The following is a 118,434-nucleotide window of genomic DNA, read 5'->3' on the forward strand; positions in this document are numbered from 1 at the left end:
ATGGAGTAGTCAGTGGTGCAAACCGGGAGGTGAGTGCGCGGGTGGCTGTGGGGGCAGCGCAAGGCTTGCCCTGGCTCTCGTGCCCTGAAGCTCTGGCTGGGCGCAGCGGCATTTCAGGAGCAGGCTGGCTCGCGAAAGCGTGCGGCCGCCTGGTTTTGTGATCTGCCTCTGTACTCTCTGCTAAAACATTCAGGGCCCCGTCAGCTCTGGCGCTGGCCTCCTGCGCGGGACCGCGGCTGTCTCGGTGGCTCTGGGGGTGCTCTCTGCTGAAGGACACCCCTCCCCTCCGGCTGGGCCGCGGCGTGGGGGCTGTGCCCGAGCAGCAGCACGCCGGCGTTGGGCTGTGACAAGGCGCCGGAGAGGGGAGCAGCGTGAGCTTCTGCTCCCTTCTTCTGCAGCTGCTTCTCTCGCCCATCCTGCTTCCAACAGCCTTTTTCCTTCTGACCGCGTCGTGCCCCGGAGCTTTGCCCTGCTCCTCCTCTGGCCGTGCCCGCCGGCACCTTCTGTTCCTCCCTGCACCCACCGCGGTGTCGGTGACGCCGGACACCTGTCTGGGGGGGGAGCGGGGCGCAGACCACCCACTCCTTCCGCAGAGGTCACCCGGCAGATGGTAACTGCTGGTCACTGGAGAGGAGCCAACGAGTCGGAGATGAAAGGCTCCCTGGCCTCTTAATGAACCACTCCCCGCTCAGGCACCTCGGCCCCCTGCAACACAAGCTTTATTTACATCTATTAAAAGCACTGGGCCGGTTTATTGAAGCAGCAGTGCTCTCGCTCCCCGCGCCTCGGGGCAGTGTCACTGTCAATATTTGCCTTGGAGGAACGCGTCCAGCAGATGAAGGCTTGCTTGGCGGCCAGAGGGACTCCTCCTCCCTCGTGACTTGCAGCCCGTGCTGCTGGCCGATGGCGCAGGCGCCGTCCCCTCCCGCAGCACAAGCACGGCCCCGGCTTTCCCAGCAGTGCCCCGAAGCCGCCCTTGTTTCCCCGCTGTCCCTTGGCTGGGGGTTGGCCAGGCTGACCCCCCCCCACCCACCCGGGGCCATGCCGAGCAGGACTTCCCCTGCGCTCTGGAGAAAAACTCTTCCCGCGGGCTTGGGGAGCATCTGTGGGCAGCCTTGGCTGCCTCTGAAAGGAATGAAGCTGTTGATTACGCTGGACGGGGTGATGTGCTGCTGCTTCTCCTTTCCTGGCTGCTGGGGAGATGGGCTGGCCGCCCAACGCCATCCTCCTCCTCGGGGAAGCGCCGGTGCCGAAGCAGCAGCCGCTCCTGTTAGTCCCTCTCTGAAGTTGCCGAGCTCCGCAGGCTCCGGTTACTGTTAGGTGAGAGCCCAGGCATCGTTCACTCGCCTTCCCGTACCGAGCCAGGCTTCATTTATTTTTTACCAGATAATACCCTTTGTGTTGCAAAGCGTCTGCAGCCCAGCTTGGCCTCTGCCTGCTCGCCGCGCTCCCCGGCGTGTGGCACCAGGTGCCGTGGCCAGGCCCAGTGCCCAGCACCGTGCCGTCTGCGGGCAGGCGCGGGGCGCTCGCCTTGCAGGAGAAAACCGAGAGATTTGGGTCAGCTCCCCGCTCTGCCTCAGGCTCCTGCTGCGGCCGGGGATGCTGCGGGCAGGTGAGAGCCCCGGGACAGCCGGGAGGAGCTCGGCCCCGAGGCAGAGCCGCTGCAGCCCTTCAAAGTGGAAAACGTGTTTATTTCTGGGATATCGGGTTTCCGGCAGGAAGGCCGGCAACTGCCAAGGTTTTTATTGGATCCCAGTGAAAGGAATTTTTAGAGTCCTGTGCTTGTTGTCTTTCCCTGTGCCTGCAGTGGTTAAGGAGCATTTTTACCTTTGAGTGGGAGCGAGGGGCACGGGGATTTGGCATCCGGCACCGGCACGTCGGTGGTGATGGAGTTTCAAACAGGTTGCCTTGTTGTCTCTGGGGCAGGAGGCATCAGGAGGGGTCGGGGCTGGGAAAGCGCAGAGAGGGACTTGGAAGTAGTTGAAAGAACCTGATCTCCGTTGGGCTCGAAGCATGTGGGAAGTGTTGCTTGAGCTCGTCCCTCGTAGCGGGGCTGGGGCCGGGTATTTCACATTTGTTACTACTTTGGACAAGGTTTTGACTGTTCTTGGAGGTAATTTTATAGGAGATTGAAATTCTGAAGACTACGTACAGTGGCTTGGTTGCTTCAATGTGTCGTGGAGACAGCTCCAGAGCTCTGATTGCCCTTGGGTGCTGCCAGCACTGACCAACATCCTCCAGAGCCTGAGCCCCGTGCTCAGCCCCGTTCCTGTCCAGGCACGGGGAGCTCTCGGCTCAATGCTGGCGCTTCCCAGGGCCCCCGTGAGCTGCTGCCCTGCGCGGGGGGGAGAGAGGGGCAGCGGCCGTGGTTTGGATCAGGGTCAGAGCTGCCCTCAGTAGGAACAGGGGTGCGAGCAGCTCCCTGGCTCTCCCTGCGGAGGAGAAACGGAACGGGCCGTTAAGGCAACGCAGAGCGACCGGGGGTGAGAGCAGCAGGGCCACCCCCCCCCCGAGCTGCGACCCCCGGGCTCTGCTCGAGGCCCCTCGGCCGCTCAGCACCGCAGCGTTGGGCCGTTCCCTCGGGGCCCAGGCGCTGAAATCTTCTGTCTTGCTTGTCCCTGCTCTCGTGTCTCGCTCCCCGCTCTTGCGCTGGGGGCACAGAGGCGAGCGGGGCTGCACGGTGGCTCCTGGGGCCCTCGCAAGCGCTGGAGTTCTTGGAGATGAGGGTTTCTTAATTTAGGGCTCGATCCAGCGGAAGAAGGGGGCTGAGCCCTGTGCCCTGCGGCGTTTCGGGATCGTGTCCCTGTTTGGCGCTGGGCTTGGTGCGCTGTGAGCGCCTGCGCTCTCCGTCAGCTGTCTCTTCTCCCTGTTGGTGGGGACACCTGGGGAGAGCAGCGGGCTCCAGCCTGCAGGCTCGTCCTCTCCAGAAGAAGGAGGGAAAAAGCGCTCTAGCTTTCTGCAGCGTTTAAAGTGGGAGGCACAGCTCGCTATGTCGGGTCTGGGGAGGGGTTTCATACCGTGCAGATGCTCGCAGGATCTCTGAGCGGATACTGGACACAAGCGGTTTCCTGTTGCTCTTCCAGCTTCAGCTGCAGAATCTGGGACCAGCATCCTGCACCGCTGAGCACTGGAGAGTAATTTCTGCAGTGGAAATTTTGCTCAGTGGAAAAAAAAAAAAAAAAAAAAAAAAATATATATATATATATGAAAAAGGGGGGGAGGTGTGGATACACTGTTGTGTGTTGGGTTTTTACTCACAAGATGATGCTGGTCTCCAGGATCTGGGGTCCTACGGCTGACCCCCCCGGGGCCAGGGGGTGGACGGTCTGTCGGGGGTGCAACTGGCCACGGAAGAGCCCTTGGGGCCACGGTCCTTGTCCCTGCCTGGCTGGAGGCAGCGAGCGCCGGGGCAGGGAAGAGCTGGAGAAATGAGGCAACCGCTGGTTAAGTGGCTAACGAGCTGTGCGGGAACTGGGCTGCTTACACTCCCAAACAAAAGTGCATCGTGTGGGAGCAGCTTGGGAGTGTGTGCTGATGAGTATCTCCTCTTTCCGACGCCCACTGCCACAGCAAGTCGTATTTATTTGGAGAAAGGAGTAAATTTCTTTTCCCCTCCAGGAACTATTGGTCCTGGAGAGAAACCACATTCCCAGAGTCGTCTCTTGTCGTCCTTCCATGACCCTCTTCCTCCATTCCCTGGCACCGGGTCCTGGAGACTTCATTGCTGCTTTTGATCCCTTTTGATTTGAAGCTGCAGTGAGCCGTGGCCTTAGAGGAGCCGAGCCCCGGGGGGGGGGGAGAGGGCTGGGGGCAATGCAGGAGGCAGAGGGGATGTGGGAGGGGGAAGCGGGAAGAAAAATATTGAACTTAGTGTGAAAACCAGTGAAGCAAACAGGGAAGGCAAGAAGGGAAGAGTGTTAATGGTGGAGCAGAGACCAGGAGGGGATGGAGCAGTGTGCCCATGATGTGAACTGCGTGTTTGGGGAGGGGGTTCCTCCACGGCGCGGGGTCCCAGCAGAGCCCCCCGCCTTTAGGAGGGCTGGGGGGGGGGGGGGGTTGGCCCACGCGTGTGCCACCACCCTGGGCAGAGAGCCTGGCGCTGGTCCCAGCCGGGATGCCACAGCGAAGCATCGCAGCGTGGCCTGCAGGGACCACGCAGAGCCCGGGCGGGGCTGCAGCAGCTCGCCCTCGGGGAGGATGCTCCGGTTCCACGGGGGCGGGAGCTCCGTGGGGTCCCGCGGGACCAAGAGCTCCAGCCCCTGCCCGCGGGGGCTCCGGGACCACTCCGAGCTCCAACCCACGGGGGATTCCAGCTCTCTCCCGCCCGGGGGTTGGGGGGGGGGAAGGCGAACCGATGCCCTCGGCGGGGCCGGGGCGGGCCGGGGCGGGGCGGGGGAGGCGCCAGGGCCGGCGGCGGAGCGGGGGAGGCGGCGCCGCCGGAGCCGCCCCGGGGAGCGGGGCGGCGGCGGGCGCGGAGCCGGAGCCCGGAGCCCGGGGCCGGGGCCATGCGGCGGGCGCTGCTGCTGCTGCTGCTGCTGCTGCTGCCGGTGGTGCTGCCGGTGGTGGGGGCGCGGAGCTGCCCCGCACACAGCCTGGGCTGCAAGTGCTCGGCCGAGCGGCCCAAGGCGCCCGGCGGCCCCGCCGCGCCCCGCCGGAGGGTGGTCTGCAGCGGCGGGGGGCTCCCGGTGCCGCCCGAGCCGCGCCTGCTGCCCGACGGCACCGCCACGCTGTGAGTACCGCGCCCCGGGCATCCCCCCTGCTCCTGGGCAGCACGGCCCTGGGCATCGCCCCCGCCTGGCATCGCCCCCCCCCCGCCCCCGGCATTGCCCTCCCGGCCCCGCGCACCACAGCTCCGGGCATCTGCTGTGCCTTGAGAGGGCTGGGAGCCCACTCGCGGGTGGCAGCCCTGGGGAGAGGGAGACTGGAGCAGCGCACGCTGGGGAGAGACCCCCCCACATCACCCCACGCCACCCGGGGCTGCGCTCCCACGGGTGGTCAGGTGCTGGTGGGGATGGGGGACAAAGTCCCAGGGTGTCGGGGAGCAGAGGGCAGCGCAAGCAGTTACTGTTCTCCCGTCTTTTCTCCACTTAATAAGCGAATCTGCACCAGCAAAAGCGCTGCTGGGTTCTGCGTAACTTTGTTTAAATCACATGAAAGCGGGGTGCTGCGCCTGTGGAGTACCGGGAAGGGCCCCGCTCTCTCCACGGCGCGGGGGCAACACGGGTTTTAAAATGTGGACGTGAGCTGGAAATCCAGGAAACGGGCTCCTTCTCCATGCTTCCCTCCGCACATTTGCTGTCTGAGCGCTGGGGGAGGATGTTTTTGTTTGAAAGTGACTGTTCTCACTGGAAATATTGGCTGGAAAGCGATCAGGAGCAGTAAGTGGGGTTCGGGTTTGTACAAAGGGTCTAAAGCTGCCTCTTGCTTCCCAAAAGTTTCCTCACGCCCTCGGTGCCGGGGAGGGCCGGGGTTTCAGCCGGCGCTGGCAGCTGGCGCGCCTGCTCGCTGCAGCAGCGGATTGCAGGGTTTATTTATAACTCCAGAGGAGACGTTTGAATTAAAATCTGGTTTGGAGGGCAGGGCCGGCAGCGCCGTTGCTGGGGGGAATGTCTCCCGGAGTGTCGTCCCACGAGGGTGGCCGTGCCCGCCTGCCCACGCGAGCGTGCCCACGGCCACGGCTCTCCACCTCCTGCTCCTCGGCGGGTTCTGGGGGGTCGGGGCTGCGCGGGGCCGGGGGCTGCGGCACTCCTGGACCCGTCGGCTCTCACGTGCTTGAACGCTCTCGGTCGTGTTGCCGCTCACACGCCGGAGTTGCTGCTTTTTCTCAGCAGCTCTCGGCTCCCTGTGTGCCGCGCCGCTCGCTGCGAAGGGGCTTCGTTTTGGGGTGGTGGTGGCTGCTTTCTGAAAATGGGGTGGCTGTGAAGGAGACCCAGCCGACGCCACCGTCCCGCACGTGGAGTGCGGCCGTGAAACATGCTTGTGCCGCAAGCAGGGTCTGAAGGGTGACAGTCGTAATAAAGGCAGAAATCGTCCTGGAGCCACAGCACCGATGGGTGTCCGGGGGCTTCCCTGGGTGGGAGGATGCTGGGAGGCTGCAGGGCAGGTGAGGCTGGGCTCTCTGGTCGTGCTCTCCCTCAGACGGGCTTTGCTCTTCATTTCTTTCCTCCTACGGCCCTTTCTCATACGTCAGCCCCTTGCAAATACCCGTGGGGACATTTGAGTCCTTTGTCAGTTTGTATTTGGGAAAAGGATCTGATTAGTTGCCTGCTCTGGTGCTTTCTCCAGCGTGAGCGAGTGTAACTGCAGTGTTGAGCCCCAGTGCAGCCCCGTGCGGGCAGAGCGGCCGAGGTGGGCTGGGACGGGGGGGACAGGGGGGTTTGGAGCCCTCCGTGCCGGGGCCGGCTCCCTCGGAGGGGCCAGGATGACCGTGCAGAAGCATTAGGGCATTACACGATCCCACTAAAACGTGACATGAAACCTATAGGCGTAGGCAGAAGCCTACAAATATGCGGTGACCCTGGGCTCTGCTCTCGCGCAGTAAACATGATTTATTCTAAACCCTTTCCAGATGGAACAATCAAAACCAGAGGCTCTGGCTTCGGGAGCATCTCCTGGAGCTGCTGGGGTGCGGGCAGGGAGCGGAGGCGGCAGCGGGGCCTGGGCACGTGGCGAGGGCTGCACGTGCCTTGGGGGACACCCCGCTGGGGACAGCTGAATTTTGAGCTCTGTGGGTGAGCTGGATTTGAGCCGGGCTCCTACGTGTGCCCTGGGGGGGTGCTCAGGTCCTGTGGGTGTCCCCAGGGGTGCTCAGCTCCCGCCCGTGTCCCGGGGATGCTCAGCACCGGCGCTGCCCCCGTCGCAGGAAACGCGTGGTGTGTTTTGTGCAGAGTAACGTTTAAAAGCAGGGCCCTGTTCCGCTCTTCATCCGGCCTGGCCTGGAAGCAGCCCTTCGTTAGTGCTAACGAGCTACGCGCAGGGGGAGGCTGCCGGTGCGGGATTGCTGCTGTCCTGCCCACCCGGGTGACGGCTGGGGGTGCGCGGGCACCCGGCGGGTCCCTCACCCTGGTTCTCATTTGACTTTTTCCCACACTCTTGGTTTACTTCTTTATTTATCTTTAATTATTAGGCCTCTGCTGAGGAATCCAAGGCTGCCTCCACGGCAGCTGCTGCTTATTTACCCCCCCCGCCCCCCGTGCCTGAGAAACGCTGGCTGGCATCGCAGCCTGCGGATGGGCAGAGCGGGGGCCGAGGGATGGGGGGTCCCCACGGCCCCAGGGACCTGCCCTGCAGCCAGCGCCGGGCTCGGCCGTGGTGTCCCTGGGGACGTGGCGGTTTCTCACAGGGAACTGTCTGTGAGTGGGGCCGTGGCTCCTTTTCTCTCCCCTCGGCCCCTCGCAGGGGTGGCTGCTCCGGAGCCGAGGCAGTGCCCGCAGATGTGGAGCTGCAGAAATTAACTCCATGTGGGGCAGCCGCGGTGGCGGGGAACAGACCCAGGGGTGCTGGAGCCCCTCGAGCTGCGGGATGGCGGCAGGACTTAGATGGGGCACTTTGGTTCTTGCCTGAATATCTCCCCAGTCGTCCCGGCCGTGTTCCACCTGAGAAACTGGTGCTGCCCTCCCCACGGAGCTGGCATGGGGACACGTGTGGGGTCCGGCGAGCGGGACGATGCTCACAGGGGTGCGGTATCCCCGCGCGACCCCAGCAGGCATTACAAGGTGTGTGCTCTCCAGCACCCACCCGGGTTTATACCTAGAGGTTAGTTCTTGCCCCCAGCTCATCGCAGGGAGGAAGGAGGGGTGCCAGCACTAGGCGATTGGCTTGCCACCCCTTCCTGACTCGCAGCCCCCAGAGCTTGCCCGGCTGCGGCCGTTTCAGCAGAGCTTGCACCGATGCAGCCTGGGGCACAGCGCTTCCCCCATCGTGGTCCAGCCCCCCGGGACTGGCCTTCCCACGGTTCGGGGCCGGGGGATTTGGCACCTCTCGGGGACGTCCCTCCGGTACGGCTGCAAGGTGCCAGGGCTCTGCAGACGTGTATTAACAAGGCTTTAATTCCCTCCCCCTCCAGCTGACCCCCGTGCTAATCGCCTAATGGAAAAAGCACTGTATCCCTAACGAGACCCAGATAGCCGCGCCGGCCGTGGCCAGCCCCGCTGTCACACAGGCGGGAGCCCAAACCTCTTCCAGATGTGGAATCCCAGCACAGGCCTCATTTATGTGCACAGCTTGATTGCACTGAAATTACAGATTGTCTGCAGGGAATAGAGGGCTTTGACTTATGACCAATTTCCAGTTCTACTTGAACTCCCCTCTCCAAGGCCAGTTTATACTGGGCCCTGCAGATGGGTTCTTTCTCAAACCGTTTTCAGCTTTTTATTTGTTATTTACTGGGGTGCAGGTCCGGTAGGTTTGGTTTTTCTGGGGGCTGTGGGTCGCAGTGCTGCCCGGTGCACCGGCACATCCCGGCCCCGCCGCCCTGTGCTGGCTCTGGAGGTTTCACCCTCTTGCCGGGGCTTATTTTTCCTGTGCTAACAAAAGCTGAGGGTTGGAACAATAATTTTCACCATCCGAAATAGCCCGGCATGACGCGAGACTGGAGGCAACGCCCCGGGCACGTTGCGGGGAGGGGAAGAGCCCCCAAGAGCCCAAAAAAAAGCGGGGAGGGGGCGGCCCCCGCCGGGCCCGGGGGTCTCCATCCAGCCCCATTGGGCTGGGGGCCGTGGGGTCCCCCCCGGGCTGCTGCCGCCTCCAGAGCCCTTCCCAGTGCCGGAGCCCTCGGCATCTCTCGGCAGCCCTGGGGCCCCTCTTTGCTCTTCCTAAAATCCCGCTGCAAAGCAGTGAGCTCTGCTCGGGGCGCAGCCTGCGCCGTATCTGCTGCGAGCATATGCTTTGAATTAATGCACTTGGAGAGCAAAGCGTAGCCGGCCTCCCCGCCCCCACCGCAGCCCCCCCTTATTAACCTCCGTGCCGCTGCCTGGGCCTTTCCCCTGCCTGCCCGGGCTGGGGAGCCACCGTCTCCCCGCGTCCTTTTTTGGTTGGGTCCAGAGGAAGTTTATTGTTTCAGCAGCCCAGTTTCTGGAGCCGTTATTTATCCAAGTGGATTCCAGCACGCTTGAAAAAACAATCTTGTTTTTTTCACTTTTGGCTCCTCTTTTTGAGATGAAAAAAAAAAAAAAAGAAGAAAAAAAAAAGAAAAAAAAGGAAAAGAAGAAGGGATCTCTCTATCTCTTTGCCTGCAGCCCCAAGGGGTCCAAGCCGAGAGCCACGGGTGCGGGTGGGTTGGAGTGAGGATGCTGAACCCCTCCCAGGGCTGAATCCCCGCAGGATGGGAGGATGCTCCTTGGGGGGGGGGGGTTGTCCCTCCAGCCGGCCCCCCCGCCACGCATCCCCCTCATCGCTTCCGTTTGACTCGACGCTCGGTCCTTAATCCCCGCATTGTCCGGAGAGACTTTTCCAGCCGTCGCTCAATTAGCCGATTATTGTCCCGGTGGCGGGGCTGTCCCCGGCGGGTGACGGGCGCCGCCCGCCCGCCCACGCACCGCGCTGCCGGAGGGTCTCGGGGCGGCTGGGTGGGCTGAAGGCGCCTTTTTGGAGGGGAGGGTGCTGGGGGTGGCACCAGGGCCGGTTGGGTGTTGAGGGCTGGGGGGGTGTGCGCGGGGTCCCCAGCTCGGTTTGGGGGAGGGTCCCTCTTGCCGGGGCGTTTGCCGGCGCTGCCGAGGTGAGGAGAGCCGGGCTGGGTGGGGGCCAAGGCGCGGCCGAGCAGCGGCTCTGGAGGAGCACAGCTCTGCTTTCCTGGCGGGCCAAACCCTGCCGACGCCCCCACCACGTCCCCTCTGCACCCCCAGCCCCACACGGACCTCGGGGAGCTGCCGCAACCCCGGCCCTGCGAGCCAGGGCGGTTGGGGGGCAGCGGGGTTTGCTTCCAGCCCCATCTCCCCTTTCCCCCCCTGCTCCCGGCCGGGCGCGAGGGCGGGGGCAGCTCTTGGGGTTCAAAACCCAGGAGAGGGGTTCGGGTCCGGCGCTGGTGCTGCGTGTCGAGGGTGGGGTCCCAGTGCGGGGTCCCGCTGCACCGGTGCGGCTCGGGGGCTGCTCACCCGTGACCCTGCGGGCTGGGTTGGGGTGGCCTCGCGGCCACACTTATTCCATCATATTTTGGGGTTTCTCAGTTAATCCTCTGTAAGGGGAGAGCACCAGGGACCCGCACATGGCTCTGCTGCCTGTGGACATGCAGTAACGGAAAGTCCCGTGGAGCCTGATGAGAACTTCCTGGAAAAAAAAAACCCAGAAAACATTTTGGAACATAATATCCATAAAACTAAAGAAAACAAAATAAAACTGTGTTTAAGGATGTGAGTTGTAACGGGGGAGTGCAAACCGGCTGGCTTCTACAGGATGGGGAAAAGAAGAGCCAGAGTCACTACCCAGGAAAGGTTTTATTGGGAAGAAAACTTTAAGTCAAATTATTGCAGTTTTTTGTGTGCCAAATGCTCGTTTTGGCCAGAGACCTCTTTTCCTTAAGGAAGGGCAGACCAGGCGTTGAGCATCGGGGCACTGCAGGGGTGGGCAATGCCCGCGGCTCGGGGTGCCCCTGGGCTGTGTCAGGGTCCTGGCCGTTCCCGTGCTCCCCGACAGCCGGTCTCGGGGGGCTGGTGGCTCCGGGGGTGGCTTCGCCCTTGGCCAAAGTGCCCCCCCGGGGAGGACGTCCCACGGCTGCTTTCCCGGCCGCCTGGCTGCGGATCACAGCGGGGGCCGGTCCCGCCGGAGCGCTGCCTTTTAAGGCGGGGAGATCTGGTTTAATGGTGGAGGCGCGGATGGTCCCAGGGGTCCGCGAACAAAGCGAGCGTCTTCGGCGCCGGGGCTCAGCCCTGGGGGCTGCCTTCCCGCTTGGGCGCAGCACTGGGAGGCTCCGGCACGGCCCAGGGTGCCCAGTTCCCTCCTGACCAACAGCTCCGCGTCTCCTCGGCCGTGCTGGGGACCCCCCTGCCACTCCAGGCCAGGGCACGGGAGCAAACCCAGGTCTGAGACCGGAGTCTCGTGCACTCGTCTGGTTTCTGCATTTGCAGCCGCAAGGGCTTGTTTTGTCAGGGTCTGTTATGCATCCCAGCTCGAGCCCCGAGCCGGGGGTTTCTGCTTGCCCTAGCTTTAGCGGGGAGCCCCTGAGGTCCCCCCCGTGCGCGCGCAGCCTGCAGAGGCTTTGCTGGGTTGTGAAATCCGCTGCCGATGGAATTAAAACCTTCTGGAGCTGTTGGGGCCGGCGCGGCCTTGAGCAACATCCCCCACCGTCGGCGTGACGGGGAAATCGAGGCGCACGGTGGGGCTGCCGTGCTCTGGGAGCATCCCTGCTGCCCTGGGAACTGGGGCTGTCCTGGGAGCATCCTGGCTGTCCCGGGAACTGGGGCTGCTCTGGGAGCATCCCTGCTGTCCCGGGAGCATCCCTGCTGTCCCGGGAGCTGGGGCTGTCCCGGGAGCATCCCGGCTGTCCCGGGAGCATCCCTGCTGCCCCGGGAACTGGGGCTGCTCAGGGAGCAGCCCTGCTGCCCCAGGAGCATCCCTGCTGCCCCCCACTCCGTGCAGGCTCCCAGGGTTACGCATGCTGCCGGCCGGCACTGGTGCTCGCTGCCATGGTGCTGGGGTGAGCCAAACCCCGCAAAAGCAGGGTCCCTGCAGCGAGGAAAGGGCGAGACACGGCCCCGGCCGCGTTAGCTCCAGCCGCCGGCGTGTGGAAGCAATTTGCAGGCTGGCGGGGCTGCCGGCCGCTTCCGCTCCCCGCCGCCGCGGCCGTGCCCGGTGGCAGCTCCTCATTAGCGCAGGATGCAGCACGGAGTGGGGGGATGCCCCCCCCCCCAAACCCTTCCCTCCCCACCACCCTTTGGGGGGGTCAGCAGCCACCCCCCGAACCGGGTCCAGGGAGAGCCAAGCGCGGCTGGTGACGGCTGCCGCAGGCTGGGTGTTCGGAGGAGCCGGAGCTCAGCACACAGCCGCCATTCAGCCCGGCTGCGGAGCCCCCCCCGTGTGTAAACAGCCCCAGCTCCAGCCCTCAATGAGCCCTTTTTTCCCCCAGCCAGGGCTCCAGGGTGCCCCGGCCGGCGGCTGCCCCCGCTTCTGCTTTTGGGTCACGTTTGCTGGCGGGAGCGTCGCCGGTGCCCACGCAGCTCCTCCAGGGAAGCCCCTCTGGTCCCCGAGAGCCGGCTCCCGCCCCCAGGCCGGGGTCTGGCTCTGCTAATTGCCACTGATGCGCTTTAATGAGCTCTTGGCTGAATTGTCGGGTGCTTGCGCGCTCCCTCCCTCCCCTGTCACCCCGCAAGGGCCTCTCTGGCCGGCAGAGCTGTTTATTTTGGGATAAAATCTCAGTGCTGCGAGGCTCCTGGGATGGCCGTAATGCTGTGATCAGAGGGGATCAGGCTGGTGGGGGGCAAGAGCTGGGGGTGCTGTGGGGTCCCCCCCTGGCTGCAGGTCCTTGGGGTGCCCTCTTGGTGCTGGGGTGGGGGATCTCATCGCCCGCACGTGCAGCTCCTCGCACCCAGGCCCAGGTACAGGAGCGATGCCCCAAGAGCTGGCACGGCCCCGGGCGCCTCCAGCCCGGTGCTGCCAGGCATGTGGACCGCGGCACGGCATCCCGGCACGGCCGTTGCATCCCACGTCACCACCCGGCCGTGCAAACCTGTCCCAGAGCCTTCACCACCGCCGCCGCCATCCCGGCGGCACAGCTGGGGTCCCTGTGGAGGGTCTGGGTGCCCCCGCTCCCCTCTCCAGCCCCACGGGTCACCGGGGCACGGTGGGGGCTGCCCGGCAGGACGAGTAACGGGGCTGCCCCTCTCCCTCTGCTCTTCCCACAGGCTGCTGAGTAACAACAAGATCACGGTGCTGGAGAACGGCTCCTTCTTCGGGCTGCAGACTCTGGAGAAGCTGTGAGTGCCCGGCGGGCGGCTGGGGGGGTCGGGGCAGGGGGGGCGGGCAGCAGCGGGGTGCAGGCAGGGCTTCCATGGGGTGCGAGCGCGGCGGGTGCCGGCAGCACCGTGCGGGTCCTGCTCCTGGGGCCGGCACCGGTGTGCAGGGTTTGCCACTGGCACCCACGGGCGTCCCAGGGACCCCGGGAGCTGCGCCGGGGCGGGAGGCACTGGGGGGGGAACTGCGCTCCGTGGGGGCCGGTATGAAAAGCGACATTGTCCCCCCGAACAAAGTCAACTTTCTTATCTCTCCATGAAAGGCATCTCTATGGAGGGAGCCGTAATAAGGGGAGATTTATGGCCCCCATATGGGTTTGATCTGTAGGTATGCAGGAGCGGGGACCAGTGCACTGAGGGTGTTTTGTTCCCCGCCGTGGCCCCGCGAGGGTCTCGCACATTCCTGCGCCGAGTGGGGCCGGGTGGGCTCTCACCACAGGACGCTCCCCCGGTGTGACAGTGGCCCGGCAGCCCGGCTCTGCCCTGGGCATCCTCTGTGCCATGCGGTGCCGGGGGCCAGGGCTGTGGTTGTGGGGTCCCCTTCCCTGCCCCGTGGTTGTGGGGTCCCCTTCCCGGCCCCGTGGTTGTGGGGTCCCCTTCCCCACCCTGCAGCGCCTGGCCCAGCATTTTCCCGCAGGGCATTGCTCCGGGGGCAGCGGGGAGGTGAAGGCAGTCCACCCGGGGTTTGGGGACCCACCAGGGCCAGCACTGCGGGTCTGGGGTCTGGGGAGGGTTACGAGGGGCTCGCAGGGGCTCCCCAGGGGCAGCGGGACCCACACTGCCTGCATTTCATTAGCCTGGAAAAAGAAGCGTTTATTAACATGGGTCTTGTTGGAATTACAGGTCATACACCTGCACCACGGGGCCCGGGGCGCACGGTGCCCACTCGTGGCATTGCTGTGGGGCGCACAGCCCCCGGTGGGTGCCAGCCCCAGGGGCGCACGGTGCCGGGTGGGGTGTGGGCACCCCGGGGTGCACAGCGCCGGGGGGCATGGTGCTGCGGTTGGGGTGCCCGGCGCTGGGGTGGGGAGCAGACGTGGCAGGGCGTGCAGTGCCCGGTGCACGGCGTTGGGGCTGGTTTGGGGTGGGAAAGCCGTGGAAATCTGCCCCCCCAACCCCGGGACTGTTTTCAGGGTGAGCAGGAAGCTGTCACCTCGGGGACCCCGCGTCCCTGCGGTCCCATGTGGCCGAGTCCCCCCCTCAGCGCAGCTCCAGGTGTGGGGTCACCTCCTCCTGCTCCTGGCACCGAGCGCTCATTAACGGGAGGGATTAATGGGCGTGCGGGCGCTGCACTCGCCGGGAAGGGCTGTGGTGGAGCTGGGGGGGGCAGCACCCCGAGGGGACCATGGTTCTGCAGCCCCCCAGGGTGACCGGACACCCCCTAAAAGTCTCTGTGCTCTGGGAGAGCGGCCACCCCACGTCACCTCCTGCTCAACTCTGCTGTGCCAAAACCTTGTGTGGGTCAGGGGGGGAGCACCAGCATGTTTTGGGGGAGGGGGGTGGGCCGTGGGCAGCGCTCCCCCATCCCGGGCCGGCCAGCATCGCGCCGCGCCGCGCCTGATTGCTCTCGACAGGAGCCGTAATTGTTTTCATCGGGTCGGTTTGGGGCCGTGGCGCAGACGTGCCCCGTGGAGGGACCGTGCTGGCGCGGCGGGGACGCGGCGGGGGCTCCAGGACCCCTCGCTTCTCACCCCGGGGCTCACGAGACCCCTGCCCACCCTGGCTGCCCACCATGGGTGCTCCGCTGTGCCACCGTGATGGGGGGGAACCCCCCTTCCCAGGGTCTCAGCGATGTGCGGGGTGCCCCAAGGCCCCTCCAGCCTTGCAGCTTGGCATCGCTGGTGATTTGGAGCGGCGTAATGAGATTAATGAGTCTGAGCGGGGCCGGTATGCGGCTGGGGCGGCCGCGCTCATTAGCGCAGACCCGCTTGGGAACGTCCTGCCCTGCGCCGGGGCCAGCGCTTCCCCCGGCCCGGGGGGGCTCGGGGCTGCGAGGGGGCTCAGCCAGGTGACGGCAGTGACAGGGTCTGGCCGCCTGTCTGTCCGCGCCACGCTGCTGTGCGCAGGGAGATGCGTGTGCGGCGGCGGGCTCAGCGCCAGGGTGCTGGGCTGCTCGCGGCCGCTCCGGGCTGGATCAGGCCCATCGTGCCCGGGTTTGCTGCGTGCACGGGGGGCTCGCTGCCCCGGGGGCGGGAGGCGGCTGCTTGGCAGGGTCCCCACCTGCGTGTGGTGACGGGGGGGGGGGGGGGTCCCCCGTGCACATGTGGCCCCACAGGCCTGCAGCATGTCACCCCGCCGGGGCAGGGGGAGGAGGGGGATCGGCACCGGCGGAAACGTGAAGGCAAACAACCGCGGAGAGGGGAGAGGGAGAGGGAGGGGAGAGGAGAGGGGAGAGGGAGAGGGAGGGGAGAGGAGAGGGGAGAGGGAGAGGGAGAGGGAGGGGAGAGCCTTCTCGTAAATCAGCAGCAGCAGCCGCGGGCCCCCGGCCAGTGGGGAGGAAGTGGCGGAGCGAGGAAGGCTCCTGCTGAGCTGGCCGCAAGCCCCCGGGGGCCCAGCATGGTCCCCAGGGGGTCCCACCCCCAGCCGGTGGTCCCCTGCAGCCCCCAGCCCCTCTGCAGCATGCTGGCTGGAGTCAGGGGTGCTGAGTTTTGGTAGCGGGTGCGTTTTGGATGCCGTGGCCCCCACCGCAGTGGGCTGTGCTGGTGTGGGGTGCTGGGTGGGCGTCCGGGGGTCCCTGGGGAGCTCTGGCGGGGAGCGGGGCTGGCGTGGGTGGCCTCTCCCTCGGTGTGTATGGGCGGGTGTACGCAGGAAGGGTGTTGGTGCAGCGGGTGTTGGTGGCGGTGGTGGCGGAGCAGGTGAGCGGAGCTGTTCCTTCAGCACCGGTATCACCTGTCTGCACACCCGCCTGCACACCCTCCTGCACACCCACACCTCTCCTGCACACCCACCTTCACACCCGCCTGCACACCCTCCTGCACACCCACACCCCGCCTGCACACCCCGCCTGCACACCCGCCTGCACACCCGCCTGCACACCCACACCTCTCCTGCACACCCACCTTCACACCCGCCTGCACACCCTCCTGCACACCCACACCCCGCCTGCACACCCCGCCTGCACACCCCGCCTGCACACCCGCCTGCACACCCACACCTCTCCTGCACACCCACCTTCACACCTGCCTGAACACCCACCTTCACACCCTCCTGCACACCCACCCCCCTCCTGCTCACCCACCTGCACACCTGCCTGCACACCCACACCCACCTGCACACCCACACCCCTCCTGCACACCCGCCTGCACACCCACACCCACACCCCTCCGCACACCCCGTCAGTGTGCTCACGGGGTGCGGGCACCATTGCCGGGGTTTCCTCTCCCCACACGGCCCCCCCATGTCTCGCACCCCAGCTCTGCCGGGGGGGGTTTGCACGGCTGCCCCCGCCCCGGGTGCCGGCTCACGGCCTTGGACGGGGGGGGGGCTGCGGCTCACGGCGTGTCCCCGGGGCTGCGCACGGAGCAGCGGGGTGACCCGGCGCTGGGCACCGCGCAGACTGCTAGAAATAAACGCGGCACGGCCACACGGATCCCATCTCCTCCCCTGGCCAGCGCCGATCCCCGGTGAGCCCCCCCCCCCGATTCGATACGTGCCCCCAGTCAGGCCAATAACCCAGATGAGCTTCCTGAGGGCCGCGAAGCACTTTAGGGGCCGGGCTGGCAATTCCATCGTGCTCCCATCCCGCGTGCAGGAGGTAACCCGCTGCGATACAGCTGCTCCAGAAACAGTGTGCAGGAGGGGAGGGCGGGCACCGCCGGCGGGCGAGGCTCCGCGGTGCGCACCCGGGGTGTGCAGAGGGGCTGGGAGCCCCCCCTCCAAACCCCCCTCCGTGAGCGGCGAGGAGCCTCGCGCCTTCCCTGAGCCCTTTGGAGAGCTAACCAGAGGGAAATGGGACGGAAAGCTGCTAATGAGGCTCTCGCAGGGGGGTTTGCAGCACCCGGAGCTGCCGGGGAACCCGCGTGAGGGAGATGGGGGCTGGGGGGGGGGGGGGGGGGGGATTTGGGGCACGCTCGTGCCCTCGGCCCCCCCGCACCGTGTCTCCCGTGGACGGGGCTCTGCGCTGCACACCCTGAAGTCTGCGCCTGTCTCCCCACAGGGACCTGAAGAACAACCTGATCAGCACAGTCCAGCCGGGCGCCTTCCTCGGCCTACCCGAGCTGAAGCGTCTGTAAGTGCCCGTGCAGCCCCCCCCGCCCCGGGAGACCCCCGGGGTCGGCTCCGGTGGGGACAGGGACAGCGGGGTGTCCCCAGCCCTGACGGCCCCTCCGCTTCCCTCGCAGGGACCTCTCCAACAACCGCATCGGCTGCCTGAGCGCCAGCGTCTTCCAGGGGCTCCCCAACCTCCTCAGGCTGTAAGTAGCTCCCTGGGGACCCCCTGGCCGGCCAGGAGCCCCCCGGGGTTGTCCCGTGCCCCCCGGGATGTCACCGGCAGTTCTGCGCCCTGGGGCTGTCCCCGTGCTGCAGCCCGAGGCCGGATCCCTCCAGCCGGCGCGGGGGCTCGTGGGGCTGCAGCTGCCCCGTGCCCACCCCTGTCAGTGCCATGGTGGGGTGCGCGGGCACAGCGAGGGGCCCGGGGGGTGTTCCCTCCCCCGGCACGTCTCCGGCCCCCTCCACGCTGCCTTTCTCTCCTGTCCCGCAGGAACATGTCCGGGAACATTTTCTCCAGCCTCCCGCCCGGCGTCTTTGATGAACTCCCTTCCCTGAAAGTCGTGTGAGTTCGTGCCCCGGGATTTCGGCACCCCGGGGGGGTCCCTGCCAGAGGGTCTCAGGGCTGGTGGCGTGCCCCGGGTGCCCCGTGACACCGTCCCCTTGCAGGGACTTTGCTACCGAGTACCTGACGTGCGACTGCAACCTGCGCTGGGTGCTGCCCTGGGCTCGCAACCGCTCGGCGCAGATTTCGGAGCGGACGGCGTGCGTCTACCCCCGGCACCTCCACGGCCTCCCCCTGCGCAGCGCGCGGGACGGCCAGCTCCGCTGCGGTGAGCCGGGGCCGGGGCGGGGGCGGCGGCGGCGGGCGGGGGCGCGGGCTCACCCGGCCGGCTGTGTCCCCCCGCAGCGGGCGCCCCGGAGCTGCACACCCACCACCTCATCCCGTCGCTGCGCCAGGTGGTTTTCCAGGGCGACCGGCTGCCCTTCCAGTGCACCGCCACCTACTTGGACAACAGCACCCAGATCCGATGGTACCACAACCACGAGCCGGTGGAGGAGGACGAGCGGACGGGCGTCATCGTGGAGGAGAGCCTCATCCATGACTGCACCTTCATCACCAGGTCGGGGATGGGCACAGGGGTGGGGATGCAGGTGGAGATGGGGACAGCGATGGGGATGAGGATGGGGATGGAGATGGAGACAATGATGGGGATGGGATGGGGACAGTGATGGAGATGGAAATAGAGATGTGATGGGGACAGGGGTGGAGATGGGGCGGGGACAGGGATGGGATGGGGATGAAAATGAAATGCAGATGGGTACAGTGATGGAGATGAGGATGGGGATGAAGATGAGACGGGGATGGATGGAGATAAGATGGGGACAATGGTGGATATGGGATGAGGACAGAGATGAGATGGGGATGAAGATGAGATAGAAATGGGACAGCAGTGGAGATGTGATGGGGACGGTGATGAAGATGAGATGGGGACGGTGATAATGATGGAGATGACCTGGGGATGGCGATGAAGATGAGATGGAGATGGGGACAGTGATGGAGATGCGATGGGGATGGAGATGACCTGGGGATGGGGATGGAGATGACCTGGGGATGGGGATGGAGATGGAGATGACCTGGGGATGGGGACAGGGATGAAGATGGGATGGGGATGGTGATGGAGACAAGATGGGGATGGACACTCATGGCCGCAGGGCTTGTGGGTACCGAGTGCCATGGGTGGGATGCCAAGCGTGGGCACCTCCTGTGGGTGTCCCCAAGCGTGGGGCGCCGCTGCTGTGGGTTCTCTGTGGGGCCCACCCGCCGTGCCAGCCCGTCCCCACTGCCCGCAGCGAGCTCATCCTCTCCAACATCCACGTCTCCGCCAACGGCGAGTGGGAGTGCGCCGTCTCCACCTCCCAGGGCAACGTCAGCAAGAAGGTGGAGATCGTGGTGCTGGAGACCTCCGCGTCCTACTGCCCTGCCGAGCGGGTCACCAACAACCGCGGGGACTTCAGGTGGGCACTGGCTGGGGGGGGGGGGGGGGCTGCACGCGTTGCACGCCGGGGCTGGGGGGGGGCTCGCCGCAGGTGACCGGGTGTCTGGTAGCGATTAGCGGCTGCGGGGAGCGCAAACGCCTTTGAAGGGCTTCCCGTGCCGGCGGCGCAGCCCGGCTCCAGCAGCAGAGGTGTTGGAATTTCTCTGGCACGAGACGAAAGGCTCCGGGCGCCCGCCGTAACCCCGGCGGGGCTGTTACGGAATATAAATTACCGGTGCGGAGTCAATGTGGCTTAAATTAGCAGTGCCCCCCCCCCCCCCCCCCCCCATTCCCCGCCACCCACCGCTTCTTTCCCTTGCGCTGTGCTGAGCGGGATGCAGGACTGGGAGCAGCTTTTTGGGGAGCATCACCCTCAGCCCCCCACCCCGGAGCCCAGGGGTGGTAGGGGCTTGCTGGGGGGTTTGGGGGGGGGGGGGGGGGCCGCGGCGTGGTGACGGTGTGTCTGTGCCCGCAGGTGGCCCCGCACCCTGGCAGGCATCACCGCCTTCCAGCCCTGCCTGCAGCACCCCTTCGCCGCGGGGCCGGCGGGCAGCGGCGCGGCGGCCGAGAAGCAGGCGTGGCGACGCTGCGACCGCACCGGGCGCTGGGAGGAGGGCGACTACTCCCACTGCCTCTACACCAACGACATCACCCGCGTCCTCTACACCTTCGTGCTGGTGAGCCGGGGAGCCGGGGGGGGGGGGGGGCTCGGTGGTGCCGGGGGGCTGGCGCAGCCGGTGACCGTCACCCCACCGTGGCCGTGCCGCTCTGCAGATGCCCATCAACGCCTCCAACGCCCTGACCCTGGCTCACCAGCTCCGCGTCTACACGGCCGAGGCAGCCAACTTCTCGGACATGGTCGATGTCCTCTACGTGGCGCAGATGATAGAGAAGTTTATCGGCTACGTGGACCAGATCAAGCAGGTAACGAGCGCTGCTCCCTGTCCCCTGCTTGCCCCAGCCCTACCGGGTGGTTTTGGGGTGGAAAAGCACGAGTTGGGGTGTTTGCCGCTGGGGACGGCGGTAGCTCTTTGCGGAGCCGCTTGCTGTCCTCGCAGCTGACGGACGTGATCGTGGAGATGGCCAGCAACATCATGCTGGTGGACGACCACATCCTGTGGATGTCGCAGAAGGAGGAGAAGGCTTGCACCAGCATCGTCCGCTCCCTGGAGAAGATCGCCGCCCACACGCTCAGCAGCAACTCCCAGCACATGGCGGTGGTGAGTGGGGGGCCGGGGGGGGCTGCGTGGAGATGGGGGGGCTTCAGGAGGAGGTGGTTGGGCTGCTGGTGTGAGGTCTCTGCCTGTGCTGGGGGTCTATGCCCACGCTGGGGGTCTCTGCCCATGCTAGGGGGGCTCTCTGCCCATGCTGGGGGTCTCTGCCCACGCTGGGGGTCTCTGCCCATGCTAGGGGGGCTCTCTGCCCATGCTGGGGGTCTCTGCCCCTTCTGGGGGGGTCTCTGCCCGTGCTGGGGGGGTCTCTGTTTGAGATAGGGGCTCTTTGCCCATGCTGGGGTGTCTCCACCTGTGCTGGGAGCTCTCTGCCCATGCTGGGGGGGCTCTCTGCTCATGCTGGGGTGTCTCTACCTGTGCTGGGGCCCTCTGGTCATGCTGGGGGGGATCTCTTCCCATGCCGGGGGGGTCTTTGTCCCTGCCAGTGGAGTCTCTGCCTGTGCTGGGGGCTCTCTGGCCATGCCAGGAGGTCTCTGCCTATGCTGGGGGGTCTTTGTTTGAGACAGGGGCTTTTTGCCCATGCTGAGGAGTCTCTGCCTGTGCTCTGGGGCCCTCTGGTCATGCCAGGGGGGGTCTCTGCCTGTGCTGGGGGTCTCTGCCCATGCTGGGGGGGGGTGTCTTTGTCCATGCCAGTGGGGTCTCTGCCTGTGCTAGGAGTCTCTGCGTCTCTGCTTGAGATAGGGGCTCTCTGCCCATGCTGGGGGGCTCTCTGCCCCTGCTGGGGGGGTCTCTGTCTGTGCTAGGGGGGTCTCTGCCTGTGCTGGGGGGGTCTCTGCCTGTGCTGGAGGGCTCTCTTCCCATGCTGGGGGGCTCTCTGCCCGTACTGGGGGGCTCTCTGCCCGTGCTGGGGGGCTCTCTGCCCATGGTGGGGGGGCTCTCTGCCCCTGCTGGGGGGGTCTCTGCCCATGCCAGGGCTGACGGCCACCCCGCGGCGCTGTGCCTGGCAGAACTCACGCAACATCGCCTTCGAGGCGTACGTGGTGAAGCCTGAGAGCTACGTGGGGCTGAGCTGCGTGGCTTTCCAGCGGCGGGACGGGGGGCCGGCCGGGCGTGCCCCCCCAGCTGAGCGGGGGGCCGAGCCCGTGCCCGACCAGCAGCTGAGGCTGCGCTGCACCACGGGACGCCCCAACGTCTCCCTGACCAGCTTCCACATCAAGGTACGGGTAAGCCGGGGGGTGGGGGGTGCCAGGGGGGCGGCTCGGGCCCCGCTCACCGGTGACCGTGCTCCCGCAGAACAGCATCGCCCTGGCCTCCATCCAGCTGCCGCCCAGCCTCTTCGCCAGCCCCGTCCCGGCCGCGCCGCTGGCCGACTGCAAGCTCCAGCTGCTGGTCTTCCGCAACGGCAAGCTCTTCTGCAGCACGGGCAACTCCTCGCGCCTGGCCGACGACGGCAAACGCCGCAGCGTGGCCACGCCGGTCATCTACGCCGGGACCTGTAAGGGCTGCCTGCTGGCGGGGGCTTGGGGGGCCCTACGGGAGGCTTTTCGTGGGGGATGGAGCTCCATGGGGCACCCTGGGGTGTGGACTGGGAGCCCAGGGAGTCATAAAGGTTCCGTGATCCCCTCGGGTTAAATTAAGGTGAAATGACACCAACCGACCAGTTAAAATGTTTTACATGTGGTAGAAAGGACCTAAACTTGGAAAAGGAGAGTAAGCAATGTGGTCTCTTATTGATAAAGCTATAAGAAATAACAGAAAGGAAAGAAAAGTAGAAGAAAGGAGAGGAAGAGAGTTCGGATCACCACCCCAGGTTCCAGTGTTGCCTCAGGTCCAGGAATCTTGGGCGGTGGGTGCACGCCCAGCAAAGTTTTTTGTCGCCTTTTAAGTTCACCTTATCAGCCCGAGAGAGGCAGGTATTCCACAAACACATTTCCATGTGAGGCGAGGAAAAGCTAGAGCATGGATTCTGCACGTGCACCGTGGGGGAGTGGGGTGCACCAACCCCCTTGTCAATTGAGTCGTGCTCGCCCCCCTCACCTTTATTTTTTCTTCAGTTTTTGCTTAGGTCCATCTGGTGCTGGTTATTTATCTCTTATCCGTCTTTTAACCCAAACTTATGGTTTCACTCAGTCCATGTTTCCCCTCCTTGGGGCTTATCTAAGGAATCTGGCAATATAACCGGGAGGGAGTGGGGATGTGCACCCCCCAGTCCCCCCCCGCCCCCCGGGGCTGCCCTGGGCAGCTTCCTTAGCCGGATCGCAAAGGCCCCAGCTCTGCCCTGAGCCTTTCTGTGTTGGAGGATGCTGGAGGCATCAATTCCTTCCATTCCTTACAGCTGGTGCTCCTGCAGCTCCCTGGGGGTCTCCATGGGGGGGTTTCAGCATGCCTATGGGACGTGGGGCAGGGGGGGGGGGGGTCGCCCATGGCCAGCCCCCTTTGGGGGGTGTCTCCTGTTGTGCTGACCAGGTTTCTCTGTTGCCGCAGACGGCTGCGGGGTGGGGAACTTGTCGGAGCCGGTGACCGTGTCACTGCGGCACCCCGGGGAGGGGGCAGACCCGGTGGCTGCGTACTGGAACTTCGAGGTGCTGGGGGGCATGGGGGGCTGGAGCGCCGAGGGCTGCCAGCTCGCCGCCCGGGAGCCCAACGTCACCTCCCTGCACTGCCGGCACCTCAGCAACGTGGCAGTGCTCATGGTAGGTGGGGTTGGGCAAGGGGGTTGGGAGCCTTGCCGGGGAGGGGGGGGGGAGTTGCGGAGCCTGGGGGTGGTGGGGATGGGGATGGGTGGCACGGGGTCTGACGGGCTGTGCTGTGCTGGGCAGGAGCTGAGCGGTTTCCCCAGCGAGGCGCGAGGCGCTGTGGAGGTGCTGCACCCGGCCATGTACACCTGCACGGCCGTGCTGCTGCTCTGCCTCTTCACCACCATCATCACCTACATCGTCAACCACGGGTGAGTGGGCGCCTCGGCGATGGTCGGAGGGGCTGTGCTTGGGTGGATGTCTCTGTGGGCAGCTGGAGGAGCTCCCCGGGTGCCAACAGCCGGGAGGAGGTGTGCAAGGACAGCCAGCCAGGAGATGATGGCCATCGAGGAGGTGGCCCTTCAAGATTTGGCCATCTAGGACACGGCCCTTCAGGAGGTGTCCCTCTAGGACACGGCCCTTCAGGAGGTGTCCCTCTAGGACACGGCCCTTCAGGAGGTGTCCCTTTAGGACACGGCCCTTCAGGAGGTGTCCCTCTAGGACACGGCCCTTCAGGAGGTGTCCCTTTAGGACACGGCCCTTCAGGAGGTGTCCCTTTAGGACACGGCCCTTTAGGACATGGGCTTCAGCAGGTGGCCCTCCAGGACTGTGTTGCCTGGCAAGTGGCACTGCCACAGGAGCCCGTCTCGGGGCGATGGCTGGGTCTGTCCTGCCTTTTTGGCAATGGGGACCTCGGGCTGGTTGGCTGAGTCTTGTGCTGCAGCGTGAGGCATGGAGGTGGTGAGTTGGGGCTTGGAGGTTGGGTGTGAAGACCCCCCTGGGACCTCGTTGGGTCAGAAATGGTGAGCAGCTGGGGCTCAGGGTGCGGGGCCCTTCACTGCCCCACTGTGAACACCAAGCCCACCCTCCACCCCCTGCCAGGATGCAGAGGGGCTCAGGGCAACAGTCGCTGCATGAGCCAGTGCGAGACCACCTCAGCAGGCCACTTACCTGCCAACAAGCTGCCTTCTTTATAGCAGAAAGAACAGAAATAGTTTTATCTAACACTTAACAAGTACTTAATGAGATGCACATAAGGCCAAACCATTCCTCTTACTATGAGTGAAACAAAGACTAACAAAGTCGAGCAACATTATTAGCCCACATCTATTATCTATTTCTCAGAAATAACCCAATAATAAGTATTATATTTAACACTTAACAAGCACTTAATGAGATGCACATAAGGCCAGACCATTCCCCTTACTGTCAGTGAGTGAAACAAACACTAACAAGAAGTCAAGCAACACCATCAGTCCACATCCAACTCTCACCTATTTGGAAGAACCCAGCAATAATTATGACATCACATGCTTACCAGTACTTAATGAGATACGTATAAGGCCAAGCCGTTCATTTTGTGATAAATGAAACCAGTTAAAGCCAAGCAACACTGTCAGCCCACATCTAACTACCACCCTCTTGGAAGAACCCGGTACTAATTATTTTATCTAACACTGAACGAGTCATTATTTAGATAAATGGGAGGCCAGGCCTGTTGCTCTAAGGGACCCAAACAGCAACGCCGGGCAGCGCCACCAGCCCACCTCGGGCGATGAAACGGGGCGCTGCCCAGCCAAAGCCAGAACAGCCCAGTGCTGGGGGCACGGGGAGGGCACCCCCCACCTCCAGCCCAGCTCCTGCTCCGCCTCGCAGGGTTTGTGCCGGGCAGGGGCTGACGGGCGCCCGTTGTGCCTCTTCCAGCACCATCCTCATCCCGCGGAAGGGCTGGCACATGCTGCTTAACCTCTGCTTCCACATCGCCATGACGGCCGCCGTCTTCGCGGGAGGCATCACCCTCACCGGCTACCTGATCGTCTGCCAAGCGGTGGGTATGGGGGGGCGAGGGGCTGCCTGTGATTTTCAGGGCCCGGCACGGCGAGGGTTCCCCCGGCGGGACGGCAACCGGCGGGGATGGAGCCGTGTCTGCAGCACCCCCCCCCCTTCCCAACCATCGCCTCGCTCCCGCAGGTCGGCATCATCTTGCACTACTCCTCCCTCTCCACCCTGCTGTGGATGGCGGTGAAAGCCAGAGTGCTCTACAAGGAGGTGACCTGGAAAGCGCCGCGGCAGCCGGAGGGGGACGCGTCCCAGCCGGCCCCCAGCCCCATGCTCCGGTAGGAACAGCCCTTCCCCTCGCCCCGGCCCCGCGGGAGCTCCCCCCACCCCACGTGGAGGCCGGGGCAGGGCTCGCTCTGCCCTACAAGCCGCGCCGAGCTCTCCCCAGGGCTCGCTCCAGGCGTGCGGTGACACCGTCCCCAACCCCGTGCAGGTTCTACCTGATCGCCGGCGGGATCCCCCTCATCATCTGCGGGATCACGGCAGCCGTCAACATCCACAACTACCACGACAACAACCCCTAGTAAGTGTCCATCCGTGATTTCCTCCCCAAACAAGCGGCATCTCACCGCTGGGGCAGGGGAACTGGCAGCACTGGGAATCCAGGCAAGCTTGGGAAAGGCCGGCGAGGTTTTGTTTTTTTTTTTTTTCCCCCAAGAACTACCCATCTATTGGGAAAACAGCAGCTGGGCAGCCAGCACGCCTCCGCAGAGCCCGTGCCACGGGGACAGGGGGGCTGAGCAGCACAGCACACGTGGCTCCGGCTGTGCTGGCACCCGGGTTGCTCATGGAAGCCCCTTTCCTCCCGTACAGCTGCTGGCTGGTGTGGCGGCCCAGCCTGGGGGCTTTTTACGTCCCCGTGGCTTTCATCTTGCTCGTCACCTGGATTTACTTCCTCTGCGCCGGGCTCAGCCTCCAGTGCCGGCCGTCGCACCAGAAAGATGTCCCCGAGCCTCTGGAGCCGCCGCCGCGGCTGGGGGGTGCCGGGGACCTGCTGACGGACTCGGGGTCCATCTCGGTGACGCTGAACTCGGGGCCCCCCTGCCCCGAGGCGGACGGTGTCCACTCCCTGCAGGCGCAGTTCTGGGCGCTGGTGACCACCCACGCCTTGTACGTTGCCCTGTGGACCTTCGGCGCCATGGCCGTGTCCCAGCGCTGGTACCTGAACGTCGTCTTCAGCTGCCTCTACGGCGTCACCGCCGTGGTGCTGGGCCTCTTCATCTTCATCCACCACTGCGTCCGGCGCCGGGATGTCCTCAACTCCTGGTTCTCCTGCTGCCCTTCCTACAGGAACGCGCTGCCCATGCAGGCGTACGTCCACCCCGGGCTGGTGCCGGAGGACGGCTCGCAGGTCTTCATCGGCTGCGACCCGGAGGCGGCTCACTCCGCCGCCTCCTCCTCCTCCTCGCCCAGCAGCGCCGGCTCGGCCGGGGGCCGCTGCAAGCTCACCAACCTGCAGGTAGCCCAGAGCCAGGCGGACGCTCGCCCGGAGCCGGAGCCCACCGACGGCAAGACCGGCAGTGCCAGCAGACACACCAGCAACCTCCACGGCCGCAGGAACCACCGCGGCAGAACTAAGCAGTGCCGGGACGGGAAGCACCACCGCTTGAAAATGCTGCGGGGCCCCTCCTCGGAGCACCCCTCCAGCGAGAGCGGGAGCCTCCACAACAGCCATTCCGAGAGCTACCACAGCGGCAGGAACAGCCCCGGCAGCGGCGGCCGCGCGGGGCCGCGGGCCCCCCAGGACGGGGAGACGGCCCCCAGCCACTCGGAAGGCAGCGACGGCGGCCGGCGGGTGCCCGATTTTGGGGAGGCTCGCCGGAGGAGCGCCAGCAGGGACAACCTGCGGCAAGCCGGCGCCGCCGAGAAGGAGGCGAAGCGCCGGTCCTACCCGCTCAACGTGGCCAGCCACAACGGCGGCCTCAAGGGCAGCAAGTACGACATCAACCTGGCCAGCGCCGACAGCGTGGCCGGGATGAAGACCGGCCTCTGGAAGAGCGAAACCACCGTCTAAAAGGTGGGGAAGGACCGGACGGCCGCAGCGTTTTCCCTCCGGGAGCCGCTCGGGGAGGCGACGCTGCGGGAACGGCCACGTGCACTAGTGGGGATGGGCGGCACGGCCGGGGGGGGGATCCGGCTCACCCTGGGCGGGGGGCGATGCCGGACCCACCCGTCCCCCCGAGGAGGCTGAACGCTTCCCGCGGCGGCGCCGGGGTCGCGAGGTGAAAGGCAATCCTTGCTATTCAGCAGCCTGAATTGCAACCATACTTTAATCACTCCTGCATGTCACTTCAGACTGATCCTAAATGCTATTTTATAATTTACAGAGGAAACAAATGTCTATTTTTCAAAGCTATATTATTGAATGTAAATATGTATAGACAGATCAGTAAGTGATGCGAGTGCCTCGTTACCGACCAGTGTTCTCCCCCCGGGCGCTGGGGCAATAGCCCGCTCGTGCCGCGACTGCAATAGTCCCGCTGTGGGGACCACACCAAGTGCCCTTTACGTACAGGCACCGTCACGCCAGCGCCTGTGCGATCCCCAGCCTGAGCAAGCTGCTGCCGAGCGAGCCAGGGAACAGCTTCTCCGTCTGAAATGTTCTTACATGCAAAAGTTTTTATCCGCGTGTGTTAGACGCCAGTGGTTAGCCCTGTGGGTTACACGGCTGCCAACGTAAAAGCCATATTGCAAAGCAAGCACAAGGTAAGAGGAGCCTCAGCTCGAAGGCGAGGCGATTGTCTGCACTATCTTAATGCCAGACACTAAAATCACACCCAGAAAAGGCTCCCGAGCCCTCGGAGGTATAAGCTATGCAATGGGGTGGGCTGGCAGAGCCGTGCCGCTGCCGGAGCTGAGACTGACCCTCTCCACCAAAGCACCAAAGAGCCAAGCTGTGGGCAGAGCCCCAGAGCAGGTCCTTGTCTCCAGCCCAGGGCTCCAAGCTCCAAAAATACTTGGGTTTGCTCTTAGGAAGGCAGAGAACCGCCCCCCCCCCCCGCCCCGGCCCCGGCTACTGGCCTCACCCTCGGGTAAGACGAGAGGGAAGTGCCGGGGCGCAGGGGCAGAATGATGCCAAACAATTAGGGCCCTTCCTTGGACAGCTCATGTCATGCATTCAAAGGGCTGGACCTTGGATAAGCACTTATTTTTCCCCCATGTAAAAAACAAGTGTGTGTGTGTGTCCCCTTTTTTTTCTAGCATGAACAGAGCCACGCTGCAGGCGGCAGCAGCAGGCTCCAGGGGCCGGCCGCTGCCAGGCCTGGAAGGTTTCCGAGCCCAAGAGGCGGTTGGTGACCCCGCAGCTGGGCGAGGAGCACCCCAGCCCTACGCTGGGACAGTTCAGCTCTCCCCACGCTGGCCCGCGGCTGCATTTCACCCCCCGTCCAGCCGTGAGCCCGGCCCCAGCCGCGAGAGTGATGCAGAGGAGGCGGGATGGGAGCCTGGAGCCTTTCCAGCCTCCCCCCACCTGCCTTTCCTCCCGCGTGCAAATGAGTTTCATTAATCAGCTACCTCCCGAGGGGTTGCGAGGACCAGGCAGGGGCTGGCGGGGACGGGGAGCCACCAGGCAGTGGAGGAAAAAGCACTTCGTGGTGGATCGATCTCACCTTCAGAAAGCCTGGGGGACCCCTCACCCCGCAGGGCTGGGGCACCCCTGGGCGTAGTGAGGCCCCGCGCCTGCTCTGCCCGACCAGCGGCTCAAGCCACGTTTCGCTGTGCCTGGTATTTAATGCAATTTCAATCCTTACTGTCGATGCCGCAGCCTCCACGGTCTTGCTGATGCTGAGTTGTTATATATGCTTGCTGCACTGTGACAGTATTATATCAAAAGCTTTGTATTATTAACTACACTTTTTTTTTTTTTTTGTCTGTTTACATTACAAGCAAATGACATATCAACAGAGAGCTTCTTGCAATATACAAGGGGGAGGGAGGGGAAAGTATGCCAAAGAAATGTCTTTAAAGGGGTCTTTTTGCATTTTTATATAAATAGAATGTTTCTAGCAGATATGTTTCGTTTAATATATTAAAGATTTGCCAACCTGCCAAGATCTACTGTTATTTCTCGCGGACTTTGAATTCCAATACAGCGGGTTACCAGGCACGGAGCGGGCACTGTTTTACCGAGCGAGCAGCACGGCAGCGCCGCACACACGGAGCAAAGCTGCGCCACAGCCGCAGCTTCCCAGCAGCTTCCCATCCCCTATTTAACCAGATATGGGGTAGTTTTGTCTCAGCAACTCAAGGCGTCTCCTCAACCCTCACAGACCCATTTTGCCAAAGGAGGTGAAGCACAAGGTGAGACCTGGAAAAGCCAGAGCAGCGCCACGGAAAACCGGCGCCAGTGAAGGTGCTGGAGACCTTCCCCTGGGCATCACCCCGCCACAGACCCACGAGCCACGCTCGTGACGCCGCCCCGCAGAGCTGGGACACACCAAGACACCTTTTACCAGAGGCTGCAGTGAGGGAGAATCCAGAAACCAGTCCTGGCACCTGCGCTTCTATTTATTTCTAACAGAAACGTGACAGCCCAAAGCAGTCACTCCATAAAAAGCCCCATTGTGGCCCAGAACATGAAAGAAGTCACAGCCCGCCCCCTCCCCACAACCCCCCTCCCTCGGGGGACTGTCCCTGTGGTGCGCGATGGCTCTGTCACCGCCGGGTTTCACGCTTTTGGTCCCACAGTCCCCGCTGCCACGGGACCGCAATGGAAACGACCGTCTTCACAGCCAGGCCTTGGCCTTCCTGAGGGCCCGGATCTCCTCTGGGCCCCGCAGGTACTGCTCGATTTCGCGGTCGGAGATGGGCTCGTTGCCGGTGATGGCAGAGTCGGAAGCGCTGGGGGCTGCCGTCCGCAGCCGCTTCCTTGGATTGATAAGGCAGGGCGGCAGCAAGGGCCTCGGGCTGCCCTCACGCTGGCGTTTCCCTCCCGAGGGACAGCCCTCCTCCCCGGCTGCCCCTCCTGCTGCGGGCAGAGAGCCGGGGGACCCCCCACCCGGGGCTGCGGCACGCTGCTCCTCCTCACCCTCCATGCAGAAGGCGTTTTTCAGCAGGAAAATTCGGTGTTGCAGCAGGTCCCCGACGTGTTTGACCACAGTTTTCTTGTCCACGTTGAACACCCGCAGCCAGGCGAGCTGGGAGGCCATTCTCAGGAGGATCTCGAGAAGCTCCTTCAGCCTCAGGTGCGCCGGCGGCGGCAGGTCGACTCCCGCCAGCGTGCAGAACCGGGCGAACGTGCAGCCGAGGCGGGCGGCGGGCTGCAGCGACTGCCACGACAGGAACGCCGCGGCCGTCACGATGGGAATCGGGTGCCGGCCGGTGACCAGCCACGTCTCGCTGGCCAGCTCCACGAGCTGCATCGTCCGGGCGACCATCTTCTCCTTGTTCTCCACGAACGGAGCTGGGACGTCGGCCCCGTGCTGGAACAGCCGAAAGCTGGAAGAGCAAAGAGCCCGTTGGTAGCACCAGGGCACCGGGAAGCCTCACGGGGCAGCGCCTCAGCAATCCAGCTCGAGCTGGGAGCTGCTGCAGGGTCCTTTGGGACAAACCCACCCCGCTCCTGCCACGGGTTACCTAGCTAAGTGCTGCACCGCCCACTCTCCAACCAGAGGAGAAAGGGGCAGGAAGAGAAGGATCCCGGCCCAAACTGTGATTGAGGGAGGCAAAAAAGCCACCAGAGCCTGTAAAAACCCCAGCACACACGTGGGCCATCCCCCTCAGCCCACCAGCAAGCGCCAGTCCTGCTGGCATCCGCCTCTGGGTGACTGTTGTACCACAGTCGCTGGTTGGAGCAAGAACTCGATGAAGTTTGTCATTCAAGAGACAAGAGAGTGCACTCCCAGATCACAAATTTTAGATGCCGCTGCACCAGCGCTGCCACCCAGCCCAGCAGGCTGCAGGTAGATGTGGCCCCCCCTTAGCACACGGGGCTGCAAACTGTCTGAGGGGATACTTTTCCAGATGATCTGGTTTTGCCTTCGAGCACTCGGCAAGAAAAGGCTCGTGTAGCAGCAGGGGTCACCCTGTCTGTGCGTGTGGATTTCTGCCCTGGCCACAGCCGTGGTTCAGAAGCTTTTCTACCCACTGATGTCAAACACAGAACTCTGAAACGGCTGAAAAGGGCCCCGTTACCTGCTCAGGTGCGTCTTCACCAGATCCACCAGGCTCAGGGCTGGCACAGAGAGCCCGAGCTCCTTCTGAAGGCCCAGGTAGACGCTGGCAAACAGCTCCTGCTTCGCGTAAAGGAGGGAGCAGATCGTCCCCATCGTCAGGGGCCAGTTGTGCTGCCGACACGTCACGAAGACGCAGCAGCCCCCCAGGAGCTCCTTCTTCTCCAGACTGACCAGGTGGAAGGAGGGGTGCCGCAGAGCTCTCTGCATGTACGACACCGCCGTCTCCTCAAACACCGTCGGGAGCTGGAGGACTTTGCAGAGATCCTGGACCCGCCTGATCCCTGCGAGAAGACGCCGGCCTCAGCGAGCAGCTTCTGCCGCACAGCTCTTAGCGCAGCCGGCATTCTCCCAGCCCCAGAGGCACGAGCGCAGCCCAGCTCCTGCGGCCCACGCGAAAGCGCCGCCCAAGCCCCTTTGTGCGGATGAGGCAGCTTGCTGAAGGCAGGACACAGAACCGACTGCCACCATCACCGCAGGCTTTTCCCGTTTTAGAGAGCGTTAGAAACGTGTCCGACAAACCAGAGCAGCAGCAAGAGAGAACCGGTGTGGGGAGGAAAGTGAACGGCTGGCTCTTACCTCGCTGCAGGCAGCGGCTCAGCTGCTCTTTCTGGCCGGTGCTCTGGGAATACGCCACCTCTGAAAAACAGTGAGGGTTAGCCCGGTCTCGCAGTGACTCTGAGGGACAGAGCCAGAGAGATCTGGGGCAGCCAGGTGCCCGTGGAAGTGGGTTCCCATTATCAGAACTGACAGGGCCCACTAAACTAGGGCTGGCAGCACAGGTTAAGTGAACAGCGAGGAGCCGGATCTCTTCAAGCCATCGCCGAGGGGCTCAGGGCTGCTCCAGCACGCTTTAAAGGGATGTAAACGCCAGCGAGCAGCTCAGCAGCGGCTCCCAGCCCAAAGGCTGGCGCAGGAGGGCTGCGGGCCGGCCCCCACAGCGGCCGGTCCCGCCGGGCGGTGCAAAGGGCGGCTGGGAGCGCGCTTCGCCGCTCGGCCCCACTGCCGAGCGCTCAAAACCAGCCTTTTTTTTTGGTTTTTGTTTTTTTTTTTTTGGCAGCAGACCCCACCGCCGGGCCCGGGCGCACCTCGGAGGTGCTCCTCCTCGGCGTAGGTGGTGGTGAGGAGCCCCTCGGCGAGGACGCAGCCGCAGGCGGCGCAGACCAGCTGCTGCTGCGCGTAGTGCGCGTCCTCCACCAGCGCGGCGGAGCCGCACCCGGGGCAGCGGCCGGGCCCCGCCGCCGCCATCGCCGCCGAGCCGCCAGGGGAGCGCTGAGGCGGGCGCACCCGCCGCCCTCCACCAATGGCGGCGCCGCCCCGCGGTCCGCCCCGCCTCCCGCCCGGCCCGCGCGCCGCCCCCCCCGCACGCCGCGTTCCGGCCGCCGACAGTTCCGCCGTCCGCGGGTACCCGCGAAATTAATTATAAAAACCTTCCCCTGGGGAGACTCATCAGACACTACTCATCGTCCCCGTCCTCGTTAAAGAGCTGTCAGGGCCCGAGCCGCGCCCCTGCACGGGGGGGGCTCGGGGTGGCCCCCCCCCCCCCCCCCGCCCTTCATCCCCAGCCGAGGATGAGGATGAGCACTCAGGGCTCCTGCGGCGCAGACAGGTTTCAGGCTAAATGGCCCCAAGACAGCAGGAGGCTGATTTTCTCTCTTTTCACCCGCTGCCCACAATGTGAGGGCCATTACAATTAAGGGCTGGGACCGGTGCTGTGAGGAGGCAATTTAACTGGTTCCTGGGGAAGAACCTTTTACACATCATTTTTTTTTTTTTTTTTTTGCTTCACAGAAACTCTGGATTCTCGTGATCGATTCTCATGATGTGGATGAGCTCGTCCATCAGGTTTCCCCACCCTGGGAGGTGTTTACCATGAACTTCCTGCACCACGAGCTCCCAGGGATGGAACCAGCCCAACAATACCTTGAGGATGAGGAGTTCTGGGCAGCAGACCCGGTCACGAGGAGGGGATGAGGCTCTTTTGAAACTGGTCTTTCAGGAAAAAAGACAAAGTGATCAGAACACTGGATTTAAGGTATTTTTATTTTAGTGTTCCATGAAACCAAAAGGCATTTAAAAACAAATAGGTACCCAAGCTAAAAGCAGACAGGATAAACAGGGAAAAATACATTCAGATCCTTCAATAATAAAACAATACATTTGATTCTTAAGGCCCTTAAAGTCAAGGTGAAGCACGAACACAAAATGCCAGACCCCTTATGCCAAAGAAAGCCTTTAAAACTAATATTGCCAATAAAAGCCTGAGGAACACAGCCTATGCAATGCTTCCACGGCCATGGAAGTCGAAGTGTGGCTGGTGCGGGAGCGTGACCTCGCAGCAGGGAACCGCGACCACCAAAGAACAACCCCGGGGGCCACGGGCAGACACGACCCAGGGTCCACCTCAACCAACACGGCTGCAGCTGGCAAAAACGCTGCCAGGACAGAATATTACGAGTTCTAAGGCTTCATCTCCAAGGAGACCACTAAGAGCACATATCACCCCTTCATCTCTGTGTACGTACCGTTCCAGCCAACAGAAACGCTCATTATCCAAACTTCAGAAAATCCATACTCCGAAAGCATCGCGGTGCCTTCAGCAGCCAACGACCCAGTAGTACCCCTATTGTTTTAAAATGAGCAAAAGCAAGAGTCCAGTCTTGCTTCCCACATATCCAGTAATAACCACCAACACCATCATTTTTTTTTGAACCGTTAAGCCACCATTCAAAGGCACAACTGGTTTTTCTGACTCTCTGAACCAGAACATCAGAAATCTGTGGAATAAAGTCTAGAAAACAAGTTCATTAGTGAGGTATAGGCAAATGTTTTTTTTTCCAGAGATCCACCAAAACACAAGGAGGAAACAAATTAATCCTTCATCTTCCTCACTCTTTCAAGGCACGAGAAGCAGCAGCAGTTTTCAGTAAGGCCAACCAGTACCACTCAAAATTAAAAACACCAGGCAAGAGCTAAAGATGCCACTAAGACCAGCGTTACAGACCCATCATTCACAGAAGAGGGCACAGTAGGAAAGAAATAACCCCTTCACTGAAGACATCTGCTAAAATAGAAAAAAAGTACCTGAAGTCTTCGAAGACTTAATGCTTAAGGCTTCCCATGAAGGACAGTTCTGTCAGGAAAGCTCCAGACTTTGGTAGTTAGTCAGTTTACAGTAATAAAAATGTAATTAACAGCTTTTTTTGTATTTTCTAATAAATGCATACATCTCTAGGAAAATATATTCAACTACTCTTCACTACAAAAATACAGTATTTGAGAAGTCTCCAGTAGTTTTCAGTGTTTTATGAAAATAGTAAGCAGACTACTAACAGGTTGATAGTCGATCCAGCTGGTCTAGTCCCTCAATAAAGTGCTTTGCTGTAGAAAAATTGAGTTAAAAACTCACCCCTTTCGAGCTAAGCCAGGAGTGACTCAAAAGACCCTTTCAACTTCCAAAGGTAGAAGCATTTGCTTTGGTCCTCTGCTACCCACTCTTTTGATATTTCAACTTTCTGCTAAGCCTTTTATGGGCTCTTGCAACCCTGATAAATCCCAGAGACGCAAAGAGGCATCTGATTTTTTTGATCTTTGACAAGAGCTCACCAAAAAAAAGCCACAGCTAGTTTTTCCGTGGAGGAAGCCTGTTGTGGTGGCTGCTCCAGAGCGCTGTGCTGTTGTTTGCTGTCCGATGAGACGGAGGGGAGAACACACCTGTCTCTCTTGAGCTGCAAAGCAGCCGCACATTAAGGAAGCAGACCGAGAGGTACCGATTCTCTAGAAAAAACAGCAGTCTTTCTCAGCTGCATAAAGTTTTCATTCCATTCTGAGCAGCAAGTCACAAAGAAAACCACATCAGATCTGAGCACTAGTGCTGTGACTGCTCCCACTCCCAGGGAGGGCAATTTGGTTCCTCTCCTGGCTCTATAAGGAATGCACAAAAGAAAGCGTAAGACTGTTCACCTTTGAAGGTCATTCCAAGGTAAGCCCCAGCTCCAAAATCCAAGATATTTAAATTTAATAAACTGCAACGGTGTCAAAGAGACAAGGGCCATGCACGTGGACTGTGAAATCCACACCTATTTAAGACTACAGAACGGAAACCAGGCGTACCTTTGCCTCCTTCATTTGAACCACCTTTCAATCAGGAATTTGAAGTCTGTAAGTGAACAGCTTCCAATTTAAAAAATGCACCTTTGCCCCCAGTTCATTGCTACCATTCCTATGGTAAACAAACATACCATGACATCTCAGTGTTTCCTGTACCAAAAAAACCTGTAAACCTTCCCCTTGGAGAGCTGCTTTGAAACAATATGTACTTTATGAGATTAACTAAGCTTTGCTTCTTCCCTTTCCAATCTAAGGTTTAACTTGCAATCAACTTCCAGGGGATTAATTACTTCTAAAACACAACCCACACAGCCCTGGTGTGAAGCACACATCTTTGGACTTCTCCAGTGTAGTTATTAATAATTAAAAAAAAAAAAAAAAAAATCAAATCCTCAAGCACAAGATTTTATATTGCACTACAACTTAAAATATGGGAAGAGCAATTGATCTATCAAAGCTGCTACAACACAAAACCATTAAAAATCTTCATAAAGGATCATCAGTGCCTTGCTGGCAAGCAAACCACATCAAAAACCCTTCATCCTTCCCACCCCAATCAGCCTTTGGATTAGATGCCTGAACAAATCTTCCCAAATAATGGAAAGAAACCAAGAAATAAATATGGTAAATTGACTCCACTTCTGGACTCCATATACAAGATCTAACTACTAATCAAAGCGAGAGTTGCTCAAGACAGAAACAGGAAAGAGGTCATTTTCTGTGGGCAGCCCAACCGGTACCACCTACTTCACATCATCTCCTTATTAATCAAATTCCACTGGCGGGAATTCAATCCTTTGTTCAACCAATGTCTCGAGACCGTTTACATCCTTCCGGCCTTTTTGTTTCCAGACGTCGAAACACGAAGAATGTTTGGGGTTTCTTCCATGACTCTGACAAGCAAGTTATCGATGTAGTCTTCAAGCTCACGCACCTGGACATCTTTCTTGGTAATTGTATCCTTCTGTTTCAAGACCAGCTGGATCAGCTCATCGTGTGTTAGCTGAGCATAAGCATAGGCAGGGTCTGAAGGATCATATTTCTGAGAGAGAGAGGAAGGGCAGGGTCATTACAGACATACGGGCATTTCAAAACAGCAACAGAATGTATCTGGTAGCTGGCTTGAGGCATTTAAAGCATCAATAAACAACTCTGCATACAGCGTCTGCAGAAACACAGCTGCTCTTCAGAGGTATTACCGTGCTTCATATCTTTTAAAAAAGTAAGTTCCATCCAAACAACATTTCAGAACATCAGTCATGAGCACTCTGGGATCAGGAAGAGCAGGCTGCTCAGAGCCAAGCTGCACAACGGCCACGGCACTAACAACGGCAGGGAGAGGCTGGCAGGCCAGGCAAGCCTTCTGCTCCAAAGCACGTCTTGGGCCATTAGCAAACCTAGCCTGGGAAAATTCATACAAAACACTATCTGCTCACGCACTTCCAGCATGTGGAATAGCTATTCGGAAGTATTAGGAGGAAAAAAGAGCAACTGCATCAGAGTAAGTGCGTGCTACTTATGGCACAGAGACACAATTTATAGAGCTTAGGCAGTTCTGTCCAAAACAGAAGGCAGGCTCAGAGCGAGACAGACGTTACGGGCAGTAACTAGGCCATCAGTTTTAGCATAAAATCTTTGCATAGTATCAGTTCTGTAATTCAACTCTTCTCCAATTTACGCTGAAAGAATGTCGTGCTGACTCCAGCCAGCAGCCCATCCAGCTGAGCGAAGACACATGGGAGTTGCAGCCATGCACCATCAACGACCATCATTTATAGACCAGCGCTGGGACAGCTCTTGCTTAAAACATACCAAAGACGCCAAATTCAGGTTAAACAAGAAACACCCACCTAGGCCTTTGCCATTTCCCTCTTACTGCAGGTATCACTGTGAAAACGCAACACAGCTACACTGAAAAGTCTGCTTTTAACCCTAAAGCAAACTTGACAGGTACTTAGCAGCTTCTGCCAACTCCTCCAGCTTCTGGGACACTAAGCCAGACCGCCAGCCCAGGCTTTTCTTCCGCAGAGAGCATGCGTACAGCTGGCTGGCGTGACTGCATCAAGCATGATTTCTTAGGCAGAATCAGAGCACCACGCCAGAATACTAACTACAGGTTTGCAACTCATTCAAAATAGCAGCATGTCAGTTTGAATTACTTAACTCACATTTTCTTCTTTTCCACTTACGCCAGAAGGAGGCACTACAGTTATTTTGGTGCTAGCTTTTCATTTTCCTCAAAACCCCCTTAGAGCCAGTAACAGCTCCCAGGGTTTTTCCCTGCTGACCCAGACACACTTGTAGCCATTCTGATCAACATGTCTTTTAAGCTATGCTTCAAGCCTGGGGGTCTCTTCTGAGGCCAAGATTATGCAAAAATCTCCTTTAAACCTGCCTGATTATGCAAGCTGCACAGCTAGGCTTTTAGGAAGCAGCCGTACTCCAGTGGCAGCTGCCTGGTCTCTCAATCTGCACGGGGTATTAATGCAACACATTACAAGGTAACAGTCACCCTGAGGTTACTTTTTTCACTTTCTTGGCTTTCAAGAGCCACATACTTATTTCAGGGGGAAAATGAGCTTTGGGGACTAATCACATCTGACAATAAACAGTGACCAATTTTCTGTGCAGATCCAAGTTAGGCAGCTCCCTCCGCAAACAAGAGGCACCAATGCTATTATAGATCAGTTTGCAAGAAAAAAAAAAAAAAAACTTATTTAAAGACTGTCCCCACTTTTGAGGACTGACAAAAGGAAAGTTCATGCCCCCCAAAGTCTAATAACCACAGTTCTTTTTCTGCTCAGGATATATGAAATATGAGCCTGGGCAGACTATCTCAAATACATGAACTCTATTCAGTTTACTGCTTAAGTTTTGGTTAAAGCGCCGCCTTCCTCCATACCTTCACGTTCACCTCGAGCAGCTTTTCATTCATAGTGCTGATGACATTCAGGTTTTTACTTTGAGCCTTGTTTGCTGTGGCATTCATTGGCTTCACAGGATGGAGTCTGTAACATGAAAATAGGCTCATGTTATTTAGGCAGTACACACAACACCAGCACGACACAGATCTTCAGACTAAAAGAAAATATAGCAAGAAATTGGGGAAAATTCCTACCCTTCCCTATCTTCAGAGAGATAAAGAGATCCAGCTTCAGGAAGACAAGGCCTTTCAGTCCAAGCTTTAGGCTTTTTAAAAGTATACTCCAGTTCTCTTTTTGCTATCTTTGTTGACTTAAGGCATTGGAGATAAAGAAGCAGTAACAAGGGAACCATTTCATCCTGAAAGGTATGTCACAAAAGAAAAGCCAGGCCAGTCTACACGAGAAGACAGCAGACAGCAGCAGTTACTCTGATCTCTCACACACTAGTATTTGAGCCTGACTTTCCTAATGAGAACACATTTGTGGTTCTTGCAACATATCAAATACTTCCACTATGCTGGGACAAACACGTATTATGCCTTTTCCAATCTGAACTTACGCCATAAGCTGCCAAAAAGTGCTATCTTCATTTGCTCAAGCGGGATTTATATTACCAATATAGGAAGAAAAATTTCTTTCTATCTCAGCAAATGTCGGCCCAGAAGCATCCCAGACCCTCGACAGAGTTCTGCAGATAAAGCACCGAGGGCTGCCAGGTCAGCGGCTCTGATCCCCGGGTAACAGCAGCAGGAGCTGCAGACAGCTCCGGAAAGCAGCCGCGCGTTGGGGGGACAGAGGCTTTGGCTGCACCGCTCGCTGCGGTTCCCTTCGAGGCTCAGGAGCCCAGCTGGCCAGGGAAGGAAGCATCTCAGTTTATCAGGCTTCCCGTGACTGTTCTCCCATTTCTGAAAAATGGATGAATCGCAGTCCATTTCCCCATGCGATGAAATGACCCCATTTCTTAAACTGTGACCAAGTTTCCCTAACATTTTTCCTAAGTGGCGCTGTGATGAATGGCAGGTCCCCTCAAGCTCTCTGGGCACCCTTCATAACTACACAGATTGACCTGGTGCCAGCAATGATCCTACGCTGGCACGACAGGCCCCAGTAAATCCACAGGCCAGAGGAAGTTAAGGCTGCACGATGCCACGTCACTGCAAAGCGCAGTAAATTCCTGCAGCTGGAGAGACAGATCTGCGCTCTCGGGAAGCAAAAGCAAGGCTCACATCAGCACCGAGATACTTTCTCTGTGTTCCCCATGTTGTCTCACCTGTGCTTAGGAGACACGGTTTCACCACTCTGCTGAGTTTGGTTAGGGTATGTTTCAGAGGGTGAAACCCATGCCTGAAGCAGCTTCTTCTTGCCAGAATTTCCTGCTTTATCTGCGAAGCCCTCGGCTGTTGGCTTTTTCGGAGACTCTGCTCTACGACTTGGGGTGTTGGAAAGAAGGGAATGAGAGGAAGAGTAGGGCTGGGAAAGACTTGACAGGGAGGAAGAGGAAACAGAAGGCTCAAAGAAGTCACACTCTGCAACCTCCTCAACACCTGCGCTTACTTTCAGTTCTTGTTTCTCAAAATGACTACTATGCTCCCTGGAATGAGACGTCGTACCTAAGCCTGAGTCAACTACCTGGTTGCTGATACCGTGAACACCTGCCCTGGTGGGCAGCACGGCTGATTTGCTTGGCTCACCAGCACCAGGAGCACCTCCTTCTCCTCCTGGAGTGGCCAGGGTTACCTGGGCTGCAGCAGAGCTATCAGAGTGCTCTTCCAGTTTTTCACGCAAAGGCATTAAATCCAGGGACTGCTTTCCAGTCTCTGAAACGTTTCTATCCCCTGCAGTGACACCGCGGTTCTCCTGACAGTCACCCAGCAGCTCGTCATCGGAGCCTCCCTCCAGAATAACTGGAAGACCGGCCAGTTTTGAACCACGGTCTCCAGTAACAGGAATGGCAGACTTTAGATTTGTAAGGCAGTCAAATAAATCATCATCACCTTCATTTTTTAAATGCCTCTTACTGCCGTCATCTCTGGGCGTCACCGGAGGAGCGACAGACTCTAATGAACCACTTTGGGGGAGGCACCCATGAGCATCTGAGGCTTTTTCATTAGGTAACAGGAGCCCAGGCGCAGATTTTACACCATCACCACTCAACTCATCAGCCTGAGAAACCGAGGGGCACTGCTTCAGCGTTAAAGACAGCCGTGGTGCTGGCTCTGGTGTGACAAGCACCCCGCCGCCAGCCCTCCCTACATCGGCTCCCCGAGGGGACAGCGTGCAAGCTCCCAAGGTTGGTTTGGCAGGTCCTACTTGGGAAAAGGAGTCATTTTTATCAAGTGGAGTTGCTTGGGGCTCCAACATGGGCGCACGCTCTTCCCATCTCCTTTCAAAGATCCCCTGCTTCTCCTTCAGCTCCGTCTCCAGGGAAGCTGGCTGTTCAGCACCGATCTCTGGCAAGAGGCTATTACTACACTTTGAGAGAGGTGCAAAGTCTTTGTCATCCTCCGTGCAGGGTTCAGTACTTACACCACCTACTTCCACACCACCCTGAACAGCAGCCTCGCCGCTTCGGATGGGACCTGTGCTGTCACTAGAGAGTTTTGATGAGGTGGAGCACCCTGCTTCCAGTTCGCGAGCAAAGCCTGCTTCCTCTCCTGTTGCATCTGAACCCTTCAGTAACATTTCACTGAAATCAGAGCACTGCTTCTCAGGTTCCTGCCCATCCAAATCCTCACCACCTGACGTAACACCCTCCGATCCATCACGGAGAGAAGACGCAGACTTCTTGCTGCCTAGCTTACTACTTTTCAAAGAAGTCTCAACCTGAAGCTGGGGAGAATCACACCGCTTCTTTGGAGCCAGACCAGGGTTGCCAGAAAGGGTGCCGAGAGGGTTTGATCCAGCTCTGACATTGCTAGTTAAAGCCCCATCTGAAGAGCTCCCTGAAGCACCACGACCAGAGTGTTTCAGCTCAGCAGCGTGCTCTGCTGAGGAACAGTCTTCATCGCAAGGAAGGCAGAAAGGGGAAGAACTGGCAACAGCTCTGAACCCTGGTGCGCCTGCTTCCCACCCAAGCTTGGAGACAAAGGGGTTATTGTCATTAAAATGACAATCAGAGGGGAGAGAAGGTGCGGGTGGGCAAGAGAGACCCCAGGCAGCCCGCGTATCAGAGCTTTCAGGACCGTGGCCCTGTGAGCTCTGCCCCCACTCAGAAGCAAAAGGATTATTACCACTCCCAGAGACCTGCCCAGGAAGAGGCGCTTTGGGAACGGAGGCTGAAAGGTGGTGGGATGAGGGGAAACGGGCAATGCCTTCCGGATCCAGGGCTGCAGACGCCCTGTCCCGCTCGGGAGTAAAGGGGTTCTTGCCATTCAAAAGCTCTGCAGCAAAAGGAGGAGACGCAAGAGATGCAGGAGAACGAGTAATGCTTTCAGAGTCTGGCACTTGGACTTTTTGTCCCATTTTAGAAATAAAAGGGTTATTGCCACTATGGTGTACAGAAAGAAAAGTAGGAAGGGAATCAGGTGCAAGAGTAGGAAGAGTGGCTTTGGTTTCCTCCTCTGAAGACACGCCCAGTCTGCAAAAAGGGACAAAAAACTCGCATGTCACTTGTGGATGCAACACAAGGCAGGAACAGACAAGCTTTAGCACCAGGCTCCATCAACTCGTAACACTGAAGATGAATTATACTTGCAAGAGAACTCAGAGCCTATCTGATAGACTTTACATACTTAAAGGTGCCTCTACAAAGCACTCGCTTTATGTCAGAACACTTCTGCTGTAGAGTTTGCAGAGGTTACTGCAGTAGCTGCTTTTAAGCACTATCTCATCTTTTGCACCCCAAGCAATTTTATTAGTATGACACTTCATATGCAAGATGTTTAAACATGAGAAGCGCTGAAAATAAGGAGTTAGAAACAGACACAAAGCATGGCCTTATTAGTAGGACACACCCATATATATATAAACACACACACACACATATACACACACATATACGAAGGAGGATAAAGGAGCAGAATTTCCGAAAAAGCCTTGTGTAGAAATTCACACAAATGTCCTTCAAGTTGCTGTGAACAAAGTCAAAAGCAGAGGGCTCCGAGATTAACTCTTTTGAAGACCACAGCGAAATGCAGAAGAGAAAAGTAGAGATGTTAGAACTGGTATTTTAGCCCCTGAGTATGTTCAAGCCACGCAGCTCAGACAAAAGAACGTTAGTTTCTGCAAAAGATCCAGCAAGAAAAATCACCCCTGCAGTACCTGCAAAGATGCCTGCACTCAGAGAGCCACTATTTCAGCACCACGTATAAGGAACACCCCTCTATCAATCTCTTTTTCATACCAAGAAGGGACTCAGAGTTATTATTTGTTAGCAAAGCGCCCAACGGCCAGGTTAAAGCCCCCGGGTACCCTGCAGAGCAACACGCTTCTGCCGCAGGCAGGATGCCAAGGTGAGAAGTGCTGCTCTGTGGCAAGAAGCAGCCCGGTTCAAGCCTCTCGCCACCGCTGCACATCGCTACTTCTGTCACCCTCTGAAGCAAACACGACTGACCTCGGCTTGACAGCTTTGGTCTTCGCTGGCGCAGCAGCTTTTTCAGGTTTCCGTTCTTCCTCGAAAGGGTTGAGTGGTTGCTTGTTTGCAAAGACATCTTCTGCACGGTGACTGTCTCCTGAGGGATTCCCTCTGCTTAAATCCGCAGGAGTTTCAAGAGGTTTGGCCTCTTGTTCACTCCTCTCTTCTGGGACTTTGTTTTCCTCATCCTGCAGGGTCTTGCCAGGAATATTCTCAGCATCACTGGTCTTCACTGCCTCCTTCTTCCCAGTGACCAGAGAGAGCAAGGCAGACTTTTTGTGGTCCATTTTTTTGGTCTCTTTAATAACCTCGAAAGTGGGAGGAACACTGGCTTCCAGGTATTCTTCACTGCTAAGTAATTTGTAAGAAGGCAAAGTCATAGATTTGAAGGTCTCCAAGGATGTAGACCCAGAGAAAGCATGAGTAGGAGATGTTCCTCCCGTCTCTTCAGGTCCTTTAGCAGATCTAGAAGACAGGTTCTCTTCTGAAGCAAAGAGCTGCTTCCTCCTGAAGTTGTGAGGAGAGGGGGAAGAGGCTGGAGTGTTGTCCTTTGTCGCACTCTCTTCCATATAAACGTGACTGCCATTGATACACAGACTAGACTTGGAGACAGGATCGCTTTTGGATTTAAGGCCACTGAATAAAGAGAGCCCTTCTTTCTTGGTGTGGTTAGTAGTTACTTGGTTTAGTTGTCTGCTGTCCAAAGTTGCTGTTTTACGAGATTTAAATACAGGAGAAGGAGAGGACTTCTCTTCCAGGGCATTTCCAAAGGCTTCTGGAAACAACAAACAGGGAGAAATTCAAGATGCAAGAACATCCTTTCCTCTGACACTCGCTACTGGCAACCTCAGCGCTTCAGTCTTTAACAGATTGTAGCAACAGAAACATGCAAGCACGACCATACCAGCCACTCCCAAACCTTCTGGGTCCCCTACCCCTGCCAGCCCTCAGCAGACCGGGTCACAGGCGCCGTTCAATGACCTAAACCCAGCACAGATCACTTACGGTGAAGCTGCACTCCAACACGTGCAGACACTGCTCGCACAGCCCCCCACTTTCTCTGATATCCCACGGTAAGCTTAGCCATGCGCGTCTAACGCCCGACGTGCATACCCACCACTGCGGACAGAAGCGACTTGCTAGGGACCTGCTCCTTAAGAAGAATCGAACTAGTACTCTGAGAAGTGCAAGCAAACCTTTGGAGAAAGGCTTTGTGCTTCATGAGTGCAGTGAGTGCCAATACTCACTTTCAGAGGTCGAAGAGGCCTCAGACTCCTTGTCGTCCCACTGCGACTGGAAGTCACTGGGCCGAAGCCGAATCCTCTTGGTGACGGGCTGCTGCGTCGGTAGGACTGACATGGACTGGGAGAGGGAGGTCTTCTGCAGGCCAGGTTTGGAAAACAGGGTTTTGAACTTCGATTTCTTCTTCTCCTTCTCGACTGACTCATCTTCGCTGTCGGCGGGGGAGTGAGTCGTGCTGGGAATGATCGCTGACGCTGTGTCGGAAAGGCCACTGCTCCTCTTCCCCTTGAGCTTGTCTTTGAGCTTGCCAAAGGGAGAGCGAGACTTGTCCTTCATGGAGAGATCAAACATGCTGGCTGTCATGTTGCTCCTCATAAACTGGATATCCACTTCGATCTCCCCTCTCTCCTTTTCTTTTTTCCCTGGTTTGGAGCGAAGCTTGTACCACCTGCAGAAACAAGGAGATTTCTTTCACAAACCAGTTCTTGAGAGGCAAGGCTAATTTAGAGCAACAGAGGGTCTTTGTTTTTTAAAAACCAAATAAGCCTAGTGTAAAAAAAAAACCAAACCTGAAACAAAACAAAAAAGCCTTTGATCTTACAACTACATCATAATGATATGGCTTTGGGTGACAAGGAAAACGTATCTTATCACAAATAGAAAATTAGTAAAATTTGTTTTAAAACCCAGATCAGGATGGGTTAAAGAAAACAGAAGAAACGAAACACAACATGGAATTCCTGGTTTTCAGCTCAGCCACTCTCTTCTGTGCTTTTATCTGGCTTCCCGAAATTCGCTAGGACTTTGAAGTGGGTTGGACAGAAGCAGCCTCAGAGAGCTGACACTGGTTCCAGAGAGCTTGCACGCAGGTCCCACACCCTCATACCTTTCATTCCAGCTTCTTTTCAGTTGCTATCTTAATGCCTCTTAAGCTAAGGAACCCCTAATCAACACAAGGAGAGCCAAACCAAGCCTTACCGACCGTCTGGGGATTTCCACTCACCTCTACCAGCTCGTGACTGGAGTGCCCCAGGAAGGGCATTCATTACAGACAAAACCTTACCCCTTTTCTGAAATGCAGCTCCAGAATATTAAGCTCTGCATATTAAGTAAGTGCTCGGGGTATCCTAAACTGCAAAACCACCATCTGCACGCCGCTATCACGCGTGCTCAGGTACCACACAATAGCATTCAAACCACATTAGGGCTGGCAAAGAAAATTATCAGCACTGTGCACCAATACTTTTTGTCTGTTGCTGGAGCCACAGACTTCCCAACTCCACAGAACCGGTAGGAAAGGCCGCCTGGAAACCGCCGGCTTCTTCCTCCTCACGGGCTGGTGCATGGAAAATAAAGGAAGCAAACAGAGCATGCAAATCTGCCTCTCCAACAAATTTGCACTTCAGTCCTCTGAAGGTGCATGGGAAGCAGTGAAAGAGAACGGGAAAAGGCAATTTGCTTCAGAGAAAATTCAAAACTAATCAGCGTTAACTGAAGGAGATGAATTCTGAAATCTGCTCTAGAGAAACACATTAGAGGGACATGAATGCTCAAGCATTGCGCTAGGGTTAGCTCTTCAGACCTGAAGTTACAAGACACCAGCACCAGGGAAGGGATTTTATAAGGAGACGTTCGGCTTTATCAGGTCCCTAAAGCCACAGTCCCACAGTGGCAAGCGAAGCACAGATCCTTTGCCTTTAATGCAAGCCAGCACGGGGCACTTTTGTTCTAAACCGCGTGATTTCTAGGAGCATCCTGCATTCACCCAGTGCCACGACAGTTCATTCTGCGCGCTCTCTGCCCCGGGGGAAGAGCAGGCCCTGGTCGAACAGCACCCAAAATGCAAACTACGTGTTCAGCGAAAGGCAGCTTAGCCCCGACACACGGCCATCGCGTCGAGAAGCACGCCGGCACGTCTGCCTCAGCGCAGCTGGAAGCAAATAACACACTGACAACCTCCCTCCCTAGAATGACAAAATATAAAATCTTAATTTCGTTTATTATGTTAGTGTGCACCTGTCAACCAACACGCATTTCTTTTCCAAGTAAAACCAGCCCTTTATGGTGATACATCACCACGGCAGCTAAGCGATGACAAAAGAAACGGGCTTCAAACAGGAAATCAAGGGCTGGGGGGATGACACCAGCAACTGGAAATATCCAAAGTTTTCCCGCGAGTATCAAAGTTGTATTTTCTTTTTTCCCCCTCACAATTTTCCTTTGGCCCAGACACAAAGACACCAGCCCAGAGGACTGGCAGCGCTCGCCTCGCAGGGCTGACTCCCTGAACTCTGCTGACTGAAGGCACGTCAGCCTCCGCAGCGTAAACACATTAGTGCTTGACACAACCTTAATGACGGCCACGATGTAATTAAGGCTCCATAAGCCCCGACGGCTTTGTCGGCCGTCAAGAAACACAACACAGATCTCAGCTTTGGCCCAGCCGGCGTTCATACCCGAATCTGCTCAGGTGAGCAAGAGGAAGGTGACTCACCGGCCACCACAAACCACATTACAAGGCTGCTGACTCCCAGTAAAACCCTCCCAGTAACCACCCCTGGGATTTCAGCGCACCGTCCCCGTGTTTATGTTCAAAGGAGCAAGGATGACACAGAGCTGGCACTCGGTATTAAAGGAAAAGTCTCCCGGCCCGATGTTGTGCTGACAACAGTGAAGCCAGCCCATATAACACCAGATTATCAACTCTTACACGCGCTTAGGCTCTGCTAAGTATTCATTAAGAAAAATGTATAAACAGCTGGCAGCAGCCTGTGCTCGCTCTCTGTTGGAAGGCGAAGGCATTTTAAATGCATTAAGTTTCTTGGGTCAATCTGGCTGTTCCCAGCGTACACTGTTAGCACTCGCGTGTAAATATTTAAAAATCAAAGCCAAGCGCGAGGCAGGACTGCCTGGAAAAGCACCGGCCACATTTCCCCAGGCCAGCCCGGCAGCCGCAGGGACCCCTGGCCTCTTCCAGCGGGGAGGCAACTCAGAGCTCTGGGGGGGCTGACCCACACCCTGCCCCAAGGGGTCACCACCCATGGGCCCTCACAGAGGCACAGGGTCCCCCACAGATCCCCAACCCTATGGGGCACAGCAGTTTCCATGGGGAACAAGGACATGCCACGGGGAACTGGGACCCCCCCCACCCCTCTCCCCGAGCCCTGTGGGGCCCAGAGAGCTCCCCCATCCTGCTGCTCAGTCCCCATGGGGCACACAGGGCACCCCCCATGTGGCACTGAGGGCCCCCCCATCCCTTTGCCCATCCCCCATGGGGCAAACAGGGCCCCCCCATCCTTCTCCCTGACCCCTGGGGGGCACACAGGATCCCCCCCACACCCCTGTGGGGCACACAGGCCCACCCCCCATCCCTCAATCCCCTATGGGGCACACAGGATCCCCCCCCCCCAACCCCTATGGGGCACACAGCCCCCCCCCCCATCCCTCCCCCCGTGGGGCACACAGGACCCCACCCCCCCCATCCCTCCCCCATTCCCCTATGGGGCACACAGCCCCCCCCCCAACCCCTATGTGGCACACAGCCCCCCCCCCCCATCCCTCCCCCCGTGGGGCACACAGGACACCACCCCCCCCATCCCTCCCCCAATCCCCTATGGGGCACACAGCCCCCCCCCCCCCCCATCCCCCCCCAATCCCCTATGGGGCACACAGGCCCCCCCCCCCCCATCCCCTATGGGGCACACAGCCCCCCCCATCCCTCCCCCCGTGGGGCACACAGGACCCCACCCCCGTCCGCCCCCCGGGGGGCACGGAGCCCCCCCCGCCCCGGGTCCCCGGTTCCACCTGGAGTGCCGCCGGCCGCCGTCGTCCCTCAGCGCCGCCAGGTCGACCTCGGCGCGTCCCAGGAACTTGTCGAGGCCGACGAGGGCGCGGTGCAGCACGGTGAGGCGGAGGGCGGCGGGCCGCGCCGGCGGCGGCAGCTCGAAGGTGGCCTCCTCCCGCCACACCGGCTGCCCCTGGCACCGCTCGGCCACCGAGGTGGAGAACTTGTCGCGGCCCAGCGCCATCACGGTGTAGGCGTCGCTGCCGCCGCCGCCCGCCGCCGCCTTGGCCCGCAGCCCCCGCGCCCGCAGCACCGTCACCTGTACGTGGGTGGGCGCCCAGGCCGGGGCCGCGGCCGGGCCCGACATGGCGGCGGGAGCGGGGGGGGGAGCGGCGGGAGGGGAGCGGGGGGGAGCGGGGGGGAGCGGGGGGGAGCGGCGGGAGGGGAGCGGGAGCGGCGGCGGCGCGTCCCGGTGCCCGTCCCGGTGCGCTCCCGCCCCGCCCGGTCGCCCCGCCCCTCTCGCGAGAGCATGGGGCGGGGCCCGAGGGAGGGGCGGGGCCCGAGGGAGGGGCGGGGCCTGAGGGAGGGGCGGGGCCTGAGGGAGGGAGGGGCGGGGCCCGGGTCACACGTACAGGTGTGTGTACAGGTACGTGCAGGGATATACACGGGTGTGTGGCATGTACAGGTGTATACAGGTGTGTGCAGGTGTGTACACGTGTGTGCAGGCATGTGCAGGGGTGTACAGGTGTGTGCAGTGGTGTGTGGCATGTACAGGTGTGTACAGGTGTGTGCAGGTGTGTACACGTGTGTGCAGTGGTGTGGCATGTACAGGTGTGTACAGGTGTGTACACGTGTGTGCAGGTGTGTGTAGGTGTGTACACGTGTGTGCAGGCGTGTGCAGGTGTGTGCAGGGGTGTGGCATGTACAGGTGTGTACAGGTGTGTGCAGTGGTGTGGCATGTACAGGTGTGTACAGGTGTGTACATGTGCGTGCAGGCATGTGCAGGGGTGTGTGACATGTACAGGTGTGTACACGTGTGTGCAGGGGTGTGGCATGTACAGGTGTGTGCAGGTGTGTGCAGTGGTGTGGCATGTACAGGGGTGTGCAGCGTGTACAGCTGTATGGACAAGTGGGTGCAGGGGTGTGTAGGGGTGTGCAGGTGTATGTGGCATGTGCAGGTGTGTGCAGGGGTGTACACGGGTATGTGGCATGTACAGCTGTATGGAGAAGTCTGTACAGATGTGTGTGGCATGCACAGGTGTGTGGAGGGGTGTGCAGGGGTGTTCAGGTGTCTGTGGCATGTGCAGGTGTGTACAGGTGCTCATACAGGTGTGTGCATGTACAGGTGTGTGCATGTACAGGTGTGTGCATGTACAGGTGTGTGCATACAGCCCTGTGCGTGTACAGGGGCGTGTGTATGTGTACACGGGGGGGTGTTTGTGCGCGTGTGGGGCTGTGTCCCAGGGCAGTATGTGGGTGCCTGTGCCTACAGGCGGGTGCGTGGCTAGGGGTGGGGAGATGGGGGTACGTACGCAGGCTGGGGGGCTGTAGGGTGACCCGGGGGTGTGCAGGGCTAGCAGCGTGGCAGGAAAAGCACCGGCGCTTCTCCAAAACAATCTCGCAGGAGAAATGCCATTTCCAAAACCCGAAAATCGATTTAATGAGTGCTGTATGATTCATTTAATGAAACAGGCAGCTACTAACGGCTGTCACTCCAGCAAAATGCTTTTCACACCTCCCTCGCGCTCCCGCAAGCCCATTTCCTCCATTAATTTCAAATAATGACACCACAAGATCCTGAAGCAAACATGCAGCCCTGCCGCCCCGCCGCAGGGCGGGCGTGGGGAAGGATGCTGCAGCCCGTGCTGCAAACCCCGCGGCAGGCAGGAGGACCCCCGCTTTCCTCCGGTCCCACGGGCAGGACGGGCATCCCCGGCCCCTCGGCAGCGAGGAGAGCTCTGCCGTGCACGGGATGAAGCGAAGGGCCGGGGAGGGTGTGGAGAGGGGGGACCCCCCCCTCAGAGCACCCCGCCGGCAGCCCCGCAGCTCTTGGCGGGGATGATCTTCCTCTTGCAGGGGAACAACTTGCGGAGCTCCCCACGGAAGCGGTCGTGCAGCCAGGCGTAGAGGAAGGGGTTGCAGCAGGAGGAGCTCATGGCGAACCAGTGGCAGAGCAGCTGGATGAGGAGGAAATAGTGCTTGTTGATGAGGTTGATGTCGATGTCCCGGATGATGTTGAAGACGTGGATGGGGAGCCAGCAGACCCCAAATGCCGCCACCACCAGCACGATGAGGCGGAAGATCTTCCTCTTCCTCAGGCGGTCGAACTCGGCTTGGCTCTGTGTGGGGTGGCCGGGCACCACGCGGTTCCTCAGCTTCACCGAGATGCAGATGTAGGAGAGGGAGACGGCGGAGAGGGGCAGGATGTAGGTGACGATCAGGGTGCCGTAGGCGTAGGCCAGGCGCTGCGTCTCCTTCTCCATCCAGAACTCCTCGCAGATGGCGAAGCCCTCCTGCCGAAACTCCACGTGGTAGGTGTGGGCGATGGCGGGGGCCACCAGCCCGCAGGAGAGCAGCCAGATGCCCCCCACCACGGAGATGCAGCTGGTGACCGAGATGCGCTTCTTCAGGGGGTGCACGGTGGCGTAGTACCTGCGGGGAGAAAAATGGGGGAGCCCGAGCCCCTGAGCATCCCCCGGGCAGCCCGGGGTAAGGGGGGGCTGGCAGCAGGGCTCCGGGAGGGGGCAGGGGGGCATCATCCCCTTGTTCTGCCATGGGGCCCACGGAAGCACCGGGTCACTTCTGTTTTGGGAAGTGGGGTGCCTGGCGGGGCCGGGCACAGAGCATCCCTCCCGCAGCCAGGCCCTGGCCCTGCCCTGAGCACCGCAGGCAGCACTCGGGGAATGACAATAAAAGCCGGCAATTCCGCTTTGCCTTCCTCCTCCCCTGAGCACCTTCCCCTCCTCTCGGCGCTGCCTCACCTTATGATCAAGGCCTGGCCCTAAATAAACTCCCAGCGAGGTATCTTCGGGGAACGTAATTAGATTTTACGTGGCTCTTCCACTACCGAACGCTCTGCCCGCGCTGCTTGGGACGCGCTGCTGCGACGTGGAATATTGCGATGCTGGGTAGCGCCCGGCGCGGCCCCGCTGCCCGCGCAGAGGAGAGCAGCCACAGCTCCTCCCGGGCTTTGCTCACGGGCTCGTGCTGAAGTCCGAGACCAGCAGAAGCCCGGTGCCGCCACGTGCTCCCCCCCCTCCGTTGGAGCTGGAGGATTTGGGTTAAAATCATCCATTCGCGATAAATCCCAATGACATTTTATAAGCATGCTGAGGTGTCTCAGGTAGCTGTCTCGTTAGCTGGAGAAACAAGCAAATTGTTTTCACCCCCCCCCCAAAATAGAAAGGGTTTTGTTGAACAGCAAAATAACTCCAGCGCTCCTGGTGACATTTCAAGCCCCTGGCGAGGGCAGCATGGCTCCACCAGCAGTTCAGACTTTCTCAGCTATTCTGCTCAAATCTTCATGGGTTTTGTTTGGTTTTGTTTTTTTTTTTTTTCCCTCTTCCCATCATGGTCCAGTCCTGCTCTCCCCCCGGGGCAGAGGCAAACCCGTGCCAGAGGCACAAGAGGCACTCTCAGCGCTGCCGGCATCGCACCCATCCCCACAGGGTTCGGAGCATCTTTTATGAGAGGAGGTCTCTATGAAAACACAGATTTTATAAACCACCCTCTGTCAGACCCTGCCCGGGTGTACTCAGGGAGGCCCAAGGGCTCTCCACCCAGGGGCCAGAACACAGCGTGATTTGGCTGCACATTCACTCAGCAAAGTATGAAGATCTGGGTGCAAACTCCAACGAGCCCTTGGGTGAGAGCCGCGCCTGCCGGGAGCGCAGCCCCGGCCACGCATGGGCCATATTTCAATGAAGATGGCTTCATACTGGCAGGCATGAAACCACACAACATCTCTTTGAAACCGCACAACAGTGTTTCCCCGTGCAGACCAGCAGCCAGCCAAACACCCCACCACGCTTCCTCCACCTGAGCCTGAGTCTTGACACTAAAGAAACAGTTGCAGAGAGCCTGCCAACCCCCCCTGAATTTTTCCTTTTCCAATTTTGAGTGTTTGGCACTTAATGCTCCAAGCTGAGCGAGCAGCAGCCTGAGGGGGTCGGGGGGGACAGACCCAGACCCCCCCAAGCCATCCTCCCCACCGGCACTTACCTGTCGACTGCGATGGCTGTGAGCGTGAAGACGGAGACGTAGACCGTCATGGGCTGCATCAGGAACACGAAGTAGCACAAAAACTTCCCAAAAACCCAGCCCTGGGGGTTGAAGGCGTAGGCCAGGGTGAAGGGCACGCACGTGGCGCACATCAGCATGTCGGAGAAAGCCAGGTTCCCGATGAAGAAGTTGGTGACGTTGTGCATCTTCTTGGTCTTGCAGATGACGTAGAGGAGCAGGTAGTTGCCAGAGATGCCGACGAGGACGACTAGGGCGTAGCAGGGGATGATGAGGGGTTTGAAGGACTGGATGAGCTGCACCCCGGTGAACTGGGCGCTGGCGTTGGGGCGGTTCTGCAGGGCGAGCTTGTAGGCGGTGGCGTTGGCCACATCCCCGTCCCCCTCCATGCCTGCGGCTAGGCCCCCCTGCCCACAGGCAGGTGAGAAAACCCCTGTCTCAACCAGCCTTGGCACTCCAAAATCCAGCAGTCGCGGGTTTCAGGTGCCCACGAGGTGCATCCTGCTCCTCGTCACGGCTCTGCTGTGGCTATTCCCCCCCTGCAGCTGCACAGGACCCTGCCCCACACCGGGGGGGGCTCCTCGGGATGGCGGCTTCGTCCTGGGGAGGGAAATGGAAAATCAGGCTCAGAAAAGGGGCGATGCCGGTGAGCAGCCCTGTATCGGGAGGGAGAGACAGCCCAGAGCTCAGCAGCAGTTGCGGCTCGGGGCAGGGAAGAGAAGGAGAAAAGAGGTGGGACTGACCTCGGGCTCAGGGCAAGCACTTACCAAAAACTGGGCTCATCAACACCCCTTTAAGTGAAGTGTTTGCAGCAATCCTGCCTCTGCCCCAGCCCAGCCGGCGCAGAGGGGCAGCTGCTGGCAGAAGGAAAAGGGAAGCGGCAGCGGAGCCAGAAAATAGCTCCTAATGTTTCTGGAAATAACAAAGGACATAAATGGGTAAATGAATAAAGATGCTCTGCTACTTTTGCACTGCCTCGGAGCCTCGTGCGCCTGCACCCCACTCATCCATCCCTCTAATGAGATTAACCAGGCTCTCCTCAAACGCCAGGGCTGCAGCAGCCAGCCTGGGTTTCCTCGCTGCTGCGGCTCGGGGGGCTCAGCCGAGATGTTCTCACAGACCCCGGCACGGTCCTGCGGAAAGCAACGCCCGGCTTTCACGTAACCGGCTGCGAAGGGAACGGGATGGGGGGCAAGGAGGGAATTCAGGGGCAAAAATTAGATCAGTTGCAGCAGCCGGCCCCAGGGGAGCGCAGGCAGCACCTTTCCCATCCCCGGCACACCGTGCTCGCTGCCGGGCCCCCGGGACCCCCTGGACGGTGCCGGCCCCTCTCCCGGGCTGCTCCCGGGTCCCCTGCCTCCCTCCTGCCACTGAATCATCTCACCACCCACTGCAGCCCAACTTTAATTTCCTGGGCTATTTCCATATATTATCTCTCACTTTTTCCCAGCACAGGATATGCCAACCCTGTTTATTTCTCTCAGTACCAGACATTATTTCACCCTGAAGCCCTCACGTACCTGATCTAGTAGTAAGACCGAAACCCACCAGCAGATTTTGGGAGCCCGCAGGGGATCCCAATGGAGAGCTGCACCCAGCCAGAGAGTTTTGTAACGCGTCTCAGCAGCCCCCCAAAAGCTCCACAGTCCAAATTCACATTAACTGGGTTTTTAGATCAACTTCCATGCACCGTGCCTGCTTCACCCCACGCGTTTGCAAGGCACCCCACCGCAAAGGATGCATGCGGAGACAGAAGAGGCATTTCAGAATAAAGTCCCTCTTATTGAACATTTGCCGCTGAATTCAAAGCCGTGCAACCACCTCCCCCCACAGCCAGCCCCGCGCCGCTCTTTGTTCTGCTCGGGGAGGCATTTTACCAGCTGAGCATCACCAGGTAAAAATCCCCCCCCCCCGTAAATAAATTACCATGTGCAGAAGCCTCCTCCTGAGATACGTCCTCAGCCCCACACGCGTCCCCAGACCCAGCGCCTGCAGCAAAGAATTAAGTCGTGCCGCCCAGCAGCGTTCACAGGCAGCCGCCTCCCCACGGGCTGGGCAGGTCCTGCCCGGGGGGAGCGGACACCCCACTCGCCCCCCGGTGCCCCTCTCAGCAGCTGGCAGGGCACTCTGAGACCCCAGCGGTTTCGGTCCCAGCCGGCTGCCCCTGCTCGGGGAGCGGGGCCAGATCCAGCCCTCCTGGCGAGGAGAGGGACCAGGGCAGAGCAATTTCAGCTGGAGCAAGTTTTACTTCATTTAGTTTATTGCAATTAACGCAAGGGTCTCATCCGTGGCACGGGTATTGAGACAACAGAAAATGTAAATAATTAAGAGGTATTTGGGGAAGCGCCTCCCCCATCCCCAGACTCAGGCCTCCTCCTGCGCTTTCTGCCCTGCACCAGACTCCTGAGATAATGGGGGCTCACACCCAAGCCAGCCGGGCACCCAAGGACATTAATGGGGTGCTCACATGCGCACCCACTGGGTGCTCAGGTCTGCACTATTTAAACCCTCATGCAATTAGTCGGGTGCTCATGGGTGAACGGAGGGGGTACTCATGCATCAAATAATTAGCCACTTATGCAGAAAATAAAAGGGCATTCCTGCATTTATTAATTGGAATTTGCTTGTGCAAAAGGCAGGAGAGGCTGCGACTTGTGCCCGGTGGAGGTGCAGGGACCAGCCCTGAGCAGGGGAAAGCACAAACGTTGCTGCACAGGCAAAGCCTGGGGGGAGCCCTGGCTCTCGGGGGTGTCTCGTACAGCTCCCCCGGGGCTTTGGGGTGTGACCGTGCACACAGCTGGAGCTGTGCAGCACCAGGTACCCAGCAAAGCCACCCCAAAACGGCACCCAGCCCCGCCAGGCTGCGAGGGCTCGGGGCTGAGCCCAGGACTGTCGTGCCGAGCGCCCTGCGCAAAGCCCACAGAGTCCCAGGGCACAAGTCAGCCTGGAAGAGCTAAAGCCTCTGAAGCCGCTTTTAGCCTAGCAGGAGCCTTTTCTGCATTAAAATATCATTCTCGCATCTCCCTTCTCTGTCAAAATTCTTCTCAGTTACCCCCAAAAGTCTTTAAGCCACCAGGCACTCGCCAGCGCTGCTCTTGTCTCAGAGGCTGGCACCCATCCTGCTCGGGGCTGCCTCTACGTGCCCAGTGGGTGCAGAGCCCCGTCCTGCCCAGGGGACACGGGCTGCCACGTGCCACCCTCACAGCGGGGTGACGAGGGGATGTCCCTGCCATGGGGTGACGGTGCTGACCGGGTGGACACAGCACCAGCCACCCGCAGTGTGACTGGGGGCCGCATCCTGCACCGGGGCCCGCCGTGCCCGGCTGGGTGGACGTGCGGCCCCGTGTCCACGTTTGCGCCTGTTTTGTCTCCATGACATTGAGACTCGTCTATTAATTACCTGGCAGTTGCCATGGTTATGCCAAAGCCCTCCAGGAGATGCTGCCGCGCGGGATGCGGGACGGGGCGAGCGTGCTGCTGCCAGGGGCTGCGGGAAGGGGGGACAGAGCATCTCCCCCAAAGTACCCCCCCTCCCCACTGCTGGGGCTGCGGTGGCCCCAGCCACGGGCTGTGGCTCTCGGGGGTCCCACGCTGCATTTGCAGCCGGGGCTGGGCAAGCCATCCCACAGCCCAAGGCTCCAGCAAGGGGCTTGGGGATGGTGGAGGGGGGTGACAGCTCTGTCCCCACGCACCCACGGGGGTGTCATGGGTTTGAGTGACTGGTGAGGTTTTTTGGTATTAGTCCTCACACCCAGGACAGGGGGGGCCCTCGCTGCCAGGCTCCTGCCGCTCTTGGGAAGGCAGCAGCCAGCGCGACGGCCGCTGCTTGGGCGCTTCCCCAACACACGCTGAGAGCAGAAGGGGCTGCCGTGCAAATTCACTGGTGCCGACCTTAACCCGCTTCGCCTTTCTTTTCTTCCTGGGTTTCCTTATATAATCTGCACCCAGCGAAATGGCTTAATGCAGCTGCTGGATCGGGCCGAGGGGCCGGTGCTCCGCGAGCATTCCAGTTCACAGCGTGTTCCCTTCCCTCTGGAGGAATTAGGAGCAATGAATTCATCAGCCTTTATTCCTGCTCCTCCGCACCCAGCACCCCCCAGGTGGGCAGTGGGGGGCTGGAGGATGCTCTGGCCCCCACAAGGCACCTTGAACCCGAGCAGCCCTGGAAAGCCCTCGCCCCTCAGGCACTGCACTGTCACACAGACCGGCTCTGAGCAGTGACAGGTCCCAGAGCTGGTCCTGGTGGGGAAAATAAGCCAGAATCACCTGTTTCAATGAGCAATGCAATGGTTCTGGCTCCCTCTCCAGGAGTAGTGCACACAGTCTTGTGTGCTTGGAGCAGAGCAAGGGCAGGGAAAAGCTGGCTGAGATAATTGCTCCTTATAGTTTTGCTCACCCCCCTCTCTCACCCCCAGGGCTTCGGGCTTTCTGCTCCCCCTCCCCAGGCACATCTCAAACCCACCCGTGGGGAAGGGGAAGGGGCTCGGGGCGCACACTTGCCTTGCAGGAGGGGATGCCTGAGAAACCTCTTCCTGGGGCGAAGGCTGCGTGTGCCCACCCTGCGATCCTGTCCCCTTGTGTGCCCAAGCCCGGGGCCAGGCACAGCCCGCGCCGGCGGCTGACGTGCCGCCAGGCTGCAGCCCAGCAGAGCTGGCAACTGGTTTCACCCAGGCCCATCTCCTGCCTCTCCCCAGCCATTACAGCGCGATGACATCAATCCTCCCTCCGCGCACCAGTCAGCTCAGCTCCGTGGCTTTTTCCATTATAAGTGGGGAACATAAACAAAGACCTGCGTGCTCCCTTCCCAGCCCACCCTGCCCACAGATCCAGGGCTCCCCTTTAAATCAACCTTGCTGCCAGGTAATACCATGCCTATAATGGATTTGGGCAATTTTCTCAATTAGGAGTTTTAATTATATTATTTCAGCAGCTGCTTGTTCTGGGAGGCTTTTGGCTGCATTTCCCTGGGCTGCCGTAAAGAGAGCAACACAACTTTGTGTCCTGGTGATCCAAACAGGCGGTGGTCAGAGCCAGAACAAAAGGACCATTAGAAGGGAGCTCACAGGATAATCGGTGCCAGGGCTGCACGGGGCAGGGGCACAAGCGCCTCGGCCTCAGAACATCGTGTCCTCCCCCTGAAGAGGTGGCTCTTACGTGGACACACAAGCCCCAAACCAGAGCACGGTGCAGCCTTCCTCCCCCAGGCACACTGGGGCTGGGAAAGCCCCCGAGCCTTCCATCCCAGTCACAGGCAGCAGCCTGCAGCTCCCCAAGGGCTGTTGCAGGGACCCCTGGCCCCCCCAGACCCATGGGTTAGCGGCGTGACCTGCAGCATCACAGCGATTGTACGCGTGGAATACGTTTTCCTGAGAGGAGGCAGCGGGCTGGCGCGGGAGTACCAGAGCACAGGGTATTTGCACTTTCCCATTGTTATTGCAATAAAAGGAAAAAAGAGCATTTCTTTGAGCATGGAGGGGGAAAGGAAGAGAGACAAGGGATGATATTCAAAGCCCAGACAGCTTGTGTCCCCCTGCAAGGATCGGTCCCATTTGGCACGAGGCACTTGCAGCTCCTGGCACAGGGTGCTCCCACCATCGCCGTCATGCCAGCTCCCCTCCCAGAGCCACGAAGTCTTCCCCGAGCTGCAGCTATTCTATGACGCTCTACCATTATCCTCATCGCCCGTGTCTTCCTCCGAGAGCTCTTCCTCATGGGCTTCAGACTTGGTATCGTCATCCACTGGGGAGAGGAGATGTGAAACCCCCCAGCTGCAAGCACAGCCAGCGATCCCAGTCCACGCTGGGAGTGGGAGCACGGACACCAGCCCACCCCGCGGCAGCAAAGAGGGGAGAGCTGGTGCAGACCACCGTGCCGAGCCCACGAATGGAGACAAGCACTAACCCCCCACCCCCGGGGCGAAGCAGCCCTGGTGAGGGCACGAGCTGCCACTAAAGCTGCTGTGGGACCCGGGAGCACCCCCAGTGCAGCCCCCAGCCCCAGCCCCGGCCCTGCAGCTCGGTGACACTCACAGGTGACGTGCTGCCAGCTGAGATAAACCGGCCCGGCTCCACACTTGAGCATGAAGGTGACGGGAGGGACCAGCTCCAGACCTTTGAGGCTGATCTGCAAAGAGTCGGAGCTCAGAGACCCCCGGCCCCAGCCCGGGGTGAAATCATCGCCCCACGGGCAGGGGCTGCACGCCGGGCATTTGGCTGCCCTTACCATGGGGAGCACCGAGGCCCGCAGCGCCGCGATGGGCACCGGCCTGGGGACTCCGTAGGTGTTTTTTGAATCAACGGCCACCACGTGCAGCTCGTCCCTGGCGTCAGCCCCCAGGCAGATCTGCGGAGCCAAGCAGAGACCCCCGTGGCAGGGAGCCCGGCCGCCAGCCGCCCCCGCTGCTGGGGCACAGGCTCGCTCCGACGGGCTCTTCGGCAAGCCTCAGATCTCACCGTTCTCAGCAGGACCAGGTGCTCCAAGAAGTCGTCGTCCTCCTCCACCACGCAGCTCCGGGTGCCCGTGCTCAGCTGGCAGCCTGGGGGGACACAGCATTGCCTGTGCACGCGTGAGCTGTCCCCCCTGCCCAGCTCTCAGGTGAGCCAAAAGCAAAGAGGAAGCTTTCCCGGGTGCACACAGCACAGGGAAGTGGGAAACACCCCCCCACGCACACCCACTGTCCCCCCAACCACTCCTGCCTGCAGGTCCCACCAAGGCAGCCCGGGGGGTGCAGGTCCGTACTCGACAGGGCAGCGACGGGCCTCTCCTCCGACAGCAACCTGGAGAAGCGAGAGGAGCTGCTCATCCTCCCCAGTGGGTCCAACACCGGCAGCAGAAACCAGCTCCTGTGGAACAAACACCAGAGGAAACAGCATTTGGCTACTCTGGAGCAGAAACACAAGGAAGAAAAGTGACTTTGGAGCACTCAGAGCAAACTCTCCAGTCCCAAAAGCCCAGAGCCAGGACAGCAGCACGCGGGCAGCTCACACCAGGACCGTTTGCGTTTTGCAAGAGGTGACAGCAGCTGGACAGCCTCCCCTGGGCAGGACAGCATTGCTAAGCAAAGAGTAAAAACACCTAGCTGCTTATGCGTCCCCAAGGGAAAGAAAAAGCCAGTTAAATGCCTTTACAGACAAAACCAGCTCTGAGAGGAGGAGCAGTCTCCCCGCAGCAGGGGAGCACCGTAAGCAGAGGCAGCTCGGGGCAGTCTGAGAACCCGCTCAGTGCGGAGCAGGTTCGGTTAATGCACCCCGCTAGCACCAAGGACTTAGTCAGCATCAGTGCTTAATCCAGCAGCACAAGGGACTGGGGTGTCAGAGGGAGCTGCCCCCCAGCAGATGCATCCCTCCCCATACCCAGCCAGAGAGAGCAGCACCAAGCCCCAGCACCAGCTGCTGATAAAGAAAAGAGGGAGCCTGAGGGAGGTGCAGTTTGAGAATGCAGCGCAGGTGCTTTAGGAGGGCAGGTGGCACCAATCCACCCACCCCCCCTCATCACTGCACCCCGCCAGGAGGACCTGCAGCAAACAATTAAGCCTGAAGGCAGAAGCAGCTCCCCTTGGGCAAACTTTATCAGAGAATCATATAATGCCAGGTCGGAAGGGACCTCAGGGATCATCTGGTCCAACCTTCCTCGGGAAAAGCCCTGTCTAGACAAAATGGCCCAGCACCTTGGCCGGAGATGGGGACACCAGCCCTGTGAGTGGGACATGCAGAGACCCAGGGTCCCCCGTTGCCTGGGACAACCCCCACTTCACCCCCTGCCCAGGGCTTGCCTGTGGTTTGGGAAGTTACTTATTAACACCAGAGAGCTAACGAACAACTCCTGGGCTACGTCCCCTCAGAGGGTCAGGGTACCCTGGGGAGGATGAGGCCATGGGGGGGCTGGGGGACACACGGGACCTGTTTGTGCTCAGGGTCAGCTGCAGGGATCAGACAGCAGCCCCCCAAGAGCCACCAAACCGAGGTCTGCAGCTCTAAAATGGAAACAGGGGGCAAGAGCTTATTTTTTTCTCTTTATTTAGCGATTTCATCCTTGCTGGGTATTAAAAGCAAAATGTGCCAAAGGAGGATCCCAGCAGGGGAGACCCCCAGGACCCCAGTCACTGGGGCTGCAGCCAGACCCCAGTGCACTGGGGGGTGGCACCGGGTGCCTCTGCACAGGCTCCTGGTGAGGGACACGGTAGCCGGGGCAGCTCGGGGGACTGTGGGTGCATGGTGTGCCCCAATTCTCCAGTCATCACCCCAGCACAGGGCTCTCTGCACCCCCAAAACTCGGGCAGCCCCTCAGCAAGGGCACATGGAAGAAGCATCCCTCTGCTCGGCCCAGACTCGGAGGCATCACAGCATTTCAAAGGTTTATTTCACACAGAGGGTGGGGGGGAGACAAAACAGGACGACAACTTTACAGTCACCGTGACATATTTAGAACCAACATTATCCCCCAAAGTTGCTGCTTGGCGTGGGCTCAGCACCCACTGCAGCACCTGGGGGTGGCACTGGCCCTGCCGCCGCCTCCCACCACGCTGGTAGAGGTTTAAACCTCCCTGCCCTCACCCCAGTGCCCCACGTAGCCAGACCAGCATGCAAGGGATGTAAACTGCCCTCCTACAACGCTCTCCCCGCCTGACCCTGCTGCTGCTGCTTCTCCAGCTTCACCCACCGCCCCCCCCCTCCATCCCCAAACGGCACAGAAACATGGACATCTGCCCCGAACGGACAGGGAGAAACAGGAGGAGATTTGGCAAGAGCATAAGTCACTTGTTTTTGCCCAGTCCTGCACGCTCGGAGCTCCCCTTGCTCCCCTGTGCTTCTCCTTTGCTAAAGGCATTGCTGTGGCTCCCGGGGATCGCACCCAGCGCTGGGAGTGCAGCAGCTGGGGCGGGACAGAGCAGAGATCCTGGAAAGGGCTGGTGCCTGCAGGAAGCTCTTCTCCCCTTCCTGACGGGCGTCCTTTGTCCTTCAAGAGAGCAGAGCCACCAGCCATGCCAGAAAACACCCCCGGGTGGGAGCTGGTCCCCCGTCCCCGCAGCGAGCCCATCCCCGGGGCTGCTCTGCCTCTTGGCGAGCGGCTTGGGAGCTTCTTCCCGGCTGGCTCCAGCTCTCCAGCACCAACGGCACAGAGGAGCCGGCTCCCCGAGCCCTGTTGTGACTGCGAGCGCTGCCGCAGGACAGCCCCTCTCCTCCCCGGGGAGGGTCCTTCCAGTGCCGTCACCCCCAGCGCCGCTCCTCTGTCCCCTTCGCAACACCCGACCCTGCAAGAAGAGGGTGGGAGGTGACGCAGCATCACCCACCGGGCTCAACCCTCACAGCTGCACATCCCCGGGGACAGGGACCCAAAGCCACCGCCCCGGGAGAAAGGGGAGCAGCGGGCGCGGAGCGGGAGCCAGGGTGGGACCCGGGACGGGAGGTCCCGAGCTCCAGCAGCCCGTGAGGAGCGGTGGCAGGGGCAGCCGCCCCGAGGGGGGTTAAAGCATCCCGGGGGCAGGCAGGGAGGTGTCAGGACACGGCCCGGGCTGACGCCAGGCTCACGTGCCCGAAAGCAGGCGGCTGCCTGCGGGCTGGCCAAAGGCTGCGCTCCCCTAGGGAAGGCAGCGGCCAAAGTGGGCAGAGGATGACGGCCCCGACCTCGCCGCAGCGCCGGCCGGGGCAAACACACTCACTCTCTTCCCGGCTCTCGGCTGCTCCCGGTCAGATGGAAGGACTTGCTGTCATCTCTCTGCCGGCAAACCTTAAACAGGAGAGCACAGTGCGTGAAGAGCCCAGACCTTCCCCGTGATTTACTGTCCCACGTTCCCAGGGTGGATGAATCCTTCCTCAGAGCACGCAACTGCAGGAAACGCTTTCTGGCACTTCTTTCTGCACATCTCTGCCAACAGCAGCTCTGCCTGTGCATGCTGGCAGGAACCTCTCCTGCCTTCGGGTGTCAGCAGGGGTTTCAGACCAGAGAAAGCCAGTTAAAAACCACAGTGAGCAGAATAATTCAAATTTTGTCATACTAATAAAAAACTCAGGGGGTGGGAAAACCCACCCTGTAATTTGCAGAAGGTGTAAATCCATGTAAGGGTGCAGGCAGCAGGCTGGCAGGGCAGAGCTCCTGTCTGCAGGGCTGATGGCAGCGAGGGACAGAGGGTGACAAAATAAATTCCCTTCCCAGATTTACACTCTGTCAGAGGGCAAAGCAACCCGCAGAGCCCAGGCTGGCAACAGCGGCCCCCGGCTCTCTCACTGCAGAGGGGATCCCCACGTTTTCCTTCTTTAACAACAGAAAGCGGGAGCTGGGGGAGAAGGGGGGGAATCCCAGGATTTGGGACACATTCCTGTTCCGCTGGTTTCCTTCCCTATTCATCAGCAGTGTTTTTCTTACCCAGGACCAGCAGAGCCCATCCTGGCAGGCTGGGGTGCTCCCCAGGAAGGGGCAAGGCAGGGCTGTGCTGGGACCATACTTTTGCAGCTCGATGGAGGGGCTGGGGTTTTAGGGGAACCTAAAGGCAGAGGGCAGTGGTTCCCAGCCCCGCAGCCCAGCACCTCTCCCACGCGCCCCGGGGTCTGCCTGCCCTGCAGCTCCACGCTGCACTGTCAGACCACGGCCCCGCCATCGACAGCCCCCCCACCGGCCGCGCCCCAAAGGGCTGGTCCCCCCAAGCCCCCCGAGCGAGCGCCCGCGGGTACCTACTCATCAAGCTGGGAGCACAGCGAGGGCTGGGTGCCCTGCAGCTGGGACTCGCCCAGGGGCCGCTGCCGGTGGCCGCTGCCCTGGGACAGGCTGGTCTCCTCTGTGCGGCTGCTGCAGCGGCTGCTGCTGCCGCTGCCCCGAGCCTCGCCGTCCTCCCCGGGGTGCCCGGGGGCTGCCGCCTTGCTGTCCTCCGAGGGGCCCCCCCGGGGGCTGAAGGCACAGGGGCAGCGCTGCAGGTCCTGCGAGACGGCGTGGAGCCGGCGGTCGGCGCGGCGTGGGCAGCACAGCAGCTTGCGGAAGGCGCTCCTGAAGTCGGGGCTGCGGCAGTAGATGATGGGGTTGAAGGCTGAGTTGACGTAGCCCAGCCAGTTGAGGAAGAGGAAGAGCTGATCCGGCACCAGCGGCCGGCAGAAGACCTTGATGATGTTGGCCACGAAGAAGGGCAGCCAGCAGAGCGTGAAGGTGCCCATGATGATGCCCAGGGTCTTGAGCGCCTTGTGCTCCTTGATAGCCAGCAGACGGGAGGGCCGCCGCCGCCGGCTGCTCCTGGAGCTGGGGGGCTCCTGCAGGAACCTCACCTTGTCCTTGCCGATGAGCTGGACGTGCCGCGTGGCCACGGCGAAGACGCGGACGTAGACGAAGATCATGACGAGCAGGGGCACGTAGAAGGAGATGGTGGAGGAGATGATGGCGTAGGTCACGTTGGTGACAAAGTCGCAGCAGCGCGGGTCGTCGTAGCAGCGCACCGCCTGCTCGTCCGCCCCGTCCCTCCACCAGTGGTTCATGATGGGCAGGAAGGAGATGAAGGCAGAGATGGCCCACACCAGGCACACCACGGCCCGCGCCCTGCCCTTGGTCACCAGCGCCTCGTACTGCAGCGGCGACGTGATGGCGAGGTAGCGATCCACGGCGATGGCGCACAGCGTCTCGATGCTGGCCGTGACGCACAGCACGTCCAGCGAGGTCCACAGCTCGCACACCACCGTGCCGTAGGGCCAGTGGCCGCTCAGCAGGATGGTGGCCCCCGGCGGCACCACCAGCAAGCCCATGATGAGGTCGGCGCAAGCCAGCGAGGTGATGAACACGTTGGTCATGGTCTGCAGCCGCGGCGTCTTGGCGATGGCCACGATCACCAGCAAGTTGCCGGCCACGATGACCAGCACGGTGAGGCTCAGGGCGGCCCCCACCACCCACTGCCGGCTCAGACTGGCCCCGCTGCAGTTGCCGCCGCCGCCCCAAGCGCTGCCGTTGCCGGCGGGCAGGGCACCCATCTCCGCCGGGCCGGGCCGGGGAGGGGGGCTGGGGTCCCGCAGCCCCGCTCCCTCCCCGAGCGCCCCGCGGCCGCGGAGCCCGGAGCTGCCGTCGGGGCTGCGGTGGGGCCGGGCTGCCCTCCGCGCCGCTCCCCGGGCCGCTGCGGGGAGGAGGAGCCTTTAAAGGCGGGGGGCGGCCCCCGGCTGCCCCGCTCCGGAGATCAATGAAAGAAGAACGGGCTGCGGCACCGCCTCCGCCCCGGCCGGGCACCCCCCCGGCCCGCCCCGCTCCCCCCGGCATCCCCCCCGGTGCACCCCGGCCCCTCGACGTGCGTCCCAGCCCCTCACCGTGCTCTCCAGCCCCTCTCCGTGCCCCCCAGCCCCTCTCCATGTGCCCCAGCCCTTCCCCGTGTCCCTCACCACGAGCCCCAGCCCCTCACCGTGAGCCCCAGCCTCTCCCTGTGTCCCTCACCGTGCGCCCCAGCCCCTCACCCTGCGCTCCAGTCCCTCTCCGTATGCCCCAGCTCCTCTCCGTGCACCCCAGCCCCTCCCCGTGTCCCTCACCGCGCTCTCCAGCCCCTCCCCGTGCATCCCTGCCCTTCACTGTGTGCCCCAGCCCCTCACCATGCCCCCCAGCCCCTCTCCATGCCCCCCAGCCCCTCTCCATGTGCCCCAGCCCCTCACCGTGAGCCCCAGCCTCTCCCTGTGTCCTTCACCATGTGCCCCAGCCCCTCACAATGCTCTCCAGCCCCTCACCATGCTCCCCAGCCCCTCTCCATGAGCCCCAGCCCCTCCTCAAGACCCCCACCGTGCTCTCCAGCCCCTCACCATGTGTCCTGGTCCCACACCATCTGTCCTTGTTGTCCTCGCACCCTGCACTTTGCCATTCACCCACCTGCCCCTCACTGTACACCCTGGTCCTTCTCTGTGCGCCCTTCACCCTGCTCCCCTCATTCCCCCTGTGCACCCTCACCGCATGCTCTGGTCCTTCTCCACGCACCTCAGCATCTCGCCCTGCACCCCTGGCTCTAAACCTCTCACCATGCACCCCAAGACTGTGCTACGTGCCCCTCACCATGTGCCCCTCTCCGTACACCCTTCAGTGGGCTCAGGCTCTCTCTGGGCAGGACAAGCTGTTCCTGATGGGGACAATGGCACAACTGTCCCCTCGACATCAGCAGAGGGATGGCAAGATGACAGCCCCTCTCCAGAAGATGACATCCAGGGCACCTCACTGTCACTATTTCACTTCCACATTTTTTGCCCAAACCTCCTTCCCAGCTGATGGAGGAGAATGGGCAGACCTTTGTTGCTCCCCGTCCTCCATTTGGGTGGGTGCTGGTGTTCTGGACACCCCCACCCACCCTTCCTGCTCCATTCACACGTGGCAGTGGGGAGCCACCTGAGACTGGAAGGCACTGGGCTGCCCCATCGCTGCCCCCAGCTCTGCTCCTCCTGAGGGCCCCTGGGCAGATGCCAGAGTGGGTAATTTTTTCACTATCAGCTATTTATACAAATACTGGAACTTCTAAGACAGGCGCTCTCCAAATATGGCATTTTGAAGTTTCAGCCAAATGGGGGAATGTTGACAAAGAGGAAAAAATTATGTGTAAAAAATTATCCGCTTGGCATTTCTTCCCATTCATGAGCTAGCAAAACAGAGCCCCGTTTTTACAAGCTTGATCTTTACAAGACTGCTTTGGTTTTTCAAAGCAGTCAGACAAGGGCTTGATGCAACCCCTCTTAGCTCCAAGCTCTGGCATTAATTGCTGGACTTGCTATTTACAGAATGGTTTGTCCTTCCACTGGAACGGTGCATGGCACAAAGATGTGTGCAGTCATCTTTTCGATGTGGCTGCACAAGTAACTCCGACGTGCATCGGCAGCCGGAGTGTGTGTCTGAAAAGTAAAGTGAGAGCGTGTGTGGGGGTGTCCGTGGATAACCAGGGCATTGGGCTCGGCCCCCCGGAGCCGGCTGGCCACAGGCTGGGTGACAGGGGCTGGTGGCTTCCCACCCTCGCCTCGGTGTGTGCCCACCTGGCAGAGCTGGGCTGTGCGCTGCCTCCTGGGCACCGAAAGGGCTGCAGGACACGGCCCCGGGGGGGGTTGACAGCGAATTCTCCCGCTGATGGTCCTTCACAGCGCTTTCGGGTATCTCCACACCACTGTGGCCTGGAGGGGATCTCCCGCCACATTCGAAGAGAGTAACAGACAGACACACTGCCCGCAGCAAGACAAACGGCCAGGCTTTCTCGAGGTGCCGAAGCAAGCGTCCAAAACACCATTTCTGATGTCCTCTCTCTGGCACTTAAATGGGACTTTTCTTCCCACTCCCAGGCGGGCGAGCTCGGCGCCCTCCTCCCTTCCCAGGGAGCCAACTCGACTGGGGAGAGGAAGGGAGAGTCCCAGGCATTTCATCAAGTCAGGGGAAGTAACGTGGCTCAGTATCTTTGTCCCAGTTTTACAGCTGGAAAAGCTGAAGCACAGAGATGCTGGGTCTCACACAGCCCTCACCCCCATCCCGACGGCTCCAGAGCCTTGATCTGAGCCTCCGCGGTGCTGGAGACCCCGGCTGCACCCTCCAGCCCAGGGCTGTGACCGGGGGAAGCATCATCTATCTCCCCTTGCCCATCCCGGCCACAGGCCAGAGCCGCTGGCCCAGCTCTCTACCTGCACAGCCGCTGCTGCCAAGGGCAGGGGGAAGCAGAGCCGGCCCCGGAGAGACCCTGCGGGGAAGTGCTGGCCAGCGGGTCAAGTGGCTGTTTAGAAAACTCTGGGAAAATATGTTTATGCCATGGATCAGAGCCGCTCCTTTGGCTGTTGCTACAGAGTAAACAATGGATATTTAAAAATACTTCTTTATACAGAGAGAGAGAGAGTCAGGATGGATTAGGGAAGATCCCTACTTGGGGCGAGATGGGATGCGGGGAACGAGCAGTGCGACGCTCCTTGCCCATGGAGGGCATCCTGCTGCCCACGGATGTGTTTGGGGAGAGGAAACAGATGCCTGAGCTGGTCCCAGACACATCTGAGGGGGCACAGGGTGTGCCTGGCCATGGGGGCAAGGGGGTGGGACAGCCCCGGTAGCAGCCATGGAGCCCTTTGCGGAGGGTGTTGAGCAGCTCCTGGAGGATGCCTCGACGTGGGGCACGTTCCCCTACAAACGGCGCCTAGACCCCTGTGCCTGCAGGGCCCTGGGGTCCTCCCGAGGCGATGCTGAGGGTGAGGGGCTGCAGCCCCGGGCTCCCCCATGCCCGCTGACACCCAGCAGTGCCGCGGCAGCGAGCGGGAGCCATCCCTTAGGCCAGGGGAGGATGGAACCAAGGCTTCCCCCTACAAGGAACTCAAACACCCTTTTGTAGATTCTTCGGGAAATAACTCGGGGTGATTCAGAGAAGCTGGACATAAGCCCGCCTTCTTCCAGCTGGTGCGCCAGCAGAACCCCCGTGCAGGGCCAGGGCAACCTGCTTTGGCTGGTGCTGGCATCCTGAGCCCGAGTAAGGTGTAAACCACTCTCCTTGATCTTAAACAAAGTTTTCACATGCTGGCATTCCTGCCTAAGTGGATGTAAAATCCCTGCACTGTTTAATCCCTCCTCCACAGCCTTATCCACCCCAAACAGGCTGCATGCACACAACAACCCTAATTAAGTGTTTCAGGTTCACACGTGTGGTTCTAGTTGGCATGATCCCAGACATGTAAAGCAGATAAATCAGCTCCTGGCACTTAGCAGATAGGGGGGAGCTTGTGATGGCTGCAGGAGCTTGGCAGATGTGGGGGCTGGCTCCAGCCTGCTTAGGGGAAGGGCAGTGCCCCCCGAGGGGTGATGTGCTGGTCTCGGTCACACTGTTGGGGTGCAACCTGCAAAGCGGGCCAGAGCCACAGCGCTGGCCCTCTCACCTGCAAACTGGAGAGCCAGACCTTGTCCAAACCCGGGTACCCCAGTGTGCCTGAGTGGGGACGCACCGCGACGAGGCTGTTCCAGGGAGGATGGATCGTTTCTGTCTGCCCAAGAGCCAAACCCAGCCTGGGCAAGTGGTGCATGGGCAGCTGGCAGGGAGGAGGGCACCAGCTATCAGATCCCTGCCCAAGCTCCCATGACCTGCCACCTCTGGTATTAAGCACAGTTTTAATCCTCTGTCCCTCATGTTCAATTCATAATTGCATCTGTGAGCTCACCAAAGCTGGCTGGGCCCCAAGAGGGTAGGCAGGCACCGAGGAGGGGCTGAGGATTGACGGGAGGAGAGGAGAGACTGGGCAGCAACGGGCAAGCGCCAGCTTTGCCTCCCAGCATCATTAAACAGAGCACATTCAGACTCTGCCAAGGCTGAGCCGGGCTGATGCCACGCTAGGATAAAACAAAAGCTTTTTATAGCTGGGAACTCTTGCTTTCCCTCCTGGCAGGCTGTTTGCATACTTGCTGTTACAGAATAAGTGATAAAAACCAGCACACAACAAGAGTCACCGTGGTGGGCACACCAACGGCAGGGATATGGGCATCCCCCTCTCCCCGGGGCCTCCCTGCTCTCCCCTTTGGTTCAGCCTTCCTCAGCTCCCCCCTCGCAGCAGAGGGTCAGAAAGCAAACCCAGCGCAGCAAGTGTCTGCACTGAAACTGCCGACAGCCTCTGGGGGGTTCTGCCTGTGCACCCCCAGCCCTTCCCTGGAGCAGGGCGCGGAGCAGGGGAGAGGCACCGCTGCACCCCCAGAGATGCGGTTCAGCTTTGCACCAGTAAGAGACGGTGCCAGAGCCCCTCTTGAGCCAGGCTTGTGTCGCAAAGCATCGCCCGCCCGTGGTACCGGGAGCCAGAGCTGCGCTGGCGCAAGTCCCCAGCCCAGAGCAAAGGGCAAGGGCAGCTGGAGAGGTTCGCCACCGCAGCCCGGGAGAGCCGCGAGCCCCAGCTCCTCCGGGATGGGCACCGCACCCCTACAGCCCCATCGGCACTCCTTCCCCCACAGGTTTCCAAAAAAGGTTTTCCCAAGAAACCACACACACTCTGGGAACGTGGCAGCACCCTTCCTCTTGGCTCACACGCCCCAGCCTAGCCAGAGCAGCCTGAGTGACCACGAAAGCCTTCAAGAACTTTGAGATATAACTTGTGCAAGCCCTCAGGGGAAGCACCCCGGCAGGTTACAGGGCGGCAGGCTCAGGCTCTGCGGGCAGGATTAAACCACCGAGAGCCGTCCCTGCACAGCAGGAAAGTCCCACCAGCTTCCCACATCCCCACCTGCACAAGGGCTCTGAGCAAGCCCTGCCCAGAGACCCCCACGGACCCACATCACCCCACAACGCTACATGGGGCTGATGAGACATCCCCTCTGCAGTAAAACCCCCCGGGCTCAGAGCCGCCCCCCACACAAAGCCCCACACTGTGCCGTTACCTGCACTGGAACAAGCCACCAGCCCCTGCAAGGCCACCTGCCACGGTGCTGCCGGCCACCAAGGTCCCACTGCCTCCCCATCCCCTTTTATTCCTCCCTCCCTAACCCCTAAATGCCTCCCAGGCGGAGAGGGCTGCATCTCAGCTCAGCATTAAGCCCCTCTTGCCAGGAGATGCCCTGGCTGTAGGAAAGACCCTGCCCACCTGCCCAGGGCCACGGGGGACACCCCGGGGACGGCGCAGGAGGTCGGTGAGGACCGTGTGATGCTCCACTCTCTGCCTAAGCAAGAGCTGCTCAAAGAGCATCGGTTTACCCCAAATCTCCTTGGCCGCCTGGTGCGGTGAAGGGAGGGAGCCCGGGGTTCGGCGGGGTGGGCACGGGGCCAGGCCAGGCACTGGGCTTTTGGCAATGGGTCCTGCTCCGCCTTTAATGTCCGCAGCGGTAATTAGTCTGGGGCTCTCTGCACTGAGACTTTAGGAATAGTTTCCATATCAGATTCACAAATCTTGCTTTGAAGTTGTTTGGGATTATCTGTCATCATGTTTCCTTGTCAGCACATAAACACGCTGTGATGGAGCTTTAACCCGCTGGGTACTGCCTGTCCCAGGGAGGCTGGAGGAAGCTGTACATAAACTCCCAGCTCTATATAAACTCTCCTCCCCTGGTAAATGCAAGCGCAGTGCTGGGAGCCACAGCACCGTGTCAGCCGGGGCTCAGGCACAGGCAGGAGGGGAAAAAGTCGCTGTGTCAGAACAATAAAAAAATAATAAAAAAGTCCTTTTTCACTGCCTCTCATGCAGAGTTTGTGTTTGCCAAGACATGCTCAGTACCCCACTGCCTGTCTCCCTTTGCAGGGCAGCATATATATTACCTTTACGGGGGTTTGAGCTGGGTTTGTGCTTTGCATCAGGCATAGCTTACAACCCGTCACACGTCTCGTAGCTCCTTCGCCTCCCCGGCTGCCTGCGGCAGCACAGGGGGGACCATCCCGGCGCTGCCGTCCCGGCTCGGGGCAAGCCCTGCTTCCCGCGGCGGCGGGGCCCAGAGCATCCCGGCAGGCTCCGGGCTCCCACGCCTGAGGGAGGGCGAGCGGCCGTCTCACACGCTCACATCCTGTTTTCCAAGCGAAGCTCCTGGGAGCGAATGCATCGATGGTGATGAAAGAGGCAGAATGTACCCTGGGTACCGAGAAGGTCAAAGCCCGCTGCTGGCTGCCTGCGCAGGCAGGGCTGAGGTCACCCCGTTTGCTGTTTATTAGCCCGTTCCCACAGTGATTTGCCCTACGGACACACGGCTTCGGGGGAGGGAGCCGTGGTGCCCTCCGGGGAGAAGGATGGGGCCGAGCAGGGCTGGTGGGACCCCTTCTCCCCTCCTGGGGCACCCCAGGGTGGATCTGGGGGGACAGACAGGGTGGAGGGGTGGGAAATCTGGCACGGGGAGCGCAGCTTGTTACCCCCCGGGGTGGTGAGCAGCATCGCTCCCCACCGGAGAGGAGGTGGAGGCAGGGCTCTCGGTGCTGGGCCCCATCCTGCCCTGCCCAGAGCCCGCAGCCCCGAGGCCGGGCACGGCCGCTCGCCATCCCGGGGCTGCGGCTCTTCCCGAGGCTACGGCTGCGTTGTGAGAATTGGGGAAAGGGGCATTGAGATCCTGAAACCCAGCCAGTGTCAAAGGCTACACTAAAGCAATCTCAGGTCCTTCTCCTGCCCCCCAAATCCCTGTGCAGTTATGTTTATGATTAAAAAAAAAAAAAAATAATCATCATAAAGCTGTTTTCTTTCCCATGTTGCTGAGGGGAAAGCCTGTGGCAGCAGCAAGAACAAAGCCTGCGGGCAATTTTTCTCAGTTTCTGACATTTTTAACACACCTCACAACAGGGTTTTATTTAGGACATTTCCCATCTCCCTCCAGCCGCAGGTACCCAGAGAAGTGGGAGTCCTTGTGTGGCTGCCGGGATCTGCAAAGGTTTTACAGATATTTTCACAACTCCTTCTCCATTGTTTCTGGTTTTCCTGCAGCTATTGCTAAAGAAAAACAGGGTGGGGGGGGGGGGGGGGGGGGGGAAGGAGGGAGAAGTTTGCAATAACATCAGTACAGATTTCACAAAATGTGTAGAAACTGCTGCGAAAAAACGTCAGCAACAAATATAACGTCTGAGAGTGGCTGTGCTGTCTGGCGGAGGTTTCCGAGGAAGAGGGGAGCATCCCGACGGGGGGGGTTCCCCGGCTCTGCCCCTGGCCGTGGGGCAGGAGGGTGAGGGTCCGGCCCCGATTTGGGGAGAGCAGGCTGTTTTGGGCCACGGGCCGCCTGCCAGCCCGGCCACGGCCAGCGGCCACCAGCCAAACGGCCACGTGCCCCCTCGGCGTCAGACCCCCGGTGCCGCCCGCGGCCACCTCCTGCCCCCTCCCCTGCTCCCAGCTGGACCCCTACTGCCTAACAGCATCCCAGCACCCCGCTCCCCTCCTGGGCCTGATCCTGCACCCATCGAGCCCCCGGGCTGGGTTTGCTACCAGCCCATGATGTTTGCAGAGTGGAAAAACAACAAGGAGGAGGAGAAGGAGGAGGAGGAGGTCAGGCGCTTCCCCTCAAGCCACAGTGGTGGCTCCCATGCCATGGTGGCTATTTTTAACCCGTGCACTCCTCCTGCCTCCCCGATGTTTCTCAGAAACCTCCTTCTTGAGGGAAGCAAATGGGGAAAAGGTTCCTCCCTGCAGACTGCACCCCGGAGCTCATGCCCGGGTGCTGGGAGAAGCGGCTGCCCCGGCACCCTGACCCCTCGCCCAGCCCACCGGGATGGAGACCCCCCGGGGCTGCGAGGGGCTCCGGGTCCCTCTGCGCTGGCAGGTGAACCTCCCTCCCCCTGGGCTGGGAGCTGAGCAGGATTTCACAGCTCCAGGCACCCTCATCGCTGCCCAGAACCATCTTCCACAGCCTGGCTCGCCCCCAGCCCGGCTCCAGCACCCTCAGCACCTTCAGCCCGGCTGTTTCTCTTGGCGTGCCGTTTCCATCGGCACATAGTTCACGTCACACTCGGAGCTCAGCTTCCACACTTGTGCAATCAGCACTGGGAGCAGCTCCCGCATGCCTCGGATGGGGAGACACCAGAATATGAATGAGGAGGTCCTGCAGCTGCAGCGAAAGCACTGGGGGATGTGGTGGGAGCCAGGAGGAGGGGGAGGCAGAAGCTAAGCTAGTTTCCAAACCTCGAAGATAAAATCCGTGCTGGGAGCTCAGCCTCACCTCCTGCCTGAGCATCCACGCGGGGCCCAGCACGGCTGCGGGCAGCCAGGCTGCCGAGGGCAGGGTGCTCTTGGTGTGGGCAGGGAATGCAAACCTTTCCCTCTCCGGGCATTTCGGTGGTTGCGAAGGGCAGGGGTGGCTTGCCCGGGCAGGGCAGGGTGTTGTAAGAGCGGGGAGCCTGCCAGCAAGAGCTGATGGGTTGGCGGAGGGACCAAGCTCCTCCGAGGTCAGGAAAGGTCCAATGATTTTCTTTCTTTTTTTTTTTTTCTATTTGGCTCCCAGGTGCGACTTGAAGCGTGAGCAAGGGCAGCGAGGGGACTCTGGGTGCTGGGACCCCATGGCTGCGCAGGGATCCGCATCCTCTCCGCAGCCCACCCAGCCGTGCTGCCTCTTGACTCCTCCTGCCCCGGGGAAGAGCCTGGGATCCATAGGGAAGGGCAGGCGGATTGCTCCCGAATGCTTTCCATCTCCAAGCCAGCTTCCAGCCCCATCTACGGAGCAGGACGGCGTGTGGCAAGGGGATGCCGGGTGCCACACAAAGGGCACAGATGTGAGCCTGCAGCCGATGGGCAAAGGCTTCCTTCCCGATTCAGAGATGGGGATCCAGCTCCGGAGAGCCCCCGCAGCCCCCCAGTCCAGGGCTGAGCTGTGGCTTGTGCGAGATGCTGGTGGCAGGTGTGTGCCCACACCGTGCTAGCCCCCAGGGACATCCCTGCTTCTGGCAAATTTCCTTTGCAAGGGTGTGAACCAAACAGCACTTCCCAGGGGTGCGTTTTGGGGTGCGGAGCACCCCCAGCAAGTGCCAGCCCAGGGGACAGGGACACGGACTGGGGACCACGGTCCTGCCAAGCACTGGCCTGGCGAGGGTTTTCCTGCCCGAGGGCTGCGGGCAGGGCGGAGGTGCACTTCCCACGGGCAGGATGGGCTTGTTTACGGGGGCAACTTTTATCTGCACAAACAGCCCTTTGGGCGGGCAGAGTGGATATGGGTTTGTCATTATCTCCGCAGGCAATCGGAGGGGAATGTAAACACGGATGGGGTGGAAATGCGGCGGCACGGGGGGCACATCCTCGCCGGGGGGATGCTGCAGTGGGCAGCAGGACTTGGGGACTCAGGGAGCCACCATCACCCCATCCTGCGTGGGGCTGGAGCTGGGTTTCCCAGCCAGGGGAGAGATGGGTTGGAGCATTGGGTTGGAGATGAGCCGTCCCATGCAGGAGCCACGCGGACAGGGAGGGGGTGAGATGAAAGCCGCCCGTCCCCGCTGCCCACCATGCAGAAGTTTATCCCCACTTCAGTTTATTTTCTTCCTGTCTGCAGCAAACCCTCCTGTAAGCAGCAGCAGGGTTAGTATTGGGGGAAGTGCCGCGGCGATAGCCCCGGGGTGGGCAGGAACTGCCCCCCGGGGGCTGCTCTCTCGATGGGGGCTGCAGGGCAGCGGGGGACAGGGCTGCTCCCTGCCGCAGCCCCCCGGCCGTCGCGTGTGCAGTGCAAACTTCAGTATTTCATGACGTATAAAAGAGATTTCCCTCATCGGGAGCCTGCTAGCGGAGCAAGCGTTTTACAAAAAGCCACCCCTGCTCAGCTAAAAGTGATTGAAACCAGGTCAGGAGCAAAGACACCGCAACTGCTGGTGAGCGGGCGAAGGGACGGACACCTAGGAGAAGCACTTCTGCTCCGGATTTTGAGAGCAATGGGGCGATAACCTTGCACCACACAAGGGTGACAGAGGGCTTTAGCTGCCCAGGGAAAGGGCAGACGAAATGCCCAAGAGGTGAACACACTGTAAGCAGCAGGTGCTGGTAGCGGGGGCAGGCGAACACCAGGGCCCGATTCTCTCCCCTGCCTGCTCGCATGGAGCAGGAGCCACTGTCCGGGGGCATCTCACAACCCCCCCGGGCCAGGAGCATCCCTGGTTCCCCGCCTGCCGCCGGGAGCATGGGGCTGGAGTCCCCACGTCCCCCCTTCATCTCTTTTCTTGGTGGCTGTCGCTGCCATCCCCATGCACAGAACCGCAGAGGAATGCCGGCCGTCCCCGTGACAGGCGGCACAGGGGTCCTGCCCCCCCGGAGGCATCACTGATTTATTGCCCAGAGCTGGTTGTTCCTTGGCCCTGGGTCCAGGTGGTTTCCCCTTTCTTTCTTCTTGTATTTTTTTTTTTTTTTTTTTAATCTCCAGCCTGTGTGGGAAATGGGAGACAGAGACAGATGAGGAGGAAAGGCTATTGTTAGGGCTCTGGGGTGTGCATCCCGGCCTGACTCGCCCAGTGCCAGCTGGTTTCTGGGGAGATTGTATCAGCAGAGTGCAGGAAGGACGTTGCTGCCAGCCCGGGAGAGCAGCGCGTTCTCCACCACGGGCTGGAGCTCTGCAGAGCGGGAGCTGAGCACCCACATCCTCGATCCGGGATGGGGACTGGCTGTCCCACACTGCCCGGCTCTGCTGCAGCCTTTCGGGGTCTCCTGGGCACCCCAAATGCTGCGTGGGAGCCCCCCCCCACCCCAATGGGGACGTGTCTGAAGGTCGCACAGCGTGGAGAAGAGTCTCTGCAGGACAGAAAGGGTCCTGTCCCCTGAAGGGGCATGTCTAGAAAGGGCATTTTGTGGGATTTTGAGCAACTTGGAAGGTTTCCCCCCACACTTACTGTTGCAGCCAGTCCCTGCTCACACCCTGACTCCGGGCACAGGGACAGATGCCCCGATGAAGTGGGGGCTCGTGGCCCCCTGCTCTGCCCCAGCCAGGATGTGCCCTTAAACCCTGACCTCCCCCCCCAGCTCCTTGACCCCGTAATGGTCCATTCTCTGGGAGGAGGAGGAGGAAACAGCAATGGACCTTGTTATTTGGTGGCGGGATGCCTTGCTGGGCTGGGGGTCACTGCTGATGTCATTCTGCACGGCCGGATATGTTATTTTCCTGCCCCAGTGCCTGGTAATCGATTCAGCAGCTGAAATGGGGCGAGGGCCACTTGCCTGGCACTGCAGCCTGTCTGGGCTCCTGGGGATTCCTGGGGGGGCACCGCAGCCTGCCCGGGCTCCTGGGGGTTCCGGGGGGGGCACCGCAGCCTGCCCAGGCTCCTGGGGGTTCCAGGGGGGGCACCGCAGCCTGCCTGGGCTCCTGGAGGTTCCTGGGGGAGCACCGCAGCCTGCCCAGGGTCCCGGAGGTTCCTGAGGGGGCAGAGCCCTTGAAGCACCCCTCTCCATACCCCAGCCTGGCAGGAGACCACTGCCCTGGCCACAGAAATGCTGCCTGGAAGAAAGGGCTCAGAGACCCCCGGGGACCCCCAGCACCCCAGGGCTGGACCGTGGCTCCGCAGGGATGAGGTTCCATCCCCCAGGGATGGGGCAGGGGTCGGGGAGCCGCGGGCGCAGCCCAGATCCATCCCTGGGGGTCGGGGTGGTGGCAGGGAGGGGGCTGGCTGCCTCCCACCACAACTGGGCCAGGGGAGCAGCCCCAGGCCCCTTCCCAGGGCCGGCCAACGCTGCCGAAACGCTGCCGGCATCCATCCCGGCTCCCCGCTTCCCCGCCATCAGCAGATGTCACCATCGGACCGGTGTCCCTGCGCGGGTCACTGCTGCAGGAGCAAGGGGGAGCAGAAAGGCTTTTTCCAGCGGGTCCCACCATAGGAGAACAAGAAGCAGAGGCAGGATCAGGCCCTCGGCTTGTAAAGGGTGCTGGGCCGGCGTCGGCTGCCTCGTGTGCAGGGCAGCGGGGGCACTGGTGGGGGTCTGCCCCCTTTTCGGCCATGCCACCCTCCTGACAAGCTCGGGGAGCCCCTCTCCCTCCGCCCGCGGGCAGGGCTGAGCTGCCGGCACTCATCACACTTGTGAGCAGGGCGGTCCTGCTGCGGGGAGCGGGCGCTGCCCTGCCCAGCGATGCTCCGGGGGGTTTTGTGCCGAGGCTTCATCCCTGGGCACGCCGGCTGTGTCCCCCCCCGCAGCCTGGGGCTCCCACACCGTGAGGCCAGCCCCCCCTCCCGTCCTCCCTCTGCGCTCCACCTTCTCTTTCAATGCTTTGTCTAATAAAATTTTAAGAAAAAATTTACATTTTTCCGCTGCCCCGAGACCCCGGGCAGCCCAACCGGAGCGGTCCTGCTCAGAGCGTGTCCCAGCGCCCCGCGGGGACACGGCGTGGGGGGCGCTGGACACGTCTGCAGACGCTGTGTGGCCCCCCCGCCCCCCTCGCGTTTGCTCCTTGCTCCCCCCCACACACACCCGGAGGTGGCAGAGCCATTTGGGACGGGGCTCTGCCCCCCAGGCGGGCAGACATCTGTCCCCGCAGGGTTCACACAGGGACCACCCGGGACCTCCCACAGCGGCCACCCCGGCTGCGCGCCCCGCGTGGGGCAGGGGGGGCGGTTACTAAGCGTTTGAGGGAGGCGGGGGAGACAGGCCGGGCCCCCCGTGGGGAGGAGGCAGGGGGGTAGCGCTGTCAGCATCCCCCCGCGGCCCCGGCGGGGTCACCGCGGGGTGCGGGGCACGGGGGGGGCAGGGGGCTGCACGCCCCCCCAGGAGCGGGGGGGGGGGGAGCGCGGCAGCGACGGACCGGCGGGCACAGGGACCCACCGGGAGCGCCCCGCCCCCTGAACTGACCCCGCCCCTCTCGCGTGAAACCACGCCCCTTGACGTGATCACGCCCCCGTCCTGGCTAAGCCCCGCCCCCATTGGGTTTCCCGTCGCGCCCCGCGGCGGAAGGGGCGTGTCCCCGGGCGGAAGCGGCGGGCAGGGCGGCAGCCGCGGCGCCATGTCGGGCCGCTGTTGCCAGGGCCAGACCCCGAGTCGCGACATCCCGGGTCCCGGCAAGTGCCTCGCCCTGCCCGACGGCGCCCCGCTGCCGCCCGGCGACTACAGCACCACGCCGGGGGGCACCGTCTTCGGGACCACGCCGGGCGGTGAGCGGCGGGCCGGGGCCAGGCCTACTCCCTGCGGCGGCGGGAGGGGGACGGGACGGGACGGGACAGCCCCGTTTTTGCGGGGGGAGCCAGACCGGCCCCCTCCGTTCGTGGGGAGGGGGATCAGCCCGGCGAGGGGCTGCGGGGGGAATCGCTTGTGCTGGCGCGGTGGCGTGTGGGGAGCGGGGGAGGTTCTGGCTTTGACCCAGGGGAAGAGGGGGCTCCCCTTTTGTCCGGGGGTGCGCGGGGAGCCCGTGCGGTGCCCGGCGGCGGGGGATGCAGGAGATGTGGCTGCCGCTCTGGTTAGGGGACGAGGGGGCAGCTTTTGCTTTGAGTGGGGGGGCCCTCGCTCTGCAGAGGGCGGGGGGGGGGGCACCCCGTTTTGGGCAGCAACCCCCTGTGTGGGCACTCGCACCTCGGGGCTGAGCTGGGAGCCCCGTGTGTTGGCTGGGGCTGGCTTAGCAGAGCTGGGCTTTGCACTGGGAGCTTGGCAGCTGCTGTGCTTTGGGGGGCGTGGGGGTGTTCCACCTTCCCCGGAGCCCCTGAACAGTGTCCGTCTGTCTGCGCAGAAACACGGGGCTGTTCTTCGTGCTGCTGGGCAGCCTTGTAGGGAGCAACCCCATCCTCCAATTTGGGTTACTTATTAATTCTAATCTCTAATATTTGCTGTTTTCTCTGGCACTAAGTAAACCCTGGGCCCTTTTTTTTTTTTTTTTTTTTTTTTTGCCCTAAGTTGCTGTAACTTCTGCAAGTGCAGTGCCCCACTGGTGCAAGAAGACAGTGGGCTGGTTCCCTCTTTCTTTGCTTCAAGTCTTGTTGTGCCACCCCGATAGCTGGGCTGTGTGTGACTACCAGCAGTGGTATCTTTCAGGGATTTGGGCTTCAAATTACAAGAATAAACTTGTTGTGGGTGTTAGCAGTGCTCACTCAGAGTGGAGGCAGATAAGAGGGGCTGCGGGTGCATAACCCGTAAGCTGAGCATTTATCTTCTCTCCCCTCATGTGCCTTCTGGCCCTGAGTACTACAGCAGGGACCTAACCTGCAAAGCTCCCTGAGGGGCTCGTCCATCTGAAAGGTTTTGTGTCCACGTTGCTTGCTCATGTTTATTTTGAGTAGTTTGGCTTTCGAGACAAGTGGCTGCTGTTCCAGTTGATGACGCCCAGCTTGCTTGTGTGTATTTCCAGCTGCGGCAGCTGCCTCTGCTTCTGCTGATCACTGGTTCGAGGTTGTTTTTTCCATACCTTTAAGAATTTTTCTCCCATGCTGCTTCATAAAAGATCGATGTGAGCAGCAGGAATGATGAAACTGTACTTGAAGTTGAGCCAAAAGAACAAGCGGAATGGGAGGCAGTGGATGATGTTTTATTTGTTTCTCAGACCTCCTGGTTTCTTTACAACACAGTATTTCAGGGGTTAAAATTGAGAGAGAAGGGGGAAGTCAGCCTTGCTGACTCATTTGTTTTTTTGTGTTTGTGCAGAAAAGCCTAGTTTGGGAACTGAAGTTCTTGTGTTATTTTTGCCATATGTTCTCTCTTCTCTGAAAGCAGCAAATAACTGAAGTACTTAAATGGCACTTGTGGTAATTGTGCCATGGAAGCCAGCAGAATGACTTCCACAGCTGTGTTCATGTGCTCTGATTAACCGAATAGAAATTAACAATTAATTAACAGTGCTGTGCAGCGTAATGAGCTTTCCAGGATTATCATCTCTGTTTCTCTCCGGAGAGTTAATGAATGTCTAGAGTGCAGAGGAGAAACACGAATGGTGTTTATTGTTGGGGTGTGCACACCTGGCCAAACCCCCAGTGCTCTGGTGATGGCATGGTGTTTCAGCCTGTCCCCAGGCTCTTTGGGGACAGCTTGTGCTGCTGAGGTCCAGCTGTGGGTGCTGGCTGTTCGCCTTCAGCTGTGGAGGTTGGGTGCTAACAGGAGGAACGATTAGAAGCTGCTGAAGGACTTGGAGGGGGATGTATGTCAGCCTTGGGTTGTTGGTCTGCCTTCGTGGTCACTGCTGCAAAGAATTCCTTGTCCTGTACAGTCTGGAAGAGCTCTCATGAAAACATTATCAAGACATTTCACACCAAACTCCCCAGATTAATGCACTGAGGTGTCACTGGCAGGAGTGCTGGGGCCAGGCCAGCTTGGACTCGAGGAGCCTCTCTGCTTCCCGGACTGTGCTGTCTTCATCTGTTTTCTGCTAACCCACGTAGCCACTGATTCAGGCAGAATACTTTGCATTACTCCTTTGCATATAAGCCCTGACTGCTGTAAAAATAAATAATCTTGTGTTTCAGAAGCACTTGTTTTGTCAAAAATGTTCAACATATGTAGCCCACCAAAAAAGGTCTGAGATTTCCTGCAATGCAGTAGGTTGTTAAATCTGAAGAATCAGAAGAAAGAAGCAAATCAAGTTTGTTGTGCAAAACCTCAGACTAATTCTGGAGAATAATTGAGGACTGTAATCTCTAAAGTCATCCCTTTGGCTGTGGGCAGCACTGGGGATGTGAGTGATGGAAAAGGGGCTCGGTGGCAGAGCTGGGAACCCACAGCAGCAGTGCTGGGTGGCTGAAGGCTTTTGAGAAGGTGCTGCTCCACAGCTGCGGTATGCTGAGCTACGTGCATCTAACAGCAGAGTTTACAGGCTTGGAAAGAGCTGGGGAACACTTGCTTTTCCGGTGGTCAGGTGCCTGTAGGTCAGGTTTTTTTGTTACCGCCTTTACTCTGGTCTGACTTTGCTGCTTGTGGTCAAACCCACAAGCTTTTCCTCCTCTGCACAACACTGAGGTGAAGTTCCTGGGGGAGATCACTTCTGAGTCTCCAGAAGTGTTGAAGTGACATCCTGAAATGCCATTTGGATCAAAGGGGCCCTTCTGAGGAGGGCAGACAGCCAAGTGTTGTGATGCTCGGAACCGTCCTCCCTCTGATCCTGGTAGCTGGGGAGCAGCACAGCCCACCGTGGGACTGATGTGAGCAAGCAGTTGATGTGGATCCCGGGCCTTGGTTTGGTGCCAGCAATCAGAGGAAAATACTTGATTTTCCTTTTTCAGCTGACTTCACAGATCTCTCTGGGCTCTGTGATCCCCTCTGGAAGGGAAGAAATACCCACTGTCTTCTGCCAACACAGGCAGTAGCTGTTTTTCTTATAGCAGAGGTAAAAAAAAAAACTGTCTGAAGGAACATGGGGGAGCTTGTAAGACATGATGTGTGACCTTTAAGCATATTCTGTTCTCAGTGTATCCTGGCTCCTCGCCTGCTTGCACACGCGCACGTTATATTTAAGGAAAGCCCACGTGCAGTAGTATCTGGGGAGTCCCACCAGCTCGGTCTGTCACGAGCAGAGATGCACGGCGAGCTGGGGAGCAGAGCTGAGGGGGTGGCGATGGTATAACCAGGGCTTTCAGCGAGCAGAGCAGTTCCCCTGGGGTGTAGTTCTTCCTACTAAACACATCCTAACCTCCCTTACAACAGGAGGAGAGCTGCTGTTAACTCAGAATGAGCCCATTTATGGCTTCGGGCCGTGCCTGTTGACAGCCAAGGCTGAGTGTTGTGCTCTGGCTGTCTGCAGGGTGTTTGCTTTTGTAAACTCTGGGCATGTGACTGTCAGAGGAACTTGAGCCAGGCATGGAAGCTCCCGTCAGCCTGAACTGTGCTCCCAGTACTCGGTACGTGAGCTGCACTTCTGGGAAGCCCCGTCCTCGCCTCTTGTCAGCCTCCCAGGAATTTAACATGAACTCGCAGATGAGCCCTCGCAAATCCAGCTTGCTGCTGGAGCACAGTCCTGCGTTGGCTTAGATCTCCCCTTGGAGCCAGCAAAGGAACAAGTTCACAGTATTTTAGTGAAAAGGTTTTCAGCATTTTGGGAACTCGCTAGCAGAACTTTCTTGAAACACGATACCCGGTTATGTTATTTTATAGCCATGCTTCAAAATAAAGCGAGTTAAACGTTCTGGGACAGCTGTTGATGGGAGCACGTTTGCCTGCATGTGTGTACTTTTAGTTAATGCTTTTCAGGGAGTACAAGGGGAGACGTTGCCTTGCCCTCTTGCTGGAACAGGAGCAGAGCAGTCAGGGCCTGACCCAGAGAAGGTGTTTGCAAGCCTCCTCTTGGGGAAAGAAAAAATTGCTTTCCTGTACTTTACGGGTTAAGGCTGCGGTCTGTCTGGAGGGATCCCTTTTCTCTCTGTGGTTTATGAGCTTCTTCCAATGCAATTCCTTTATAAGGAACGGGCTGTTCAGTCCAGCAGTATTCCTAGAAATCCATCCCCGGAGCCGAGCTCTGCTGCTGTGGAGACTCGCTGTAATGTGCTGGAGCTGGCTTGCTCACGTAGGGCAGGGCGAGTAAGCTGCAGCCCAGTTAACCGTTACAACAGACGGGCATTAACACTTGGCTGTGTTCAAGCCTTTTGAGGGTATAGGTAACGTTTCTCTGGAGGTACCTGTAGCTGTGCTGGACAGCCAGCGCCTGGGGTGCAAAAGCAAAGGCGTGTGCAGGGATTTCTGCTGGGCAATGTTAAGAGGGACGCAAGGAGACACTGCCACATCCTGTTACCTGACATGTATGCTTGTGTCTGCCTATGGTTAGCAGGCTCCTCTAAGTTGTCAGGGGCTACGTTTATGAGCAGAAATTAAATTTGATTTACTCTGTTTCCTTTGGGTGGTGGTGTGACCTTGAGCTAGGTAGAATGGGCTGGATCTATTACTTGCAGCATCAGTCTGGGTTTTGGAGTCTTGTGTTCTCTCTGTGCAGCAGACTGGTAGCATGAGCTATTACCTGCATAATTTCATACCTTTTTTGGCAAATATGGAGTTAATGGTAGCTGGCTTGCTTGGAAGGTAGCACAAAATGAACAGAGTAAGTGCTAAATAGTAGGTCTCACTTTAAGTAGGACTCCTGCTGTTGCTTTACACATCTAGCTGTGAAGATGGCCCAGCTGTAATCATGCATCAAAATGTTAAAAACTGACAGTGTTCTTGTCTCCCCCCAGGTACCAGGATTATTTATGATCGTAAGTTTTTGATGGAGTGCCGCAATTCTCCAGTTGCCAAAACACCACCTTCTGACCTTCCGGACATTCCAGGTGTTACCAGCCCAAATGTGGAGGAGTTGAAGATTGAGAACAACCATGTCCAAAACTGTGATGAGAAAGTGAGCGCAGGTGAGCACATGCAAAAAGCTAGTGAAGTGCCCTGCTGGTTCCTAAAAATACCAGCGTTTACATGTGGGATGGAGCCAGGAGAGCCCTATAAATTCTGCTCAGTACCCTGATAACTTGCAAAATCAAAGTGTGCTTAATGCTTCTAGGTGATTAGGTTTTGCTGTGGTCCCCAGTACTGTGACTTTTTTCAGTTAGTTAAGTGTCATTTGGTATAATCCCTTAATTCTCATTAATTTAGCCTCTGGGAAACTGCCACTGGATTACCAGTCCTGTGGTGAGAGAGCGGGTGCAGCTGGTGCTGCCTCTCTCTGTCCTGGACTGTTTTGCAGCTGGTTTGCATTTTCGCAAAAGATCAGATTACAATTCAGAGTAAGATTTGCTTGGGGTTTTTTAATATCAGCCTGAGCTGTAAATTCCTTCTGCCTTTTGACACCAAGGCTTCTGGCATACAAGCGAGCTCAATGTATGTAGCTAGGAGATGACACCTGCCCTGTTTCTATCAATTCTCCATCGCTGTCTTCAGGGGGTGTGTGAGATAACAAGGTAGAGGTTGGCCCATGGGAGAACAGAGGGTGTGCACTTTGTGCACATGAACGCTTAACTAAAGGCACTGTAGTAGCAGCATGAGCAAGTGTTGCTCTTCAACAGTGTTTTTTTAAAGTTATGTGAGGCCACTTCTTAAAGCAACCTGAAACTACCAAGTATGATTATTTATTGTCTCTCTGAAAATAAAGATCTGAATGCCATTAGTTACTGGCTTCCACGCTCACTCTAAGCAAAATCTTTCCAGAGTCAATATTGCTCAATATGTTTTTTACACACTGTCGTGACCTTTAGTGGCTCCCTGGATTCTCTGGCAAAGTGAAGAGCTGGCCGGGTGCTGGATTCCAGCTCGTTGTGACTTCGGGAGCAGCCCTGTGCTCGGGAGGAGAGCGCTGCTCACGCTGGCACCCTGTCAGACTGCGTGAGCTGTGGTGGCAGCTGGACGGACAATAAGTTGTGAAATGTGCTTTTGTGTCTTTGGCAACAGAAGTTTGTACCAGTGATTGTCATCAACAATATTCTTTACATTCCTTTTTGCGAGGAAATCCAGGGATAGAAATAAATTATTTAAAGGGCATCTTCTCTACCTCTGCTCTTGTCTGGCTGTAAGATCTCCTCTGGAGACAGAGCTTACATTTTGCTTGTACAAGGTGGTTTTCATATCAAGCTTGGTGTCTGAATGCAGATTTTAAGGCTGAAGTGCTGCATTTCTGAAGCACGGCTGATGATTGTTTCTTTAGTAAAATATTTGATATTTAATGTGAAACTTTGAGGACTCATTTGTGTTTTTTTTTTTTTATCCCTCGCAACAGGTGAAGAAGAGCAGTTCGACATGGACATCTAAAGCACGTGCCCTGAGAGTGCTTATCCAGTGAAGAACCAGGACCTTGTCTTGAGGATTCCCACCAGCCAGGCTTAAAAGTAGCCCACGCCTTGAGTGCCTTCCTGCTTCCTGGGAAAGGCAGTTTATTCCCTTCCGAGAACAGAGCGTGTCCTGTTACAAGGACCGAGTCTCAGCCTCTCTGGGTGCGAATACACAAGCGCAGCCCCTGCTGCCGATGGGCCTTGGAGTGCCGGAGGAGACACTCTCAATGATTGTTTTTGTTTCCAGTTTTATGCTTTTGTTAATCATTTTAATACTGTAAAAGTTACAGAAATGCAATATAAGGGAGAAATAAAAATCATTTTGAGTCTCCTGGCATGGAGATTAATGCAATAAATACAGCTTCTGTCCTTTATTCATTCCAGCAAGAAACTCCCAACCTGGTGCAGAAAAATTGATCAAATGATCCTGTGTATCGCCTTCAGATAAACACTCTGCTTTTGGGTTTTCCCTGAAGGCTGAGGTGCCTTGAGCCCTCTTGGCAAAACATCTGTGCGTGTCCCACATGCAGCACCTGGTCGCTGCAGGGAGTTTCAGTGTGCTCTGAGCGGTTCCAGAAATAGTTAGCAAAAGCTGTCCCCTGTGTGTTTCCAGATGGTTCGTTTGCAGGGTCATGGCTGCAGGTGTTTGAGCTCCTTTTCTTGCCATCCCTGCTGAGGTGCAGGGCTCAGCTACAGGTGGGAGCACCTGAAATCCATTTAGTAGGAGCCACCTGGAGCTGAGCGCTGGGGAGAGGGTCCCTGGTGCTGGGCTGCCTTCTCCTGCCTTGCCCAGCTGCTGGGCTGCAATTCCCGCTTCCCAGAAGAGCAGATCTCTTCCAGCATGCAGGTGAGTGCTTAACTGTGTTTTCTCCTGGGTTTTTAATCCATGCTGAAACTTTCATGCTGCTTTAAACTTGTTTCTCCTTTTTATAACTTGGTGGGCAGGGATTAAGACCTGTGGAAAAGAGGGGGCTTAACTGGGAGGTTAGAAATAAGTCTGTCTGGTTTTGAGAGGGGAATTTTCATCTGAGAAAGTGATTTTTAGTGTGGGAGTGTTCAACCTGGACCCCCGGAACAAGCATCTACGTTTGTAGTCTCGATGCGGTTTAATAAACATTAGGGAGCAGTGTCTAACATGCTGCCACATCAGGGGTGGTGGTGGTGGTGGTGGCTGAGGCATCTCGAGGAAGGAGAATGCGTATCGGGACATGGCCTGGACCTCAGACTTCCTAAGAAAATGAGTGTCTGTGCAACTGGGTCTTGGTAGATAGCATTTAAGTATCTGCTAATTAAGCTCAATTGTGACATCATGATATGCAAGCCTTTAATAACGAGTAACAGAAGAAACTGAGACAAAGCAATTGCTGCAGATAAATTTGCATTTCTTTAAGATAAGATTAAGTGTTTCTCTGAAACCTTAATGGGAACTGATTCAAATTGATTGCCCTCAGGTGTTACTTTATCAGTCTTGCAACGTCATACCAGTTGCTGTTTTTTCTTATGATGAGTGTTTAGAGAGGAGCTGCTCTGGCTGATGGAATATGCGCTGTGACCTGCGCCTGGCTTGTCTTCCTTCCTAAATTAATATTTTCAGCTAGAAACGGTGCCCCGAGGTGGCTGACAGTGTCGTGCAGGGGTTCAGGTCCACGTGCCCTCAGGGCTGGCCTGCTCTGGTCACCGCGCAGCACCGACCTCCAGCTCCGAGTCCTGGGGGAGGCAGCAGAAGGTTTCATTTTATGCACTTGGCGCTGAGACACGTTTTCCTGCTCTGCCCTAACCAAAGTGTTTGTAATTATTGCTTGTGCGTGGCTTTACAACTGGGGGAGTTGTTCTGGTGTAACCCTTGGCAAATAGGTTCTGCTGGAGAAGGACCTCTAAAGAAGACGGGGTTTTACACCTCTTACTCTCCCAAAATACTCTTCTACAGCTCTACCACCCGCTTTATCCACCTTTAAAGCACTGAGCAGGCCCTGCCCGTCCTGGCAGCGAGCGGCCGTGGGGCTGGCGTGGGCAGGCAGTGGCCAAGGGCTGCTCTTGGCAAAGCAGCCGTGAGACCCGGCACTCGCCCTGCGCCCTCTCCCTGCCCCAGGCAGCTCTCGGGGGAGGAACAAGCCGATTTCAGCGTCGCTGCTGGTTTTTAATGTGGGTTTCTGACCCGCAGTGGAGCGGAGGCTCGTGGTGTCGGTTTTTATGTCGGTACAAAAAGGCCTGCCTGGGTTTTTTTTGCAGTGAGTGTCAGCTATCACAAGTAGTGCTTTTAAAGCCTGCTCCTGGGGGTGTACTAGAGGGTAACAAGTGCTGCAAGTGTTAAGTATTTTGTCCGTGCCCACGACAGCTTTGCATCGGTATCTGCGTGCTTATGTAGATCTGGGGGGAGCATCAAAGTGCCAGGTGCCTCCGACAGCGATTGGTAGCCGATAATTCGGAGAGAGGGAGAGCACCCTGCGAAGCACCGGGCCAGGTGCGAGCAGGGCTCGGGGAGGGTCAGGGCTGCCACTGGCTTCCCGCTGTGGGGCCCCGGGGCCGTGGGCACGTCAGGGCAGTGGCTGCGGGCAGAGCACGTCGCTCCCAAAGCCCTGAACCCGCGATGCGGTGACGTGGCGCTTGTGCGCATCTGCCTTGCTGCAGTTTGTCCCAAAGCCCGTGCCTTGGATTTCTCCTCCACCCGAGGCGTGGGACCACCCGGTCACAGCATCCCCTGCTCTGGTCCGTCGCAGTTCACCTCCTCCCCTTACACCCCGAGCCGGTGCCTCGTTCTTCAGCCGGGCGTTTTTGGATCCGTCCCCTGTGTGCATTCACGTTTCTAGCGCTCCGAGCTTGCCTAAGCCGCTCAAGGAGCAGCTCAGCGTTTCCCAGGCAGATCCCTGCCTGAGCAGAGTTTGTTCCTTGCCCGGCACTTGCACTGGCAGGCCGAGGAGCTGCTTTTGCACGGGCTGAGCCCCAAGGCGAGCGCTGGCTGCTGCGTGGCTGCCCTTGCTGGCACGGCGGGAGGGGAGGCAGCCGTGGGTGGCTGCCTCGCACAGCTGGGATGCTCCGGGGAGGTCCAAGGGACAAGTGTTGGCTTTGTCATTGCATTTTCTGTCCCTGCCCCTTTTTGTCTCGAGCAGGGCAGAGCAGCGCGCCCGGCCTGCCTGCATCCTGCACTGTGTCCTGGTCACGGGACGAACAATACTTGCCTGACCCAGCTAGTGCCTTAACCCACCATTTGTACAAATATTACCCTGGGCTTTTGATAAGCCCTTCGATCTGTTTGTTCTCACTCACTCTTTCCACGTGTGTCCAAAGTAAACCGTGCCTATCTTCCCTCCCTGCCCAGGCGTGGGCACCAGCTCGCTCCCGGGCAGGAGGTGGCTGTGACTCGCTGCCCTCGCCGGCAGCAGACACGGCTCTCGCTCCCGCTCTGGGGGGAACATGCACGGCGAGGGGAGCGGGGAGGCAGGCAGGGTTGCAGCTCCTCATCCTCATCCCACACTCCAGTGCTCCCTGAGCGGTCGCTGCTTGCAGCTCCCGTAAACCCCCCAGGCACTTCCCCTGCTGGAAAACCTTCCCTGCCTCGGGAAGGCTCGGTGCGTCCCATGCCAACGTGTAAGGATGCTCAAGCCAAGCCAGCATTTCCAAAAGCAGAGACCCTGCCAGCTCCCTGACACCTCTGGGAGGGCAACGAGAGGCTCGGGCACTTGCGGCAGGGTTTGTGCTCTGCAGCAAAACTCCCACTGAGAAACCGGTGCGAGAGCTGGTGCCTTCTGCCCCAGCGCAGCTCACAAGAGCATCTCTGAGTGCAAGAGCTGGCTCTGGCTGCGTGTGCCAGCTGGACTGTTCCCTTCCCTGCAGCGGGAGCAGGGTGGGAGCCTCCATGCCCCGTTCCCGCTGTCCCACCACCCGTGCGGGGTCCCTGCCCCGTCAGCCTCTGGCCCCGGGATGCTGAAGGGTCCTGTGGGTCACTGGAAAGGTGCTGAGCGTGGGGCCTGGCGATGCCAGCAGGAGGGCAGCCTGTGCTGGGCAGGACCCCTATGGCAAGGCTGGAGGTGTCCCCTCCAGTTTGTCATCCTGCATGTCTGGGCTCCCTCTGTCATGCAGCCGGTGTGTACTGGGGCAAGAGAAGGGCCAGGCTGCAGACCTGCTCAGAGATTAGGTCTCCGCTCACAGCCCAAGCCTTACAAAGCCGGGCTCGCCAGCAGATTGCTTGCCTTGCCTAAGCACAGCAGTGCAACTTTATTGTCGCTGTCCACACTTTGATGTTTTCCTTACAGCTCTGGAATCCCAGCCTTTATTTTTCCACCCTGGTCTTCTCAGGGAATGGCTGTCTGCCTCCCCCTGCCCCACAACAACTTTTGAACCCGCTGCTCGATTACAAACAGGCTTGATGGAGGGGCAGAGATGGTAAAGATACAGCTTCCAGCAAGGCTGATGGGCACAGGGGGCTGGGGAGGGTGAGGGGGGGCCCTGGCAGGGTGAGGAGCTGGCGAGTGTGGGAGAGTGAAACCTCCTGGCCTCGCTGCTGCTGTGACAACAGTTTTTGAGAGGGAGTAGCAAACCTGCAGAGGGAGAGGCAAAAAAAAAAAAAAAAAAAAAAAGAATTTTATTTCATGCAGAGCCCAAATCTCCAGATCTCTGTGTGCGTCCGCCTCCTGCCAGGGGTTAGCCCCACGCCTCCCTGCTCACCCTTGACAGCTCCTGCAAATGACCCTCTAATGACGGGATGGTCCCAGTGTGAAACGCCGGTGGAATATGTAAGCGGCCCAGGGGAGGGTCTGCGCCGGGGGGAACCAGACACGCTTTGTTTATCAGCCGGCTGGGATGTGGATTGGGGATAATCAGGCTGGGCTGGGGATGTGGAGTGGGAGCTGCTGGTCCCAGGAGGGGAGGGATGGGGATGGCCCCGTCCTGCACAGCTGCCCGGGCCACCCCCTGCCAGCCCCAATGCTTGTGGTCCCCCTCGTCCTGGCTGTCGCGGGGGGCCGGCAGTGGCTCCCCACACATGGGCCGTGTCCCCATCCACGGCCGTGGGAGGGGGCAGCTGAGAGCCTGGGGGAGCCCAGACCCACGGCCAGGGCTGCAACGGGGTCAGCTTAGCCAAACCCCGGGACCTTCACCGTCCCAGGATGAGCGTCCCACCACCCAGGGCTGGCATTTGGGGGGCACAGTCATCCCTGGGGGTACTTGAGACCCCGGGCATCACCTGGGGCTGCAGCTCTCCTGCTACGGCTCCCAACCCCATCACCCCTTTCAGGGGGTGACCTAAAGGGGAGCTGCCCCCACCGGCCACTGCACATGGCTTCAAATTCATTGCTATTAGAGAACACGGTCCTTCCCCTTATCTCTAAGGGGTAAATAAAGGTGGAAAATCCCTTTTTCTCCTCAAAGGCTGCAGGTGCTTCCCTGCTTGCTCTTGAGCAACCCCCCATCAGGGTGGGAACAGCTTCTTTGTTATCCCACACCAACTTTCCTGTTCACTGAGCTGTTGAGCATCTTTCGCACCGCGCGAGGGGACCCCCTTGCTCTAACAAGTGACGGTAGTAGCCCACCCGCTCTGGTAACGGAGTGGGCTGCAGCCAGAGACCATCCTGGAGCAGGGAGAACCTCTGAGTGCAGCAGATGCAGAGAGAAGACGGAGGGAATCGTGCCCTGACAGACCCTTTCAACAGCAAAAATGGGCTGTGGAAATCAGAATCTACCAGGCATTTTTAATAGATATAATTTATTGATGAACTCTACAACCATCACCTTTCCATTACCGCCCCATCCAGTGAGGGGTGGAAAAGGTTTGAGCAAAGCTGTGGTTTTATAGAGGAAAGCACTCTGTGAGCCGAGATGTTCGGGGCAGGTAGGAGGGCTGGGGGGGGCTCAGACCCCCCAAGACTGACCCTGGGGCTGCCCTATTGCCAGGAACACCTTCTTTGCCTGTGCAAACCCCCTCTGGCTCCTGGTGAATGGGTGATGCTCTGGAGTAGGGTGCAGGAGCCCCGGGGTCCATCTGTTGCATCACTCCCTGCGTGGCCCTGGGCGAGGAGCGTAGGTGATGGAGGTCGCTGCCCCCAGTTCCTCCCAGGGCCGTGCTCAGCGCCGTGGCTCAGGGCAGGAGCGGGCTCCAGGCATCGGGCTAACGCATTAACTTGGCTTCATTATAATAGAAATCTGACAGAGTTTTAATAGAAATACAAGTCTTAAGAGAAATGCCTAAGCCCCGGGGGAGATTGAAAATCCTGATGGTGCAGATGCTCGGCGTGGCCGGGCACCGGAGCTGCAGTGTCCTGCTGAGAGCCTGCAGCTACCGGCGGTTCCTATCGCGGGCAAAAGGAGCGTCGCCCTGGGCTGTGTCGTGGCAAGGAGCAACGCTGCGGCTCCAGCCCCGTGCCCCGGCTCCTGCCCCTGCGGAGCAGCACCAGCCCTCGGCCGCCCCGGCACACACCGGCTGCCAGCGCCGGGGGGGTCCGGGGGAACGCAGCCGTCGGGCACCCACCCCCCTGGCAGGGAGGTGTCCGATGGCCTTTCCCGTGCAGAGCCTGGGTCCGTCCACACGCCGTGGCCGTGCCGCGGGACTGCCAGCGCCCGGGCACCCCGCTCCTCTCCTGGCACAGCCAGAGCTTCGCCGACCGCGGGCAGGTGGGCTTCAGTGACGCCTCGGTCTGCGTGCTGGTCGTGGGTTGGGCGGCCGGTCCTCGGGGACACTTTCTGGGCAGAGATGTGCCCCTTCCCGGCAGGGGACGAGGTGGCCTCAGTTGCAGCCGCACTCCTCGATGATCATGTCCTCGTGGTGGCGGACAACGATTTCGCCCTTCTCGTAGTAGAGCATGGAGAGGGGACTCATCCTGACCGGGGAGCAGGCGGGGCAGGGCACCTGGTTGGGCTTGTAGAGCTGCAGCAAACTCTGCGGGGAGGCACGGGAAGGACAAAGCATCACCCCTGCCGCGGGCCGGCAGGGCTGGGGTACGCGGGGGAGCAGGGGGCAGCGAACCCCTCTTACCTGGATGTAAGCGTGGTTGGTGGGCTTGAAGGTCTCGTCCACGGGCGACGGACACAGCCCTTCGCACCGGTAGGCGTTGTACTTTTTGGGGTAGACAATCCAGCTGCCCCAGCCGGTCTGCTCGAAATCCACCATCATGTCCACCCTCCTGCACAAGGACCTGCCCTCCTCCCCCGGGACGGCAGCGGCAGCGTCGCTCACTTTGATCCTTTGCTTCTCCTTCCTGTTCCTGCGGTGCCGGCGGGTCCCCACACCCTGGGAGCCACTCTCACGCATGACGTGCTTGGAGGTCTCCGCTGTCCTGATGAGGCTGTGCTCTCCCGGAGACTTGTCCTTGGAGAAGACGAGCAGCAGGACTCCGTCCGTCACGTCCTGGGGCAGGGCTGGCTCCCCGTGGCGGGCATCACTCGGGGTGGTGGCCGGGACGACCGACCCACTTGTCTCCCACAGCTCCATTCCTGTGGGACCGTGGTGCCCAGGGGCTTGGTGGAGCCAGGACCGGAGCAGGTTGGTGACCTCAAAGACTTTCCAGGAGGCCTGGGTGGAAGTGGGGCTGCCAGCCACGGTGCCCAGGAAGAGCTGGTGGGCGCAGGCCCCGCCGGCCCGGCACCTCCGCCGCCGGCTGTGGTAGATGTCCAGAGAGACGTCGTGGGCTGGGGAGAGGCCGGGCAGGCGGACGCGGAGCTGGGCCAGGCTCACCTCCTGCCTGCCCGAGAGGGAGGACATGTCGAAGGCGAGCGCCCAGCGGGAGCCGTTCTGCAGGGAGCCTGGAACACGAGGGGCACAGTGAGGGCACCGCCGGCTCTGCCAGGGAGTGCCAGCGCCAGAGGGGACGGTGCCCTGGCCTGCTGCAGGGGCACGGTTCCTGCCACAGGAGCATGAGGGTCGGGGGAAAGAACCCCCATCCACCCCGAGTCCCAAAAACCAGTGAGAGCACAGGACAATGCCGGTCCTGGGGAGGGGGATGCTTGGGGACAGTGCCGGTCAGGGGGACAGTGCGGGGAGAGGGATGCTCAGGCATGGTGCAGATCCTGGGGACAGCGCCTGTCCCAGGGACAGGGATGCCCGGGGACAGTGTCAGTCCTGGGGGGAGGGATGTTCGGGGACGGTGCTGGTCCCGGGGACAGGGATGCTCAGGGATGGTGCCGGTCCCAGGACAGCGGTGCTCAGGGATGGGGTGGATCCTGGGGACAGGGGTGCTCGGGGACAGTGCCAGTCCCAGGACAAGGATGCGTGGGCATGGTGCAGATCCTGGGGACAGGGATGTTTAGAGACAGTGCTGTTCCCAGGACAGGGATGCTTGGTGATGGCGCGGATCCCAGGGACAGGGATGCTCGGGGATGGGGTGGATCCCGGGGACAGGGATGCTCGGGGATGGGGTGGATCCCGGGGACAGGGATGCTCGGGGACAGTGCCGGGTCCCAGGACAGGGATGCTCGGGGCCGCGGCCCCACTCACCGTGCGGGGAGAGGCTGAGCGCGGCGGCGGCGGCGGCGCGGAGCGGGGCGGGAGGGGCGCGGAGCAGCTGCAGCATCAGCGCGGGGCAGCGCGGCGGGGCGCGGGGCGCGGCGCGGGTGGGTGCGCAGCCCAGGCGGAGCAGGGCGAGGGCGCAGAGCAGGAGCGCGGGCGCGGAGCGCGGCGGGGCCCGCATGGCTGAAGGGGCCGCCCGCAGCCGCCCTATTTGTACAGCGGCCCCGAGCACCGCCCCGGGCGGCCCTGGCCCCCTCCCCACGGCCCGGCAGCCCCCTCCCGCCCGCCCTCCCCTCTTCTCCCCGTCTCTCTTCCCAATCCTCCGTCCCCGGCTCCATCCCTCCCTCCCTCCGTCCCTATCTCCATCCTTTCCCCCTTCCACCCCCCCGCCATCCCTCCCCATTTCCATCTCCCCCGTCCCTCCCTTCTCCCCATCTCTCCCTCCCTGCCTCCAGCCCTACTCATCCCTGCTCATCCCTCCATCTCCCCATCTCTTCTCCTCCCCATCCATCCATCCATCCATCCATCCATCCATCCATCCATCCATCCATCCATCCATCCTTCCATCCATCCATCCATCCTTCCATCCCTCCTGGGCTCATCCCCACCACCAGCTCTCTCCAGCCTTTCCCTGACGAGGGGGGCGGCCACCCCCTCGCTGCACGGGGACACCGCTGTCCCCAGCACCCTGCACTGCCCGGTACCTGGGATCCTTGGGGACGGGTGGCTCCAGCCCCCTCACCCCCCCGGCAATCCTGTCCTGCTCCTTAGAGAAGGGACCAGGACCCGGGGTACCCGTGGACATTGTCCCCGTCACTCCCCCAGCCCTGTCCGGGCTCTGCCCCCCCCCCCCTCTTGTTTTTTCCCCTTCTCCCACTGCCGTCCGGAGCAGGATCAGGGCAGAGGGTGCTGAGCACCCACCGGCCCTCCCCGCTGAGGGCAGAGGGTGCGGGACAGGACAACGGGGCTCGTACCGCTGGGTGCGGAGCGGGGAGGGGGGGGGGGGGATGCCGGGGCAGGGGTGTCCCAGCCTCGGGGGGACCTGATGCGGCTGGGGCAAGCAGAGGGGTGCGGGGGGGTGAACTCTTCTGTCGCAATGCCTTAGTGCTCCCCGCCTCCGCCGGCCCTGCCAGCGAGAGGGTTTCGCGGGGCGGCGAGGAGCCGCTCCCCCTTCCCGGGGGGGGGCCGGGCTGAATCTTCGCGCGGGAGCCCCCGGCGTGGGCCCGGGGGCGCTGCTGGCGGGGGGGGGGGGGAGACCCGCTCCCGGAGGGGACGTGTGCTGACGTAGATTATAACCCCCCGGGGGGGGTGGGTGGGGGAGTTGCCTGGGTGACATCACGGCCGGGCAGAGTGACGTCACGCCCCGCCCGGCCCGGCGGCCGCCGGCAGGGGGCGCCGCTCCGCCGCCGGCCTCTGGGGCCCACCGGGATCCGTTGCCCTTTGAAGAGGGGAGTCTCGCGAGAGCGGCGTCTTCTCGCGAGAGCGGGGGCTGTGAGGGAGGGGTGAGAAATGGCGGCAGCGCCGGCGGCTGTGGCCGTCGCTCCCGCGTCCGAGGGTGCGGAGCCCGCCCCGGACCCTCCCGCTGCGGAGCCTCCGGCCCCGCCAGAACCGGGCGCTACCGATGCCGAGACCGGGTAGGCCGCTCCTTGCCCTCCCCCCGTACTCCCCAGCCTTGCAAGCTGTGAGGGTTATGGGGCGGGGGGGGGAGCTCTCCCCCTTCCCCTCTTACCCTGGAAACCCTGAGGGTACTGGGGTTCACTGCCTCTTCCCCTGGGCAGCCGTGGGGGTCGGGGTGGTCCTTCTGCCCCAGCGGCACCGGGGGTGCCCCGGGTCCGCGGTTCGTGCTGCCCGGGAGGCCCCAGTGCGGCCCGGTCTGCTCCAGACCCCGGGGCCAGGCCCCATCAGGCCCCGGCTGTGCCCCACCATGGTTACACCAGGGCTGAGCTGGGGGCCCCTCTCTTAACTCACTTCTGCCCTTGCAGGGGAGATGCTGCCCTGGTCGATGTCACCGCAGCCCTGGAGACAGAGTCCGCCAACGGGAAGGACGCCCTGGTAGGTGGCTGCGGGCGGCCGGGGCTCGCAGGGAGAGCCCCAGCTCGCGGGGGTGATTCCTGCGGTGCTGGGACAGGCAGGGGGGGTGAGAGCACCCGAAGCTGAACGTGCAGCCCCGTGGGGATGACGCTGCCTGGGCTCCCTTGCAGCCGGGCACCACGATTTGCCTGTCCCTGCAGGAGAGCTGCCCTCGCGGGCGTCCTGGGCTGGGAAATTGTCCTTTCCTCTTGTGAGGGAAGTCTGAGGCTAACCGTTGGGATAGCTGTTCACCAGGCTGCTAGCCTTCTCCCTTCTCTTTGTTGTTTTTTTCTTTCACCACCAGCACATTTTCCCCAAGGGATTCTTACTTGGTAGCAATCTAGTGGCATTGCATAGATAACAGGGAGATGCAAAGGCACAAGATAGCCATGGGTTGTATGTGGTGTAGAAAAAGGGCAAATAGAGAGTTTTTTTCAGGAGATGAAATGTTTCTATTTAACAAATAGATGTCTGGCAAATGCCTGACGTGTTAGGACTAATAAGCATCCTCAGTTTTCTAATACTAAGTCAGGGATAAGATGAAGATATAGAAGGTAAGAACGTAGTTATTCAAAAACCAGGAACTTGAACACGTTCCTGTGGTTCGGACGAGAAAGACTTTCCATCCTACTAGCTCCAGTTTTAGTTCTTTAAAGAATTAATTTGGAAATTAAATCCTCACTCATCTGACTAGTTCTAACTGAATCTACAAGATAGTTCCAGCTCACTCACAGCATGGCTGTGTATTATGGGGAAAAACCCCCAACCTATTCCCTCTAAATTCTCCTGTCTTGACAGGTTACTGCACAAACCTTCTTTTCTGTCTGATTCAGTCAGTCTTTAAGTCAGTCCAGGTTTGCTGATCTGCTCTGTTTGTAGGAAGCTGCTGGGGACAACTCTGAAGTCTTGGATGCTCAGGCAGGCTCAGTGGATGAAGAGAACGGACGACAGCTCGGAGAGATAGAGCTGCAGTGTGGAATTTGTACAAAGTGGTTCACAGCAGACACGTTTGGCATCGACACCACGTACGTGAGCTCTGCCTAATGCCGGGCGTGAAACTTAATGGAAGTATTTAGAGTGTAAATTCCCAAGGACCCTTGGCCACTGGGGGGCCAGTGTGTTATGTGAATTCACCCAGCTTGGTGGGAAGTGTTTCTGTTCGTATATTTCGGCTCTAAAAAAATCATTGTACAGACTGCAGAACTGTCAGAGCCACTCTTGGACCTGGGGCCTTAGAGGCCTGTAAATGTTATTTGAAAAACAGAGGGGGATTCAACTGACGTTTTCAATTGGTGTGAACAAAAAAATCTTCCTATAATTGAAAAGTAACTTCAGCTTGCTTTTTAGAATCTGTGTGGGATTGACCTTAGGCTTATTAAAAACTCAACTTTTTTGGTTGTATTTTCCCCCTGAAAAGTACTCTAGACTTCCAATAAGTTGGAGCTCCTTGTCCAGATTTTTTGTGTTGTTGTCTCTTATTTTGTTGAATGAATTTCAGAATTTCTCTAAACCAAGATGATGACTCTTAGCTTGCTTACATTTCTCTCAAGAGCTTTGTGGCTTTTCTTGATGCTCATGGTAATTGTAATTTGATGGAGATACTGAATCTGTAAGATATTTCTGGTTCTGGAGAGAGGGAGAATAATTAATTTCTTAACCTGATGTAGTGAGGTGTACACCAGAACTCGCAAATCGGTGTGCTCTTTTCCAGGTCATGTCTGCCTTTCATGACCAACTACAGTTTCCATTGCAATGTTTGCCATCACAGCGGGAACACATATTTCTTAAGAAAACAAGCAAGTAAGTGTGAAAGCACATTCCTTGACATTTTGTGCAAAATAATCCTGAAGGCTTTATTTTATCTGAAGTCAGTGGGAGGGTTCTGCTGAAACTTTTCAAAAATTACTCAAAAGTCCCCCATTAGCAAAAAGCATGCATGGCTTTTTCTGAAAATGTTTGGCGTTTTGTTACTAACTTATTAAGATGGTGAAAATCTCTCTGTTTAGCGAGGGCTGCTGAGTTAGGACAGAACTTGTGAGGGTTGTACTGTTGTTCAAGATAGCCACGGATGCTTTGTGCTTAAGTAATCGCCGTGTACGTGGGTGTATGTTTGATCTTCCCTGTGAGTGTAACTCTAGCTCTGGCATATTTTTGTTTTTAAGATCTCAAGGAAATGTGCCTCAGTGCTCTGGCCAACTTAACGTGGCAGTCAAGGACACAAGATGAGCACCCGAAAACAATGTTCTCAAAAGATAAGGTATGGCTATTATAAAAATCATCATGGATTTACGTAAGCTACGATTTCAGTGAAGGGCAAGTTCAAACAAATATTGGCAGTGAGACTTTCAGACCCACGCTGTTAAGACTCAGTTTTGTTTTATTTTTTTACAGGATATTATCCCATTTATTGATAAATACTGGGAGTGTATGACAACACGACAGAGACCTGGGAAAATGACTTGGCCTAATAATATTGTCAAAACTATGGTAAGTATTCAGAGTTAAGTTTGTGGAGGATTTTCTGTGAATGGTACAATTGTCTGACATTTGTTGAGGTCTGGACTTACAGCTAAATGGTGAGGATTTTAATGCTGTTTGTGTAGTTGATGTACTACATATTAATGGTAAACACTGTGTTTTAAACTCTTGTTAATGAACTTGATATGATCTTACCCTGCGGAACTTAAATTCTTTCTGTCTTTTAGTGTAAAGAAAGAGATGTGTTTTTGGTGAAAGAGCATCCGGACCCAGGGAGTAAAGACCCAGAAGAAGATTACCCCAAGTTTGGACTTCTAGACCAAGTATGTAATTAGAGATGGGAAGGTGGTGTGCTGCAGGGAGCTGGGGGAAGGGGTGGGGGGTCCTTTTTGCTGTGGTTTATGCTCAGGCGAATGAGCCAAATCCTGCTGTGAGCCTGTGCTGCGCCAAGCGATGTGTTGGAGGGCTCCAGCACCGGGAAGTGCCGTGTTCAGGCTTTGAGGGGTAAGTTTGACTGAGTCCGTGCATCAGAGTTTTTAATCTCTTCCAGGATCTTGCCAATATTGGTCCTGCGTATGACAACCAGAAACAGAACAACGCAGTATCCACAAGCGGGAACTTAAATGGCAAGTTCTTTAATCGTGTGTTTTTTTAATACTTGGTGCTAAGCTGTATTTTCCCAGTCCTATCGCTAGGCATCTGTGCAGCTACACTAGTTGAGATGCTGCAGTTAAACGTGTCAGGTGAACTGAGGTTATGCTTATTATGTTCAAAACATGTTCAGCCAGTCTCACCGTGCCTTTCTGTAGAGAGATTAATTTTTACCTTCTTGTGAAGGTTCGATTTTTTTCTTCATGGCAGCCAGCTAAATCAAGATGTTTGCAAGAAAGCCAAGCTTGTTGGCTTTCTTCCATAATGATATTAATTTACATACTACATGAGTTAGACTTCCTGTTTCTCTCACTCTGAGATTTGAAAGAAGTTGGGGAAAGTATATATTATTCCTTACCATCGCTGCTTGCATTTTACTGTTGTTGGTTTTTGCAGAAGGATGGCTGTGCTCACAACTTTGGGTAGCTCGCTGAGGTTACCGATAGTAATCTTACTGTACTAACACTAACTGCCAGCGAGATTTCGTTGTGCGAAGGCTACACCGCTCTGTATTGAGCACATTCAGATGGTACCTAACAGGAGGTGTTTGGGGCTTTTTAAAACAGGGTTATAGATATGTAAGGCTGCGTTGTCTCCATTTCATGCACTGGTTGTTTTTTATTTAATTTCTAGAAGATTGACAAATGTGTGGTGCCACTTCTGTTCTTACAGGTGGAGCCTCTTTGGGAGGTGAATATTTACCTTTCAGCTTCTAAAACTTAAGTATTGTTGTTTGCAAAGCTTTCTTGCTCAAGTATCTTAAAAGCTAAAGTCAGTTAAAAACCAAAAGCGTGTCCTGATATGATTGCAATAATACTTTTAGTGCAAAACAACAATTTCACTTTTTAATCTTTAGCAGTTAGAAGCTTTTAATTACCATATTCTGCCCCACTTGACTGATTCAAAGCCTTATTTTCACCTATGTGTGGTTTTGCTTTGACCTGACGCTGTAGTTTTAATGCCTAAGTAAGTGGTCAGAGCCTGGGAGCTGGTATGATATAGTGATTGTTTAGGCGAATGAGTGATGACAAAGAACCTAAATGTTTATCTGCACTGAAACTAGCCAGTGCAGTTGAGATCATGTCGTGTTTGTGCAGAATATGGTATTCCCTCAGTGGTTTGAATCCCTTACACCGTAAGGGGAATGCTGATAATTTAAAAGCTGACTATACTTTTAGTTATGACACAGTATGCGGTTTGTAAAGGTGTTTATCTACAGTACATAAAAATTCTATAGTTTTCCTTGTAAATCAACAGCGATCTTTTTTGAAATAGTCTAATGATAAAAAGCCTATACAATTTAACGTATTAAAACATGATACTGTTAATAGTTTGATTACATTTGACTTTTTCCTGTACTGTAGTTTTACTTATGAGTGAAAACTGGGTGCTGTAGTATGACATGGTACACTGTTCAATTGTATCACTGATTTTGGTAATACTGAAGAGAAACACCTCTCTTGCTTTTCATTTTTCCTCAACTAAGGTGTATTTTTTATTTTATAGATGGAAACTTAAGTGCTTATTGCTTACTGGTGTCGGAGTGTTTCTCCAGCATAGTGTGTCACTGGGATGATGACTTTGCTTAAAATCAGATAGTGTGTGCTGTAGGTTGGGTTTTCTGCTACTTTTGCAGAAATTAATTTGAACCGTGACTGGAATCTCCACGAAAGCAAATAATAATGCTTTTGAAGTGGATCCCAGTGCTGCTGTTTGTAGATCTTTTGATGACAAAAAAAGATTCTTAATTCTCACCCTAAAAGCCTGAGTTGAGCTCATTTTGTTGATAAATCTCACGTAACTTCCACTCTAAATTTAGACATTTCCAAAGTTGACTAGAAGCTACCGAAGTTCTGGATTTTGCTATGCTCATTTTCAAAAAAAGTCCGTGACTGTGGAAGAAGGTACTTGAGCTCATGAACTGGTTTTAGTTTGGCTGCTGCCGCCCCTTTCCGTTTGTGGAGACTCCATGCTCACGGGCTCTCGCTGATCACCAGCTGCTTAACGCGCCGCGGTTTCTGTGTTCAGGGGGGATCGCTGCCAGCGGCAGTGGGAAGGGACGGGGAGCGAAGCGCAAGCAGCAGGATGGAGGGACCACGGGAACAGCCAAGAAAACCAGAAGGTAAGAGGAGAGATGACACGGTGGCGCAGTGATGAGCATCAGGCCATAACCCTGTGGTGCTAGGCCACGTGCTAGAAATTCTTTGAAACAGATGAGTACACGCTCGTCGTACACAGACTCTCGGAAGCCAAGCGGTGTGCAGGCCGTGAGCGCTGCAGGTGCAGCTCTGTGAGAGGTGGTCCTGGGTCTGGGTTGTCTTGCGACTGAACCGTAGCCACCGTGAGATGCCAACCTCTAGTTTTTGTGTTTCACAGCGACCCGTTGTTTTCCGCTCAGCGCTTACCACCCCACGGTTATCCTTTGGAACACCCCTTTAATAAAGATGGATATCGTTACATCTTGGCTGAGCCTGACCCCCACGCACCTGACCCAGAAAAATTGGAGCTAGACTGTTGGGCAGGAAAGCCTATTCCTGGGGACCTCTACAGAGCCTGCCTGTATGAACGAGTCCTCCTAGCACTGCACGACCGAGGTACAACGCTTGCTAATCGTATGCAAGTTGTATAGCCAGCTCTTCTTACGAGGGGCCATCTTCTGTAGCCTCACGTTACCGGTTGTTGACGTTTCAGACATAATTGCTTTAAGAGGTGCAAATGTTAAATCCACTTCTGTATGTTCACTTGCCTTTTGACATCGCTGCCTGTTAGAAATCACAGGTGAAGCGCTCATACCATCTCCTCTCATCTCCCGCAGCTCCCCAGTTAAAGATTTCTGATGACAGACTGACTGTTATCGGCGAGAAGGGCTATTCCATGGTACGAGCCTCGCATGGAGTGCGGAAAGGAGCGTGGTACTTTGAAATATCCATGGATGAGATGCCTCCAGACACAGCTGCCAGATTAGGCTGGTCACAGCCATTAGGTAAACAACTTTACCAAATATTTCTTAGCAGTGGATTCCGCCTAGTTCCTCTATTTCTTTCCCCCGTACTTTAGACCTAAGGAGGGTGAGTCATGCTCAGCTTGCCAGCTGCTTCACTGCTTTTCTTGAGGAGAAGCTCTTTCTGCAGGTGATCTGAACTGTGCGGAACAGCAGTAGGGGTAGATCCTTCAGGCGTGCTTGGCCTTGCCTAACACTACAGTCAACGCGTTTGTACTAATGGCAGTTGTATTTAACTGTGCCCCTGCTGCGCTGTGCATGCTCATGAAGAAACCTTGGTTTCCGCAGGGAACCTCCAGGCACCTCTGGGATACGACAAGTTCAGTTACTCCTGGCGCAGCAAAAAGGGAACAAAGTTTCACCAGTCGATAGGGAAACACTATTCATCTGGCTACGGACAGGGTGATATCCTGGGATTTTACATCAGTCTTCCAGAAGATACTGAGACTGCCAAATCACTGCCTGACACTTACAAAGATAAGGTGAGGTGTGGCATTCACTTTGGGATTAAGTGTTGGTGAAGTGGGCAAGTGGAAAGCAGGTTGCTCTAGGCTCACCTTCTTCCCCTTTGAGTGCATCCTCCCCGTACCACCTCTGGGTGGTTCACAGCGGAGAGGTCCAAAGCATTGCTCTCAAGCAAACAGAATACTCGGAACCACCCAGAGGTTCTGCAAGGGAAGACTCTGCATGGACTGCTGAATGAGATTGCCCACATCTTTTTTCATCTTCTCTTCCCCTCCTGGTTCTCAAATATTTGAGATGTGTGAATCACTCGTCCTGGGTACTCTGACACAACAGGCACGCCTATCCCAGAGCAGGGCTCCTGTAGGCTATTCCTTTAATATATCACTAAAGGTAACAGTTTTTCTGGCGTACTTCTGAAGTGGTTGTTTTGTAACATTTCAGGCTTTGATCAAATTCAAAAGCTACTTGTACTTTGAAGAGAAGGACTTTGTGGACAAAGCAGAGAAGAGCCTAAAGCAAGCGCCTGGAAGCCAGGTGAGTTAAATGCTGGTAGGTGGAGGATGCAGAGCTTCAGGAAGAGTGGAGAGCCTGCTGAGACTGACTTATTGTATGCATTAATTGCTTGCATTTAATGAGCACAAAGGGAGGCTGCTTATTAGTTCTTCATCAAAAACAAGAATACTTTCATTAAAGCAACAATAAATGTGAATTTAGCAAACCAGCTGTGCCCTTTGCTTGTCACTGAAGTAATTGTCTGGCATCAGGTAAAGGGGAGCGTAGGTTAAGCTGCCTCTCAGGGATTGCTCTGTAGTTCACAAGCAAGGCCATGACAGTTAGCATCAATGGTAGAAAACCTCTTTGTTTTTCTTCTCAGATAATATTCTTCAAGAACGGTGCCAGCCAAGGAATTGCCTTTAAAGACATCTTTGAAGGAGTTTATTTTCCAGCTATTTCTTTGTACAAAGGCTGCACGGTAAGTACCATGTCTTTGAAACATCATTCCTAAGTCCATCATAGTTTTAGTAATGCATGGAGTGCGGCAAGTGAGTGAAGAGGAAAGAAGGGAATTATTTTAGTGAAGCAACTCTGGAACAATGCTGCTGTTCACTTGTCTGATATCAAACCCCTGGACAAACGCTCTCCTTTTGTGCCAAGGATCTTTGTTTATGTGGTCTTGCACGGGGTCCAGGTAGGCTCAGGAGTACAAGAAGCTGAGGACTACAGCAATTTGCCTGGTTTTCCTGGATCTAATGATAAATGTGTTTTCTACAGGTTTCTATAAACTTTGGGCCGTATTTCAAGTATCCACCTAGAGATATCACTTACCGTCCAGTAAGTAACGACTGAAGCTTTTTACCCCCCACTTTGTAATGGCCTCAGCATTTAAACAAAAGCGGGGTTGAGATTTTGTTGCGGTTGGAGTTGATTTATACCAAGCCTGTATCCATCCTCTTCAGTCTTTGCACTTGGATTGTGTAGCCAAAAATGATTGTATTTAAAAATATTTAAGGATAGATAGCCTAACAAATAACTCAAATAGCAGGTGCTGTCATTGTTCCTCTTGGGGGGCTGTAAAGTCCCTGTCTGCCTGTGTTAGCCTCTCTTATCAGTAAGAGGGCTGAATTCTGGCTTAAGGAAACACTTGGGAATTTTTTTCCCCACTAATGTTTTCTGGAGGCGAACAGTCCTGGACTGGTGCTGTAGGCCAGAGCTAGCCCCTCTTTGGCCTGAGCCTGTGCTGTCCCTCGTTCCCTTTGCAGATGAGTGACATGGGCTGGGGTGCTGTTGTGGAGCACACGCTGGCAGATGTGCTCTATCACGTAGAGACAGAGGTCGATGGACGGCGCAGTCCACCCTGGGAGCCGTAAACGAAGCAGGCGGCGCAGCGTTAGCCGAGCGGACACGGGGGGAGCCAGTCAAGTGGTTTTTATTACAGAGGGACGTGCAGCACTCAGAGCAACCAGCCACCGAGCAGACAAGCTGAAGCCAACCCAGCTCTTGCTGGCAGGTGTTCTGTGTATCTGGTACCTGCTGAAGCCACACTCTACCGCTGTGCTGGAGTCTAAGTGACTGCAGTTCTAGTATGTATTGTGCTGCTTGTGGGCATCTCACCGAGTCTTCAGGAACTCTTACAGTGTAGCTAGCTGAAGCAGCAAGTATTGTATTGAGGTCACTTCTCCTGTGCTGTACCTGGGTTGTAACAGTCGTTTGTTCAGTGAGAGCGGGCTGGAGTTGGACCTCCCTGCTGTACACACACACCTGCAGAAGCAGCACTGGCCCTTCTGCTCAGCTCTTTGGGCTGATTGTAAACAACTGCTTCCAGCCAGGAGGAGGGTGTTGTAACAAGACTACTGCATGTAAGACTGAAATTTGGGCTTCTGTCCAAACTATTTTTTTTTTTCCCCACAAACTGGAAACCAGTTTAAAAATAAAGGCTTTAACTCTTTTTTTTTTTCTTGTGACTTGTTATGAATGAGATTTAAACTCAAATTAGCTACACTCGGAGATTTCTCAAGATGAAGCTGTGCAAAGCTTTGAATGAATAAATAATTTGACACTTTGTGTGTGTGTCTATACAGGAGAAATAAATTAGAGCTGCTTCACGGAGGGGAGAAGGGAATAACCCCATGTTTTGGGGGAAGGAGGGGAATAAAATTTGAGGTTCAGGGAGTCCAGGTGCTGGTCCTCCTGCCTTCCCTGTCAGGTGTCTGGGACCTCCCTAATTAGGCAAGGCCTGCAGTAGTAGACACCACTGCTTAAAACTTCATTTATTTAGGGAGGTTGCAGGGGCCTGAGTGAGCCAGCACCTGCTCAGCAGAGCAGAGGCAGGACCAACAGCCCTCAGGCTTGTGGTCCTGTGCACTTGCACACTAAGCAGGTGCTGGCTGACTGGGGGAGGTTGCAGGGGCCTGACACTTAGTTTCAATAAATAAAGCTTTACTTATTTATTGAGACGCTCAATTAGTGGTGTCTACTACTCCAGCCTGCGCTAATTAGCCAAGGCCTTGGATCCACCTGTGTCTGTCTCACACCATTCCAAGGCTCCACTCCTGCTGGCAGCGTCCCCCCCCCCTCCCCAGTCGCTGGGGTCAGCAGCTCCCGGCCGCTGTCCGGGCCAGGCGCTCCCGGAGGTGGTTGGCGAAGTCGACCTGGGTCTGGGACAGGACCTGGTTGATGAGGGTCTTCGGCAGCCAGCCCTGGGGAGGAGCAGACACAGCCCGGGAGCCCAGCGCGCCTCCAAGGCAGCTCCCGCTGCGGCTTGGGCGGGATCGCTGCGAGGCTTACTTACCTTCAGGTCGATGCTGAGCAGCCAGACCAGCTTGGTGTGCGACGGGCTGCCGGGCAGCGGGCGCAGGATCATGCAGGTGGGGCCGTTCTCCGCTCTGCAAGAGGGCAGGGGGGCGCCCGTTAGCAAGCACAGCGGCTCGTAGCCCCCAAAATTACAGCCCCGCTGAAGTGCTCTCTGAATGTGGGTTTCCCTCACAGCTCCGGCTGCCCAGACAAACCGGAGCCCCTCCGAAAAGCTAGCGTGTGTCACTACACACCCCCCGAGCGAGGGAGCGCGAAAGGCGAGTACCTTATAAATCCTTCCTGCTCGGGCATAGCCCCGTGTTTCGTGGACGTGCCGGCCAGGACGCAGGTGGAGCCACGTCTCTTGGAGCACCGGACACTCACAAAGTCCCGTGGTCCAACAATGTTACCGGGGGCGGCGGCCGCCTTCTCGTGGGTGATCACCGTGTCCTTTCCAATCTTCTGGAGAATCTGGACGGTTCAGAATTAAAATGTTATTCTGAAGTATTTACGGCATAGCTAAAAGCTAGCTTTGATTACCCTGTGTTCAAGTACACGCTCTTACAAAAACTGGGTGTTTATAGTGAGAAAAATTGCAAATATCTGCTTCATCGCAGAACGTTCATTTTCAATACCTGAAAAGGGAAGGTGTTTTGCTTAATGCTTCTCTTACTCCAGACAAGCTGTGGAAGAGCAAAATGCTCTTCCTTGCATGTTGGGACACGGTGCTGTTTCTCTTCCAGTAACAGTACAGACGTAACACCAGACCTGGCCTGCTACCCTGCAGTAAAGGGCATTTCCTGCAGAATAAGCCGCTACAGACTCCGTTTGGCTGCAGCAGCAACGCGATTGCTGCGGAACGAGCTCTGGCTTCTGGAAGTCTGGCTTCTCCCCTCCCAAAGCACGGGCGGGGAAATCCCTGTGCTCCTGCCGGGCTGGGCAAAGCGATTCTTTGGCCCTTCCAAGGCCCCTCGGAGCAGCACGTGGGTGTGAATCCCGGCCGAGACAGGTCTGACGGGCACTTCCTACCTTGACTTCTTTGACGTTGGGATTCCAGTCCCCCATCTGCTCCATGTTGTCCACCAGCTCGCTGTACACCGCGTCCAGGGGCTGCTCCACCACCACCTCGAGTCGGAACACCTTGCCCGTGTCGGGGAGCACCTTGCTCAGCACTCTGTCTCCGTTACCCTGGCGGGGGGAAGGCAGAATTAACACCACGAATATTTACAGGAGGACCGCGTCAGTCTGCTGCAAAGCAGAGCACCTACCAGCACCGTCTCTGTCTTCCAGCCGTCCTGGTCCCCGAGGATGCTGAGTGATTTCTGGAGGGCTTCCTCTCCTTGCTTGATGTAAGACATTTCCATCTCGCTAAAGGGCTTCTCCTCCAGCCTCGAGCCTACTCGGGATCAGACAAAAGCAGGCGCCAGCGTAAGAACATTGCACAGTTGACTAACAATTCCTAACACCAGATAAGCTTTATCTACATCAAATACACTTCTCCATGCCCAGGGGCTGGGAAGTAAACTCAATTCCCACTGCTTGCTTGCCTTCGAAGGTTATTTAGGAGAAGCACAGGCTACCCACAAGCAGGTTTTCCTCCACCCCCCTCTCCGGAGCCCGGCGCCGTGAGGGTCACCACCCGGCAGAACGGGGCAGACCCCCGTCTGCTGGTCACTTACTGAGCAAGGAGCTTCTTCTGCGAACCTGGTTAACCCACGTGCCAGGTCCCGTGCTGCGGCAGGCGAGCTTGCTCAGCTCCTGGCTGATGGCAACAGCGGCTTGTCTTCTCAGACCTGAGAGCAGAGAGCGCGTCACTCGCCAGCACCAGGCACTGCGCTGCAGAGCGCTTGCTATTCATTTGGGTTTTTTTTTTCAATTTAAACGTACGACATATTGAAAAAGTCTCTGCTTGCCGCCTTTATTGAAGTCCCTACAGGCACAGAGAGCAGTTGACTGCCATTGCACTGCTCCGGGACAGAAGCTGTCCTAAACAAACCCGGGCTTTGCTCCAGGTCTAAGCCACGCAGCACGCAAGGAGCAGATGTCAGTCACAAAAATACCGAGGAGCAATCACGCAGATGCCCAGAAAAGGCCGTAGGAAATGGAGTACGGGAATACAAACCCCTCACAGCCAGCGGGAGCGTTACCTACAGCCTGTACCCTCCACATTCAGCCGCGGCACGCAGCCGTCCCCCTCCGACCCCAGCAGAAGGTCGGCAGCAAAAAGGGCAGCGAGCACAAAAAAACAAAGCACAGAAAGCAACGCGGCACAGGGTGGGGAGAGCACCCCGGAGCCTCCAGCCCCCTCCCGGCCGTGCAGAGGGGCTCCCCCAGCCCCGGCATGCCAGCCCCTCACCGGTCATGTTGCGCAGGTGCCGGTAGGAAATGGCAGCGCAGAGCTTGGACGTGGCGGGCAGCATCTCCCCGGTCCGGAGCGAGCCGCGGGCTGCGGGCGGGTGTCTGTGGCGAGCGCTCCTCTGCCCCGGCCCCGGGGGGAGCTCGGCCTTAAGTACGCCCGCTGAAGGATGCCGGCTTGTCAGCGGGGAGATAAGAGCCATCACTTACGGCGGGGGGGCCCGGGGGGCCAAGGCCAGACCCGGCTCCTCACGCATCTGCCGGGGGCCGCGGGACGCGTCCGGCGAGCACGTGGGCGGAGGCGTGCTGGTGCACCGCGCTGGAGCCCGGCCAGCCCCCGCCGCGGCCGGGCACGGGCAGCTCCCGCAGCGAGGCGAGGGCAGAGCCGCCCTGCCCGGCTCGGGCTGGTGCTTGGCGGGAGATCCCGGTGCCGGGGACGAACCCGGCTGCACGGGGACCGGGGGTGCCCCGGGCGGCTGCCCCCGCGCAGCTCATCCCCCGCGGATAACAAGGGATAACAATCAATTCTGACAGGTAACAGCGGATAACAACGGATAATAACGGATAACAACAGATAACAACGGATAACGACGGACGACACCATCTCACAGCACAACCATCCCGGAACAACCCGAGCCAACCTCAGCTCACGCTGGACACGGGAACCCCCTCCCCGGGGACCTGAGCCCTCGCTGCGGCAGCACGTTAAACCCCACAGAGCGGGACCTCCCGGCACCCACCAAGGCGTGTGGGATCGGTGGGCACCCGGGGTGGCCGTGCACGGCGGGGGCAGCACCGGGGATGCTTCATGCCCAGAGCGTTTCAGAGGGCGCAGAGCCCCGCGCTAACACAGCCAGTCTTTCAGCCTATCTAAAGCTGAATATTAAGTGTATTAAGCTGCTGAACCTGGGGCTGGGAGCAAGGGGCAGCCCCCTGTACCTCCCCCAGCGGCCGGTTTATCTGCCACGGGGCTGGGAGCAGTGGGCAACGGCAGAGCAGCGATAACACTCAAGGATGAGATGACATTTCTGGGATGAGTTATGGCCCCGGAGAGCAGCGCTCCCAAGAACCCGTGAATCACCAGCTGCTTCCTTTGACGTCAGCCCCTGCACCCTCCTGCGGGGAACCTGACCTTCCCCCCCGCTGTTGCAACAACTTGGCCAAGGGGGAGGTCAGCCGCTCGCTGTGCTGGTGGCCTCCTCCCGGGGAGCCCCTCGCATCCCCCAGCCTGCCCGCCGAGCCCCCCTGAGACCCTTTGGGTCCTACCTGCCATCCAGGAACGGTCCCCGCTGCTCCCCGGGGCGGCTGTTCTCCACCGTGCGCAAGAAAAGGCACCTTGTGTTCATGCTGGTGGGGCCAGAAGCTGCGCCATCCCCTTCCCAAATGTTTACTGGGAAATCCCTGCTGCAGCCGTGCTCCTGCTCACCAGCCGTTGCCGCAGGTGTGATTTCGGGGTCCCTGCCGCAGCTCTCCCCCCTCCTGGGCTCTGTCCACCCAGTCCCCACACGCCTGCACACAGAGGGAGGAAAAATCAGGAGGGTTTGAAATCCCAGAGGTGCTGCCGGGAGCTCCCAACCCTGCAGCCTGGAGCTGGTGCCAAACGGGGTCTGCAGTGTCTGGGATGAGACCCTCCGGCACGGTGCCTCGCCCCTGGCCCCCCCGCAGCCCCTCTGCCTTGCTGGAGCCCCCCAGCCGGGGGACACAGCACCGGGGTTGGCAGGGAGACCCCCCCCAACTGCAAACCAGCTGGGACCGTTGTTATCCCAGATGGAGCAGCCGCTCCCGGGCACAAGGCCTCGGCACAAGGACACGCCGTTGTTTGCGAGAACCAAAACAGCCCGGGCAAAGCCAACCCCCTCCAGCTCCAGGCCCGGGGGGGGCTGGAGGGGCATGAACCCCTCTGTGCCCCTTGGGAGGGGACACAGGGGACAGTCACATTGCACTGTGGCACACACAGACCCACAGCCTGCCGCGAAGCCGTGCCGAAAAGTCACCCAGGCACCTCGGGAGGGTCTGGTGAATTGGGAACACCCCCAGGACCCTCACCGGCTCCCGACGTGACCTCAGCATCTCCTCTGGCCATCGCTGAGGGGTCCCACGCTGACACCGGGCTGCCCGCTGCGAGGGGAAGGGGCGGCAGCCTCCCACGGCACCGGGGATGGGATTTGGGTCCCAGCACCTGCCGCGGGCACCGGGAAGGTGCCTCTCCATCGGGGCAGGAGGAAGCACGGCTGGTCTGGCCAGCTGAGCCCATGTGTGCTCCAGCACCGCTCGCCTGCCCGGCACAGGATGAGGCCCCGGCCACAGCTTGGACCTGCCCGGCAATGCCGAGCTGGGGGTGCTGGGGGAGCACGTGGCCGCATCCTGCACGCCAGCAAGGGGGTGCCCAGGAAGACGGCACAGCCCCGCTCCAGGATGGGCACACAGCACCCTCCCACACGCATCCCGTGGGGGCAGGAGGAGGCAGAAAACGCTGGGGGAGGTAAAACAACTGAGAAACCCCCTCTGGGCCCCCAGCCCCCACAAAACGCGCCCCCACCCCATCCCCGTGCAAAGTCACCACGTGGCTCCGTTTGCAGCTTTTAGCTTAAAAATGTACATCCCGGCGCTCAACGCACAAATATTTACAACTTGTTTACAAATGTACAAACCTGGATCGAATGTAAACCAAAGGAGGCAGAGATTCCCCGGGGCCCAAAGGCACGGGGCCCCCGGCACCCGCAGCACGGCCCCCCCAGCCCACGTGCACCATGCAAGGCTGGGGCACCCCGAGGCTGCCCTGAGCTGACCCCTGAGGACAGGGGGAGCCCCCCCCCGGCCCCACGCCCACCCCCACTTGAGAAAATTCCCTTCTCTGAGCCCGTTTCACATTGTGGTGGCCAGAGCAGGAGAGGGGAGGCTGTGTTGCCCCGGGGGGGGTGGGCGCTCTGTCGGGGTGATCCCATCCCTCCTGCTGCAGCATGGCTGGGGAGAGCCAGGGGTGTCCCCCCCATTCCAAGGCTGCCTTTGGTTCTATTTGGAGAGCGCAGATAAAGCCACAGCCCGACCCCCACCCCAGCACCTGCAGAGGTCGAACACCGAGCTGGCGATAAGATAACGGGCTCAAACACAGCAAAAACAGGTCCCTGCCCTGGCCCCTTCCCCTGGCAGCGGCTGGGGGTGGTCCTGCAGGGGGACCCCCCCCCCGGAACAGGCCGGGTGTGCTGCAGGGTTGGGGAAAAGGGGCCAGGGAGCTGCCAAGGTTGGGGTTGGGCAGGTTCTGCTCCTGCCCCATTGCCCCCCCCATCACCCCGTGCCAGCATCCCTCTGCTCCGGCACCCCCAGAGCCCCCGGCCCCCACGCTGGCCCGAGATCACCCGGAGGGGGCACGGGGCAGGGGCTGGGGGCTGCTCGTCCCCGGCGGCTCCCCCAGGACGGTGAGAGGGGTCAGGACGGTGCCGGCACCGTGGCCGGGGCTCGGCAGGAGGAGTTGGCTGCGGGAGGGTGCGAGTTCACGGCAGCCGGGGCGGGGGGGTGGATGGCGGTGCCGATGGTGTAGTCGGCTGGCTGTGAGGGACAGACAGACAGACAGCAGGCAATGAGCTGGGGGTGAGGGGCGGTGGTGGTTCAGGGGGACCCCAGGGCACCCCCCCTTCTCTTACATGGCGCCGGAAGAGCCTCTGCAGGAGGCTGCGCTTGGGGGGCTCGGGCAGCTGCCTCCAGTCCAGGTCGGGCGAGCGGGTCCCGCTGGGTCCGAAGACGTTGAGGTCCTTGAAGCACTCGGTCTCGATCATCTGGGGGGGGGGGTCAGGTCACCGGGGGGGGGGCAGGCACAGGCAGCCCCACAGCAGGGCGGGACCCCCTGCCCCCGGTACCTCGTTCTGCCAGGGGATGGAGACGCTGCCGGTGGCGAACTTGGCGTAGAAATCGTTGTCGGTTTGGTCCAAGTTGACGCCCTTCACCGTCGAGAACTGCTCGATGTCCAGCACGTCCTTGCAATAAACCGCCCGGGGCTGCGGGAGCCAGAGAGCCCTCAGCGGGGGGAGCGGGGCCCGGCCCCCCCCAGGAGGGTGCCCACCCCTACCCTGCGCCTTACGTCCGGCACGAAGGAGGGTGTCATGATGCCAGCTTCCAGGCGCTTGAAGTTGATGGTCCTGAAGAAGGGATGGCACTTCACCTCGGCCGCCCCGTCGGCCCCGCAGCCCAGCCGCTGCTTGGGGTCCTTGGCCAGGAGCTGGGGAGGGGGACGGGTGGTCACGGCAGGGGGGGATGGAGCCAGCCCCGACCCCCGCGGGGACCAGCAGGTCCCGGTTCCCCCAGCCTCACCATCCTGCAGATGGCCTGAGCATCCTCGCTGAACTTGTCCGAGTACAGCTCCTGGTCCTCCTGCACCCGCTTCTCCACCTCCTCCCGCTTCACCCGCTCCTTGCGGGCGCGGAAGGGCGACTGCCCCTCGATCATCTCATACACCAGGCAGCCCAGGCCCCACCAGTCGGGGCTGAAGGTGTAGCGCTCGTTGTTGATCACCTCCGGGGCTGCGAGGCACGGCCCCAAACCCGTCAGCGGCCAGGCACGCCGCGGCACGGGGACCCCCGGGCCAGCCCAAGCCCCCACGCTCACCCATGTAGCCGACGGTGCCCACGCGGCCGCGGATGGTCTCGCCCTCGGGGATCTTGATAGCCAGCCCCAGGTCGGAGATCCTGATGTGCCCTGGGGCGGGGAGGGGGTTGAGGGCATCATCCCAGGGAAGGGCCACCCCCCATCCCCACACGTCCTCCCCGAAGCGCAGCCAGAGACCCATCCCCGAAGCCAAGAGCGTGGGCAGAGCCAGACCCAGCAGCCCCCTCCTCACCATCATCGTCCAGCAGGATGTTCTCCGGCTTCAGGTCCCTGCAGGGACAGACGGACGGCTCAGCACGGAGCGGCCCAGCCCCGCCGCCCCCCGCGCCCGCCCCCCGCTCACCGGTAGACGATGCCCTCCTGGTGCAGGTGCTGGAGCCCGCAGCAGATCTCCGCCGCGTAGAAAACCACGCGCTCGTCCTCGAAGCCGGGGTTGCCCATGTTGTAGATGTGGAACTTGAGGTCGCCGCCGTTCATGATGGTCAGCACCAGGCAGAGCGCGTCCTTCGTCTCGTAGGCGTACGCCAGGCTCACCTGCGTGACCCCCCCCCCAGCCCATCAGCACCGACCACGGCCCCCCCAAACTCCCCGGCCCCCCCGGGAGAGTGCGACACGCACCACGAACCGGCTGTTGACCTTCTCCAGGATCTGCTTCTCGTTCAGGGCCATCGCCTCCCCTTTCCGCTTCTTGATCCGCTTCTTCTCCAGCTTCTTGCAGGCGTACATCTTCCCCGTGGCCCGCACCTGGCAGGCACACACCTGGGGGGGCAGGGGGGGAACGTGGCGGGGGGGGGGGTGAGCCCCCACCAGCCCACCGTTGCCCCCCCCAGCCTCCCCCCGCGGCCGTACCTCCCCAAAACCGCCCTTGCCCAGGATCCGGTACTGCCGAAACGTGTCCTTGGTGACCGACTGCCTGAAAGACACGGCCCCGGGTCCATCAGCCCCATCACCCCCCCACCCCCCCCGCCCCCCAGACCCCCTTGCTCACCTCTCCAGGTATTTCCACTGCAGGAACCGGTCGAAATACATGCTGGCCCGGTAGTCGGCGAAGGGGTCCCCGCTCAGGTATTCGTGCAGGGGGCTGCGGGGGGAGAGGGGACGGTCGGCGTCGCCCGCAGCCCCCCCCCGGCCGCCCGTCCCCGGGCAGGGCGCTCACCGCAGGCAGCTGCTGAAGAGATCCTTGCAGGGGCTTTTCTGCAGGTCCTGCAGGCACCGGCTGGCGTGGGGCTGGCCCACCTCGGGCAGGAAATCGGGGGACTGCCGAGGGGAGCAGGGGGATGCACACCCACGCATCCCACCCACCATCCCACCCAGGCCACGGGTGCCCCTGGGGTGCCTGGGCAGTGGGGACGCAGCTCCCAGCAAGGGACCCCCCCCCTTCACCCCATCCTGCTCCAGCTGCCTGGCAGGGCGGGAAGGGCCCCCCCCAGCACTCACCTCCTGCTTGAGGAACCGGCGGATGATTTCCTTCCCCACCTCCTTCCTCTTCTCATCCGGGGAGAGCTCGTAGTCCGCCTGGGATGCCGGGGAGAGGAGGGTGCTGCAGCTCTGCCCTGTGCCCCCCCGCCTCCCCAAATGAGGGAGCTGCCTGCACCAGGGGCTCACGGTGGGGCTGGCAGCACTGAGGGGGGGGGGTGTCCCCCACGTTTCTCCCCACAGCACGCAGGGAGAGGGGCAGGGGAGTGGGCTGCCAGACCCAGGCCCGCTGCAGCCCGGGCAGCTCTGCTCATTCAAAAGTGGAGGGGGGGGAAAAAAAAAAAAAAAAAAAAAAAAAAAAATGTGTCCTGCAAGAGCTCTGAGAGCCAGCACAAGCCGGGGCTGTTTCACAGGTGTGTGTTTCCCATTAGCAGCCCCCACGGCTGCCGGGTCTCAGCTGCTCCCCCCGAGGCCCCCGGCCAGCCCTGGAAAAGCCGACCCCGCTGCGCAGGGCACCAACGGTGCAGTAACGGGAAACACGGATCATTTTTATGAGGCTCTTGTTTCCCCTTCACCGGCGATCTCCGGGTAAACCGGGCAGCGGTGCGTGGACAGGGTTCTCCAGCGGCGTTTTGAGCTCGCCGAGACAGAGCCCCCTTCCCCTGGCACGCCGCGGAGGGGAACCCGCAGCGCGTGGGGTGGGGTGGGGTGGTCTCTGCCTCCCCGCAGCCCCCTGGGTCCCGCTCCGCAGCCACTGCCCTGGGGCACGCGCTGCAAACCCGCCGCAGGACTCGGCAAAACCCCAACCGGCCCCCATCCCGGGTTAAAACTGCTGCCTCCGCGAGCGGAGCCGGCGCGGGGGGCGTCCCGCGGGGTCCCTCACCGCGGCGTCCAGGAAGCGGATGCAGCGCCGGAGCTCCGGCCGCGTCTCGCAGAACTGCCGGAAGAGCAGCCGGCCGATGGGCTGCTTCTGGCACAGGCTGCCGTAGTCCTGCTCTGCAAGGGAAGGCGGGACGTGCCGCGGGACGTGCCACGCACCGCGCCGAGCACACGCCGTGCCCCCGGCCCGGTGCCCCCCCCCCCCGGCTCACCCAGGCCCTTCCGCAGCTCATCGCACTGGCTGATGTGCGGGAACCGGAGGATCTCCCGCCACTTCTTGCTCCTGCCTTTCCGCTTGCCACCGCCTCCTGCAGCCGGGGTTGGGGGAGAGGAAGAAGAGGTCATCGCTGCCCCGGCCCGGGGGGAACAGGGGGGCAGAACCCCTGCCCCGTCCTGCGGAGCCGCCCAGTTTGGGGTTTCCCCCCCATCCCACCACTGCTGGTCCCCAAAACCCCTCGCTCACACACGTCCCCGCACGCCGTCAGCACCAGGGCTTTGGGAGACTCTAAAGCCACGTGGGAAAACGCGCCCTCAGCCCTGGAGAGGGCTCTGACCCCTGAGGGGACCCTCAGTCCCAAAGAGCCGAGGGGATCCCCACCGGGTCACGGCTCCCAGCCCCGCTCCAGGGCAGGAATGGGATCCCCTTCAGCATCTCCTGGTGCCGGGGGAGGCCGAGCCCGGCGTGTGCAGGCTTCCTCCCCGAACAACGACACGGCCCCGCGTCGCTCCCTCCCATTAACATCTGGTTTCCTTATCTCCCCGCCGAGCCGCTCGCCCCGCTGCAGCAGCCCCGGCCCTGCCTCCTTGGGGACGAGGAGGGGGCAGAGGGAAGGGACGGCCCCGCAGCAGCGGCTGGCGGGAGGATGCTCGGCACGTGAAGTCACCCCTGCGGGGACCTGACATCAGCGCGGCTCCGAGCTGGTGGCCGGCCAGCACCACCCACCACCGGCCCCCGGTGACGCCGGGGCGAGCCCGCGGGATGCCGCGGTGCTGGGCTCCGGTGGGGCCGGCGTTTTCGGCCAGGCAGAGCTTCCTGCTGGGTCCCCGGGCTCCCTGCTTGCCGGCAGCACAGGGACTGAGCACTCGAGGAAGAGGAGCATCCGCCCCCCTCGCCCTGCAGGGCCCAGGCCGGAGCCCCCCGGGAGGCTGGCGAAGGGGTGATGCCCAGCCAAGGACCCTCCACCCGCCCCGGGAGCCGTCCCAGGCCACCCCAACCTCACAGGGATGCTCTGAGGCCACGGCTCCCTCCCCGCCTCTTCCTCAGACTCTGCAGGCATCAGCCCCCAGCACCCCGTCCAAATTTCAATTTGTTTGCCGCAACAATAAAAATAAATTAACGCTCATCACCCACGCTGCAGCGCATCTCCCCCGGCTGAGCCCTGGGGATGGGCTTTCAGCCGGAGCTCTCTTGCGGGCTGGGGGGCGCAGAGGGGAGCTGAGCACATGGGGAGGTTCAGGTCAGAAATGTTTTCCCTCCACGCAGGCTCCTGCTGCAGCATCCTCCTTCCCCGGCCCGGTCCCCCCTGCAGCGTCCAGGCACGGCACAGCCAGGGCGAGAGGGAAGAGCACCACGTCCCCAGTGCGTGTCCTGTCCCCTGCGCGTCCCCGGGTGGAACCGCACCAAAACCGACCCACGGCAAAGCCACCCCAGCCCCCAGCGAGGGCCCAGGGCAACGGGGGTGTGGGGCTCAGCGGGGGACCCAGCTCCTCCACCCATGGTGTGTTTGGGCAAGGCAAACCCCGTCCCGTTCCCTCCCCAGCAAAGTAAAGGGGGAAAAACCTCAAAGTAAAGGGGGGAAAAAAAAAAAAATATATACAATCCTTGTGCTGAGGGGGCACAGCCGGACCCTTTGGTGCTGGGCAGCGGAGTGCTGACAGGGACATCCCAGAGGCATCCCGGCCCCTCTCCCGCAGCATCTTCTGCAGGACAGAGGCCACGTGGGGAGCAGCCGTGCTGGAGCATCCCACTGCTGCCTGCTCCCTGCCTGCTCCCTGCCTGCTCCCGCTGAGAGCCGGTCTCCTGCCAGGCCGCGGGATGCAGCAGGAAAGGTAAAATGAGAAATCGGCGCTCGCCTCAGCCCTGCTCCCCACAAGCGAACCGCGCCGGGGAACCCTGCGAGGACGCAGACGCTGCCGAGCTGACCACGGCAACCAGAAAAGCGGCGGAAAGCACAACAGAAGCCGTTCCCCGGCGTGAAGGAGCCCGCGGGGAGGGGCGTTACACCAACTACGGCTGCAGCCCCCCCGGGTCCCCCATCACCGGTCGCTGTGCGGTGAGGTGGCACCGATGCCTGGTGAGGTGGGGACGCGGCTGCCCCCGCCCCGGAGAGCCATAAAGCCTTACTCACCGCCTGTTATCTCCTCCACGCCCGCACGCTCCCGGGTTTTTATCCCGGGCACTTCCGCAGGGCAGACGAGCCCTTTTGGCTCCCTGGGCTTTTGGGGCCCTCGGGGCCACCAGCCCTCCCTCAAAAGCTCCAGCAAAGAGCTGGGCACAAAGCCCGGGTTGTTTCGGCTGGCCAAAGACCCCCGCAGCCCTCGTGGGGCTGGGAGGGGGGAGCAGCCCCTCCCCAGACCCTCTTTTGGGGGGCAAAGCCCCCGGGCACCCTGCAGCAGAGCAAGGTCCTTTTGAGGGGTGCAGCAGGCAGCGGCAGCTCGGGGAGCCCCCCCAAACCCACAGCCCAGCGCGGTGCTGACACCCCCTCACGCCGTGTCCGACACTGCCCATGGTACAGGACCGCTGCGGCCAGCACCCCCAAAAGCACCGGGAGCGGGAGGTGGGGGGGGCACCTGCCCAGGCCGAGCCCCCCCCCCCCCAGCACGCCCCAAGGATGGAGGAATCTGGCTCAAACGCAGCTTCAGGCTGCAGCGACAGTGCCGGGGCTGGACCTCGCCGAGCCCCCCACGCCTTCCAGCACCAGGCTGGCCCGTGACCCCCACCCGAGCGTGGGGACCCCCCCAGCCACGGCCGGCGGGCTCTCAGCTTTCCGCTGAGGCGGCTCCGGTCGTCCCCACGCTGCTGGGAGGGAAGCGCCCGCCCGGCCGGGACCCGGCCCTCGTCCCGCTCCGCTTCCCGGCTTCTTCCGGAGCCTCTCGCAGCCGTCGCGCACCGACATTAACCCGTTTGGTGCCCGCGGCGGCAGAGCCCCCCCCCCCCCCTCGCCCTCGCTCCTGGGGCCAAACCCCCCCTTCCCCAGCTCCGGCTCGGACGAGGCTCCGGCTCCCACGGGCAGCCGCCGCGCATCCCACGGGACGGGACCGGGGTCCAGCCCCGGGCAGGGCGCGCCGGTGCCAACGCCTGGCCTCGGCCCCAAGCCCCCGACCCCAAACCTCTCCCTCCCCGGCGAGGGCACCGGCACCTCTCCGGCCCCCGCACACGAACCATCCCCGCGGCGAGCCTGCTGCTGCTGCTGGAAGCGACCGCCCTGGGGGTAAGGGAGCCTTTGGGAGGCAGGGATTCCCCAAAAAGCAATGGGATCACCTCCAGCGCCGGTGGCTCTCGCGGCCGTTTGCTTTTCGGTCACCAAGGTTCAGCGACGAGGGCGCCGGTTTTCCAAAGGAAACCAAAAGCAAACAAAGGCGCCCGCGCTGCCCCGGGAGCGGGTGCCAAGCGCCGCTTTTGGAGGGGCTCAGGCACCCGCAGCTTTTTGCCCCCCCAGGCCTCACCCCAGCTCCTGGCAGGGTTCAAACCGGGGCAGCACCCACACACCCACCCACCACCCACACACACCCGGCAGCGCCCGTTTTGCTCAGGCCTGCACCGAACCGTCCTGGCAGCAGCAAAGTTTTGCTCCCGCGAGCCCCGTCCACGCCAGACACGTCCTGCTGGCACGGACAGACGGACGGACGGACGGACGGACCCCGCGTCCTGAGCCCCGGGGCGTCTCGGCACACGCCCCGCTTGGGGCCACGGCACCTAAAGCGCTTTTTCAGTTCTCTGCCCCGCGCCCCTGGCTCTGCGGGGTGGGACGGACGGACGGACGGACGCGTCCCGCAGCGCCGGGGCGGCCGTCCCCTCGTGGGGGCTCGGCGATGCCAAGCGGGACGAGCCCACCCGGTCACCCAGCACCCGGGGTGCCCACGGGGGGGGTGGGGGGGTTGCCCCGGGCCGTGGGGAGGGGAGTGGGGATGCAGCGTGGGGCCGGGGGACGCGGTACCTTCGCGGGCCTTGAGCAGGACCGTGTTGGCCACGATGTTCTCCAGCTCCATGGCGCGGCGGGGGGGGCGGCGGGCGGCGGAGCTGCCCCCCCGCCCGCACACCGTGCCCGGCGGCGCGGGGCGGTCCGGCCGCCTCCCGCCGCAACCGGCCGCCTCCGGGGGGGGGGGGGGGTGGGGAGGAGGAGGAGGGGGGGCGGTGCGTCACCGTCGTGACGTCACGGGCCGCCCCCTGGCGTCATGGCCTTATGTAAGGGGCAGCGCCGCGCCCCGCCGCACGGGAGCGCCCACCCCACTGTGGGGCTCCCCCCCTCCCTCCCCGGTTGGGGGGGGGCATCAGCTCTTTGCACCACCACCCCCCCACACCCCGCGGGGGTGGGGGCACCGACCCCCGGACCCCCAGCATCAGCAGAGCTGCTTTCCTCCTCCTCCTGCCCAGAAACGACACCCCAGACCGACTGGGAGGGGGGGATCCCCCCCGGCCGTCGCCTCCAGCCACCGCGGGCATCGCCGCCCCGATCCCCCCCCTCACCCCAAAGCACCCCCTGCGCCCCCCCCCCCCGCCCCGCATCAGAACAACGAAACCGAAAAAGCCGTTTCCTCCCGGCAGAGATTTTCCATCTGCGGGGGGGGGGGGGGGGGGCCACCGTCTCTATACAGCCTTTTTTTTTTTTTTTTGGTT

The 118,434-nt window shown here is 59.5% G+C and overlaps 11 protein-coding genes across 19 annotated transcripts; 3 read left to right on the forward strand and 8 right to left on the reverse strand.

Annotated features, from left to right (window-relative positions):
- Positions 1 to 4,447: 4,447 nt before the first annotated feature.
- ADGRA2 (adhesion G protein-coupled receptor A2) lies at positions 4,448 to 28,979 on the forward strand. 2 transcript variants are annotated; one of them, XM_042801457.1, is made up of 20 exons: positions 4,448 to 4,729; positions 12,834 to 12,905; positions 17,098 to 17,169; positions 17,282 to 17,353; positions 17,641 to 17,712; positions 17,817 to 17,980; positions 18,058 to 18,271; positions 19,002 to 19,166; positions 19,662 to 19,863; positions 19,961 to 20,110; positions 20,245 to 20,406; positions 21,366 to 21,575; positions 21,652 to 21,853; positions 22,843 to 23,051; positions 23,178 to 23,305; positions 24,798 to 24,921; positions 25,065 to 25,210; positions 25,366 to 25,455; positions 25,746 to 27,532; positions 28,134 to 28,979. In XM_042801457.1, exons 1-19 carry the CDS (start codon positions 4,506 to 4,508, stop codon positions 26,944 to 26,946), a joined length of 3,879 nt encoding a protein of 1,292 aa, XP_042657391.1. In that variant the 5' UTR covers positions 4,448 to 4,505; the 3' UTR covers positions 26,947 to 27,532; positions 28,134 to 28,979. The 2 variants fall into 2 exon arrangements, with proteins under 2 accessions (XP_042657391.1, XP_042657392.1); XM_042801458.1 differs by lacking the exon at positions 4,448 to 4,729 and adding an exon at positions 5,186 to 5,378 and having other exon boundaries at positions 25,746 to 28,979.
- Positions 28,980 to 29,377: 398 nt separating this feature from the next.
- Positions 29,378 to 32,504, reverse strand: BRF2 (BRF2 RNA polymerase III transcription initiation factor subunit). Its single transcript, XM_032998345.2, has 4 exons — positions 32,191 to 32,504; positions 31,682 to 31,741; positions 31,065 to 31,386; positions 29,378 to 30,368 (listed from the first exon to the last, which is right to left on the reverse strand). Exons 1-4 carry the CDS (start codon positions 32,348 to 32,350, stop codon positions 29,657 to 29,659), a joined length of 1,254 nt encoding a protein of 417 aa, XP_032854236.2. The 5' UTR covers positions 32,351 to 32,504; the 3' UTR covers positions 29,378 to 29,656.
- Positions 32,505 to 33,127: 623 nt separating this feature from the next.
- RAB11FIP1 (RAB11 family interacting protein 1) lies at positions 33,128 to 48,237 on the reverse strand. 2 transcript variants are annotated; one of them, XM_042801529.1, is made up of 6 exons: positions 47,756 to 48,237; positions 43,957 to 44,399; positions 42,689 to 43,484; positions 39,407 to 41,713; positions 38,115 to 38,220; positions 33,128 to 36,254 (listed from the first exon to the last, which is right to left on the reverse strand). In XM_042801529.1, exons 1-6 carry the CDS (start codon positions 48,100 to 48,102, stop codon positions 36,036 to 36,038), a joined length of 4,218 nt encoding a protein of 1,405 aa, XP_042657463.1. In that variant the 5' UTR covers positions 48,103 to 48,237; the 3' UTR covers positions 33,128 to 36,035. The 2 variants fall into 2 exon arrangements, with proteins under 2 accessions (XP_042657463.1, XP_042657464.1); XM_042801530.1 differs by lacking the exon at positions 39,407 to 41,713 and having other exon boundaries at positions 47,756 to 48,230.
- Positions 48,238 to 49,370: 1,133 nt separating this feature from the next.
- On the reverse strand, positions 49,371 to 55,999 carry LOC116962993 (prolactin-releasing peptide receptor-like). Of its 3 annotated transcripts, XM_032998357.2 has the most exons (5): positions 55,866 to 55,999; positions 53,901 to 53,963; positions 52,742 to 52,886; positions 51,957 to 52,574; positions 49,371 to 50,387 (listed from the first exon to the last, which is right to left on the reverse strand). In XM_032998357.2, exons 4-5 carry the CDS (start codon positions 52,361 to 52,363, stop codon positions 49,754 to 49,756), a joined length of 1,041 nt encoding a protein of 346 aa, XP_032854248.1. In that variant the 5' UTR covers positions 52,364 to 52,574; positions 52,742 to 52,886; positions 53,901 to 53,963; positions 55,866 to 55,999; the 3' UTR covers positions 49,371 to 49,753. The 3 variants fall into 3 exon arrangements, with proteins under 3 accessions (XP_032854248.1, XP_032854251.1, XP_032854250.1); XM_032998360.2 differs by having other exon boundaries at positions 53,901 to 55,999; XM_032998359.2 differs by lacking the exon at positions 52,742 to 52,886 and having other exon boundaries at positions 53,901 to 55,999.
- Positions 56,000 to 57,491: 1,492 nt separating this feature from the next.
- On the reverse strand, positions 57,492 to 58,810 carry LOC116962995 (nucleoplasmin-like). The gene is made up of 5 exons (XM_042801511.1): positions 58,713 to 58,810; positions 58,427 to 58,509; positions 58,197 to 58,316; positions 58,004 to 58,097; positions 57,492 to 57,713 (listed from the first exon to the last, which is right to left on the reverse strand). Exons 1-5 carry the CDS (start codon positions 58,774 to 58,776, stop codon positions 57,628 to 57,630), a joined length of 447 nt encoding a protein of 148 aa, XP_042657445.1. The 5' UTR covers positions 58,777 to 58,810; the 3' UTR covers positions 57,492 to 57,627.
- A 1,851-nt stretch (positions 58,811 to 60,661) lies between these two features.
- On the reverse strand, positions 60,662 to 64,011 carry ADRB3 (adrenoceptor beta 3). The gene is made up of 3 exons (XM_032998343.2): positions 62,646 to 64,011; positions 61,633 to 61,700; positions 60,662 to 61,224 (listed from the first exon to the last, which is right to left on the reverse strand). Exons 1-2 carry the CDS (start codon positions 63,914 to 63,916, stop codon positions 61,661 to 61,663), a joined length of 1,311 nt encoding a protein of 436 aa, XP_032854234.2. The 5' UTR covers positions 63,917 to 64,011; the 3' UTR covers positions 60,662 to 61,224; positions 61,633 to 61,660.
- A 13,182-nt stretch (positions 64,012 to 77,193) lies between these two features.
- On the forward strand, positions 77,194 to 84,314 carry EIF4EBP1 (eukaryotic translation initiation factor 4E binding protein 1). Its single transcript, XM_042801567.1, has 3 exons — positions 77,194 to 77,397; positions 82,381 to 82,551; positions 83,907 to 84,314. Exons 1-3 carry the CDS (start codon positions 77,250 to 77,252, stop codon positions 83,936 to 83,938), a joined length of 351 nt encoding a protein of 116 aa, XP_042657501.1. The 5' UTR covers positions 77,194 to 77,249; the 3' UTR covers positions 83,939 to 84,314.
- Positions 84,315 to 90,673: 6,359 nt separating this feature from the next.
- LOC116962992 (nodal homolog) lies at positions 90,674 to 92,573 on the reverse strand. The gene is made up of 3 exons (XM_042801520.1): positions 92,381 to 92,573; positions 90,923 to 91,689; positions 90,674 to 90,826 (listed from the first exon to the last, which is right to left on the reverse strand). Exons 1-3 carry the CDS (start codon positions 92,571 to 92,573, stop codon positions 90,674 to 90,676), a joined length of 1,113 nt encoding a protein of 370 aa, XP_042657454.1.
- A 1,314-nt stretch (positions 92,574 to 93,887) lies between these two features.
- Positions 93,888 to 103,619, forward strand: ASH2L (ASH2 like, histone lysine methyltransferase complex subunit). 2 transcript variants are annotated; one of them, XM_032998330.2, is made up of 17 exons: positions 93,888 to 94,026; positions 94,375 to 94,444; positions 95,342 to 95,487; positions 96,174 to 96,262; positions 96,625 to 96,719; positions 96,854 to 96,949; positions 97,168 to 97,263; positions 97,491 to 97,566; positions 98,264 to 98,281; positions 99,620 to 99,713; positions 99,968 to 100,185; positions 100,407 to 100,574; positions 100,881 to 101,074; positions 101,499 to 101,591; positions 101,932 to 102,030; positions 102,330 to 102,389; positions 102,818 to 103,619. In XM_032998330.2, the coding sequence occupies exons 1-17, from the start codon at positions 93,902 to 93,904 to the stop codon at positions 102,923 to 102,925; spliced, it is 1,845 nt and encodes a 614-aa protein (XP_032854221.1). In that variant the 5' UTR covers positions 93,888 to 93,901; the 3' UTR covers positions 102,926 to 103,619. The 2 variants fall into 2 exon arrangements, with proteins under 2 accessions (XP_032854221.1, XP_032854222.1); XM_032998331.2 differs by lacking the exon at positions 98,264 to 98,281.
- Positions 102,969 to 109,247, reverse strand: STAR (steroidogenic acute regulatory protein). Of its 3 annotated transcripts, XM_032998333.2 has the most exons (8): positions 107,970 to 108,292; positions 106,705 to 106,880; positions 106,028 to 106,141; positions 105,617 to 105,744; positions 105,378 to 105,536; positions 104,635 to 104,819; positions 104,347 to 104,440; positions 102,969 to 104,254 (listed from the first exon to the last, which is right to left on the reverse strand). In XM_032998333.2, the coding sequence occupies exons 1-8, from the start codon at positions 108,047 to 108,049 to the stop codon at positions 104,147 to 104,149; spliced, it is 1,044 nt and encodes a 347-aa protein (XP_032854224.2). In that variant the 5' UTR covers positions 108,050 to 108,292; the 3' UTR covers positions 102,969 to 104,146. The 3 variants fall into 3 exon arrangements, with proteins under 3 accessions (XP_032854224.2, XP_042657438.1, XP_042657437.1); XM_042801504.1 differs by lacking the exons at positions 102,969 to 104,254; positions 104,347 to 104,440; positions 104,635 to 104,819; ... (1 more) ...; positions 105,617 to 105,744; positions 106,028 to 106,141 and adding an exon at positions 108,750 to 109,247 and having other exon boundaries at positions 106,765 to 107,230; positions 107,970 to 108,008; positions 108,130 to 108,212; XM_042801503.1 differs by lacking the exons at positions 102,969 to 104,254; positions 104,347 to 104,440; positions 104,635 to 104,819; ... (1 more) ...; positions 105,617 to 105,744; positions 106,028 to 106,141 and having other exon boundaries at positions 106,765 to 107,230; positions 107,970 to 108,739.
- A 23-nt stretch (positions 109,248 to 109,270) lies between these two features.
- On the reverse strand, positions 109,271 to 117,891 carry LOC116965949 (G protein-coupled receptor kinase 5-like). 2 transcript variants are annotated; one of them, XM_042801502.1, is made up of 16 exons: positions 117,755 to 117,891; positions 113,810 to 113,905; positions 113,602 to 113,714; positions 112,740 to 112,817; positions 112,459 to 112,559; positions 112,291 to 112,383; positions 112,152 to 112,215; positions 111,921 to 112,061; positions 111,646 to 111,836; positions 111,535 to 111,572; positions 111,303 to 111,392; positions 111,009 to 111,217; positions 110,779 to 110,916; positions 110,558 to 110,695; positions 110,345 to 110,476; positions 109,271 to 110,249 (listed from the first exon to the last, which is right to left on the reverse strand). In XM_042801502.1, exons 1-16 carry the CDS (start codon positions 117,804 to 117,806, stop codon positions 110,130 to 110,132), a joined length of 1,794 nt encoding a protein of 597 aa, XP_042657436.1. In that variant the 5' UTR covers positions 117,807 to 117,891; the 3' UTR covers positions 109,271 to 110,129. The 2 variants fall into 2 exon arrangements, with proteins under 2 accessions (XP_042657436.1, XP_042657435.1); XM_042801501.1 differs by having other exon boundaries at positions 110,767 to 110,916.
- Positions 117,892 to 118,434: the final 543 nt, after the last annotated feature.

The sequence above is a fragment of the Tyto alba genome, unplaced genomic scaffold (assembly GCF_018691265.1).
Source record: "Tyto alba isolate M040663 unplaced genomic scaffold, T.alba_DEE_v4.0 Super-Scaffold_34, whole genome shotgun sequence".
NCBI lineage: Eukaryota > Metazoa > Chordata > Aves > Strigiformes > Tytonidae > Tyto > Tyto alba.

What these genes read in the sequence shown, in the direction of transcription:
- LOC116962992 (XM_042801520.1), bottom strand. Translation starts at nt 92,573, where the DNA reads ATGCGGGCCCCGCCGCGCTCCGCGCCCGCGCTCCTGCTCTGCGCCCTC. An exon ending in GCTCAGCCTCTCCCCGCACG is followed by an intron (nt 91,690 to 92,380) that starts GTGAGTGGGGCC and finishes CTCGTGTTCCAG; the next exon opens with GCTCCCTGCAGAACGGCTCC. An exon ending in CCAACCACGCTTACATCCAG is followed by an intron (nt 90,827 to 90,922) that starts GTAAGAGGGGTT and finishes GCCTCCCCGCAG; the next exon opens with AGTTTGCTGCAGCTCTACAA.
- ASH2L (XM_032998330.2), top strand. Translation starts at nt 93,902, where the DNA reads ATGGCGGCAGCGCCGGCGGCTGTGGCCGTCGCTCCCGCGTCCGAGGGT. An exon ending in ATAATATTGTCAAAACTATG is followed by an intron (nt 96,950 to 97,167) that starts GTAAGTATTCAG and finishes TCTGTCTTTTAG; the next exon opens with TGTAAAGAAAGAGATGTGTT. An exon ending in AGCAAGCGCCTGGAAGCCAG is followed by an intron (nt 101,592 to 101,931) that starts GTGAGTTAAATG and finishes TTTTCTTCTCAG; the next exon opens with ATAATATTCTTCAAGAACGG.
- LOC116962993 (XM_032998357.2), bottom strand. Translation starts at nt 52,363, where the DNA reads ATGGAGGGGGACGGGGATGTGGCCAACGCCACCGCCTACAAGCTCGCC. An exon ending in ACAGCCATCGCAGTCGACAG is followed by an intron (nt 50,388 to 51,956) that starts GTAAGTGCCGGT and finishes TTCTCCCCGCAG; the next exon opens with GTACTACGCCACCGTGCACC.
- EIF4EBP1 (XM_042801567.1), top strand. Translation starts at nt 77,250, where the DNA reads ATGTCGGGCCGCTGTTGCCAGGGCCAGACCCCGAGTCGCGACATCCCG. An exon ending in CTTCGGGACCACGCCGGGCG is followed by an intron (nt 77,398 to 82,380) that starts GTGAGCGGCGGG and finishes GTCTCCCCCCAG; the next exon opens with GTACCAGGATTATTTATGAT. An exon ending in TGATGAGAAAGTGAGCGCAG is followed by an intron (nt 82,552 to 83,906) that starts GTGAGCACATGC and finishes CCCTCGCAACAG; the next exon opens with GTGAAGAAGAGCAGTTCGAC.
- RAB11FIP1 (XM_042801529.1), bottom strand. Translation starts at nt 48,102, where the DNA reads ATGTCGGGCCCGGCCGCGGCCCCGGCCTGGGCGCCCACCCACGTACAG. An exon ending in GGCCTCTTCGACCTCTGAAA is followed by an intron (nt 43,485 to 43,956) that starts GTGAGTATTGGC and finishes TGTTGTTTCCAG; the next exon opens with AAGCCTTTGGAAATGCCCTG. An exon ending in ACCGTGTCTCCTAAGCACAG is followed by an intron (nt 38,221 to 39,406) that starts GTGAGACAACAT and finishes TTCATGTTACAG; the next exon opens with ACTCCATCCTGTGAAGCCAA.
- ADGRA2 (XM_042801457.1), top strand. Translation starts at nt 4,506, where the DNA reads ATGCGGCGGGCGCTGCTGCTGCTGCTGCTGCTGCTGCTGCCGGTGGTG. An exon ending in TGACCAGCTTCCACATCAAG is followed by an intron (nt 21,576 to 21,651) that starts GTACGGGTAAGC and finishes GTGCTCCCGCAG; the next exon opens with AACAGCATCGCCCTGGCCTC. An exon ending in ACCTGATCGTCTGCCAAGCG is followed by an intron (nt 24,922 to 25,064) that starts GTGGGTATGGGG and finishes TCGCTCCCGCAG; the next exon opens with GTCGGCATCATCTTGCACTA.
- LOC116965949 (XM_042801501.1), bottom strand. Translation starts at nt 117,806, where the DNA reads ATGGAGCTGGAGAACATCGTGGCCAACACGGTCCTGCTCAAGGCCCGC. An exon ending in AGGTCAACAGCCGGTTCGTG is followed by an intron (nt 111,837 to 111,920) that starts GTGCGTGTCGCA and finishes GGGGTCACGCAG; the next exon opens with GTGAGCCTGGCGTACGCCTA. An exon ending in GGGCACCGTCGGCTACATGG is followed by an intron (nt 111,218 to 111,302) that starts GTGAGCGTGGGG and finishes CGTGCCTCGCAG; the next exon opens with CCCCGGAGGTGATCAACAAC.
- STAR (XM_032998333.2), bottom strand. Translation starts at nt 108,049, where the DNA reads ATGAACACAAGGTGCCTTTTCTTGCGCACGGTGGAGAACAGCCGCCCC. An exon ending in GAGCAGGAAGGATTTATAAG is followed by an intron (nt 104,441 to 104,634) that starts GTACTCGCCTTT and finishes GCCCTCTTGCAG; the next exon opens with AGCGGAGAACGGCCCCACCT. An exon ending in TGCTCAGCATCGACCTGAAG is followed by an intron (nt 104,255 to 104,346) that starts GTAAGTAAGCCT and finishes GCTCCTCCCCAG; the next exon opens with GGCTGGCTGCCGAAGACCCT.
- LOC116962995 (XM_042801511.1), bottom strand. Translation starts at nt 58,776, where the DNA reads ATGAGCAGCTCCTCTCGCTTCTCCAGGTTGCTGTCGGAGGAGAGGCCC. An exon ending in GCCCGTCGCTGCCCTGTCGA is followed by an intron (nt 58,510 to 58,712) that starts GTACGGACCTGC and finishes GTGTCCCCCCAG; the next exon opens with GCTGCCAGCTGAGCACGGGC. An exon ending in ACCTGGTCCTGCTGAGAACG is followed by an intron (nt 58,317 to 58,426) that starts GTGAGATCTGAG and finishes TTGGCTCCGCAG; the next exon opens with ATCTGCCTGGGGGCTGACGC.
- ADRB3 (XM_032998343.2), bottom strand. Translation starts at nt 63,916, where the DNA reads ATGGGTGCCCTGCCCGCCGGCAACGGCAGCGCTTGGGGCGGCGGCGGC. An exon ending in CTGTGCTCCCAGCTTGATGA is followed by an intron (nt 61,701 to 62,645) that starts GTAGGTACCCGC and finishes CTCCTGTTTAAG; the next exon opens with GTTTGCCGGCAGAGAGATGA.
- BRF2 (XM_032998345.2), bottom strand. Translation starts at nt 32,350, where the DNA reads ATGGCGGCGGCGGGGCCCGGCCGCTGCCCCGGGTGCGGCTCCGCCGCG. An exon ending in CGAGGAGGAGCACCTCCGAG is followed by an intron (nt 31,742 to 32,190) that starts GTGCGCCCGGGC and finishes ACTGTTTTTCAG; the next exon opens with AGGTGGCGTATTCCCAGAGC. An exon ending in GTGAAGACGCACCTGAGCAG is followed by an intron (nt 30,369 to 31,064) that starts GTAACGGGGCCC and finishes TTGCTCTTCCAG; the next exon opens with CTTTCGGCTGTTCCAGCACG.